This window comes from Halichoerus grypus, chromosome 5 (genome assembly GCF_964656455.1).
Source record: "Halichoerus grypus chromosome 5, mHalGry1.hap1.1, whole genome shotgun sequence".
NCBI lineage: Eukaryota > Metazoa > Chordata > Mammalia > Carnivora > Phocidae > Halichoerus > Halichoerus grypus.
In genome coordinates this window covers 168,116,924-168,253,954 of record NC_135716.1, presented here as the reverse complement: position 1 = coordinate 168,253,954, position 137,031 = coordinate 168,116,924, and the positions used below count along the sequence as shown (strand labels likewise).

The 137,031-nt window shown below is 49.0% G+C and overlaps 10 protein-coding genes and 2 pseudogenes across 22 annotated transcripts in view; 8 read left to right on the top strand and 4 right to left on the bottom strand.

Moving 5' to 3' along the window:
• The first annotated feature begins 4,935 nt into the window (after positions 1-4,935).
• On the top strand, positions 4,936-16,093 carry PDIK1L (PDLIM1 interacting kinase 1 like). Of its 2 annotated transcripts, none has more exons than XM_036114623.2 (3): positions 4,936-5,191; positions 7,621-7,922; positions 13,160-16,093. In XM_036114623.2, exons 2-3 carry the CDS (start codon positions 7,638-7,640, stop codon positions 13,898-13,900), a joined length of 1,026 nt encoding a protein of 341 aa, XP_035970516.1. In that variant the 5' UTR covers positions 4,936-5,191; positions 7,621-7,637; the 3' UTR covers positions 13,901-16,093. The 2 variants fall into 2 exon arrangements, with proteins under 2 accessions (XP_035970516.1, XP_035970506.1); XM_036114613.2 differs by lacking the exon at positions 4,936-5,191 and adding an exon at positions 5,564-5,690.
• Positions 16,094-32,567: 16,474 nt separating this feature from the next.
• FAM110D (family with sequence similarity 110 member D) lies at positions 32,568-35,703 on the top strand. 3 transcript variants are annotated; one of them, XM_036114537.2, is made up of 2 exons: positions 32,568-32,680; positions 34,462-35,703. In XM_036114537.2, exon 2 carries the CDS (start codon positions 34,557-34,559, stop codon positions 35,376-35,378), a length of 822 nt encoding a protein of 273 aa, XP_035970430.1. In that variant the 5' UTR covers positions 32,568-32,680; positions 34,462-34,556; the 3' UTR covers positions 35,379-35,703. The 3 variants fall into 3 exon arrangements, with proteins under 3 accessions (XP_035970430.1, XP_035970436.1, XP_035970438.1); XM_036114543.2 differs by having other exon boundaries at positions 32,581-32,666; XM_036114545.2 differs by lacking the exon at positions 32,568-32,680 and adding an exon at positions 32,726-34,347.
• A 1,117-nt stretch (positions 35,704-36,820) lies between these two features.
• On the bottom strand, positions 36,821-39,355 carry C5H1orf232 (chromosome 5 C1orf232 homolog). Its single transcript, XM_036114525.2, has 4 exons — positions 39,272-39,355; positions 37,883-37,966; positions 37,698-37,795; positions 36,821-37,186 (listed from the first exon to the last, which is right to left on the bottom strand). The coding sequence occupies exons 1-4, from the start codon at positions 39,353-39,355 to the stop codon at positions 36,886-36,888; spliced, it is 567 nt and encodes a 188-aa protein (XP_035970418.2). The 3' UTR covers positions 36,821-36,885.
• A 1,384-nt stretch (positions 39,356-40,739) lies between these two features.
• Positions 40,740-41,769, top strand: ZNF593 (zinc finger protein 593). Its single transcript, XM_036114516.2, has 3 exons — positions 40,740-41,025; positions 41,315-41,377; positions 41,472-41,769. The coding sequence occupies exons 1-3, from the start codon at positions 40,826-40,828 to the stop codon at positions 41,611-41,613; spliced, it is 405 nt and encodes a 134-aa protein (XP_035970409.1). The 5' UTR covers positions 40,740-40,825; the 3' UTR covers positions 41,614-41,769.
• A 338-nt stretch (positions 41,770-42,107) lies between these two features.
• Positions 42,108-42,567, bottom strand: ZNF593OS (ZNF593 opposite strand). The gene has a single exon (XM_078073614.1). The coding sequence runs from the start codon at positions 42,249-42,251 to the stop codon at positions 42,108-42,110; it is 144 nt and encodes a 47-aa protein (XP_077929740.1). The 5' UTR covers positions 42,252-42,567.
• A 5,597-nt stretch (positions 42,568-48,164) lies between these two features.
• Positions 48,165-57,779, top strand: CNKSR1 (connector enhancer of kinase suppressor of Ras 1). Of its 4 annotated transcripts, none has more exons than XM_036114508.2 (21): positions 48,165-48,276; positions 50,159-50,316; positions 50,420-50,601; positions 51,209-51,293; positions 51,613-51,654; positions 51,732-51,836; positions 52,383-52,442; positions 52,556-52,624; positions 52,964-53,065; positions 53,147-53,217; positions 53,297-53,370; positions 53,519-53,625; positions 53,703-53,733; positions 54,281-54,453; positions 55,537-55,610; positions 55,769-55,840; positions 56,105-56,178; positions 56,335-56,396; positions 56,479-56,578; positions 56,662-56,843; positions 57,101-57,779. In XM_036114508.2, the coding sequence occupies exons 1-21, from the start codon at positions 48,225-48,227 to the stop codon at positions 57,368-57,370; spliced, it is 2,145 nt and encodes a 714-aa protein (XP_035970401.1). In that variant the 5' UTR covers positions 48,165-48,224; the 3' UTR covers positions 57,371-57,779. The 4 variants fall into 4 exon arrangements, with proteins under 4 accessions (XP_035970401.1, XP_077929737.1, XP_077929739.1 ...); XM_078073611.1 differs by having other exon boundaries at positions 54,281-54,732; XM_078073612.1 differs by lacking the exon at positions 48,165-48,276 and adding an exon at positions 49,303-49,339 and having other exon boundaries at positions 54,281-54,732.
• An 801-nt stretch (positions 57,780-58,580) lies between these two features.
• On the top strand, positions 58,581-70,432 carry CATSPER4 (cation channel sperm associated 4). Its single transcript, XM_078071746.1, has 11 exons — positions 58,581-58,649; positions 58,753-58,827; positions 59,307-59,450; positions 63,023-63,124; positions 65,991-66,088; positions 66,243-66,363; positions 66,578-66,711; positions 68,032-68,206; positions 68,994-69,205; positions 69,555-69,720; positions 70,382-70,432. The coding sequence occupies exons 1-11, from the start codon at positions 58,581-58,583 to the stop codon at positions 70,430-70,432; spliced, it is 1,347 nt and encodes a 448-aa protein (XP_077927872.1).
• A 10,018-nt stretch (positions 70,433-80,450) lies between these two features.
• On the bottom strand, positions 80,451-80,573 carry LOC118552138 (U4 spliceosomal RNA; annotated as a pseudogene).
• Positions 80,574-91,137: 10,564 nt separating this feature from the next.
• LOC118552132 (large ribosomal subunit protein eL21 pseudogene) lies at positions 91,138-91,668 on the top strand (annotated as a pseudogene).
• A 1,249-nt stretch (positions 91,669-92,917) lies between these two features.
• CEP85 (centrosomal protein 85) lies at positions 92,918-125,489 on the top strand. Of its 4 annotated transcripts, XM_078073608.1 has the most exons (15): positions 92,918-93,048; positions 99,259-99,334; positions 102,700-102,852; positions 109,109-109,425; positions 109,696-109,803; positions 110,620-110,753; positions 111,160-111,277; positions 112,460-112,645; positions 116,692-116,844; positions 117,071-117,222; positions 118,344-118,458; positions 119,365-119,415; positions 121,887-121,994; positions 123,135-123,360; positions 123,809-125,489. In XM_078073608.1, the coding sequence occupies exons 2-15, from the start codon at positions 99,280-99,282 to the stop codon at positions 123,967-123,969; spliced, it is 2,037 nt and encodes a 678-aa protein (XP_077929734.1). In that variant the 5' UTR covers positions 92,918-93,048; positions 99,259-99,279; the 3' UTR covers positions 123,970-125,489. The 4 variants fall into 4 exon arrangements, with proteins under 4 accessions (XP_077929734.1, XP_035974282.1, XP_035974283.1 ...); XM_036118389.2 differs by having other exon boundaries at positions 109,109-109,803; XM_036118390.2 differs by lacking the exon at positions 102,700-102,852 and having other exon boundaries at positions 109,109-109,803.
• A 1,181-nt stretch (positions 125,490-126,670) lies between these two features.
• On the top strand, positions 126,671-128,204 carry SH3BGRL3 (SH3 domain binding glutamate rich protein like 3). Its single transcript, XM_036118399.2, has 3 exons — positions 126,671-126,843; positions 127,494-127,661; positions 127,786-128,204. The coding sequence occupies exons 1-3, from the start codon at positions 126,796-126,798 to the stop codon at positions 127,849-127,851; spliced, it is 282 nt and encodes a 93-aa protein (XP_035974292.1). The 5' UTR covers positions 126,671-126,795; the 3' UTR covers positions 127,852-128,204.
• Positions 128,205-128,914: 710 nt separating this feature from the next.
• Positions 128,915-137,031, bottom strand: part of UBXN11 (UBX domain protein 11) — a 21,901-nt gene continuing 13,784 nt past the window's right edge. For all 4 annotated transcript variants that reach the window (XM_036118394.2, XM_036118395.2, XM_078073609.1 and 1 more), the window contains exons 9-15: positions 132,292-132,506; positions 131,923-132,000; positions 130,890-131,007; positions 130,654-130,757; positions 129,394-129,467; positions 129,179-129,319; positions 128,915-129,099 (exon numbers count right to left, since the gene is read on the bottom strand). In XM_036118394.2, the coding sequence (XP_035974287.1) occupies positions 128,931-129,099; positions 129,179-129,319; positions 129,394-129,467; positions 130,654-130,757; positions 130,890-131,007; positions 131,923-132,000; positions 132,292-132,506 (899 nt within the window). In that variant the 3' untranslated portion in view covers positions 128,915-128,930. The remainder of the gene's footprint in view (positions 129,100-129,178; positions 129,320-129,393; positions 129,468-130,653; positions 130,758-130,889; positions 131,008-131,922; positions 132,001-132,291; positions 132,507-137,031) is intronic.

Below are 137,031 nucleotides of genomic sequence, written 5' to 3'. Positions count from 1 at the left end.
TGGTCCTAATTACCAGTGCTTCAACTGTTCTCAGTCCTCACCGAGGAGACAACTAGGACCCATCCAAAGACCCAACAGCTAAAGTTGTGGCTGGCACATGACTTTCTTGGGCCTCTAAATCACCAGTTTGGGGGCTGGATCAGAAATAAGCATTTCGATCTTCTTGGTACAAGCACAGTGGAGCTTAGGACTGAAGACTCAGAGTGGCAGAGCTGGCAGGATCTGTAGAGATGAGCTGGTCAGACCCCTTATGCATATGGAGAAACTGAGGCACGGAACAAGGAGACTTATTCAAGGTCACAGAGCATGTCAGTGCCGAGCTGGCATTCTCCTTAAAGGAGTTTCTCCATCAGCCTCCCCCTGCAGAGTTGGGGCTGGAAGGAGATGGGAGAGAGCATGGATGGGGATTCTCTCTGCTATGGCAAGATAGGAACTGCTCTCCCAAACAGTCACTGGTACACCTGGTTACTCGTCCTTAATAATTTGGCAGCATGTTGATAACACCTTGTGGCTGGCCCAGGGTACGATGACTTCAGAGGGTAGTAGGTCTCTGATCAAACATCAGTGATGCCTCCAGGATTTCTGCAGAGGAGGAATTTAGGGCCAGAGATCTGGGGGGAAAGGAGACTAAGAGACTTGCCCTGAAGCTGCGTTTGCATAGCGAGTCTACTGCTGTCACTTAGATCACCGTTTCTCAGTTCCCACACTATTGACATTTTAAGCAGGATAATTCTTTGAGGTGGGGGACTATCCTGTGCCTTGTAGCAGCTCTCAGTCTCTACCTACTGGATGCAAGCAGCACCTACCCTCCCAGTGTGATAACCAAAAATGTCTCCAGACATTGCCAAATGCACCCTGAAAGACAAACTGCCCCATTTGAGATCCACTGACTTAATTATATGTTTAACTAGCTGAGAGGGCATGATGGAGAGTCTTCTAAAAGAAGAGAGGAGATAAAAATAGGAGCCACCCTTTCCTACAAGGAAAAAAAAATCATCAGCGGGATGGTCTGTTCTAGGCAGAACTGTTAACTTTGACCTTACCCATGCACCCTTCCTTTCGTGACCATTTTCTTCTCTTCCATAGCTCCCATTCCTACGTAGAAAAGAATTTAAAAACTATCCACAAAAAAATTAATATTTGTCTTCACGCTAGAAGTGAGACAAGCAGGATACAGTAGTTACTGGGGGTTAAAAACACAAGCATTATATTCTTAAGATGTGAGCATTTCACTGTATGTAAACCATATCTCAAAAAAAAATTCAGAGGCGCCTGGGTGGCTCAGTTGGTTAAGCAGCTGCCTTCAGCTCAGGTCATGATCCCAGGGTCCTGGGATCGAGCCCCACGTCGGACTCCCCGCTCAGCAGGAAGTCTGCTTCTCTCTCCCTCTGACTGCCACTCTGCCTACTTGTGCTATCTCTCTGTCAAATAAATAAAAACCTTAAAAAAAAAAAATTTTTCAGTAAAAAATACATGAGTATTATAGTCAGACCTGGGTTCAAGTCCCAGTTCAGATGTTTCCTAGCTATGTGACTTTGTCCTCTTAGAAACTCCGTTTCCTCGGTTGTAAAAGGGAAGTAATAATAGTACATGCCTCACAGGATAACTATGCAGACAGAGTGAGATCATGTATAAATGGCACTTTGCATAGTGCTGGCACAGAGGGTTATATGAATATTACCTATTTTTATTTACATTTATAGTACCTATTTATATTTATCTGTAGTTTATAGGGGAAATTGCTGCCTGATGATCTGCTTCCTGGGGACCTATTTTAAATAGGGGCATCTCCACTTGCCTCTTCTCATGGGACCCCTTTGTTCAGATAGGAAAAGGAAAGTCTGGGGACACAGCAATTTATGGGGTTTGGAACCTGGAGTTTTGGCTCTACCAGTGACTTACTAGAAACTGAACTTACTGAGTCCCTCTGAATCTCCCTTTCTCCAGCTTTAAAATGGTATACTAATACTACCCATTTCCTAGGGTTCTTGGGAGATTTATCACCCTACTCCTGACAGCTCTGAGAATTCAGACCTGCCTTTACGGCTGGGGCAGTAGCTGTACCAATGGAACCGACCACAAGGGGGCAGGATCGCTACATCCAAGTTCCCACCTCTCCCTGACATTTCATTTTTTGAGCATACTGTCTACTTGTTATAATCAACTTGTATATATAACTTGTATATTCAGACATATACACAAGTAGAATAGTATAATGAACCCCAATGTACCCAGCACCAGGTTTCAACAACTGTCAACATTTTGCCAACTTCCTCCCTCTTTTTGTTTGCTATACTGCTTGTGGAATAGTAAAGCACAGCCCAGACCTCATTACATTTTATCTATAACTCATCAATGTTTCATTCAAATTGAACAAGGCTTTTATTTCCACAGGCACTATGTCATTATCACATCTAACAAAAAAGAATAATAATTCCTTAATCTATCAGTCCATATTCAAATTTCCCTGCTGGTACCACACATGTCTTTTGACAGTTGGCACACTTGAATCAGGATCCAAATAAGGTTATCGCATTTGGCACGTGTCTTGAGTTTTATACTTTAACATTCTATCTTCCTTTTGTAATTTCATGCCATGAATTTGTTGCAAAAACCAGGTCACTTGTCCTGTATGATGTCCCACATTTTGAATTGGGCTGATTATGGTATTTCTCTATCCCCCTGATTTCTGGTAAACTGGTAATTAGATCTTGGCTTGATTAGGCTTAGACTCTTTTTTTGCTTTTTAAGGCAACAATATTTCATGGAGAGCGCTGAATCCCCCTCTTAGTAATGTTAAGTTTGGTCACTGGGTTCCAGCAGTGGCAGCCTAAGCTCTCCATTACAAAGTTCCCCAACACCTTTCATCCGATTGTTTTAGCATCATTTCATGATTGTCGCCTAGACTCATTATTTTATTAAGGTTTGCAAAATCGTACTTTTCTAATCCTACCATTTCTTTTGCATTTATTAGTTAGAATTCTTCTACAAAAAATAACTTTTTCTTAGCTATCGTTTGGTTACATGCACTATAACTGATCAAGCAATGACCAGAAAAATGTTTATTTCTCTTTATCAATGTTCAGAGTAATTGTTGATTCACTATAAAACTCCATTGATAACAATGTGTTGTTTTCCTTAAGTATCATTATTAATTAATAGGTTCTTATATATTTTATGTGTTACGATCAACAGATGTCATTATTTTTCTTTTCATCCTCAAGTTGTTCCATCTTAGGCCAGTAGGGCCCTTCATATTGGTTCCTCAGTCATTTTTACATGACCCCAATAGTCTTTGATAGCTTCCTGGCTTCCAGACACAAGATGACCCAACCTCATCTTTCCTGCTCCAGATCTGGATCCAGCCATTTATCAAAGGAGCCTTGGTTTTCTTTGCTAAATTTTTAATTTTTTTAAAACTGGAAAATGGTGTTTAGAGACCAAATCTGTGCATTAGGGGTGTTCATTACTACTGGACTGGTGATTGTTTCTAGGCCTTTTCAGCAGAAAGTAGAAAACACACTTTTTAAGAGGAAAATACATACTTCATTCATTCTGCTAACTCAGATATAACATCATCCTAGGCTTGTTTAAAATTTTTTAAAGATGTATTTTATTTATTTGAGAGAGAGAGCATGCGGGGTGGGGGTAGAGGGAGAGGGAGAGTCTTAAGCAGACTCCCTTACAAAGATACTTTCCAAGGCCCCAGCAACGTGCTCAAGGGGCCATTTTGTAATCTTTTTCCTAAAGAAAACACCCCCAATTTTTTAAGCTTAAGACTCTATAGGAACTGAACCCACATCACAATCTTTAGTCAGCCTATTTTCGGGGGTTACGGAGCTGGATTTCAAGTCTCAGTTCTGCAGTCAGCTTGAGAGGAGGGACTCCTATATTTAATGACTGAGACAAACAAAAGGAAAAGGCTCTTCTGACCAAAAGAGATAACCCCTCTCCTGATTCTGATCAATTACCCACACAGGTATTAAGGCCTTCTATAGTTTCCCTCTAATTTCAAGGGCAGAAACTAACCTTGGCTGGCATCAGTATCCCCAGCAGAGGGCTGAAGACTGGTAGATGGCACTCAGAACAAAAGTCTGAACAGATTATAGAGCAGGGTGTTGTTGGGTTTTTGGCGGGGGAGTTATACCAGGACAGTGGGTATTCAAGGCAGGTGTACACACACACACACACACACACACACACACACCCCAAACTACACAACTTTTGGTCAAATAAGGCAGAGGTCTGTTTCCTCACCTGTAAAAACAGGGTTAGCAATAAAGCCTACCCTGTGGGATTTGGTCAGGATTAGAAAAGCTAATTTAAAGACCTAACCCAGTCCCAGACTCTCAGAAGGTCCATAAATAGAGGACAGCAAATAAAATGGGTAAGTGGTTGATCCTTGAGGGCACTGACAGGGATTCTTTGCACATCGTGCCTACTGCAGCACTGGGAGGAGGAACAACCACTTTATTGACAAATAGTAGGTGCAGAATAAATTGGTGAAGAAGGGCCGGACGCTTCTGGCGGATGCTTACTGATCTGTGTAACTAACTGAATAATGTGTTGGTCCGAGGCTCTGAGTCACTGACAGTCCCGAGCTGGCTGTCAGGCGACTGCGTGCCGGGATCTGAAAGACCGCTGTCCGTCGGGCCGCGAGAGAACGGCGGTCTTCGCGGTGCGTCCCGGCCCCGGCCGCCTCGGACCGCCGCCCGTCGCCGCGCGCTGGCTGGATCCCGACTTCCTGCGGGGGACGCCGCCAGGCAGGGCCTGCGCGGGCGGGCAGCGGCCAGGTGCCGGTGCGGGCGCCGCCGCCCCTTCCTCCCCGCGCGGGGCAGGGCGCCCCCGACTCCCGGCCTCCGCGGCCCGGGAACAATGAGGTGCCGGCTTCTTTAAGGGAGATACCACCGCGCCGGCGGGGCAGGGGACGGCGTCCTCCCAGATGATCGCACCCAGTCCCGCGCCGCCGCCGCCTGGGCAACTGCACCGTCCGCAAACATGGCTCAGTGACTCTGACAAAAGGTGCAGCCTCCCTCCCGGCGGGGCAGACGCCAGGCCTCCCAGCTCGCGCCGCGCCTCCCCGCGGGCCAGCCCGAAGAGCTCCGCGTCCCGCCGGCACCCCAGGCCCGAGCCGAAGAAGATGCACCAGGCGTTCCGCCCCAGCGACCCCCGCACACCTGCCCGCAGCTCGGTAGGTGGGAAGGGGGGCGGGGAGGGAGCGGGGAGGCCGCGTCGGGCGCGCGCACCCCCAGGCCCGGACCTGCTGCCGCAGACCATCCCCGGGGCCCGCGGGCCGTGCGCGCCCGCTGCGGCTGGACGGTGACCGAGCCCCGGCGGGCAGCGGCCTCCCCGTTCCCGGGCCCGGCCACCCCTGCGGGGAGGGGCACTAGTGGTGCGTTCCGGAGCGCGCACACCTTCGGCGACTCCTGGCTCCTGCGAGCCGCGGGAGAGGGAGGAGGCTGGCGGAGCGCGGGGTGCGCGCCCAATAGGGATGGCGCTCGGCGTCCCGGCTCGCGCTACGGAAAGCCGGAGGGGGGCGGGGCCGCGCGGCGTAAGGGGGTGTGTCCGCGCGCACCACGGGGGCGCGCGCCGGTCTCTGACTGGAGGCCGCGGAGGCTGAGGCGCGAGCTGCCCGATAATGGCGGCCTGCAGAGCCCGTGAGAGGGAGAAGCGGCGGCGGCTATCCTGAGGTAAATTTGGCCCTTAGGCCCTGGCACGGAGGCCCTGCTGCAGAGCCGAGGGCCTTGCATGCGCCTCCCTCCCCGGGAGGCCTGTCACAGACCTGTCAGCGGAGTCATGCTAGGGAAGGCCCCGCGCTCCTCAGGCCTCCGGCCCGCACCCCTCAGGCCACCGGCCCTAGCTGCGGCCTCCTCTTCTAGCCCCTGGCCTCCTCCCCAGGCCCCGGGCCTCAGCCGCCAGCCACGAGGAGTTGAGGCAGCCGCAGGACTGGCTCCTCGGAGTGAAGGGCCTCGGGACGATCCCCTCCGGGCTTAGTCTGGCCGCCGCCGGGGAGGGGGAGGGCCCGATACTCGGCCAATGAGCGGGGCGCTGAGCCGCCGCGTCGGCCAACACCTCTGCCCAGGACTGGCCCTTCCCCGGCCCGGCAGGTGTGTGGCCTGGCCCGCCGGCCGCCGAGCGCTGGCTTAGCGGGGCGGGCGTGGGGGCCCGGGAAGTGCCGGCCGGTCGCTTGGGTTCGCATGCAGGGATTTCATAAACGCCCTCCCTGCCCCTTACTCGGGTGCTTTCGTGTGTGGGTATGGGACCGCTTGCAAGACAGGAGCCACTTTGAAATAGATAGTAATTGGTGATCCACGGAGAGCAGGAAAGAGTGTCTACTGTGGACCTGGGGCAAGGATTCCGTGGCAGGATATCAGACACTAGGAAATGCAGTAGGAATTTGAAGGGGGGTTCCAGTTAGGGGAAGTGGGACTAAGAAGTGATCTCGGAAGCTTTCATTTTCTTTATTAAATCTGTCCTATGGACTTAAAGTAGCTGTACCCATTTTTGCAGGCTCAAGAGTCAGTAGCTTCTTGTTCCCCCGAGCTATACACTATGAAGATTGGATAATCTCTTGCCCATCGTGGCAATCTACAAATAAGAATTTGTTCCTGAAGCTCATTAGAATCCTAACATTCTTTGGAGAATGATGTGGCACACTTTATAGACTTTCTTGATTCGACTCATGAGCATTTCTGTGTGGGGCCTTTGCTGCTGCCTTTAAATGATTTATCAAGTTGAATTTGAAAGAACTGTCAGAGGACAATTTTTGGTGGCAAAAATGGCCTATATCTAAATAGCTGTTGTTTAAATTTAACAACAGAAAGGTAACAATATTCTACGTAGCTTGCTTTATTTTTAGAGGACCATTTTTCTCCACAGACTTTATTTTCATTTATTTTGCAAGAAATGAGGAAATAACATAAACAAAGTTAAAATAGGGACATACACAGTTTACTTTTTTTAAAAAACCCATTTTCAATTCTATATGTAATCTGGTTCACTTTCAGTCCCTAAGCACAAGCCAGGTGTTTGTATTTCTAACTTGTGAGGTTTTTTTTGTTTTTGTTTTGACAATTTTATGAACTTTTGTGTGTGTCAGCTTTAAGGAGAAGCTGGAGGTTCTTTTTTGATGATCAGTAAATAAGAATGATGAATTTTTTGGTTTATTTTTAACAGTAATATTTTGAAGCAGTTTGTATGAGAGGCAGTATAGCGTAATGGTTATGGTTATGAATGTCAGAGCCAGATGGCCTGGTTTCAAAACCCAGGTCCACCAGTTAATAGCTGTTTTACCTTAGGCATGTTGCTTAAACTCTCTGTGCTTTAGTTTTCTCATCTATAAAATGACCATAATAGTATCTATTTCATAATATTGTTGTGAGGATCATATGAATTTAATATTATGAAGTGCTTAGAACAGTTCCTGATACATGGTAAGTACTACCAAAGTGTTAGCTGCTTTATTATTATTATTATTCAAATATTTAGATTTGCCCAAGTTGTATCAAATATCTTTCAAGCACTGCAAACAGTGAGGCAGATAATTAAATCATACATAAGAAGGTATACAAGCCAGTAAGTATACTTAATTTCAACAGAGCACTTTGTTGATTTTTCCAGAAACTTTGACCTTGAAGATGGTGAGTAGCCAGCCAAAGTACGATCTAATACGGGAGGTAGGCCGAGGCAGTTACGGTGTTGTATATGAAGCAGTCATCAGAAAGACCTCTGCACGGGTGGCAGTGAAGAAAATTCGATGCCATGCACCTGAAAATGTTGAACTAGCCCTGCGTGAGTTCTGGGCACTAAGCAGTATCAAGAGCCAACATCCAAATGTGATTCACTTGGAGGAATGCATCCTACAGAAAGATGGGATGGTGCAAAAAATGTCCCACGGCTCTAATTCTTCCCTTTATTTACAGGTATGTGTGGTTGAATGGGAAATAGAAATAACTTAGTATTGGTCAGCAAGAAGAGGAATAAAAGTCAGATGAGCTTCTACTTTTAAATGCAGGTGTTTGTATAGTTAGGAGTAGATAAGGTCTGCCAAGAACTAAGTAGATGTTTGCTTTAAAACAAGGTTTTATTTAAACCTGTGATGCAAATACCTAAAAATAACATAAGCCACCTGTTATGCCATGGTACTTGCCAATCTGCATGGGAATGGGGCAACACAGAAGCTAGAGAAGTGATCGAGATTAGAGTCTAATAAGTTCACTTATTTGAAATCAAGTTTTTTGGAACTGAAGCCAGAAGAAAAGGAAAAACTCCACAATCAATAGCATTACCCATATAGGTAATTTGGGCATTTCTTTATAAATTACTGATTTGAATATAAGCCTTTGCTGTTTTAGAGGGTTGTGTGGTTTCTTAACCATGCAACTCTAGTTAATTTTCATGAAGTATGTGGCATAGCACTTGAATGTTATTAATAGTGCTAATAGCTAACATTTGGGTTCCTACTCAGTTCCACACTCTGTGCTAAGTGTTTTAAAGGCAGTTGCTCAGAACAATCCTGTGAGGGTAGTACTATTATTATCATCATTACAAATGAAGAAACTGAGGCTTAGAATAGATAATGAATTTATCCAAGTCACATATCCAGCAAGTGGCAGAATTGGGAACTGAATGTAGGAGACTATCTGACTGCTAAAACTTGTGTTCCTTTAACTTCCAAATTACTCTTGCCTTCAAATTATGTTTTTTGTAGACCTGGGGAGAGCACTAACATAGGAAAAAGGTTTGTTTGTTTATTTATTTACTTGGTTGGTTGGTTGGCTGGCTTCTGGCATAGATCAAAATCTCTAGTAGGCCTATATTTGCTAAAGAGAAAAGATACTTAAGACATAGCTAGTTAAAGACCAGAGAAAAATTTCTTAAGTCCAGTCATTCTTGGAAAAGGAAACAACTTTCCATGAGTATGTCTAAATTCAGAATTTTACCATCAGGGTACAGAAGTATGATTTTAAAACAACAGAAGCTTTTGGACCAGGACCAACAAAGAAACAAACACATTAATCTGTGTCATTAGAAACTTGCAGCTTTCATTATATGGTGAACAAATAATCAATCTTGAGAACCTAATTTATATTGCAGTTTAGCATGCTATATCCTGAAGTTTTACCTCTTAAGACAGTGACTATAGGGCGCCTGGGTTGCTCAGTTGGTTAAGCGGCTGCCTTCGGCTCAGGTCACGATCCTGGAGTCCCTGGATTGAGTCCTGCGTGGGGCTCCCTGCTCAGTGGGGAGTCTACTTCTCCCTCTGACCCTCCCGCTTCATGTGCTCTCTCTCTCTCAAATAAATCTTAAAAAAAAAAAAAAAAAAAAAGACAGTGACTATAAAGCACAACTACTTAGCCTCTATTCCATTTATTGTTTACTTTTTTACTCAGTATGGGGCGCCTGGGTGGCTCAGTTGTTAAGCGTCTGCCTTCGGCTCAGGTCATGATGGGATCGAGTCCCACATCGGGCTCCTTGCTCAGTGGGGAGTCCGGTTCTCCCTCTCCCTCTGCCCCTGCTTATGTCCCCTCTCTCGCTGTGTCTCTCTTTGTCGAATAAATAAATAAAATCTTAAAAAGAAAAAAAGTGCTTAGTATGTAAGTTGCACTGTTAGAAAATATTAGAAACATTCTTTTTTTCTTTTTGTAAAGATTTTTATTTATTTGACAGAGACACAGCGAGAGGGGGAGTACAAGCAGGGGGAGTGGGAGAGGGAGAAGCAGGCTTCCCAGTGAGCAGGGAGCCCGATCCGATGCGGGGCTTGATCCCAGGAACCTGGGATCATGACCTGAGCCGAAGACAGACGCTTAATGACTGAGCCACCCAGGCGCCCCTATTAGAAACATTCTTACCACACTCCCTCTTAAAAGTGGATAGAACCTTGATGAACTTTGCCATTGAATTGGTCTACAAATACAAAGACATTTAAATATATGAATTAGTGCTAATGGTATCCTTGAGTCCAGATCAAGCAACCTTTATAGTAACTAGGTATTAGGTGGTCTTTGAAGGCTTTAAGATGTAAAGTATTGGGGTGCCTGACTGGCTCAGTCAGTAGAGCATGCGACTCTTGATCTTGGGGTTGTAAGTTTGAGCCCCATGTTGGGTGTAGAGATTACTTAAAAAAATAAGAAGAAGAAGAATAAGATGTAAAGTACTTCCAGACTTGACCCAATGATTTTTTTTAATCTAAAGCACCTTTTTATTTAGTACTCTCTTTTATCTTTTAAAGGCTGATAGGCCTGTGTTTGACTTGTATCACTTTTGCTAGCTGTATGATCTTGGCTAAATAACTCATCTCTTCTAGCATCTGTATCTTCAGATGTAAAATAATAATAATTTTTACCTTCCATGGAAGTTGTCAAAATCAGAGATGATACAGTTATAATACTTGGCACATAGGAAGTACTCAGTAATAAGTAGCTCTATTAAAATTGTCTTTTCTATGAATTTATTTAGTTAAGACATTGATCAACACCTTGGCAAGTGCCTTCTCTAAATTTACATCTGGTAAAAACAATTTAATCTATAGTGTGACCACAGAGTCCCTATGCATGGCTTTCTCCATTCTCTACACAAATTTGTGTTTTTTCCATGTTTTTCTAGATGGTTTCCTTGTTCTGAATGATTAAGTAAGTTCTTAATAGCTAAAAAACTTACCTAGAAGAAAATGGAAAACAAATAACAGAGAATACAGTCTCAACATAGGAACTTAGTGGCCAGTCTGTATAACTTGTATAAGTGTCATGAATGAAAGGTACAGAATGATATAGGAGCATATGATAGAGAACCTGACGTAACCTGGGGTTCAAGAATTACGAACCGTTTCAACTGAAACTTGAAGGATAAAGAGGAATTAGCCAGGTGAGTGAGAAAACTTTCCAGCCAGAAAGATCTGTACATACAAATGTCTTGAAGCAAAAAGTACAAAGCATTCTAAAATTGAAAGAAGATAGTAAGACTGTACTATGCCAGGAGAGTTGTTTTAGATGAGACTAGAATGATCAGCAGGGTCAGAGGATCCCATAGCCCATGTTAAAGACCTTAGACTGTATCCTGAGAGAACAGGGAAGCTGTTGAAGGACTTCAGGCAAGAGAACCAATGGCTGATGACATCCTCTACACGTGGAAATAAGCGGATTGGGCTCTCTCAACCAGCAGCCCTCAAACTGTAGCCTTCAGGCAGTATTTATGTGGCCCAGATGCTAAAAAGTTTTTACATTTTTAAAGAGTTGTTTAAGAAAAAGAAATAAAGAAAAGAAAGAAAAATATGGAACAGAGACCTTATGTGGCTTGTCAAGCCTAAAATACTTACTATCTGGCCTTACTCTAAACCATTCTTTGAATGCTGGGACTTTGCGTTGCTCAAAGCTATTTAGGAAGTTTGCTTTTGAGAGTAAAGAGAAGAAGAGAGGAAATGAAGAGTGATGGCACTGGTCTTTAATCTCAGCATATTTAGTAACAGTGCACCTGGTAAATAATTGTGTGATCTGTACCTTTCTAGTCTTTCATTTTCTGGCTCACTGGCAAACACATGGAACAAAGAAAATGCATGCAAAAAAGACATCTGCAGACTGTTGCAATTACAGCTGTTTGCCATTGGGGGAGATGGTGTGAAAAGGTGTTCTTTGCTTCTGCCCTCCAAAATGACAAGAGGAAGTACTAGTAGATTTAAATGTAAAATTAGCAGTTCATTCATTCTTCAACAACTCTTCAGCTTCCCTACTGAGTTTCTATTCAGGGGGTCTGAAAAGGCACCATGGGACAAATGCTTTCAAAGCACTGTATGCTGTATTTTAGAATGGTGTTCATATTCAGTAAAGTAATCAATAGTCTTGAATTTCAGGTAATAGAGTTATAATTTGATAATGATAACAAATAAAATAGCGACTTATTCTAGGTTTTCAGCTTGTAGCAAAGAAATATACAAACTCTGGGGCGCCTGGGTGGCTCAGTTGGTTAAGCATCTGCCTTCGGCTCAGATCACGATCCCGGAGTCCTGGGATGAGCCCCACATCGTGTTCCCTGCTTAGCGGTGAGTCTGCTTCTCCCTCTCCCTCTGCCATTCCCCTGCTCGTTCTTTCTCTCATTCTGTCTCTCAAATGAATAAATAAAATCTTTAAAAAAAAAAGAAATATACAAACTCAGATTTGAATTTTTGTATCAAAATGTAAAAATGTTTTTTTATAAATTGGTTTTTAGAAGCCATACAGTGATAGAGATAGCCAGTATATTTGCATTCTTTTTTTTTTTTTTTTTTAAGATTTTATTTATTTATTTGACAGAGAGAGACACAGCGAGAGAGGGAGCACAAGCAGGGGGAGTGGGAGAGGAGAAGCAGGCCTCCTGCAGAGCAGGGAGCCCAATGCGGGGCTCGATCCCAGGTCCCTGGGATCATGACGTTAGCCGAAGGCAGACGCTTAACGACTGAGGCACCCAGGTGCCCCCAGTATATTTGCATTCTGCCTGTAGAAGTTTATCAAGTAATAATGGCAGTCTTTATCAGTGACTACAGGAAGGCTTTATTTCCTTAACAACTAGTGTTCCTGATCATTTTTCTCTTAGTTTTACAGATTGTATAATGTTGATAGTATATGTCCAGTGAACAAGAAACATATTTCAGGCAGTTTAATTGAATAGAACTTCCTAATTGGTGTTTATACCCCAGCTGGCAATCTCCCAGGTCTGCTAGCTGCTGAAATGTCAATTTTTTCATGAAGCTATTGGCTAGGTAGGTAGAGTTCAGCTCCATTAACACATGCAGAAAGTGTGTAGCCAGTTGGACATTTTTCAAAATAAAGCATTTATTTGTTTGTTTATGATTTAGTAAGCTCTATGCCCAATGTGGGACTTAAACTCATGACCCTGAGATCAGGAGTCCCATGCTCTACCAACTGAGCCAGCTAGGTGCCCCTAAAGGTATTTTTAAATAAGTTTTTACCACTTGACTTTGAGATTTGGTGTGTATTCATTAGGGGCAAAGTGACAGTTTAAAGTACTGAAATTTAAAATGCACATATGAAAGCACCGACCAAATAAAACATTCACGGGATTTCCACTTTAATTGGGAGTCCAACTTATTAACCAGTTATTGTTTTCCCATAGCTGAATTGTATAAACTGTGCAGATGGTTGTAATCTGTTTTTTCCCCCTTTTATAGCTTGTAGAGACTTCATTAAAAGGAGAAATTGCCTTTGATCCCAGAAGCGCCTATTACTTGTGGTTTGTGATGGATTTTTGTGACGGCGGCGATATGAATGAGTATCTATTGTCCAGGAAACCCAATCGTAAAACTAACACCAGCTTTATGCTTCAGCTGAGCAGTGCTCTGGCTTTCTTGCATAAAAACCAGATAATCCACCGAGATCTTAAGCCTGATAACATCCTGATTTCGCAAAGCAGGTTGGATACCAGTGACTTGGAGCCCACACTGAAAGTGGCCGATTTTGGTCTCAGTAAAGTTTGTTCAGCCTCTGGGCAGAATCCAGAAGAACCTGTCAGTGTAAACAAGTGTTTCCTTTCCACAGCCTGTGGAACAGATTTCTACATGGCTCCTGAAGTGTGGGAGGGACATTACACAGCAAAAGCTGACATCTTTGCTCTGGGGATTATCATCTGGGCAATGCTGGAAAGGATCACATTCATAGACACAGAGACAAAGAAGGAACTCTTGGGGAGTTATGTAAAACAAGGAACTGAGATTGTGCCTGTTGGAGAGGCGCTTCTGGAAAATCCCAAAATGGAACTTCTCATTCCTGTGAAGAAAAAGTCTATGAATGGGCGAATGAAACAACTGATTAAGGAAATGCTCGCTGCAAACCCTCAGGATCGTCCAGATGCTTTTGAACTAGAACTCAGATTAGTACAAATTGCATTTAAAGATAGCAGCTGGGAAACGTGACATATATATTGTTTGCAAATATCTTGGATGATATGCTGCTTATGTTTTAACAGTGATGCAACAACATAATGTGGCTGAAAAAGAATATAAAAAGCTAAACTCCACCTTCTAAGGGTTTAGATTTTATTGTGGGGTGTTTTTTTTCCTCGTTTTTCTTGAGTCCAAGCTGGCCATTTTGTTAGTATGTTTTAAATGTGTATTACCAATGTGGGTGTACATTTTTTAAAATGATCATTGGTAGAAGTTTGGCAGGAAAATTCTCTAAGAGCCAAGAAGAGAAGAAAGTCCAGTTTCCTGGAAATAAGTCTCTTAAGTATTTTAGACATTCCTTGTCAGTATTAGGAATTTCCATGGAAGAAGAGGTTTGCATGCTGGCAATGCAACCTTTGAAGCTTTGTAAAGGAAACATATATGTATATATTTATGTATATGTAAGTATGTGAATGTGTGCATTTTGCATTCCATATGAAGAAAATGCCACTTCTGTTTAAATTATTTGATGTAGGTTTGGGTTTTTGAGATTTGCTGGTGAAATCAGTGATGAAAAATAAAAGAACCTTCCCTCATCTTCCTACCCTGTCCCTCCCTCTAATGAAATCATACTACACTTTTTATTTTTGTAATATTATACAGCTTTTTTTAAGGCATCATTTTGGAGGGTCTACAATTATCCGATTAAACATAAACAAAATTAAGTGATCCAAAGCTGCTGAAGTATGTTTGAGCTCTCCAGTGCCCTATAGCTGCAGGAGTTGAATTAGCCATGCAATCATGTGGTAGCAGGTTGGCAAGGACCTTGATGATTCAGTCATACCTTCTTTAGGTAACCAAGCATTCAATTAACCAATTAAACCATTGCACTGGAACATGTCTGCACTTGAGCATCTGCAATCTGATAGAAATCTGAACACAGGATTCCTCTGTTTCTGAAAACTTTGCAATATATGAACTATCCTACTTGATATATTCAGTTTTGATTTCAAGACTGTCTAAGCCTCAGCATAAAGTTGAAGAAATCGAATGAGCTCTACCCTCACATTGCCTGCCCTGATACGGTCTCTTGTTCAATCACTGGAATTCCTTTCATTTTGGCACTAATGCTGTTTTCTCTTGCCTAATTTAACACAGTAATGATAGTGATATGGTTGTGTTAAATGTTGATTACCTTTTTCTGAAGTGGGAGATGATACCTATACAGCGTGGCAAATGGATGAAATATTGTGGCATCAACTATATCTTTCAAGTAGAAACTTCAAAGTTATTGATTGTATACAATCACTTGGTATGGTCTATGTCAAAAACCAATAGACTGTTACTCTAATTGAAGTTAGTTTGATTTTTGACCCTATGTGGTTGTCTCCAATTTGTTTTCCTATAAATGCAGATAATTAAAATCTAAGGAAAGTTTTGCTAAAAACAGAGTATTAGCCTTTAAGGTTAGATAGACTTTAAGACCATTGTATCTAGGTTAGTCTTTATAAAGCACTAGAATCTTTGGTCAAAGTAAAAAAAAAAAAAAGTATTAGAATACTGAAATTGTTAATAGTTTGCAGTCTCCTCAGCTTTTTTTTCCTGAGGTTTTTTTTTTTTTTTAATTCAAGCGTAGTTGACACCCAGTGTGTCTCCTCAGCTTTTTTGAACTTCCATAACCTTTGGAATTTTGCTATCATAATTTTTTCCTTACTTAAAATATGTTTGGGAACTTGAGAAGGTGAAAAAGCACAAAAAATTAAGAGTATGTAAAATTCTGAATTATGCGTTACTTGGTCTGGAAGTTTAAAATTTGGACTGATATAAAACCTTTAAAAAAATTTTTTTTAAATAAAACCTTTTAAAATAAAAAAATCATATACTTTGAACATCACTTTCAAGCTAATAAATACAAGACATTTTTTGGAAATGAGAGGTGGAAATACACTGGAACCTCATGATAATTGACCCTCTGGATCACCAAATTACTGTAACACAGATCTGGCCAAGGGGATTGAGTTACTGGAAGTCAAAAGTATTATAATGTTGCATCAGTAACATTGCACTTCAGTAGAGATTCATGATGATTCGGGTGATAGTATGCCAGTGCGTTTGCTCTTCAAATATCTGTGTGCTTGGAGCCATGGTTTCCTAAGTACATAGTTTTTTGGTCTTGCCTCATTTAAAATAGTTAACAATTATCATTTATTTTGAAAGATTTCACCTGTGAAGTGAATTCTTTCTTTCATTGGCAGCAAAGGTATGAGGTGATCGGGAAGTTTCTCCTGGAATTTTCTCAAGTCCTTGTATTCTAAAATAGTCTATGATACCAAGCAAAATGATAGTAAATTCTTTGTCTTTGTTTTTTCAGTCAGGAGGTATTTATTCAGTACCTACTGTGAGCTCAGCACTAAAGGTCAGTTGGTAAAAGGACAGTTTAAAAATGGCATATAGCCACAGGCCTTTTCCAGCCAGGAGTAAGAAATAAAAGAAGGTTGATGATACTTGGAAATTCCTGGATATTTGCTAGAGGAAAAATGAAAGCAAAAATTTGTGCACAGTGCCTTGCCCATAATAGGTACTCAATAAACAATTATTCCTCAGAGTCTCTTGCCATGGTTTATAGTGTTTTATGAAATTTGTCTTAATTGAAAAAAAGACCAAATATTTCAAATAAGCTTATAGGCAGCTGTGGCCAGTTAAAATATGGGGTTGTACAGTTAGTTCCTAGAATGTTATTTTGCACTAGTTGTCACTTAGAAAGACGGAGTTCCTGTAGATTTTTGGTGCTAAGGGATACTTTGTCATTATGATGAAGTAAGTGTTAAGTGTCAGATAAATAGCACACTGAATAGTTCTTTCTGCTGGTCTGTTTTTTCCTCTTTGTTGTTGTTGTTGTTGTTTTTAATTGTAAAATGTTTATCAATCAAACTATTGTAGCAGCTACAAAATAATTCACCAGCATGACAAAATGGTCAAAAAATAAGTCATCAGCACTTCAAAAATGAAAGCAACTTTTGAGATTTTCTTTTAAAGTTGTCAAATATATTTTATGAAGAATTTATAAAAGGGGAAATGATTGTAATTTATTGTTCATGACTGTTTTTTTTTTAAATAAAGTGAGTTTCAACAAAAAAAAAACCCAACACCCTGAAAATTTTATATTGTTGATTTGCTGGCTCTGTCTAGTTCTGTAGTGTTTTACTTCATGAACATAAAATAGAGGGTATAAAATTTGAAACAATGTCATTTTCAGCCTTATCTATTAAGTGAAACTTTCTGTAATAGAAGCTATTGCTGAGGAAAGGATCATTGAATTATAGGAATTTCTTTCAGCATTTCAAGTTCTCAAAGTTTAATGCTTACTATCTTGCTTTATTTGTCAGAAGAACTTGTATTGCCTGAAATAAATGATTTTTTTATTAATCCTTCTATCTCATTAAGATGAGGATGCATCCCAGACTCAATGAAATACAGTAAATATACCAGGAGGAAGTAATTTTTCAACCTATAACTTGAAAGCATGGTTTCCTTTCTATAAAGTCATCTGGTCCGCCTTTTTTCTTTTATAGGTTTTATATGGTTGCCTTCTCCAGAATGAAGTACTGAAGATACAGTGCACTTAGTGGTCCCAAGGACCAGCAGAGGGAAAAATGGGAAACAGAAAACATTAATGCTACATGTGATCTAGCAACAAATAGGAAAGTAGGCATCAGGAATTGTGGCTGCTTCTGACTCTGCCACCTTGTCCTGGCATAGCCTTTGTAGACAGGCAAATTTTGCATTCTATTTAGAGATTAGGGTTTTTTTAAATTGCATCTTAAACTATAAATATTTGCATTTACTAGCTTCTTTGTAATCCTTTGCAGTTTACAAAGAGCCTTCACATGGTTTTTAAGAATCTTTTCGGTGGGTTTTACTTAAAATAGGGACTGGTTTCTTGATGAGGAAATGAAGAGTAGTAACACCAGTTAGTGAGGTAATGGTGTAAGGGTTTTAGTACCTAATCTCAGACTTCAGTTGGAGTTTTTTCTAACAACAAAGCTTTATCTTTCTTACTGAAGGAATGACCCCTGGTTGTTTTGGCCTTTTCTTTAAATTCAAATGTTGCTCTCTTAGTCAACCAATCGTAAGTAACCTCTAAAATGCAGTGTAATGATAGACAGTTGGTTTGTGGTTAGATAAATACTCCCACTTGAGAAAACCTCCCTGCCACACCTCTTGAGGGCACGGAGCTGTCTTGCGTCTTTTAAAGGCAGTACTTTATCTTTTGCAATTACTTCTCATTGGTTAGAAGGGAATTATTTTGTTTTGTTTTTAAGATTTTATTTATTTGACAGAGAGAGACACAGCGAGAGAGGGAACACAAGCAGAGGGGAGTGGGAGAGGGAGAAGCAAGCTTCCTGCCGAGCAGGGAGCCCAATGTGGGGCTCGATCCCGGGATCCTGGGATCATACCTGAGCTGAAGACAAATGACTGACCCACCGAGGCACCCCTAGAAGGGAATTGTTTTAAAAAAAAAAAAAAAAGATGTCTTTGACTTCACTCTTTCACTTCCTGCTCAGCCCTGGTATTTGGTATTTCAAGCTTAGCTTGTTCTGAGCAGAAGTTAGGCAACTTGGTATTACCGAATGCATCATGGCCTAGTGGCTAAAGGATAGGTTTGCTGTAGCAGATCTCCTATTAAACACTAGCTTTTGCAAATACCTACATAATTAATACGTGGCATTGGGCAAGTCACTTCATTCTGAGCCTTTGTTTCCTTATCTGTAAAATGGAGATGGTACACTGGATGGTGATACGTGCATTTCAGAATTTTTGTTAGGGTCAGAGATAATACACGTAAAGTGCCTGGCATAATACCTGGCATATTAAGTTCTCAAATGGTAGCCATTGTGGTTGTGTTCTGATTTTGACAATATGTTGAATGAATGAATGAATGGATTCTCAATGAGCCAGGCTTCAGCTATAGCTTTCATTCTTCTCCCCTTTGGGAGAATCTGATGAAAGCATTACATCCTCTCCTCAGGAAAATGTTTGCCTGTGATTTCAGGGGAAACTTTGGGGATGATGGGATGGGTATGTTCATGGGTTTCATACATGTATCAGAATTCACCAAACTGTACTTAAATTTATGCACTTTACATCAATTATACTTCAATAAAGTCATTTAAATTTTTAAAAACTGATCCCTAGGATTCATCTCATATTAATAAAGTGAGAATTTCAGTAGGTAGTGCACTCACATTAATATTTTTTAAGTATAGTGATTCTAATGTGAAAATGGTAAAATATTACAATTGAAACAGTATTGGTCAGATTGTGGGATAGGCAGAAAATGTCATAGTATAGTGATATTTTTTAGATTCACTTACCTCCTAGCAACCAACAGCACAGACCCGTTTCAGCACCCCACCCCAAACTCAAGTACCTATCTTCACTTTCAGACTCTGTCTGCCTCATAGGAGAACGCAGCTGTGTTTCTGAGAAACAGAAGACGTCATGCATTAAATCACTATCAGGTACGTTATTCTAGGGCGGGCCTTCTTAAGCAGGAATCCAACAAAGGAATACAGCCTCGTCAGTGGACCCACTAGAATTATAAGCAAAATTTTATGTGAATATCCATTTTCCATGGGGAAAGTTCATAATTTTTAGCAAATTCTTAAAGAAGTCCAAAAGACTAAGAACCACTATGCTAGTCACATAAGGAACCATTGCATGAGAACTCTGGATGCAGGGTACATGGAGTGGATGGACATTGAAAAGAAAAGAATGGACACAAAAGAGATTGGAAAGCTAAGTCAGATCCGCCGACTGGAGTTGACTGACTGACAACGACAACCATTCTTTTGTAGGTCTGCTTGTCAGAACACTACTGTGTCTGCAGGGGCTCTGGTCCTTCTCCAGCTGGCTCACAAACTAATGGGACTGCTCCACAGGCTTGTCTTGGGACCTGCCTTTTCCGATTTAGCAGGCAGGACTTCCTGAGGCTGATGAGATCTGGTGGGCCCTCAACCCCTCTGCTCTAATCATATCAATACGAGTGGTTCTTCTAGTCTTTCCCAAAGGAATGTCAGTGCCTATGGGCTACAATGGGCTGTAGAGAAGAAAATGTTCTTTAAGGATAAATTACATGCTTATCTGGGCTCACTTTCAGCCTAGGCCCCGTCCTTAGAGAAGAAACTTCCTGACTTCAGGATTTCTTTTAGGGACATAGGACCAAAAGAGTCTAATAGGGTGGTGTCTCCTGCCTTCATAATAATTAATTACTGTCAGCACTAACTAGGAATAATTTCTAAGAGCCCTTCCAGTTCTAAGATTCAATGAGTCAATTCAACATGGAAAATTACTAATGAAAGGATTATGAGATTTACAAAGGAAGGTCACACATGCCTGCCCTCAGTTGAGAAAACAAAACACACAATGTATCACTATAAGTTTCCTCAAAGACACCAAGAGATAAGAAGCATCACATTCCTTCATCCTTCTAGAACAGCCAAGATTAGATGGAACTTCTCCAGAATCATCCACCAGACTTGGAGAAAGTCCTCTGGTCCTCACTCTGTCCACTCTCTGAGATGCTTACTGACCAAATCCCTAGGCCAACCCTACTCAAACACCAGGGCCTTAGTCCCCGTTCCATCCTGTCAGGAATCTTGCTGCCATGGTCACTATTGGAGCTCAATTCTCACAGAAATCAGCCATACGTCCATCCCTTCAGTCTCAGGAGATCCCACCTTTGCCGAGGTGGGTAGGGTTGCTTGTTCCCCTGTCTTTCAACACTTTGAGCCATTTCATTGCCCTTGAGACTTGAAAAGCAAAGCATTTGTCTCTCCACTGGGACAAGTGAAGCCCTAGGCCTCCAGTACAGAAAGCGCTATTGCCCTCTTAAAATGACAATAGGAAAATTGCCTTTCAAGAAATTAGCACCACTGTGTGCCCTGGACTTTTTTAGATACTTTTTAAACTATTTAATTTATGTATGTTAACTAGCTGGAGTTTAAATAAAAACTTGAGACTACAAAAAAAGATAAAGTGACAATGTTTGGTTTCAAAAAAATAATAACAAAACTATTTTATTTACAAGAATCCTCTCCTACTTTACCAATGAGCTGTAGGAAACTAATAATGACCCACTCCGTAGGGGAGAATAATAGTACCGCCTCAAATATATCTGCAGACACACACTACTTTAAGTGCTTTACAAGCATTGACTCATAGAATCCCCACAGCCCTACAAAGTACCTACGGTTCTTCACCATTTTGCAGGTAAAGAAACAGGCGCAGAGAGGGTAGATAATCCACCCTTGGTCTACAGTTTGCTCAGGATCTGAACCCAGGCTGTGAGAGCCCGTGATCTTAGTCAGTGCTTCTCACTGCACAGAGCCAAGCCACCAACTGAAGAGAGATCATGCAGATGCCCAAAAGGACTATTTCAGGGAATGCATGTCAGGAAAAAGAGAGTGGATGAAGACAGTGGGATCAGAAAGTGAAGGGTCTTTGAAGACAGGCAGAGGAATATGAACTTGTGATCAAAGCTAAAAAACGAATGTGTCTTTTTGTTCCTGCATCTGCTCTCAGCATTATAACACACACAGGTTCTTCATGTAGCATCCATGGATGGATTTTGTAGGATCTCGGCCCCCCTGCAATTTTAGTGTATTTGTATCAGTGTGCTTGTTTTTGGGAAGAGGATCTAGAGCTTTCATCAGATTCTTAAGGGGGTCTAAAAACCTTTGGAGGGTGAATACCAATGGCTAAGTGTCTGTTCAGCCATATAGTTAGTGTAACCTTGGGCAAAACTCAGAGCCTATGTTTCCTCACCTGTAAAATAGAGATAATAATGTCTCCCTCTCCATAGTAAATATGGGACTGTTGAATCACTATATTGTACAACTGAAACTAATATAGCACCGTATGTTAACTACACTGGAATTAAAATAAAGTAAGATAAAATAATGATATCTACCTCTCTGGGTTAGTTGTGAGTTAAATTATATCATTATAAATAATAATATACACAGTCATACCATATAAAACTCATTACATTAAAATGTATAAAAAGACTATAAAAATTAAATAATAAAAATAAAAATAAAATAAAAATAATAAAAAATAAAAAAGACAAAAATGTCATAAAACAAATAGGACTTGTGATCATGAAATCCATGTTTTAAACTTTTTTCCAACAATATGGTGAATTAGAGACCTAAGTGACCTTCCTGATGAAAAAAATTAAAATGTTGTATGAGGGGCGCCTGGGTGGCTCAGTCGTTAAGCGTCTGCCTTCGGCTCAGGTCGTGATCCCAGGGTCCTGGGATCGAGCCCCGCATCGGGCTCCCTGCTCGCCAGGAAGCGTGCCTCTCTCTCTCCCTCTCCCACTCCCCCTGCTTGTGTTCCTGCCCTCCCCAAAGGGTTATAACCACAGCACAAGGACCGATATGAAGCAAACACTGGCACCCAGAGGAAGGACAGTTAAAACCTCCTTATATCACCTTTGGCCCTAGGAAAAGGGGAAAATAAATTTTCCTTTAAGAATTCATAATTTGCGGGGCGCCTGGGTGGCTCAGTCAGTTAAGCGTCTGCCTTGGGCTCAGGTCATGATCCCAGGGTCCTGGGATTGAGCCCTGCATTGGGCTCCCTGCTCAGTGGGGAGCCTGCTTCTCCCTCTGCTGCTCCCCCTGCTTGTGCTCCCTCTCTGTCAAATAAATGAATAAAATCTTAAAAAAAAAAAAAAAAGATTTCATAATTTGCAAGCCAGCTCCCTCATGAAATCTGAAGTCAAGTCACATTACTTATGTAATCCTAAAATCCTTAAGCAAAGAATTTAATTTAAAGTGGTGTGGGTTGGTAGTACCAGCATAGACTGAAAGAAATGCAAATTGTCTTTGGAGGTACTTGATGTCAACACAGGCCTCAAATAATTCCTATAAATTTCTAGGCAATATGAGCAGCTCACGGTAAAAAAGAACCAAACACACAAGGTAACAAGGCACCATGAGGGAGAACACGTAGAATTGAGAGACAGTGGAAACAGACCTTCAGAGATACTGCAATCACCAGACACACAATATAAAATAACCTTAATATGTTCAAAAAATAAAAGAGAAGCTTGATACTATGTGGGAACCAGTAAACTTGAAAAAGAACCAAATACAATTTCTGAAAATGAAAAAATATGCTAATTGAAATTGAAAACTCAGCAGACTAGTCATTAGGTTAGAATGGCCAACGTAATAGTTGAAAGACATAGAGCCTAGAACTTCTAAAAGAACAGAGGCAAGGGTTGGGGATTGATCCCAAAAATGTCTTTAAAAAAATAGAGAGGGGGTAGCGCCTGGGTGGCTCAGTCGGTTGAGGGCCCAACTCTTGGTTTCGGGTCAGGTCATGATCTTGGGGGTCGTGGGATCGAGCCCTGTCAGGCTTGGCCGGGGGGGGGGGGGGAATCTGCTTGAGGTTCTCTCCCTCTCTCTCTCCCTCTGCTCCTCCCCCTGCTCACCCGAGCGCTCTCTCTATCAAATAAACAAACAAATCCTTAAAAAAAATTTTTAGGGAAAAAGTATAAAACTACAATGTACATTACAAGATGAGAAAAGTAAATAAAAATAAATTAATCTCAATTAATGAGTTCAGAGATAAAGGATGTCAGACCAAATAAAAGAACAAAATCCAATGATGTTCTCTTTACAAAAGGCAGATCTAAACAACAGAACACAGACTGACAAAGTTGGGGGAGAGAAATACTAGGCTAAATAAATAAATAAAAGCGATATTAAGGCAAAAAGCATCAGTAGCGATAAGGAGGGTCATTATATAATGATAAAGTTCATTTCACCGGGGGCGGGGAAGAGAACATTTCTAAACTGGTATGCACCTAATAACATAGCCTCAAAATGCTACAGAGAGAACTGGAGAAAGCCACCATCCCATCATGGGCTATATTAACACACCAATCTTAGTTAATTGATAGATCAAGTAAACAAACAAAAATTCAGTAAGAACATGGGAGATTTGAACCGTATAATTAATAAGCTCTATATGTTCCAGTCATCTGCTTGTCCACCCCTACTGTCAGTACTTCATGGACACAATTACTGCAGAATTAAACTACAAGCCAGCTTGGACATCATCCACCGCATATAGCAAGGACCTCATAGATGTCAATGATAACCACACCAGAAACTCACTATGTGACTTTACTAAGTGTAGCCACTTCACCTCTGGGAGCTTCAGTTACCTCTTCTAAAAAGTGGCTATATAATAAATTATTTTTCCAAGTTGCTTTGTAAACCAAATGAGAATAATGTATGTGACGATATTTCATAAACTGCAGGAAAAAAATATAAATGAAGGAATGACTGCTCTTACCGGTTAACTGGTATCACAGGGCACCAAGCAGCAAGGTAAATAACTATTGGAGTGGGCAGCAGGGAGAATAGCAGTGCTGAGGATGTCCAGGGAGTGCAGAGTAATGCCAGGCCCCGGCGTGGACCCTGGGGCTATCGGAGCTTGGGAAAGAGAGTCCGTAGGTGAAGGCGGATCAGGAAGGCTCCTTGAAGGGTGAAGCCTGCCCTCTGGTGGATGCGCCTGGGATACTTTGCTCAAACGCTAGGTACTCTGTGCGTGTCCCTGAGAAACCTCACCCCAGTCTGAGTCTCTACATCCCCTCAACTCAACCGTGCTTCCTTGCTTCCTGTAGACATTGGAGGGTAGAGTGGGATAATTTGGAAACAAAACTCTCACTAGTGGCCTGTGTCTCACAATGCCAAGCTTGCCTAATCTCTGAGGCTTGTTGGGTCAGTCTCTAAGAAGTGACGGAGGAGGCTTGGCCTAGGCTCCTGACCACCAATCTCTTTCAGATCACTAGGGCTGGCAGGGACGGCCCCCTTACTTGTAGCTGGAACCTCAGGAGAGAGCTATAGGAAGGCATTCCAGGAAGAGGGTCAAAGCCCTAAGGTAGACATGGTCATGTGTTCAAGGAACAGGCCAGGAGGCCAAAGTATCTGGGGCCGGGTGGGTGAGAGGGAGGAGAGCCAGAGATAAGATCCGGGTCACGAAAAGCCTTGCTAGCCTTTGAGCACTTCGGCTTAGAGGAGGAGCCTTTTTCAGGAATTTGAGCAGAGAAGTGACAACGTGATTAACTTCCACTTTGAAAGGATTGATCTAGCTGCTGGGTGGGCTGAGCTTAGGAGGGAGCCCTGGAGGCTCTTACAGCAATCCAGGCAAAAGAGGAGGCATTTGGCCCAAGGTGGTAGGAGTGGGGTGGGACAGAGGTGACCTAAATCAGGATGTGTTCTGAAGATAGGACAATGGATGTGGCTGATGAATTAGATGTGGAATGTGAAGGAAAGACATGTGTCCCAGATGACTCCGAGGTTTTGGCCTGAGCGATTGGAAGGATGCTGAGATGGATCTGGGGGGATAAGAGATCAGTAGTTTCGTTTCAGACATGTTGAATCGTCAGTTCCCGGATATCAGCATCAATTCAAAGTCAATGTCTAGTCGCGCCTAACAGGTCTGAATTTGCCCATCCCCCTTCCTTGGAGGAAGACATACACTGATACACTACCCACTGCGGCGGTGCCGCAGGGTCCTGCCTTAAGGATCTGGCCTCTTATTCAGTGGGGACATCAGCTCTGTGAATTGGCTTGGATGTGGAAATTAGATGCAAGGCCAAGAGGTTCCATTGGGACAACAATCCACTTTAGGCTTCCGGCCACAAGACATGGAGGTTTTTCTGTTACATAACTCAAGGATATCTAATAAGCTGCTTACCTATTTCATTCCTAGGACACTCCGATCAAAGATCCCTGCAAGTGAAAACATGCCATTGAGCACCTCATCCTGCAGGGAAAGTGTCCGCCTTGACTCTGGCAGTTCAGCCAAGTTCAGCTTGGCCTCTACTCTTTCAGGACCCCATCACCCCTAATGAAATCAGGGAGCCCATCTCAGTGGTGCCTCTCCCAATATACCCAAACCGCAGAGGACAGCCACCATAAAATTTTTCAAGGATACTGGTGTTATTCTCACTTAACACTTATCTCAACACCTAGGTGAAGAACTACCCTCTGAGCCCTCTTGGGGGATGTACTCGGTGGGATTAGGAAATATATGCAACCTCGTGTGATATATCTCCAACATTCCTATCTTCTTAGATGGGAGACATATTAACCAGAGAAATGCTGACATCTCAACCTCAGTGAATACAGAGCCATGTTGAAACCAGTTTTGGGCAACTAAACAAGCATATTAGAGCTACTTTCAGCTGCAAGAGATAACACATTAAATCTAGAATCTCTAATAAGGGCATTTATATCAATAAAATCAGTCTGATCCACTGTTATGTTCTTTCTTTCTTGACTCCCCACCAGACCTACTAAAGTAGGTTCTCCGAGGGCAGAGGTCTGGCTTCTATCTTGTTAGCAAGCTCCGCAGGTAAATTTTATGTAGCCAGTCGGAATCCACCAAGGAGTAGCATTGGGGAACCACGGGTCGAATCCACTTTTTTCCTTTAAACGGATCAGAATCTGAGGTGCAAGAGAGAGCGACTTGCTCCAGACCAAGAGTGAGTTTGTTGTCAAAGTCAGGACCAGAACTTTGGTGTCCTGACTCCTTATGAGAACAGCGACTGCTCTTTTAAGTCAGCTTTGCAACAAACCTGGAGGCCTCTGTTCAGCATTCCTGAGAAATTAGTGCGGAGATGGGCTGCGATGGTAAGCAAAGGCAGGCTGCTCCTGGCCAATGCTACAGGCACTGTGATAAAGGTGACCCTAGTTTTGGAGAGAATGATGTGTTTCCTTCCGGTTTATTTTGATTATACGTGACTGAAAAACCAACCCGGCAGGGTTAAGCCAACGGGAAAGGTATTGGTTTCCCCACTACAGGTTTGCTCCAGATATGACCAGACACAGAAGCCCCACTCCTCAAGGTCAGGTTTTCACTGGCTCTGACTCAGTACTGCTCCCCCTCTGCTGACTCGGTCTTCGGGCAGGCTGGACCCTCTGAGCTCGCCCTGCCCAGGGGCTTGGCATGGCAGGGAAGAGAGAGATTTGCCGCCGCCATCTCAGCAGAAGTCCCCTTGGCTGTAATTGAGTTACATGTCCATCTTTAAATGAAGTAGTGGGGCCAGAGAAACGCGATAGGCTTTTTGACCCAAGCCTAGGTCAAGCACCCCACTCCGAGTCAAGTTACGCCACTCTGAGAGCACAGGTGGCCAAGGTCAGGGTAGGATGAGAGCAATTGCTGAATGGCAAAAACCACAGATGTTCACAGTGCTAGGAACCATAGAGAAGCTGACAATGACTGTGAAGGGGGGGACGATTATAATCCAGGGGTAACACTAAGGTGTTAGTTACAATGCTATGGTGGTATTAGGGGTGATGGTTATAATACTCACCTTTTTGGGTGTCGGCCCAGCTCTCAGCCTCCACCTTCTCTGGGAATTATCCTCCTCCCATACAGAAGGGTAGGTCCCCACCATCGGGTATGTTCAATGTGACACAGCTTCCTGGCCATAGCTCAGTGCCACCCTTAGAACTAGCTAGAGGGATCCATTCCTTTCAAAGGGGCCCCAATATCAAAATCACCCCAAAAGTCATTTATTAAAGACCACACAAGGATCTTGGTGCTACACAGCATAAGCTGTAATCCTCAATATCTGCTCTCATACCTAACACCATTCAGCCCTGGGGACACAAACGCTTCTCCACACTTCTTGCTTTATGTCCTTAAAACAAAAGACCACCGCATCCAAATACCATGAAGCTTTGCACTGCTGCTGACATCACAGACAGCCACGGTTCGGGGTGTGGAGAAGACTGAGTGGTGAGGGACCCTAGGTGAGACAAATGAATTCTCTTGTCAAATCCTTCCTCTCAGAGAGCAGGAACGATGTGGCGAGAAGGTCCTATTTCCAGCAACTGCTGAGCATCCATTTTCTTGCTCTGCTTCAAGCGTTCCAGTGTGTAGATGGTTTTTGCAATAGTAACATATGATGGCTGAGGAACATCTTGCAATATAGAACAATGTATTTTGCTCTTAAATTTGTTTTTTGTCCTTTTAAGTAAGCTCTACACTTGGGGCTTGAACTCACAACCCCAAGATCAAGAGTCACACGCTCTAATGACGGAGCCAGTCAGCACCCCTGAAACTTCATTATAGCAACATACTTAGTAATTTTGTTCAAATCAAGGCAAGAAAAATAGATTTTATGGAATAAAGATGGAACAATTTGTGAATTATCCACATCTTTATTTTCTTACTTATCCAATATTGCTGGCCTTTGGCCAAAATACCCGTATATGTTCAATAATAATTAAGTTCAGTCATGTTTGATATTTTCATGACTTTCTCTGTGTAAAAAAAAAAAAAAATCAAAACATATTTTTCAACATGTCATTATGAACGTGTAGTTGTCAGTATTTGCCGCAGGATAGATTTCTTGCCGCTGCATTCCACGAGAATCCCCGTTTCTTGCCCACGTTTTCCTTACTGCACTAGGTCGAGACCGGATGGGTTTTGTTCCTGGCACTGGATGTGGAGGCACCTTGCTGAGGACAGCAGTGGGAGGTGGGGATGAAGGAGGTGGTGATGAAGATGCGGGCACGGAGGTGGAGGTGGTGAGCACAGCAGCTGGGGCTGCCCTCCTTACCACCTCGCTTGCTTGCGTGCAGAAGACTCTAGGCTCCACCTCAAGGGGGCAGGCAGTGGGTAGGGGGAGCAGTGGAGTGCAGGACCCGAAGTCGCAGGCACTGCTGGGGGCGGGGGGGGGGGGGGGGGGGGCGGGGAGCTGGGAGCTCTTCTGCAGGCCCCACTCTCCGGCTGCCAGCTGTGTGACCCCGGCTGAGTTACTTCTCCCGCCTGGGCCGCTCCCTCACCCCGTTCATTGTGGGGGCTGCATGAGAAGAAGGTGGCTACTGAGCAGAGTGCCTAGCACATGGCGCACATTACATGGACTTGTCTTCCTCATTCTACCAGGCTGTAGGCGCTGCGAGAGCAGAAATCTGATCTCTTATTCATTTCGTTCGCTGGCAACACGGAGGTGCTCCACAAACAAGTTTAATGACACCTTCCTCTCCACGCCCCCATGGTCTCCCCCCCTTCCTGCCTGGGTGCGGGGCGCTGGCTCTGCCCAGAGGCCGCACCCCTCACCGGGAGAGCGAGAGCCAGGCTATTGTTGTGGCTGAGATTCTTTCCTAAACGGAAGGCCCCGAATTACAGAATAGCTGCCCTAATCTCTGTGGGGGCGCACATGGCCAGCGGAGGGGGCCCTCCCGTGATGCCGGGGCCCCACCGACACCAGCCTGAGACCCCCCTGCTCACTGAAGCAGACCCCACCCGGAGCCCCATCTCTCCTCTGAGCTGCCTTTTCTCAGGACCCCCACCACCTCACGCATCTCCTCACAGAAACCGTCCCTTCTCTGCACCCCATCTTCCCTCTCAGCCCCCCTGAGCCTCTCCCTCCCTCTTCCTCTCCTTCTCTCTCCCTCTGTCTCACTCTTTTCCCCCCTTCCCCACAGCCCCCCAACCTCTTGCCCTCACTGACACCCTGACACTCCTGCTGTCTTTAGGCCTGTAGCTCTCACCATCCCTCTCCCAATACCCCACCCCCCACCTCCCATCCCACCCAAGCCAGAAAGCCCTACCCCCTACCCACCCCCCACCCCCCTTCTCTGGCAGAACAAACGTCCTCCCCAGTCCCCTGCTTCGTTGGCCTCCGTGACAGAAGCACTGCCCTGGCTGGAGTTGTGATCAGTCTGTCATGCCTCTGCCCACCGCCGCTGCCCCCCCCCAACCCCTAAGCAGGCTGAGCTCCCTGAGAGCAGAAACCATGTCTGACCCAGCTGCTGACCTCACAGCACAGCGCAGGGTTCAGAATGATTTGTTGACAGCAGCTGAGACTATGGGGTTAGAGAAAAGATTGAGGCCGAGGTGTCAGGAAGGTGTCAGTGCTGGGGGAGAGCTAAAGGCACATTCATCTCACATGTACGAGCACCTGCAGGCACCAGAGGCTTTCTCAGTCACGCCGCTCATTCCCATTTTACACGGCAGCAAACTCAGAGAGGTCGAGCTCACGCTCCAGGCCACACCGCCAGTGAGTGGTTACCCCAGGGTTGGTTAGCATCAAAGGCAGGGCCGAGGTGCGGGGGGCTGCGGTCAGGGGGCTGTAGCGGGCTGCTACGGGAGCTAACATTGTGGATCTGGGGTGTGAGGCTGGATCTGAAGGCCTCCCGGAGCCATCTCATTATTCCCGACACTGACCAGAGCTGCTCCCCCAGCCTCCCCCCGACACACCTTCTTCCCACTCTCTCCTCCGGAAGGAGCCAGTTCTGACTCAGACCCATTCCAATCGATCATCAAGGTGATCCGGGAATGAGCCTGGAAATAGGAAGGAAACCTCTCGCAGACCTGGCCTCCCACTGGCCCAAGGTCCTGGCTCTAGCACCGGAAGGAGCCACTTTAAGGATCTCCTTAGGGATCCGTGACCAGAAAGGCAGATGATCCGGTTCTTGGCAAGTGTATCCGGGAGACCGGCAGGGCCCGCTGCTGTAGCTCCGCCTCATGATCTCCCCCCTCCCAAGGATTCTTTCACACACACACACACACACACACACACACCCCGGAAGCCAGCCGGAAGCTGATCCAGTTTGACCTCTCCAGCATGAGCCTCGCTGCCAGTAAGGTAGAGGGTCTGTGTCCATTGGCATCCTGGGACAGGGAACTGTCACCCCTTAGACGGGGAGCTCCTGAGAGCAAGGCTCCTTGACCACCCCCCACCTTGGACTCCTGAGGGCAGAGCTGCGCCTCCCCTCTCTGACTGGGCGCTCCGAGGTCTGGAGCTGTCTCCCCCCTCTGACTCTGAGGGAGTGCTCCTGCAAGGAGGCGGGGTCATTTCTAGTCACCCTCCTCGGACCCGGGGCTGCCCCAGGGCGGCACCTGCAGTCCACTCTGAATCCCCTCTTTCTGTAGCCCAGCATCTGTCTTGGTCCCTAGAAAAGAGCTGAGAAGCCCACCCCCCCATGTCCCGCCCCCACTCTGCCTGCCCTTCCACCCAACCCGGATGCTCCTTTAAGACCAAAGGGATGGGGGTTGCATCCAGGCAGACACAACAGCCCCATCCTCCCCCTCCTTCACAGGCCAGGTTTCCTGCCATTGACAGCATCCCAGCTGGGCCCTGCCCAGCCTCCACACTTAACCCCTTCATGACTAGATCTCAGTGCTCGGGGCCTGCACCCCAACCTGCATCTGTAAAATTAGGAGAATAAAAGTACCCCTTTCACTGGGTTGTTTTGAGGATTAAATGTGTTAATCACAGAACAGTGCCTAGCATATATTAATCCCCCAATATAAGTTAGGTGTTAGTCTCATTGTGTGAGCTTGGATGGATCATTTCACATCTCTAAGCCTCAGTATTCTCAGCTGTTAAATGGGAAGTAAAACCCACTACTCCCAAAGATTGTCCCAGGGATGAATTGTGATCATGTAGATGAAAGTATTTTGCAAAGATACATAACATAACAATACAATATGGAACTATAACAATACAATATGGAACTATCATGGACCAATGAACAAAAAAAAACAAAAAAACCTTCCCTTAACTAGGTGATAAAAATCTCTTACCAGCAAATGGGCCTCCCCGTTTTTCAGACTCATTATCTTACTTGACAGGCAGAGGGTGCAGCGGAAAGAGTGGTTTTGGAGTTGGGTTTTGGCAAGATCCCATTTCCTCATCCATTAAGTGGGGTGGTCACCCCTACTGGGCCCCCCTCTAGAGCTCTTAAGAGAGACAAAGGAGATCCAAGAGCACAGGTGTGAATGTGCTTTGCAAACATTAACAGTTCTACAAGGGAAGGAAAGGGGTTTGTGGAGAGTGGCCCAGCTAGGAGGGGGGCAGGGGCCCCTTGGCAAGGGTGTTGATTTTTGAGCTCTGGGTGCTGCAGTTTATTGGGGAGAGGGGAGGAGATCACCAGACACCAGCACTGTGGGGACAGGGCTCCCCCTTGAGACATGAGATGTCAGCTCGAGAAGTCCCCAGTGGGGCAAAGCAGAAAGGAGGCCAAAGACACTGGCTTGGCCCCAGAACCATCCCTTCATCACCCTCTTCCCAGCCAATCCCATTGGCCATCAGAGGACCTTGGGCAGAGGCACCTCCAAAGGGCTCAGAAGTGACTGTCATGCCAAGACTTGCTGGGGCAGGCTCACCCCGCACATCCGCAGCACCAATGCCCCCCCCCCCTTAGGCTGCAGATCCCGGGCCTCACCCCTAGGCCTGCCACCCTCCACACACCCCAGCCAGACAGGCCTAAACCTGCTACAGAGGAAAACAAGCACAGTCAGCTAGAACCCTGCTCTGCCTTCGTCTTTTAACCAAGAGGTTCTGCCAGGCCTAGAAGAGGGGGCTGACCCCACGTGAATAGCCTATCCCTACCCCAGGCCTCTGGAGGAAGCTAGGGAATCAGGAGACCTTGTTTGGGTCTTGGCTGTACCCCAAGCTCACTGTGCGTCCGTGCAAATCACTTAACCTGTCAGGGCCTGTGTGACCATCTGTAAAATAAAGGATGTGGACCTGGCCCAAAAGTCTTCTCCAGTCCTGCGACTGTGACCAGGAAGGAGTTAACTGGAGACCAGGCTCCGGGTCAGGAAGGCGAGGGTTAATGGGGGGGTGGGGTGGAGGCTCTCTCTCCTTTTCCTGTGGAGAGTGAGGTTTGGCTGCCACCAAAGTTACTTCCAGTCCTTGCTGTCCCTCCTGTCCTTGTCTGGTCCTGCCCAGGGACCCCTGCCTCCAGCCTCGGTGAGTGCACAGAGGTGAGTGCATCCCCAGCCCAGGGCCCGGGTGGGAAGGCCCTCAGGGACCCAAGGGCAGGGAGGCTGGCACCAAGCCAGTGAACAAGTCCCCCCCCTCCCCCCGAGCCCATGTCCAGAGCTGAAGCCCCAGGCAAAGCTCAGACCACTAACCACAGGACTGGGAGAAGGTGGGCAAAGGGACGGAGGGCACAGGGATGTCTGCCAGGCTTCTAGGGTGGAACATCTGTGGTCGAGCATCAGAGCCAACCCAGGAGGCAGGGAAGAGACAGTGGATGGCAGACTATTTTGGTCCCTGTGTTTAAGGACTTTTTATAGCCTTGCTGCTCAGGGCTGGGAAGAGGAGAAAGGGATGGGAGGATACTCATAAGGTCAGACAAGCACAGTGCCCTCCTGGGACCTTGGAATCTGACCCATCGCCTGGGAGAGTTCTTGAGAGCCAGGAGTGAGGGCACTGCCAGGCTCTCCTTGCTGCCTGGGCTCGCAGTCACCGCAGTCACCAACTCCCTATGGACCGGCTTACTAGACACCGGATAAGGGTGTGTGTGTGCGTGTGTGTGCTGGGGTGGGGGGTTTGGCAGGGTCTCTGTTCCAAGGCCTCTTGGGGGGGCCTCCCCCCATCCCTGGCAAGTTCTGCTATTTTGTTGCCTCCTGACTGGAGGTCCTGTCAGGCCCCAGAACTTATGTGTCCCTTTCAGCTGAATGGAGGATTCAGGGAGGAGGGAGCAGGGGTGCTATGGGGTGTGCTGAGCCGTGTGGGTGGCCCATTCTGTTACAGCCAACAGCACTGTCAGCTCTTGATATACAACCCCTCCTGGTCCCCTTCCCCAGTGGCAGAGGGGAGGTGGCGGACCAGGGTCACAGGGTCTCAGGATGAGAAGAGGGCAGGGACCCTGAGGGCAGATTTCTAGGAGGGCCGGTTATTGGGAAGAATTTGTGGAAGGAACTTTTTAGTGAGGCAAAAGGCCCATGTCTAATGGAAATTGCTTAGTATTACAGCAGCAAGAAGAGAAGCAAAACATGAGAGGGAAGTTCTGCTTGGCCCTGAGACAGGCCATCTGAACTAGTTCCGCACTGCAAGGCTAGAGACCGGGGTTTCAATCCCAGCCCCTAACTCTCAGTAAGACCCGAGCAAGCCCCTTCCTCTCTACCAGTTTCCTTTTCTGTAAATGGAAATGCAGAGGTGGGCGAGGTGGTGTGGAATTCCCTCGGCAGCAGGACAGAGGTGGTAGGTCGCTGGCTGACATGACCTGGTCACCACCTCTCTCTTTCCCCATGGCCCTGCTGGGACTGGGCAGGGCAGTTGGCTGCAATTACTGGAGGCTCCTACCCTGTGGTTATATCCCTGACCTCGGGTGCTTGGGGGCGGGAAGGGTGGGCCCTGCTGGAGCCAGCCTGTGGCTGGGGAGCCTTCTTGTCTTGGACTCAGAGTTGCTGGGTTGGGAAGAGGTATTTTTTCCGGTTGAGGCACTTTCGGGAACTGAGCCGGGACCAGCCCCATTTCCTTTTCCAAGTGTCCCACTTGCTGATGCTTGCTTGGCATGGCTCTGTGGCCAGATTGGGGCACCCTCCAAGGGGCATGTTTCTGGGTGATCAGGGCGCCCCTGCTCAATGTCTTTGAGGGATGGGGGGGGAAGAGGTAGTCTGAGCCTCTCTGCCCCTTAGGCATGGTAAGGCTGATTTGGATGGGGGAGGGGTGGCTGGCTGATCCTATTCTCGGGAACGCCTGAAGGAGAGGTGCAGGGACATCTCCTCTCTCCTTGACCATTCCTCTTTCCCTGTAGGCACCAGGGAGCCCCGGCCAATTACTCTTGGCTCCTCAACTAGCTGCCTTACTTCCAGTGGCTTATGGGGTACAATCCTACCGAGCTCCGCTGAGATGATCCTGGCCTCTCCCTCCACCCAGTCCAGGGGACGGACCCCCAGCGCAGCGGAGAGGCTGGAGGCCGACAAAGCCAAGTATGTCAAGACACACCAAGTGATAGCACGACGCCAGGAGCCAGCTCTGCGTGGGGGTCCCGGACCGCTCACCCCGCACCCCTGCAATGAGCTGGGGCCCCCTGCATCGCCCAGGACGCCCAGGCCTGCCCGCCGGAGCAGCGGCCGGCGGCTGCCAAGGCCTGACTCCCTCATCTTCTACCGCCAGAAGCGGGACTGCAAGGCTTCGGTGAACAAAGAGAACGCCAAGGGCCAGGGGTTGGTGCGGCGCCTCTTCCTGGGCGCCCCCCGAGACGCCACCTCGAGCAGTCCGGGCCCAACCGAGCGACCAGCGGCTCCTGGGGTTTGGGCCGCGCCCCCAGATGCCCCGGAAGCGGCAGGAAAGCGGGCGCTGTGTCCCACCTGCTCACTACCCCTGTCGGAGAAGGAGCGCTTCTTCAACTACTGCGGCCTGGAGCGCGCGCTGGTGGAGGTGCTGGGCGCTGAGCGCTTCTCTCCGCAGAGCTGGGGCGCCGACGCCAGCCCCCAGCCCGGAACGTCGCCGCCGCTCGGCTCTGGGGACACCAGCGACTGGACGTCCAGCGACGGCGACACGGATCGCCCGGACGGTGCTGGCGGCGGCGGCGGCGGCGGCTCAGAGGCGGCGGGCTCGGCGCGGGACGGGCGCCCCCCGGTGTCGGTGGTGGAGCGCAACGCGCGCGTCATCCAGTGGCTGTACGGCTGCCAGCGCGCCCGCGGCCCGCCGCGCGAGTCCGAGGTGTGACTGCGGCCGCTCGGGAGCGGGCTCCGGGGAGTCCCGGCTCCGGGGCCCGGGAGCGCTGAGGGGTGGGCGCAGGGCTGGGCCCGGGCACGGGCAGGGACGCCCTGCCTCTGACGCGCCGGGTGCCTTCAGGCGAGCCCTTCCCTCTGGATTCTTGGTTTCCCCCCTGTGAACCTTGGGAGGACGGGACAAAAGGATTCCGAAGGCCCTTCCGAGAGCCGACGACGGAGGGGAGGGGGCAGCTACGTGGCCCCTGTGGAGGCCGGGTCTGGGGAGAGAAGCCTGGGGTGGGAGGTTAGAGAACCTGCTGAATAAAACCAAAACGTTATTTAAAGGAGTCGTGATGTTGGATTAGGGAGCAGATATTAAGGGAGGGGGCGGGGCGGGCTTGCGGGGTTACGCGCGTGGGCTTTGGAATGCGGGCTCCAGGCTCACTGTGTGACCCTGGGCAAGCACCTAACCTCCCCGAACCACAGCTGCAGCCCTCGGTGATCAAAGTATTTTTGAAATGGGTCATAAAACGCATGGCAAAGTGCCCGGCATATAGAAAGTGTTCAATAGACGACAGCCACTAAGACCACTACGGAATTAGTACTGACTCAATTATGACCATCTCCTCCACCGACCCCGAGGTCGGTCCAAACTAGATCTGGGAGTCAGGAATAGGGTGTTTGGGGAGTTCTGGGGAGAAACCCCAGAAATCTGGGGTTCCCCGGCGGAAAAGGCCCCCATCCCTGGAGATTTGCTGCCCCCTTTTGGTTACTAGCTATGAATGGGCTGAGATAGGAAGAATCCAGAATTGAAGACAGTAAAGGAAGGGACCCTTCAAACCAGTATTTTGTTAACCCGCAGCCTCACATCGGGCCACTGTCTTCCTTTCCCTCAAAGACACACAAGGTCACTTGTTTGCCTCACACATCCACACCTCCCAAGTCTTTGCTTACGGTCCTCTTCCCTTTGCCTGGGCTACCTTCCCCTTTCTTTCCACTCATCCTTCTAAGATTACATGTATTCATTCCCCCTCAGAAATTCCTGAATTCCCCAGTCGGCATCATCTCCGAGCTCCCAAGTACAGCCTTATTTTTGTGCCTCAACTTGTCACCTTCTGTGGGACCCGCTGGTCGTCTGAGTTCTCTCTCCAGGTCTCTGGCCTCCTGACCTTCCCCTAGTACAGGGACGGGGCATATAGCAGAGTCACAGGCAACGTTTGTCGAATTAAAAGAGGCTGAACGGGGCGATGGGGCCTGTCCTCTGGGGTTTCTCAGGTTCCTGTAAAGCTGTACCCTAAATCGGACACACTCTATCCTGACACCAGGGCTGTCTGGTCATTTTCTCCCTGTACGTTTGCGGGGGGGAGGACGCTTTGAGCTGGACCCTGCCTTGAGGTTGCCCACCCAAAAGCAGTCATCCGTGCCGTCCGGACAAAGGCACGCGGTCACACGGGGTGTCGGGTCAGGGTCTTTATGGGGTTGGGGGAAGGAAGGAGCAGGTGCCCGGCTGGGCCGCCCTGCTAGTCGCCCTTGGGCGCAGCCTTCACCCTCATCTCGGCCAGTTTGTGGGTGAGGAAGCCCCACTTGAAGCCGGCCACGGCGTCGGCCTCCCCCGGCTCGGGGCGCTCGGCAGCCTCCTCCGCGGCCTCATCCCCGGCTTCGAGGTCTGGCTCCGGGTTGGGTTCGGCGCCGCGCAGTATGGACGCCGCTGTCGCCTGCTGCTGCTGCCACCTGCTAGCGAACGCGTCCCAGAATCCCGGCCCGCGCGGCTCTGCCTCCGTCGCCGTCACCGCCTGCGAGGGGGACCGCGCCGCCAGCGGGCTGCGGGAGAAGGACGGGTGTCACTGGCCGAGGTCGGAGGAGAGGACGAAGAGGGGAGACGGGGGTGCAGGCGCTAGTGGGGGGGGAGGAGCCAGAGGGAGGTCAGGTGACTGGGGGAGGCGGGAGACTGGAGGCCAGGGGAGGGCTCAGAGGCACAGGGAAAGGGGGCTGGGGTGGGACAGGGTCAGGGGATTAGGTGAGGGGTCTGGGAAGAAGGGGCCGAGACCAGGACTCCTGGGGAGAGAGTCGGGGTCAGGGGTTTAGGAAAGACTCGGGGAGAGGAGTACCGCCAGAGGAGGGAAGCCTGACAGGAGGAGTCCCGAAAGCTGTGGGAGAAGCCCGGAAAGCTGTGGGAGGAGCCCGGAAAGCTGTGGGAGGAGCCTGGACGGGGGCGGGGCCCAGCGACGCTTGGGGCGGGGTCAGACTCTGGGAGAAGGGGTCCGGGAAGCCAGGATGGCAGCCCCAGGGAGAGGCAGGGCTGCCATCCCAGCCCCCACCAACACACACGTACTGGTCAGCACAGGGCTCCGGTGGCAGGAGCTTGTCCTCATCTTCTTTGTTAAACAGAGACGACATTGTCAGCCAACCTTTCACCCCGACCCCCTGAACCTGGGAGGAAGGGGCTGGGAGTCAGCGAGGGGTCACAGCAGCCTCTGCCAGGCTCCCCCAGGCTGGGGTGAAGAAGGGAGAACTCACCCGGCGGGCCAACTGTGACATGGGATGGAAAGCCTCTTCTGCAGGTTCTGCCGGCTCAGATTCCGCTAACGCTGGGTTCCCTCTCTGGGACACAAGACCCCCTCCCAGCATGAGAGAGGCCCCAGAGGAATGGGACCTCCCTTGCCCACTGCTAGCCTGGTATGCACACCCCGGCACCCCAAACCCTCACACCTAAGCACCCATCTCGTCCGCTCACACCCTCCATAAATACAGACAGGTAGACCTCTACACAAAGCCGCCAGCCCCATACCTTACCTGTGTAGTAGACCCCTGCAGAACCCTTGAGCACACACCTGCTCACCCATAGACATAACCACACGCACCCACAAACGTGCGGACAAGGGCATGCGTGCCGACATAGACACACGCCTGTACATGAGCATGCCTCCACAGACTATACCTCTTCACCTGTGCACGGATGTCCATGCTGGGAGGCACCTCTACAAGGCCACGTCCAGTTTTACCATTCACACCTGTGAACTTACACCAGTGCAGACAGAGGCCCACCTGCAGCGCACACTACACCTCCCCACCCACCCACAGACACGAAGGCAGAGATGTACACACACACGTACAAACATAACACCTGCCGATGCCTTCACAGAGGCCCTCAGGAAGAGACTTATGCCCCAAATACTCACACCTGCCCCGTCTATCTCCAGTTCACACCCACCCATACAACTTCATGGGGCATTCTACCTGGACGCCAGTCCTAATCCTGACCCATAGATACTTCTACACAAGCCCATCCTGGGACACCAGGATGTCTAGACAGATACTTATTCACACACATACACACACGCCCTACAGAAATAGTTCCGGCCCCTGCGACATCTGTTTGCACAACTGCCACTTATCACAGCCTCTGGATGTAAGACTGTTCCCAGTTTCAGAGCATTTTTGATCTTTCATGTCAGGACAAACATGGTCCAAGTCTGGCTCTGACCTGAGGCTGTGACAGTGACCCTCTACGTCAAGCACCACTGCCCCTACTTTCAGTCCCGTAGGGCTCGCTTCCTCTCAAGGCGAGCCATCCGTATTCTGCTGAGCCCTGCCCACTAGAAAGTTGTCAAGCCCCATGTACCCCGGGTGGCTACTGCCCACTGGTCCTGGAAGGATCTCTTCCGTGTGGTAACCCTTGAGATCTTTGGAGACAATGACCATTCTTCTGGTGGCCCCCAAATCTTCTTCTTCAGTTTTCTTAAATACCCTGGCTTTCTGCACCATGCCATTTGTCATCCCTGAGTGTGCCAATGGCTTCTGCACAAATATGCCCTCCCCCCAGAGCTGTCCCTTGCTCTTCCTTGTACCTTTCACTCCTGCTGCCCCTCTGCCACGACCCACCCAGCAAGCATGGATGGTACCCACCTCCTCTGCCAGGTCCTCCTCAGATTCCCCACTTAGGGTCTGTAACACTTTGGACTTGTAGGTTTTCCAGAAGGCCTGGTTCATGGCTGCAGGGGAAACAGACCCGGCATCCAAGCTCAGGAAGGCAGTGACTCAGTGGGCACCCAGTGGGTCTGGCTCCAGGAACTTGGTGAGGCTGAGAGCCTGTCCCAGGGATCAGGTGACTTCATTAAAGATGCACCAGCCTTCCCAGATGGCACAGTGCCCAGCAGGTGAACCTGATCTAGAGTCTGGGGTGGGGACAGGACAGAGCTGGCTTCTGTGGCCTCAGCCCCTTGTCTTGACCCATATTGGCCAAGAATAATGAAGACATCTCTATGGAGGCCTCCTTCCTGGCCCTACGGGTACTTGAATTGGATCTCTTGGAATGGCTCCAGAAAAATCTGTCTTTATTCACAAAAGTCCATTCATAAAGTCCTTGGGCCCAAGACCCACACTGGTGCTCCTGTGGCTGTAGCCACACCTGTTGTGCCCTCAGCAGGGCCCACCCTATATCCCCACTCAGCTGTGAACTGGATTGAGGAGGTCCCAAGGCCCCCAGCTGGCACCCTGGGCTTACATTTCACTACTTTGTCTGGGCTGGAAATTGATTCCTTTCCCCAGGGATGCACGTGCACGTCTCCCTGTTTCCTGGCAACAGGTTCCAAAGAGCTGGAGTCCCTGAATTATTGCTGAGCTCCTCTGGTCAGCCAGGAAGGCACCCAGACCTGATGAATGGGGAAAAGCTGCCTGGCCCTCTCCCCACTCTGCGCACACAAACCCTAGGCTGTATCTCTGCCTTTGCTGCCAGCCCATGCCTGGGAGTCCAGGGCTCAGAGAAAGGGGGCAAAGATGAGAGGTCCTTCTATGAGCACTTTCTCTTCTTGTGAGAGGAGCTGATCCCCCGTTCAGTCTGAGGGGACGCCTGAGTACTGTGCTCCCTGAGGAGGAACACTCCTTGCTCACGGATTTGACTGGGGGTGGATGAAGCCTGGAGATCCAAGGGAATTAAGTGGGAAACGGTGAGAAGTGGTGAGGGCTTTGTCAGGAACTGGAGGTATCTCACGAATCCTTGTGGGGGCCGGGATCGCAAACTTACTCTTACTCATTAATCCATTTATTCACATGACAGACATTTTTCAGTGACTCCCAGAGATGCTCAAAGCATTTTCCCTCTCCCCACTAACAGCGGAGTCTAAGATCAGGGAACAAGCAAGGGGTGCTGGTGCCCGGGGATGGCGCAGAGACAGGCTGGGCCAGGCAGGACGGGAGGGCAGTGGCCGGAATCCCCCGGGGGCACGCACCACCCAGCGCTCTGCAGCAATAGCCTCGCCCCCGGCCGATAACGCCCCTCGGGGCCCCGCCCGGCGCTCCGTCACTGACGTTAACGGCCGCCTGGGGGCGCTCAAGACTGAGGCGGTCTGGAGGAGCCGGCTCGGCCCCCGGGCGTCACGTGACGTCAGCCAACAATCCGGAAGCTCCCACACGTGTGCGTCCGACCCGCCTCTGGGCCTCCTGGCCCCGCTGTCACCGGCCATGGGTCGCTCCCGCCGGACGGGTGCGCACCGAGCCCGCTCCCTGGCCCGCCAGATGAAGGCGAAGCGGCGGCGGCCGGACCTGGATGAGATTCACCGCGAGCTGCGGCCCCAGGTTCCCGCACGGTCTCGGCCAGACCCGGCCTCTGCGCCCGACCCCGACCTGCCCGGGGGCGGCCTGCATCGCTGTCTGGCCTGCACGTGAGTCCCAGCCGGGCCTGGCCTGGGGAGGAGAAGGGTAGGCGCCTACTCTTCTCCTCCCCAGGAGCGGGATACCCAGGGGCGGGAATCAGGGCACTGAGGTTTCTGATCTGGGGCGTGAGGTCCGGGGACCGGGATGCGCGGGGTCTCTTCTCGTGGGACCCGTGGGTCGGCTGGCCGCCCATCCCTTCAGTCCCGCTGCCGGGCGTCAGGAAGAGCTAGGTTCAGGGAGATAGGCGTACCTGAGAGGCATCACCTCACTCTTATTACCCACCTCCCATCCCTACAGGAGATACTTCATCGATTCCGCCACCCTGAAGACCCACTTCCGATCCAAAGACCACAAGAAAAGGTATGAAGGAGTAAGGAGAAGATTGATGGACGAGTGCTGGGCAGACAGGGCTTGCATCTGGTCGGCTCCCAACTCTCACTCTTCTTTCTCCCAGGCTAAAGCAGCTGAGCGTGGAGCCCTACAGTCAGGAAGAGGCCGAAAGGGCAGCGGGAATGGGCTCTTATGTGACCCCCCAGCGACTGGCAGTGCCCACAGAAGTATCCACTGAGGTCCCTGAGATGGACACAACTCCCTGACATGACCTGAGGATGCAAGGCAGGGGAGCTGCCCATGGACAGTGAGGCAAGGGCTAGGCTGGGAGAGACTGTGCCAACCTCTTTTGGCCCTGGGTGTGGGGAGTGGATGGCCTCTTCTGGGTGCCCTCACCCCCAATAAAGGAACTGGATAGAGAAGACTTGCCTCTGACTCTCTAACCTCCAGGCCACTCCCCCCAGCTCCTGCCTTGTGGGGTTTTTCTGCTACTTTTGTTTACAGGGCCTAGGGTGTCTATTCCCCACTTGGTCTAGCTTTGGAACCTAGAGCCTTGCCTTCCCTCGGGGGTCCTGGCATCTGAGCTGGAGCCCCCAGATGGAGCCCCCTCAGTGAAGGGGAGAGGGAGGATCAGATTTATACTCTCCTGCTCCCCAGTGAGAGCAGGGACTGGCCCTCAGAAAAGAAATGGCCTCCCGAGATTGCAGCCCCCGCTGAGTCACCTCCCCAGGACCCAGGTGAGAGGCCGCCTACTTTATCCTCAGGCCTGTGGCGGCCGCCGCTGCCCCACCATCTTCCAGACAGCATAGCAGGAGCCTCCCAATCCAAGGACGGCCAGCAGTGTAGCCACAACCCCAGCCAGTGGGCTCCGGGGCTCTGCTTTCAGCTCCCCAGCTATCTGCATCTGGAGGTACACAGAGGGTCCATCTGAGGGGTCAGTTGAGACTTCCAGGAAGGTAGAGGGTGGGAAGGAGCTGAGAAGATACAGCTGGGTGAAGGAGATATGGATGCTGTTGCCGCCTCAGGGAGATTCCACCCCGATCCCTCTCGCTTCACTGCCCATCTGGGCCCTGGCGGCTCAGGCGGCAGGAAACGTGACAGCCTGGCTGCTGGGGGGTCAGCCCAGCAATGCTGCGGAAAAGTAGGGGGCCGGTGGCAGAAGCCGTCGGTGAGAGGTACTTACCTGTAGTACCCGGAAGTAGCCAGGGGTCAGGCGTCGGAATCTCATGGTGGGGCAGTCTCCCTGGCGGCCTGTGGGGTGGGAAGCAGGAATGAGGGCTAGTGGTGTTCATGATACCCAGGAGCGGGAATCAGGGCGCAGAGGTTTCTGATCTCTCATATACATGAGAGCCATGCCTCAGAGGATGCTCACCAGCGTCTGCCCTCCCAGGTCTGGCAGGGGGCGGGGCAGCTGGACCTTTAAATCTGGTCCCTTCCCCCGCCGGCCCGTCCTGCCAGCCTTAGGAGCAGCTGTCAAGAGAGATCAGCATCAGGCCTGAGCAGCACCTCCCCCACTCACCAGGGAGGCCAGGCTGGGTAGGCAGGAGAGGCCCTGCCTGGTAGCGCTCGGGAGTCTTAGACCTGGACCAGGTACTAGGAGGGTCTCCCCAGCCCTGGTCCTGGCTCTGTCCCTACCCCTCAGATGGTTGGATATCACCAGTGAGTCCTCAGCAAGGGAGGGGCAGGGTGCCTTGTTAAACCCCCCCCCCCCAAACATTGGTAAGCCTTTTCACTTGGTTTCTGTTGGATCAACGGCCCCTACCTTGGGGAAAAGCACATACCACTTCTTTCCCCAAGATGAAGTTCCTGCAGGGACTTTCCTATTCTTGGTTTGGGGACAATAGTAAAAGGAGATTAGTATATACTGATTAAGAAAGCTGTCCATGGCATGCTAAGAAACAGTCACCAACTGTGTCAGGCAGCGTTCTAAGTAGTGACTGTATATTATTTCATTTGGCATTGACTGTCTCATAAAATGAAAAATAAAAAAAAAAGCACATTTTCAGAATAGCATGTGGAGTATCTGCCTACGTAGAGAATGGAAATTTTACAGTGGTTCCCACTTGGGAATGGAATAGAGATATAATGACCTACTGTTAACCTTTGAATGTTTTACAACAAATGTGCAGAAATAACTTTTATTATAAACTCATAAAACTACCTTTAAAATAGAAGCTACCATTTACTCTACCCTTACTTGCCTAGCCCTGCCAGGTGCTGGGGGCACAAAATAAAGGCAAGGTTGTGGATGTGAGGCCCCCAGTCCTTTAGGGGAGCACATGAGTACAAGTGGTGAGTTCCTGTCTGTTTCTCCCCTACAGGATTGCGTGTTCAGGGAGGGCAGGGGCTGACTGGCTCAGGGTAGGTGTTTGATGAAATCAGGATGGTGGAGACGGGTCTGTGTTTATTGGGCTTCCCCAGAGTGCCACAGGGAGGCTGTTGAAGGAAGAGGCAAAAATGTGAAAGGGGGACGCAGCACGGAGGAGTGATGAAGGGACACGTGCCGCGCAGGGTGTGAGGAAGCATGAGGCAAAGGAGGAGACCAGAGAGGTGAGGGCCGTGTTGCATATTTGGAGCCTACTGGGTCACCACTGAGGGAGCAAGGCCTGCAGGGACCTGCGGGGACCTTGAAAGAAGCAGCCAACAATCTGCATTCATGTTTGATGCCACATGTGAAGGTGGGGAGGGGTCAGTAGAGCTGGCCAAGTTCCAGAGAACTGGATTTGTATGTGAAATGATTAAATGATGACAACTGAAACACACACGCTATATTGAGCCATCCATAGGCCAAGTGCGGAATTTGGATTTGAGGGCAAGATCATGACAGGCTTGGAAGGCTGGGTATTGGGGCACTGGTAGGAATCCCAAAGTGACACAGTCAGAGGGCCAGGCCCCTTTCCACAAAATTAAAGCAATAATAACTCAGATCTATCCCATGGGACAGATTTCAAAGTACTTCAAGGAAATCTTCACAGCGCTAAGGTCTAGGTGTCCCTGTTTAGACAGGAAGAAACAGGTTCAGAGAGGTATTGAGGTTAGGCTCAGTCACACAGCAAGTGGAACTGATTCTGTCTGATTCTGAAGTCCTGGGAGTCCCCTGGCCTGGGATGATGATGGTGACGATGCTGACAGCTACAAACAATATGTTTCAGACTTGTTCTAAGAGAAAGGCTCTTAACTGGGATTCAGAATTTAGGGGCCCCGTAAACTTGGATGGGAACAAATTGACCATTTCCTTCTATATGGATCGACATATCAGGAGCATCTGTGGCTTTGCCACGTATTGAAATCACAGATATTTTTATATCAAGGTAGAGTTATTCAACTATCTCAATATTATATATGCTCATGACTATTTCAAAATCATCATAGTTATTAATCCACTATTAAATCACACTCTTTCAGACACTGCTGCTACGTAGCTGCCATTAATTGGGCACCTCTAGGCCTAGTAGAGGATCAGTGACCAAATGGTGTATCTACCTGTTCTCACGCTGGTGACCCAGGCTTCTCCATTACGCTCCTGCATTCCCTATGTTTAGTTGTTAACTGATAAATATGTGCAAAGAGGTGAGTCAAAGACCACCCCACAGTTTAGCGTTCTTCTAGTTGAACAACAACACGTGATATCGTTAGAAAAGGAAAATTTAACCTGACAGTCTTATTTAATGCTAATAAACACATTACTATATCATAAATTTGTGGGGTTTTTTATTATTAACATATAATGTATTCTTTGTTTCAGGGGTACAGGTTTGTGATTCATCAGTCTTCCACAATACACTGCTCCCCGCAAAACATACCCTCCCCAATGTCCATCACCCAGTCACCCCATTCCTCCCACCCCCCCTCCACTCCAGCAACCCTCAGTTTGTTTCCTGCGATTAAGAGTCTGTTATGGTTTATCTCCCTCTCTGTTTTCGTCTTGTTTCATTTTTTCCTCTTCCCTATGATCTTCTGCCTTGTTTCTCAAATTCCACATTATCAGTGAGATCATATGATAATTGTCTTTCTCTGATTGACTCATTTCACTTAGCATAATACACTTTAGTTCCATCTACCTGGTTGCAAATGGCAAGATTTCATTTTTTCATGGCTGCATAATATTCCTGTGTGTGTCTTCTTTATCATCTTCTTTACCCATTTATCTGTCGGACATCTGGGCTCTTCCCATAGTTTGGCTATTGTGGACATTGTTGCTATAAACATTGGGGGTGCAGGTGCCCCTTCAGATTACTACATTTGTATCTTTGGGGTAAATACCTAGCAGTGCAATTGCTGGGTCATAGGGTAGCTCTATTTCAAACTTTTTGAGGAACCTCCATACTGTTTTCCAGAGTGGCTGCTCCAGCTTGCATTCCCACCAACAGTGTAGAAGGGTTCCCCTTTCTCCGCATCCTCGCCAACATCTGTCGTTTCCTGACTTGTTACTTTGAGCCATTCTGACTGGTGTGAGGTGGTATCTCATTGAAGTTTTGATTTGTATTTCCCTAATGCCGAGTGATGTGGAGCACTTCTTCATGTGTCTGTTGGCCATTTGGATGTCTTCTTTACAGAAATGCCTGTTCATGTCTTCTGCCCATTTCTTGATTGACTTATTTGTTTGTTGGGTGTTGAGTTTGATAAGTTCTTTATAGATTTTGGATGCTAGCCCTTTATCTGATATGTCATTTGCAAATATCTTCTCCCATTCTGTCAGTTGTCTTTTGGTTTTGTTGACTGTTTCCTTTCCTGTGCAAAAGCTTTTTATCTTAATGAAGTCCCAGTAGTTCATTTTTGCCCTTGCTTCCCTTGCCTCTGGTGATGTGTCTAGCAAGAAGTTGCTGCGGCCGAGGTCACAGAGGTTGCTGCTTGTGTTCTCATCTAGGATTTTGATGGATTCCTGTCTCACATTTAGGTCTTTCATCCATTTTGAGTCTATTTTTGTGTATGGTGTAAGGAAATGGTCCAGTTTCATTCTTCTGCATGTAGCTGTCTAATTTTCCCAACACCATTTGTTGAAGAGACTGTCTTTTTTCCATTGGATATTCTTTCCTGCTTTGTCAAAGATTAGTTGACCATAGAGGTGAGAGCCCATTTCTGGGCTCTCTATTCTGTTCCATTGATCTATGTGTCTGTTTTTGTGCCAGTACCAAACTGTCTTGATGATTACAGCTTTGTAATAGAGCTTGAAGTCTGGAATTGTGATGCCACCAGCTTTGGTTTTCTTTTTCAACATTCCTCTGGCTATTCAGGGTCTTTTCTGGTTCCATACAAATTTTAGAATTATTTGTTCCATTTCTGTGAAAAAGTTGATGATATTTTGATAGGGATTGCATTGAATGTGTAGATTGCTCTAGGTAGCATAGACATTTTCACAATATTTGTTCTTCTAATCCATGAGCATGGAACATATTTTCCATTTCTTTGTGTTTTCCTCAATTTCTTTCATGAGTATTCTATAGTTTTCTGAGAACAGATCCTTTGCCTCTTTGGTTAGATTTATTGCTAGGTATCTTACAGTTTTTTGGTGTAATTGTAAATGGGATCGACTCCTTAATTTCTCTTTCTTCTGTCTTGTTGTTGGTGTATAGAAATGCAACTGATTTCTGTGCATTGATTTTATATCCTTCCACTTTAGTGAATTCCTGTATGAGTTCTAGCAGTTTTGGGGTGGAGTCTTTTGGGTTTTCCACATAAAGTATCATATCATCTGCAAAGAGTGAGAGTTTGACTTCTTTGCCGATTTGTATGCCTTTTATTTCTTTTGCTGTCTGATTGCTGAGGCTTGTGGTGTTTTGGGGTTTTTTTTTAAGATTTTTTTTTTTTAAGTAATCTCTACACCCAGCAAACGTGGGGCTCCAACTCACAACCCCAAGATCAAGAGTTGCACACTATACTGTGCCAGCCAGGCACCCCAATCATAAATTTGTATGTTGTTATTGTTTTTTTTAAAGATTTTATTTATTTGCCAGAGAGAGAGAGGGAGAGCACAAGCAGGGGGAGTAGCAGAGGGAGAAGCAGGCTCCCCACTGAGCAAGGAGCCTGATGTGGGACTGGATTCTAGGACCCTGGGATCATGACCCGAGCTGAAGGCAGACACTTAACCAACTGAGCCACCCAGGCAGCCCGTAAATTTGTGTTTTAAATATATTTTAGTTATAATTCTCTTCCTTGTAACCTTCAGCATTTTTTTTTTTAATGCTTCCAAAAGCACTATTCTGAGCAAGGGTCCATAGCTTTCACCAGACTGCCAGAAGGGTCTGTGTGCCAAAAAAGGGGGGAACTAAAAACCCCTATTCCGAAAAGTTTTAGAGCTATTAACACAGGTACTATGCACAGCAGCCCATTTTGCAGACAAACTGACGTTGGGTGGGTTGGGTGGGTAGGGTCAGGGAGCCAACAAACTGCAGAACGGACATTTGCAGCCAGGGCTGACTCCCTCACCTCTGTGCTTTGCTGCTGCGCTTCTTGCTCACCTTTCTGACCCTTCCTTCCTTCCTTCCCTTCCTTCCTTCCTTCCCTTCCTTTCCTTCCTTTCCTTCCTCCCTTCCTTTCTTTCCTTCCTTCCTTTTCTTTCTTGGAGCCTAAAGGTCAGAGTGCACTTCGGGGCGGGATCCCGGCCCGCTCCCAAGCCGCCTGGGTCGCACACCAGGGGCACGGCCTCGGGTCGGGCCGCCCAGGAGCCCAAGGACGCCTGAAGGGCGGGGCGGGAGGCGGACAGGCGGCGGGCCAATGGCGGGGCAGCGCCTCACCTGGCCGTCCAAGCTGGGCCCAGGTATGCCGGTGGCTCCGCCCAGCGCCCAGCCCCGGTCCCTCCCCAGGCGGGACTCCGGGAGCGGAAATTCCTGCGCGGGCGGGACCCGGCGGGAGCGGCTCCCGGCGGGCGGTCTCGGCCATGGAGCCGGTAGCGAGCTGGACCCCCGGGAAGGTGGCAGCTTGGCTGAGAGGTGGGCCTGGGCAGAGTCGGGCTTGAGGGGCGCTGCGACCGGGAGAGGGAAAGGAAGAAGGACGAGCCAGTCTGTCAGTTGGTGGGTCAAGTAATTTACAGAGCTTCTGCCGGGTACCTGGTACTGTGCTAGGCAGAAGGATCGGCGGGATGACCCCGGGGGGCCCGAGAACTTGAGGGGGTCTCCCATCGCCCCAGCATCGCCAGGGGCTGCCAGGGTGGCGGCGGGGAGGCGGTGGTTGGGTCAGGAACACAGCGGGGCGGCCCCCGCGCGCCCTCGCCCACTGTCTTTAGCTTCCCTCCGCCCCAGGGCTCGGTGGGCTGTTATTAAACCCATTTTTCAGAAGCGGAAACTGAGGGACTGAGCCGGGAAGTGATTTGCTTGGGCTTTGGAATAGGGCCGGTCCTCCTGTCTTTTCCCTTCTCCCCACCTTGAGGTTCCCAGAGAGAGAAAAGGAAGGCCCGGTCAGACCGGAGGGGTTGGCCCAGCCCCACGGGGCCTCGGGGGAGGACGTGCTGGCCCGTCAGTGAGCCCCGATGGGTGGGAAACGGCCCAGACTGCAGCTGGGAGAGGGGAGGGGAGTCCCGACAGCCTTCCGGGTGGGGGAAGCTCCCAAGGGAGTGAAGGGGAACGGAGGACGCTGCTGGCAGGCCCAGGGCTCAGGGCCACCAGCCCTTGAAAAGCAGAGATTCAGGGCTGGAGTCAGACTCCCAGGCTGAGTTCCAGGCCCTGCCCCTCCACTCACCAGCTCTGCGACCAGAGGTCTCAGTTTCTCTATCCATAAGATGAGAAAGTCAGCAATGACCTCATGAGGTAGACAAAATGAAACAATCCTGGCAGGTGCCTGGCCTGTGTGGCCCAGTGTAGGAGACTGGGGAGGAAGGCAGCGCAGCAGGGTCACTGTCCATGGCAAAGGAGCTGCTCGGAGGCTGTAGCCATGGAGTCCAGGGACTCCCAGCCCAGTGTTCTTAATGTCACACGGGGAATGAAGGGGAGCTATTAATGACACTCACATTCCTCAGTGACGGAGCCTGACTTGGAATGGAAGGAATTCCTTCAAAGAGTGAGCAAGCTTCTTAATTTCTGTATCAATTTTCCCACCTATAAAATGGAGATAACAATAGTCATTATCTTCTACATTCAGTGAGCACCAAATGTGTTAATATGTAGAAAGCCCTTAAAATTTTGCCTAGCACACAATAAGCTTTCGATAGATATTATTCCTATTTTTAGTCTGCCTTATCTATCCTGTGCCAGGTATGGGCTAGAGTTCGAGACGAACAGTTATTTATGGCCCAGAGCTTGAGGGGCAGTGGGAGCAAGACAGCCCCCGACCTACCCTGGGGAGTTATGGAAGGCTTCCTGAGGGGAGTTAGATTAAAAGCGGGGGCAGTGAAGGAGCTAGAACAATCCAGGCAGAAGAAATAGCACATACGAAGACGCTGAGACAAAAGAGCATTCCAGGAGCTACAGGGAGTTAGTGCTCTGGATCTAAAGTATTGAGTTTGAGGGGCTGTGCCAGGGGATGAGACTGGAGAGGCAGGTGGCGGCCTGATCTTACAGGGCCTTGTAGATCAGGGTAAAGAGTCTGGCGGCTGTTACTGTCTACCATGAACCAGGGAATGGGTCAAGCGCTTGACATGCATCCTGTCATTTAATACCCACATGAGCAGAAAGTAGGTGCTTTTATTATTGCCATTTCACAGGTGAGGAAACTGAGGCACAGAGCAATTAAGTTACTTGCTCAGTAGTCTCATCTGTGAAATGGGCAGAACACAGCCTGGGTCCCAGGATTGTGGTTAGGAACAGGTGGGAGGGAAAAGGGCTTTGTGGGCGTGAAGAAGTGGCCTGAAAGGCCACGCCACCCCTGTTCTCCCTCCAGGCCTCGATGACTCCCTGCAGGACTATTGCTTTGAGGACTGGGAGCTGTCTGGCAAGTACCTGCTCCAGCTCTGTCCCCGAAGCCTTGAGGCTCTGACCGTGTGGCCTCTGGGCCACCAGGAGCTCATCCTGGAAGGGGTAGAACAGCTCCGGGCCCTGGTGAGAGAATGGTGGCCACACCGGCTGCAGCTGCCACCCCCTGGGGGTTGCGGGTGGGGGGCTGGCCACTGCCAGGGAATAACCTGCCTTTTTTCTGGCACAGAGCTCTGGGCTACAGACAGAGAACCTTCAGAGCCTGACCGAGGGGTTGCTCGAGGGGACCTATGCTTTCCAGAACTTAGTCCAAGGCCACCTGGAAGGCTGTGCCGAGCCCCCTGCTGATGTCCTCAGTGCAGCTGTGGAGCTGGCCCATGAGGCCCGGACCCTCCTCTTCTGGCTCAATAGGTACCTTGGGCTCCTCCTAAGACCCCAACTGGTGAGGGGACCCTTCTCATCCTTGGCCTCCTTCGGGGCCTGGGAGAGAAGAACAGAGCTCGGCTGTCGTTCAGATGTTGTGGAGCCGGGCAAAGAGGTTATTTGGTCTGTGCGGGGTACCGGGGCGCCTGGGTCCCCACCCACCCCCAGCTTGTAATCATAACCGTCCTAACACTGCACAGAGGGCTTCTCCACTCCCTTCAACCGCTGCTGCTTGTCCCCCAGGTCCCAGCTCAAATGCCACCTCCTCTGGGAAGCCTTCCCTGTTGCAGGTTCTCAGAGCTCCCTACGTTTCACAGCAGCTGAGTTATCTCATTACTGACGTAATCGTGTGTGTAAGGTCTGTCTCCCCCAGTGCCTAGAGCGGGGCCTGGCACGTCTTAGGCGCTTGACAGATAAGTCCTGTGCTAAGCTCTGTCGATGTATCAGTCATCTCCTCTACCCCAAGTGAAACCCGTCAGAGCAGATATTCTCTCCCCCCATGTGGCAGATGAGTAGTTGGCTCTGAGTGGTTCCGTGACCTGACTGGTCATCACAGCCCCCTAACCACTTCCCCTACCATCCTTCCCCCTGCCAGGTATCTCTTCTCCCACTTAAATGACTTCTCAGCCTGCCAGAAGATTGGAGAGTTGTGCGGGGAGCTGGGCCAGGCCTTGCAGGAGGTAGGAGAACCAAGGGCCAGGCTTGGCCCAGGCCGTAGAGAACAAGTCAGGCTAGAGCTTTTTATAACCTGTGAATCAGCACAGGATCGGTGTGGGGATTGGGAAGAGGCAGGGGCAGGAAGAAAGGAGGCCTGGCCACGGGGTAGGGGCGATGGGGGTGTCGGGTCTTCTAGCTGGCAGGGGCGTCTCAGGAAGTTGGACTCTGGGGGAAGGGCAGAGCGGGGGAGGGCATGTATGGTGATTTCTGGGGCTTGGCATCAGGAGGACAAGACCTTGGAGCCAAAGCTCTGAGGCCCTGTTGTTGGCCCTCTACTTCTAGGACAGTCCGGCGGCTGAGAAGGAGAGCAGAGTGCTGGGGATTGTGAGTGTGGGTTTGGTTGAGTGGGGAGTTGGGGTGGTGTTGGGGCTCAGGCTCAGCTTCCTGCGCCCCTCCCGCAGTGCAGCCACGTGGCCGGGATCTGCCACCACATCCTGAGCTGCAGCCCCCAGGAGCTGCTGGAGCAGAGGGCTGTGCTGGAACGCGTGCAGCTGGACCATCCTTTGGTGAGCTCTGACCTCTTGGCAGCCTTGTCTGGGCCCTGAAGTGTGGTTCTAGGACCACACAGAATCCTGTGCTCTTATGGCTGGGGGCCTCCTCTGTGCAGCTGTTAAAGGCCCAGAGGACTTTCCTGGGGTCTTACGTCCTTAAGCACCTTCTCCAGTCCTGAGGGGCTTGGTGTGGTCTCAGGTGACACATTCCAGCCCTGGGACACAGACGCGGCAGGTTAGGGGACTGGGGAAAGGACGCAGACTTTCTTGCTTTAATCTTTGACTAGTTGAGAGCACCAGAGCCCCCAGCCCTGCCCCTGGCCTGCCCCTGTCCTGCCCCAGCCCCGCTGATCCCTTTAGGAGGGCTGCTGAGAATCTCCGACCTCATTAGTCAGCAAGCCCAGCCTCCCTCCGGCCCTTACTGGAGGAGGAGGCAGGGACCCTGAGAGGAGTGGCAGGCCCGAAGTCACACAGCAAGTCGGCCAGTGCCTACCTGGGCCAGCTCTCCCCCCAGTTCCGCCCGCCGAGGACTCTCAGTGACCGCAGCCTCTCCTTCGGCAGGGCCTGGAAGTCCACACCACCAGTAACTGCCTGCACTTCGTGTCCCGTGTGGGCACCCAGGTGGGAATCCCACGCCCTTCTCAGCTGCCCGCCCCGAGGCCCTACCCTCCAGCTGAGCCCGCTTCAGGCCCCTGGAGAGCGAACCCTATGAGCAGCCCCCCCCCCCATACCAGGTCCCTGCCGACTCCTGGCTGCAGATCCTTCCTGGAGACGAGATTGTCCAGGTCAATGAGCAGGTGGTGGTGAGTGGGGAGGAGAGGGACATGGGGTCGGGGGGAGGGGAGGTGAAGGGGCTACTGAGTAAAACCCAGGGCTGGTGGGTGGGGAGGGGCCCTTGGGGAGAGCCTTGTGGAGACCAGGCTTGTGGGAGCTGCTGTCCGTGAGATGAGCCAGCTCTCACAGGTCACAGTGGCCTTGGCAGAGCCAAGGTGAAGGGGCTGGTGGAGGCCTCCTGGAGGAGGAGTGGCAGGAGGCTGAGGGCGAGGGTGAGGGCTGTTGGCTTACCCCGGAGCCCCCTGGGCAGCTGCATCAGCCCAGGGTCCCTGCCCTGCCCCCTGCCCCCTGCCCCCTGCCCCGTCCAGGTGGGCTGGCCCCATAAGAATGTGGTGAGGGAGCTGCTGCGGGAGCCAGCTGGCGTCAGCTTAGTGCTGAAGAAGGTCCCCGTGCCAAAGACCCCTCCACAGGTACCTGCCCCCCAGCCCTGCCCCCGTCCCGCTTTCAGACCCCTGTCATCAGCTCCATCACCATTTCTGGTTGTTCCCCAGACCCCTCCTCCAGTCCCGGGCTCCCCACAGCTGACGAGCCCCTCGCTGGCTTTCACCGCACTGTCTCCCAGGTAACAGGCTCTGCCGCAGGTGGGTCTGGGCAGGGGTGCCACGGGCTCACTCATCTCCATCTCCTCTTGCTCTCCCCAGGGCCTCACCCGAAGACGTCTTTGCCTTTGACCTGACTTCAAACCCAAGTCCTGCACCCAGCCCTACCTGGACAGGTAGTTTCAAAGTCTCACCAGGTGGCAGATGCCCCGGGCAAGGCATGTGGGATGCCTGGCTCTGACCCCCCGACTCTGACATCCTCACCTTACTGCCCAGCCTGGGGCTGGGCTCATGGGCCCTCCTCTCTGTCCTCCCTCCTGACAGACTCCACCTCGCTTGACCTTGAGTCCCGGCCCATTCTCCCTGCGCCCCCAGCCACACTGCCCGCAGGGGTAGCGGAGGCTCAGGAAGGCCCAGAACAGCCTGACAAGGTAAGGTGAGGACTCAGCAAGGAGGGCTGTGTGGCTCTGGACCCAGACCCTTCTCTAACCGCTTATGGCCTTTTCAGAGTCCTGTTTCTGGTCGGAATAAATCAAAAGGTAAGAGATGCACTTGACTGGCTGGGGGGTCCCTGATACGAGCTCTTCGAAGTCTTTTTTTTTTTTTTAAGATTTTATTTATCTATTTGAGAGAGAGAGTGAGAGAGAGCATGAGAGGGGAGAGGGTCAGAGGGAGAAGCAGACTCCCCACCCAGCGGGGAGCCCGATGCGGGACTCGATCCCAGGACTCCAGGATCACGACCTGAGCCGAAGGCATCGCCCAACCAACTGAGCCACCCAGGCGCCCTTTTCGAAGTCTTTACAGTGTTTGGCAAGACCACCGCTCCCATCTCACACACAGCCTGTGCTTCCAGCCTGGGCCTCTCACCAGCTCTGTGACTTTGGGCTCCTCTGATCTTCCATTTCCTCGTCTCGAAAGCGGAAGAGCAGCGCTGCCTCAGGGAGGCACCTGTAACATTTCAAGCACAGAGAACGGGTTCAGAAAGATCAGCTGGGAATGCTGGCGGGGGGGGGCCGGGAGCAGGTTTGGGGGTCCAGGACGCCTCGCCAGCCCCTAACCCCCCCGGGCCGTGCTGTGCTCCCGCAGGCGTGGCGACACGGCTGAGTCGCCGGCGGGTGTCGTGCCGGGAGCTGGGCCAGCCGGACTGCGACGGCTGGCTCCTGCTGCGCAAGGCGCCCGGTGGCTTCATGGGCCCGCGCTGGCGCCGCTGCTGGTTTGTGCTCAAGAGACACACGCTCTACTGGTACCGCCAGCCCCGGGTGAGCCCCCCGCCACACGCACGGGGCCGCAGGGGGTTCAGAGCCCCGGTTCTTGTCCTTATTCTGCCAGCACCCCCATCTGTGGTCACAGCCCCACCACCACCCCAGCCCTATCTGGAAAACGAGATCACTCTTTGGAGAGAAACGAACGGAGATGTGCGTGAAAGCAGGCTGAGAAAGGCGTCCCGGGCAGCGTGGAGAGTCACGTTTGCTCTGCCCACCTCCCCTTCCTCTTCTGTGACTCCGTCTATCCTGCCTATTGGTTCAGTGAGCATTCAGGTGCCTGCTGTCCCCCCAGCTCTGGGCTGCGTACTAGGGACATAGGGCAGACTGGGACAGTCCTGCTACTCCGGGCTGGTAGCGGGGAGGATGCATGCGCACTCAAGGACAGCTTGGGGAACGCACGCTAGGATGAAGGAAAAGCCCAGGGATGGGTAGGAGCCCGGCGGACGTGGACAGTCCAGCCTGAAGAGTCGAGAAGGCCCCCTGAGAAATCAGTGCCTGGGGGCTAGTCAGATGGAAAGGAGAAAAAAACCAGGAAGGGAGAAGAGCCTTTGCAAAGCTCAGGGGTTTGGAGCAGCTTCCTGTGTCTCTAAAACAGAACAAATGCATAAGCAGTCTTCTCTTTTGTGGCTGTTTTCCTGGATAGCTTTGGCTCCCCTTTCCTGGCTCAGAGGCTCCCCTTGGTCACACCCCCTGCCCCCACCCCAGATTCCTGCCCTGAGCTCTAGGCACTGAGAGATTTGGGGGGGGGGGTTGTTTTTGTTTTTTAAGATTTTGTTTATTTATTTGAGAGAGAATGAGAGAGAGAGAGAGAGAGCATGAGAGGGGGGAGGGTCAGAGGGAGACTCAGACTCCCCGCTGAGCAGGGGGCCCTATGCGGGACTCGATCCTGGGACTCCAGGATCATGACCTGAGCCGAAGGCAGTCGCTTCACCTACTGAGCCCCCCAGGTGCCTGGCACTGGGAGATTTGTGGTTGGAGAGCCCAGGAGCCACTCTCTCCCCTCTGCCCCCAGGGGCCTGACTGGGCCTCCAGGGTAGTGGGGCTGCAAGCTGACCCTCACACTGTGTTTCTCCCCAGGATGAGAAGGCTGAGGGCCTCATCAATGTTTCCAACTACAGTCTGGAAAGTGGACAGGATCAGAAGAAAAAATAGTTAAGTCCTGGAGTGTGACACACCGGGGAGTGGGGCGAGAAAGGGAGAGAGAAGAAGTGGGGGGTGGGGGGCAGCAGGTAGCTGGATTCCCAGGGCAGCCTCACGGGCTCTGGATGGGCACAGCCAGGCTGAGTGAGGCGCCCCTGCTCCCTGGCAGTGTGTTCCAGCTCACCCATGACATGTACAAACCCTTCATTTTCGCTGCTGATACCCTGGAGGATCTGAGCATGTGAGTGCCACCCCCTCTGACCGCCCAGCTCCCACGTGAGTGCTTGCAAGCCTGGCTCAGGAACCTGGATTCTGATCTCAGCTCTCTGATAGTGGCTGGTCAAGGCATTCACTTCTCCAAGCCTGTTTCATCATCTATAAAATGGGTTAATAAGAGTTCCTACCTCTCAGAGGTGCTCTGAGGATTAAGTTAGAAGATGATACAGGTGAAAATCCCCTGGCATACAGTAGGTGAAAACTGCAAGACCCATTTGCCCCTCCACAGGTGGGTGCGCCATCTCATTACCTGCATTTCCAAGTACCAGTCTCCAGGGCGGGCCTCCCTGCCCCGAGAGGAAGGTGGGTGTCTCACAGGGGTGTTCCCACCAGGTCTCAGCTGAGCCTCTGTCTTTCCGGGAATGGGGGCTGGGAGCTCCAATGCCCTATCCTGCTCCCGGGCCTCCCAAAACCCTGTGAGGCTTAGTGGGCTCCCCATCTGCTCCTTCCCCCCCGCAGACTGCTACAGTGAGACAGAAGCAGAAGACCCTGACGATGAGGCTGGGTCCCGCTCAGCCTCGGTGAGTAGGAGACTGGTGGGGAGCGGATAACAGGCTACAGGGCTCAGAATGATACCCACCTCTCCTTCCACCCTGCCCACAGCCCAGCCCAGCCCAAGTTTGGAGTCCACTCCATGGAGACACGTCACCCGCAGACACCCCCACGCAGGGCAGCCCACGGACTTCCTTTGGCCCACCAGCAGGTGTTCTGCTGGGGTTCAGAGCTGAGATGGAGGGTGGGGGGACCTGGGATGGGCACATCCTCATCTGCTTCCCCCTCCCACAGACAACAGTGAAGGGGCGCTGGAAGGAATGGTGCAGGGGCTGAGGCAGGGTGGCGTGTCCCTCCTGGGCCAGCCGCAGCCCCTCACTCATGAACAGTGGCGGAGCTCTTTCATGCGGCGCAACCGAGACCCCCAGCTCAACGAGCGAGCGCACCGCGTGCGTGCGTTACAGAGCACACTCAAGGTCAGCGGGAGGGCACCGGGCGCGGTGAAGGACGGGGCTCTGGGCTTTCGCTTCTGGTTCCTGGCCCTGAGCTCTGGGCTTAGCTGTGGACTGGGCCAAGTTCTAGGTTCTCAGAGCCAGCCTCCCAATGTGAGGATCAGGGCTAGACCCGGCCAGGTGCTGGGTTCTAAGCCCTGGACTCCAGAGTGAGCTCTGCACTTGGGCTCTGCCCCTCTCCCTGGGTGATCGTGGTGCCTTGGCCACCACTCTCTTCACAGGCAAAGCTGCAGGAGCTGCAGGCCTTGGAGGAAGTGCTAGGTGACCCCGAGCTGACAGGAGAGAAGTTCCGACAGTGGAAGGAACGGAACCAAGAGCTCTACTCAGAAGGCCTGGGAGGCTGGGGAGTGGTGCAGGCTGAGGGCCACTCCCAAGTCCTGAGCTCTGACTCCAGAGAACAATCTTCCCACCCCCTGCCCTCTGACCCTGAGGAGCAGTCCTGTCTCTGCCCCCTGACCCCAGAGAGCAACCTCCGACCTCCTGACCTCTGACCCTGGTCAGTACCCTGGCTCCTGACCTCTGGCCTTGAGGACCACCTCAGCCCCCAAGCCTCTGACATGTCTAGGACAGAGCATCCCCGGGTTCTCTTCAAGGCTGGAAGTAGTGCTAGTCCATGTGTCACCCCAGATGCCCCCCTTTGCCTACGCGTCCACCATTTCTGCTCCTCCCTCCCCGAGTGGGGTAAAGTGAAGTGAGCTCTGTGCCATCCTCTCTCGCCAATGACGGAATGGCAAGCTGGGCTGAAAGAAATTCCCTTCCACCTCATCTTCCCACCTGTGGGGGCACAAACCTGTCCCCCCTCCATCTCTGGCCCTTCTCCCTTCCCCAAACCAGTCTTGTATAGGTGTTCATTTTACACAGACACTTTCAACAAAATAAAATCAGTTTATCTAAAATGAATCTACATGTGCCTCTGACTTCTGTATTAGAACCAGAAATCTGCTCCTGGAGGGGACAAGGATGGAAAGTATAAGACGGACATGAATGTAACTAGTCTTGGTAACTAGTTAGTCTTGGTAACTAGTGGTTGGCAACTAACTTGGTAACTAGATAGTCTTGGTAACTTGTCCACCAAGTGTGCAGACCAGTGGCCCGGGCCCTATAGCTGAAGTCTATGCCTGTCGGGATGCTGGGTTGCTGATCCATGGCTAGTGAGCGCTTCCAAGTATGCCCATCTCTTCCCAGCCCTTCGGAGACCAGGGGGTGCTCTCCTGCCCCATCCCCAGGGGGGCACAAAGAGAAACAGAGACCAGCCTTTCACTCCAGATGGAGAAGCACACCTTGCATGGAAGGACAGGCTGGGCAGCCCTGGGGGCTGGGGTCGTGGACGGTGTAGCCGGTGGGGTGGGGTACAGGCTGAGCTTGGCTGGGAGGAGGGCCTCCGGGCCAAGCACCTCTCTTCTCTCCTCCCAGTCTCACCTCCAGCTCCGGGACCCAGAGTAGGGACATGTCCCTGTGTCTCCATCCAGGCTGCACAAGAGACCTGACCTGCTCCCATCGGCCTCTGACCTCTAACCCCAGCCCAGCCCCTGAGCGTCCCTGGCTTCCTCCGTGGGGTACCGAGGGGAGACAGTGGTAGCAGAATTCCCTGGTGGAATGCAGACAGCTGGTGGTCACAGAGTCCTCTATGATATCACCACGAGGGGGAGCAAGACCACTCGGAATGAAGTTTCTTTGACGGGTGGGAGGAGACTGAGAGCTATGCCAGGTAATCAAAACAGCTGGTGGCAGCAGTGGACCAACACCAGTATTAAACCTTTGAATGTCATGGTAGGTGGCCCCTGCCTCGGTGCACCCAAGCTGGGCATGCCAGGGAGGGGCGGGGCGCGGGGGCCCGTGGCTGCACTGACGGGACCCCTGCTCACCCTCGCAGAGGGCTGTTCACGAGCCCTACTCCTGGTCGGAGGAGCAAGTGCTCATCAACCGCCGAGACATCATGAGCACCAAGGTAAGGAGGGGGCTGGGGCGGCAGCCTGCAGTGACCCCCCACCCCACAGTCACCCTTCTGCAGCTGCTCCCGTGGGCCAGAGGCCACCATAATAACTCTGCCCCTTCTAGTTCCCGAACGTCCCCTCTGAGGACCCTCCCCAGCAGTGACCCCTGCGGTGACCTCTCATGGCATGTTAGTACCCGCCTGGCGGTGCTCCCCACGGGAACCCCTATATAATGACAGTCGCTCGCCAGCAGAGCCCCTAAGGGTCTCCCTTGCAATGACTCTCGCAAAGATTCCCCAGCAGTCACCCCCTTTCAGTGGCCATTTAGGTAGTGACCCCTACATGGATGCCCCCATTTCAAGACCCCTCTCAGGCAACTTCTCCCCCTAGAGTGGTCCTCCCCTAGGGGCCCCCATTCACTGAGGACCGACGTCCAGGCAGAGGCCTCCCACGGTGACACCTGCCTGAAGGAAGGTCCCCCGCCCTCTCCCAGGATGCCTGGGACATCCAGGAGTTCATCACTCGCATGTATGTCAAGCAGCTGCTTCGACACCCGGCCTTCCGGCTGCTTCTGGCCTTGCTGCTGGTGGTCAATGCCATCACCATTGCTCTGCGCACCAACTCCTTCCTTGGCCAGGTGGGACTCCAGCCCAACCTCTGCCCCCGCTGATCTAACGGGTGCCTGGACAAGGCACTTTTCTCTCTGGGCCTCAGGCTCCTCATTTGCTCATGACGATTGCATTGAATGTTCTTCAGGTGCCTGTCAGCTCTCACCTTCAAGGAAACTAGACATCAAGGAAGACTTCATGGTGGAGGGGGCCCAGATTTGGGGAAGGCATTGGATTTGTAGAGAGAGAGGGCAGGAGAAAAATGATGTGAGCGGAGGCAGACAAATGGGTGCCTGGTGGGGGAGGGTATCCCATTTTAATCAATAGTCACTATGAGAAGATCGCTCAGTGCCAGGGTCCTAGGTATGATCACAGCAGACACAAGCATGTCCTTACGGATGCCTGAGTGTCACGGAGTGCATGGTAGCTCAAAGTGGGCATCAAACCTACCTAATCTGTATGGTCAGGGAAAGCTTCCTGGGGAAAAGAATGCTTCAGGTGGGAATAAAGAGTAAGTGGGAGTCAGCCAGGCAGAGAGAGGTGGGAAAGAGTGTTTGGGGGTAGAAGAAACAGCTTGTGAGCAAGTTCTGTATGTCCATCCTGAAGTCCAGTATGATTTTGTTCTTATTCCTGATGTTTTAATTTCCTACAAGGAGTATACTTCATACATGAACTGTGCTATTTGAAATTGGTATTTTAAAAATGTCCAGTGCAGTGGCTGATGATTTCAGAGAGGTGGTCAGCAGCTAGCTGGTGGAGGGTCTTTAAGTTATCTTAAGGAGGATGGCCTCTGTCCTATGTCATTGGAAAGCCAGGGAATGGTTTAAAGCATGGAAGTAACATGACAAGATACGTGTTTTAGAAAACTTACACTCGCTCCCACAAGGTGGACCACAGAAGGGAGGGTGTTGGGAATGGGAAAAGATGGACCAGGCAGACTGTGTTGTGATGTTCAGTGAAAGATGATGGGGCTTGGACCTGGGCAAGGGCCATGGGTAAAAGAGGTCCCAAGCATCTAAAGCTCTCTAGGAGTCAAATTCATGGGCCTTCCTGACTGCTTTCCTTTTTCTTTTCTTTCTTTCTTTCTTTCTTTCTTTCTTTCTTTCTTTCTTTCTTTCTTTCTTTCTTTCTTTCTTTCTTTTCTTTCTTCTTTCTTCTTTCTTTCTTTCTTCTTTGTTTCTTTCTTTTCTTTCTTTCTTTCTCTCTTTCTTTCTTTTCCTTTCTTTCTTCTTTCTTTCTTTCTTTCTTTCTCTCTTTCTTTCTTTTTCTTTCTTTCATCTTTCTTTCTTTCTTTCTTTTTTAAGATTTATTTATTTGAGAGAGAGACAGAGCGAGCAGGGGGAGGGGGCAGAAGGAGAGAGACTCTCCACTGAGCAGGAAGCCTGATGTGGGGCTTGATCCCAGGACCCAGAGATCATGACCTGAGCCGAAATAAGAGTCAGATGCTTAACCAACTGAGCCACCCAGGCGCCCCCTGATTGTTTTTCTTTACAACAAATAATGAACACTTAATATGTGCTACCCTGTTTAACATACCTCACCCTCTCACACATGTAGCGAAAGGGAGAGCAAGGAGTTACATTTCTGGCTTGAGCAACTGTGTGGGGACAGTGCTGTTTGTTGGGATGTGGGGGACACAGGACAGTGAGCAGGTTTGGGGAGGATGCTGAGGTCGGTTTGGGTTGAGTAGTGTAGTAGTTGGAGGTGCCGGGGCAATATCCACACAGAAATGTCTAGGGAGAGGTTAGAGGTCAACTCTGAAACCCTGCCGGGAGGTCGGGGGCAGAGATGGCAACATGAGGGTTGACAGCATCTGGGTGGATGGTTGCCAGAAGCTAAAGGAGGAGATGAGGCCACCTGGGGAGAGAGTGTCCAGTGAGAAGGGAAGAACACCAGGACAGAGCTCTGAGGAGAGCCTCCCAGTGAAGGACAGAGAATGGGGTGGTGGCAAGAAAGGAGACTGAGGAGGGGTGGCCAGAGGAGTGGGAGGGTGCGGGAGAATGTGCTGGGGTGCTGTCAGGGAGGAGGTGTAGGGCCAGAAGAGGCAAGAGAGGAGGCCAGAGAAGGATCGCAGAGCATCCCTTGGGTTTAATTCCTGTGGCCTTGACAAGAGTGGCCTCCGGTGTGGTGGAGGCAGAAACCCAATAGCCAAGATGGCAGAATGAGTGGACTGCAGGGCAGCTGCCACCCCTTACAGATCGTGAGATCGGTTCAGACTGCAGATATCAGCACTCTGAGATAGGATGAAGTAGAATGAAAAAGAATGAAATAGAAGTTGTATGTGTGCATGTGAGAGAGAGAGAGGGAGGGCGGGGGCAGGAGGGAGACAGAGTACTCTGCTGTGAAATGTAAAATACAACAATCTTACTGTGGGTCCCAGTCAAAAATGCTAAAAGCCCTGGTAGAGGATATGTGGCCATGAAGGTCAAATCCTAGAGGCCTGGGAATGCCAGACAGGTTTTGACCTGATTCAGACCCTGCAGGCCATTGGGAGCCATGGCAGGCTTGAGGGTAGAGGAAGCAACTCTGATTTAGCTATAGATGCTCATGACTTGGAGAAGGCAGGAGGACTACTTAGGAAGCTCTCGCAGTAAATAGCGAGGAAAGCTGTTGCCTCCCAGGGCCAGTGGGATGAAGCTGAGGAGACAGACGATGGGAAAGAAAGTCCTTCCTTGCTGTAGACAGACATCCCTGGCCTGTGATGCCCTTTGGGAATTTGGAACAAGTAGGGAGCCCATAACCTTAACCTCCCATAGGGGTTTAAGAAGCTCTGCTCAGCCTCTCATTGGCCAGTGGATACGGGTGATGGCAAGGTGTGGGGCCCAGGAGGACTCTGTGTGTGGCAATGAGCCTTGAGGCACTGAGTCTGTTGGCCATGGAAGTGAAGGAAGGGAGGAGTCCTTACAAGACTTTGGTAACTGTCAGGGTGGAATAGGGGGCTCTAGGAGCTGTAAATGGGGTCACAAACTATAGTAGGGTCACAGCTTCATGAGCGATTAGGGGAAAGTGAGTTGGATTTTGAAAAGAATTCAAGGTCATCAAGTCATCCATCCATCCATCCATCCATCAGCCTACCCAGGGAGCTGGATCCATGATTGTGGGGGATACGCAGGAGTTTGGCCAGGCCTTACCTGGGGGATTTGGGAGCTGGAGCAGCAGGAGTGGTTGGGACAACCAGAGAAGGAAGGATGGGGCTTGGCGTCCACCAATTAAGGGGCCAGGCCCTTTCTTCCCAATCCTGGAGCCTGTTCTGCCGCTCCCCAAGCCCTCTCTCTCACATATCCCTGCTCTAGAGGTTAGGAGCAAAGGTTTATAGCCAGACAACAGTTTTTATTGCTAACTGTCTGACCTTGGGCACCTCTCTGATCCCTCCTCTGTGAGATGGGAATAAAATCTACTTTGTAGAACGATGGTGATGTTAACATGAATGGCAGGTGTACATGGAAAATGTGCTCTAAATGGAGCTTCAAAGATGCTGAGGATGAAGAGCAGCAGGAATATGAGCCTTCCTTCCCCTACAGACACCCCCTGTCCCTGGCCCCACCCGGGCTCTGCTCCACTGACCCCTCGGCCCCTCTCTTTTTCTCTGTCTTCCATGTAGAAACACTATGAGTTGTTCTCTACCATAGATGACATTGTGCTGACCATCCTTATCTGTGAGGTTCTCCTCGGCTGGTTAAATGGCTTCTGGATTTTCTGGAAGGTGAGATCCTGGGCCCTGCCTGCTATTGCCCCAACTCCTCCTTAGGGACTGCACCCCACCCCTGTGCTTCTGGCCCAACAAGCTGAGAATGTGTGTGTGTGTGTGTGTGTATGTGGTGTGGAGAGACTACTTCTGAGATGTCTGTGATGCAGCAGAAAATAATTTGTCCTGGAAGTGCAGCCTCCCTGGGTTCCAGTCCCTGGGTTAGCCTTCCCCAGTTCTGTGATCTTGGGAAAACCTTAATTTCCTTACCTGAGAAATGGGTTTGAGAGTCTCCACCTTAATTTACAGGGTTCAAGAGCAGAGGTCAGCAAACTTTCTGTAAAGGCCCGTGGGCCATACAGTGTCTGTTACAAACGCTCACCTCTGCCGTGGAGCACAGAGCACTGTAGACAGTCCAGACAAACAGCACGGCTGTGCTCCCAGGAAGCTTTATTCACAGACACTGAAATTTGAACGTCATATAATTGTCACATGTCACAAAATGTTGTTCTTTTGATTTTGCCCCCTAACCATTTAAAAATATAAAAACCATTCTTAGCTTGAGGGTCTTACAAAAAAAGGGGCTGCTGGCCAGATTTGACCCACAGCCTATAGCTTGCTGACCCCTGTTCAGGAAAGTGTCAGAGAGGCTATCTGGGTGGGAACAGGTCTTTATTTCTTTTTTTATAAGATTTTGTTTATTTATTTGACAGAGACAGCGAGAGAGGGAACACAAGCAGGGGGAGTGGGAGAGGGAGAAGCAGGCTTCCCGCTAAGCAGGGAGCCTGATGTGGGGCTCGATCCCAGGACCCTGGGACCATGACCTGAGCCGAAGGCAGATGCTCAATGACTGAGCCACCCACGCGCCCCGGGAACAGGTCTTAATGCTACATTAAATGAGGCGAAGACTCAAGCTTTGTTTCCATAAGACTGCTACAGCCAAATGATTTCTAAAGTCAAGGGATTTATTTTGCCTTTGGGCAAGTTTGAGAAGAGGCTTTAAAAAACCTATCAGGGGCCTCAATCATAGAGCATGCAACTCGATCTCAGGGTTGTGAGTTCTAAGCCCTATATTGGATATAGAGATTACTTAAAAATAAAATCTTTAGGGGCACCTGGGTGGCTCAGTCGATTGAGTGTCTTGATTTGATTGAGCCAAAATCCTCTTGGTTTCGGCTCAGGTCATGATCTCAGGGTCCTGAGATCGAGCCCCACGTCAGCTCCGTGCTCAGCAGGGAGTTTGCTTGGCGATTCTCTCCCTCTGCTCCTTCCCCCATGCACTCTCTCTCTCAATTAAATAAATAAATCTTTTTAAAAAATTAAAAATAATAAAAATAAAATATTTTTAAAAACTATCAAGTATTTATACTTTCATAAAAATGAAGTATCATTTATTTATTTTTTAAAAGATTTTTATTTATTTATTTATTTGAGAGAGACACCAGAGCAAGAGAGAGCACGAGTTGGGGGGGGAGGGGAAAGGGAGAAGGAGAAGCAGGCTCCCTGCTGAGCAGGGAGCCCAATGTGGGGCTCTATCCCAGGACCCTGGGATCATGACCTGAGTGGAAGGCAGACACTTAACCAACTGAGCCAACAAGGTGCCCCGGAAGTATCATTTAAATACCATTACCAGGGGGTGCCTGGGTGGCTTAATCAGTTAAGAAAGTGACTTTGGCTCAGGTCATAGTCTCAGGGTCCTGGGATCAGCCCCACATCGGGCTCCCCACTCAGTAGGGAGTCTGCTTGTCCCTCTGTCCCTCCCCCCACTCCTGCTCTCTCTCTTTCAAGTAAACAAATAAAATCTTAAAAATAAATAAATAAATAGGGGCGCCTGGGTGGCTCAGTCGTTAAGCATCTGCCTTCGGCTCAGGTCATGATCCCGGGGTCCTGGGATCGAGCCCCGCATCAGGCTGCCTGCTCTGCGGGAAGCCTGCTTCTCCCTCTTGCACTCCTCCTGCTTGTGTTCCCCCTCTCGCTGTCTCTCTCTATCAAATAAATAAATAAATAAAATCTTTTAAATAAATAAATAAATACCATTACCAGGACAACCAATTAGAATTATAAGCTTTCCAGGGGTCAGAGGTTTCACTCCACAGAACACAGAGTGTAGAACCCAGAACATTTCTGAAGTCTGGATGTCTTAAAGACTGCTTTGTGCAAACAACATTTGCAAGGATGTTTATTAAGAGAAAATAGAATGGGCTGGTACATATTTACATGTTTCCACACTCAAGAGGAGAGTAGGTACCATGCTTTTCATGAACGTTTCAATGCACCACTTTATCAGAACTAGCCCTAGGAAGCAGGCAGAAATCTGTTCCATAAGAGAAAACATTTCCTCCTTCATACCTTCTTGCAATTTCTTTTGAACAGCAGTTAGCATTTTCTTAACAATGATTTTTTATTTTTTTATTCTTATTTTTTTAAGTAAGCTCTACACCCAGTGTGGGGCTTGAATTCGACCCTGAGATCAAGAGTCCCATGCTCTACTGAGCCAGCCAGGTGCCCCAGGGGGCCTGCCCCAGGGTTTCATTAGCACAAGAGAATTGAAGCAAGCCTGAGAATCTTATGCACTAGCCAAGGTGGGTGCTCAGCTTAGGAATCAGCTGTGTGTATGGGAGAGTCTCCACTGTGTGTCTCAGACTGCACTTGGCTGTTGACACGCATATGAGACAGCGAGTAAGCCTGGGTGTTTTGTGGCATATTTGAGGGGCAGCAGAAGAAGTAACAGCAGTGGATGGCAGATGACTGGCACTGCCCTGAGAGGAACATTGAGCCCCCCATCCTTGGGCTGGTGAGAGGGCAGACCCAGGATGTCCCCACGGGCTGGGCCTGATACACCCCATTGGGGCTGGCCCACCCCTCCATCCCCCACCACCCCCAGGACGGCTGGAACATCCTCAACTTCCTTATCATCTTTATCTTGCTCCTGGGGTTCTTCATTAATGAACTCAATGTCAACGCTCTCACCTATACCCTCAGGTGAGCTGGGAACTCTGGCGAAAAGAAGGGAACATGTCCGGACCGGGGAAAGACAGGGGGTGGGGATCATCTCTTACCCTCTGGGCAGGTCAGGGGGCAGGGGAGGAGGGGTCTGGGAGGGGCTGAGGGGCGCCCCTGAGAGGCTGTGCCGCAGGGCGCTTCGGCTGGTGCATGTCTGCATGGCGGTGGAGCCTCTGGCCCGGATCATCCGTGTCATCCTGCAGTCGGTGCCCGACATGGCCAATATCATGACCCTCATCCTTTTCTTCATGCTGGTCAGTGCCCTCCCCTAGTCCCAGCTGCTCCCTTTCCCTGACCACGGCCCCCGGGTCATTGGGGATGGGGGGGGGCGGTGTCTGGAGAGGAGGAGAGGCCCCTGGGCCTGAGTCCCTGGGATTCCCTTGGCAGCGTTCATTTGCATGGCATCTGCATGTCCTGTCTCCAGGTCCTTGGGTAAAGTTCGGGCATCTTCTTTGGTCTCTCTGGCAGGTGTTTTCCGTGTTTGGGGTCACTCTCTTTGGTGCATTTGTGCCCATGCATTTCCAGAACATGCAGGTTGCCCTGTACACTCTCTTCATCTGCATCACCCAGGATGGCTGGGTGGACATCTATAATGACTTTCAGTGAGTGCCTGAGGGGTTCTGTCCCCACCCCACCCCCCAGCGGGGCAAGGCAGTGGGAGTGGAGCTCCAGGGCTTGGGAGGAGGATGGCCCACCAGGAGGAGGCTGCCTGGGGCTTCAAATCAGGGAAAAGGAGACCCCTAGGACTGGTCTTGGTCTGCTTGAAGCCTTGTCCCCCTTGAAATTCCACCCATTCAAAGTCCTACCGCAGACCTGTTCATGAAGATGTCCCCTGTCACGCTAAACAGCTGGGTAGCAAGGAGGCCTCGAGCAAGAGAGCAGATCCGTGGTTTCGGGACAGCCTCCCAGCCCACATCTGAGCCCACCAAGCTGCCTGGACTCCTGGGAACTTAGAGTCTCATTTCATTCATTCATAGACCCGCTGCCCAAGGTCATTTTTGGCCACAGATGGCCAGCAGGTTCTGTTCTTTACTTCTTTTCCATTACATCTAAACCCTATTTGTTTCCAGTCCACTCCAGGGAGTGGGTCCCCCTGACTGATTTCTTTTTATCTCTTGTGAGTGCAGAAGCACTGTTGGCAAAGGGCTTCTGCGGGCATTTCCCAGTATGATGTAGGTGGTGGAAAAATCACAGGGTGTGCAATAAAGATAGACTGGACGCTGGGCTTTTGAGTATTTGCTCCACCACACTAGCTGTGCAACCTTGGACAAGTTACTTCATCTCTCTTCCGAGCCTCAGCTTCTTCACCTGCCAATTGGGAATTATAATAATTAACTATGTCTGAATTGCTGTGAGGATCAATAGAGAAAAGCTGTATAAATCTCTTAGCATAGAGCCTGGCCCAGAGCATGTATATATATATATATATACATACATACATATATGTGTGTGTGTGGGTGTTTGTGTGTGTGTGTATGGAAGGAGAGAGAAAGGGAGAAAGACCTTATTACTTAGGAAAATATTTTATGGGAGATTCATAATAAGGTATTAAGAATGGCTGGGCTTTTTTCCTGTATGTCTTCCTTCTTCCTTCTGATCCTTCTATAATGAGCTTGAATTACTTTTGATAATAAGAAAAACATGAATCAAGAGTATAGCCAATCGATTAAACTTGATAATGCCAATGTACAAATCCCCACCGTAGGGGGTGGCTTGAGGCCCACGCTCTGTCTCTGACCGGAGAGCAGGTGCTCAGCCAAGAGCAGCTACTTTGATAGTCAGAGCAGGCATTAGATCCGCTCACCAGCAGTGAGGTAGCAGAAGTCCTAGTAGGTCTTGAGATAATGTCCCCATTTCACAGATGGGGAAATTGAGACTCAAAGGGCCAGGGAGGTGATGGGGCTCCTGCCTGCCATCTCCAGGATGGAGACAAGAGAGTACGCAATGGAGATCGGGGGCGCCATCTACTTTGCCATCTTCATCACCATTGGTGCCTTCATTGGCATCAACCTGTTGGTCGTCGTGGTGACCACCAATCTGGAGCAGATGATGAAGGCAGGAGAGCAGGGGCCACTGCATCAGATAAACTTCAGTGAGGTGAGTGGGCTGGGGAGGGCAGAAGGGAGGAGAGGGTGAGCGCATGAGTGCTGACTTGAGCACATGCGTGTGTGTGTATGCGCGTGCGTGCGTACACGCTTGCACGCTCAAGGGCCTGAAGAAAGTCAAGCCTGAGACCTGGGGGCAGAATCCCCCACCTTGAGTGCCATCTGAGGGGTGTGGATTTCCTAGATGTCTGGTTTCTATGGCAACTCAAAACTGAGTGGCTGGGTGACCTTAGGGCAGGTGACCAATCTAAGCCTCGATGTCTTCTTCTGTAAAATGGGAATAATAATAGTACTTCCTTCATAGGACTATTATGAGAATTATATGGATAAATGAACAGTAGTTGGCACACACGTAGAATTCATTAAATGTTAGCTACAGTGCTATTCATTCAAGGGTAGGACTTCCAAAAAGCTGGTGGGGGTGGAGGGGGGAGTACTTCCCAAAATGTTGAGGGTTGTGGGCTATGACTTGAGAGTAGGTAGGGCTTTAGAAGTTTGCTAGGTAGGAAAAAAAAAAAAAGTTTGCTAGGTAGGATTTATCGGGAGTGAAATTGGGTGCTAAGTTTTGAAAAGGGGTGAGAATTTTCCAAGAGGTAGAGGAGGGGCTTATGCATTTGAAGTTGAGCTCCCACAGCAGGGTAGCGGGGCTAAGATTGGTTAGAGCTGGAATGGGTGGCATTAGAACCCTGGTGTCCTAAGAGACTCATCCTCCCCCAAGCCAAGCAGGAAGGGGCTGGGGGAGGGGTGCCGGCTGAGCTGTCTGTCTCCTCTCTTCACAGGGAGGCAAGCAGGACCTGGATGGAGGTAACGAGCTGCCCCTGGTGCACTGTGTGGTCGCCCGTTTGGAGATGTCCGGCGCCCCGCAGGAGCCACTGTCGGGAGGCCACCTGTCTAACCTCTCAGAAAACACCTGTGACAACTTTTGTTTGGTGCTGGAGGCAATACAGGAGAACCTGATGCAGTACAAGGAGATCCGAGATGAGCTCAACACGTAGGGCGGGTACTGGGGGTACCCCGAGTCCCGTGAGTCCGGGCTGAGCGGAACCTCAGATTCTTTTGGCTTCACGCCCTCACCATTTTAAAATGCGGACCCTGGGGCCCAGAGTGGTTTAAATGACTTGCCAGGGAGGGGGGTCTGTGGGTAGAGGAGCTAGAATCCAGACCTGGTTCCTTCCATCTCACACGAGCGCGCAGCTTGGCCTGGATCTCCATAGGAGTGAAGGGGGAGGGCGAAGCGGGGTGGATGCCCGGGAAGAGATGGGAGGGCAGCCCCCCGTCTTCCGCCTCCCCGCCCCCAAGCTCCCTCAGCCCTCGGAAAGTACTCACCCCTCCGCCCCCAGGATAGTGGAGGAGGTCCGCTCCATCCGCTTCAACCAGGAGCAGGAGGAGGAGCTGATGCACAAGCACTTGTCACTGAGCCTGTCGGTGGTGAGCGGGTCCTCCCTGGACATCCGCGACATGACTTGCCAGCAAGACTTGATCACAGCGCTCATCAACAGGGAAAAGGTGCAGGCAGCTTCCCTCTCCTACCCAATAAGTGCTCGCCCGCCCCGCCCCCTAGCCCCCCCCCCCCGCCCCGCCCAGCCCAGCCCAGCCCAGCCTCTGCCCCATTAGTCAAACTTTCTGTCTATTCCAAGATCTGATCCCCTTCCTGGACTCTCAGGCACCGCTCAGCCAGCAGCCACCTCTGATCCGTTACGTTCCACCCTTTCCTCCCCGGAGAGGCTCTGCCCCCCACCCCCACCAGGCTCCTCCCACTGAGTCACTTAAGTCTCTGACACCCTCAAACCCACCCCTTCTTAGGGTGGCTTGAGCCAGCTCAGTTTCTGCCTGGTGGCGGATACCTAGGCGCACTGTGGGCAGAGGATCCCTGGGTTCCTGCTAGAGTGCATCAGAACAGCCTCCTCCCCAGGGAGGAAGCTTCTAGGGAGAAACAGGCACACACCCTCATTACTTAGTTTCTTTCTCTGCTTCCCACACCACCTGACTGGGTTAGAATGACCTGGAGCCTCGTGAATGTCCACAGCCTGGGCTTCCAAGCTTGGAGAGGACACTAGGCAGCTAGAGTCAGACAAGCCTGGTGGTTTCGCTGCTGAAGGTGGCGGAGGGGAGTGAGGGGGCGTTTGCCATGTGAAGGTGGGGGACTGACAAACCCCTTGGTTTGCAGGTTCAGGAATCCAACACAAACATACTCCTTAAACACAAGACCAGCCGCTGAGAGGCAGGATGGGAGCCAAGGGGCCTGAGCACACACGCCCACCTGCATCTTCCTACATCTCTACGTGACTTGGCATAGTCTGGCCTGAGCCCATCTTCTCCCTTACACCTAGGCAGATGCCTGGGGCTGTGAAGGGGGTGGCATCTCCAGGGCTTGTGTCTGTGAGCCTCAGGTCCAGAGGAATTCAGATGGACAAGGATGCTGGATGAGAGAGGGAGCCCCACAGCAAAGAATGAGCACAGAAGCGGGGTGCTGGCCAAGGCAGCCAGGATTTGTCCTAAGGATGGACTTTCCTGGCCCCCTGCTTTAGGCCAGAGCTAGCTGGGGCCCAAGTGCACCAGGAGGAGAAAGGTGAGGCCAGTGGGGCCAGACATCTATGTATTGACAATAAAGTTTTGTGTTGGGATCAATATGTCTGACTGGTGGATCTCCAAACTTGGGGCAATCTTGCCCCAGGTCTGATGGGCAAGACAGATCTTGCCCCTCAAAAGCCTCTTTGTCTGATGGGAGAGTTACTGACTGCCCTCTAGAGCTTTCCAGTCTAATGGGAGAGAGAATGTACCCTGAAAATTTCTGACTTAATGGTAGGGATGTAATCTCCCCTTAGTGTTCTAAATTTTTTTTGGTGGGGGAGGGGGTGGGAATCTGGTTCTCATGGTTGGGAGCCCCAGTCTGATGAAGGAGACAGCCTGAAGATAGAGAAGACTGGTCCTCATTCTGGGGGGCCCTAGTCTGATGAGGTCACCACTGACCAGTCATGCAGGTACAGGCAGTTCTATCCTGGGGCAATGGAGAATGACTGCCAAAGCGTGGCTCCTGGCAGGCTTTCCAGAGGAGAGGAACACTGGAGCTTGCTGGAAGGTCGCAGGAGGAGTTTGTGGGTCAGGTGAATGAGATCTGGTGGGGTACTTGGGACCTGTTGAGGTCTCCTTGGGACCTTCACACTAAAAACTATTGAGAGCCACAGCAAGTTCCTGAGCTAGGAATGCAAGAGTCTGAGAAAGCTGCGGCAGTCATAGGCATTAGGAAGAGCTGCCTTGGAGGACTGGCTTCTCATCCTTGGGTAAGTCATTGGGCCTCATTTTCCCCATCTGTGCAGTGGGGAGAGGATGAGATTGATCTGCAGCTCTAAAATCAAGTGGCCAGCTCTTAGCCCAAGCATTGGGAGACCAGTAAGATCATCCATGTCATTGAGACTCAGATTCCCTGATGTTGGGTTGCGGGGAAGGCTGGAAGGCCCAGAGTTCTGCCCAGCTGGTCAGCAAAGGCTGACAGGGGCCTTGGGGATATTCACCAGTTGGAATGGGAGTCCCTAGAGGCCCCCTCATTGCAGCTGATGGGAAACTTCACCCTCCATTCCCCTCTTGTCTGCATGGGTTCCAGCCCAGTAAAGCCCGGGGCCAGCCGGGAAGGAGTCTGGACAACTGGGGACGGGGGTGATAGTGTACTCAGCAGGCACATGAGAGGTGGCACCAGTGCTAGAAGTGCCTCACTGTCTTGGAGCTGCTGTCTGTCCCCCTGTTTGAGCTCAGTGCTCTCCAAGCCCATCAACCGCAGGGCCATGGGCATCTGGTCACTTTTGCTGCTACTGCTATTTCTTACGGATGGAGCCCTCAGTCTTCCTGGTGAGCACCCACCTTATACTCTTCTCATCTATCCTTCTTCGGGGGCTCTCACAGACCAGAAGAGAGGGGAAGAAGGTGACAAAAGAAGAGACAGAAGGTAGTGTCCCCAAGAAGATCTTATAATGTGAGTACAGCCATCACACACCCCAGCCCTAAATTATCTGAATGGGTTGGGACACCAATGAATTTGGAGGCAGGAGCATGACAGGATAAACTCCAAGGGACTTCTGGCTTTGCTCGTCCATCCTCTTCCAGGATGCTATCTTTGTTTACTCTCGCCATCTTGTCTGTCAGCCCAGCTGTCTCTCCCTTGCTGTCTATCCTTCCCATCTGTGCCAGGCCAATAGCTTGGGTAGTTCCCTCTCAAGATGGCCCAGAACTGGGGGTCCAGGGCGTTGGACCCCTGCTGCCCTCCCCTGCCCTACTCCAACGAAGAACAGCTACCACCTCCAATGCCTCACTGAGCCTGAGGTAGGAGCGCAGCCCTGGATCCTGAGCTCCTAGGACAGTATGGGGGAAGATATTGGGAGGTGGCAAGAAATTGTAGGTCTCATGACTCCCATGAATCCATAATTTTGCCAGAGAGAAGTAACCTTGGCAAAGCACCCAGGAAGCAGATACCAATCTTGGTGAGAGGAGCAGAGGGGATAATCATTACCAGTAACAGGTTCTACTTACTGAGCACCTACTATATGCTAAGCACCATGCTAAGTGCTTTACAGGTGTTATCTCATTTAACCCTCATGACCATCAGTGAAGTGAGTACTATTATTATTCCTGTTATATAGCTGAGGAAACTGAGGCTCATGAACTTGAAGTGATTTGTCCCTTATCACAGCTGGGATTCTATCCCAGGTCTGACTTCAGAGGCTAGTCTACACACTACTGCTTCTCAAAAAAACTGCTGTGGACGGGAAACCTCATTATCATAAAGTTGTCCATTCTTACCAAATCTATAATTGTAACACACTTCCACCCAAAATCCCAACAGGGATTTTGTAGAAGTTGATAAGCAGATTCTAAAATATATGGAGGAACCAAAAGTCAACAATAGCTGAGATAAATTTGAAGAGCAAGATGGGAGACTCACTCTACCAGATACTGAGATTTACATTAAAGTAAGATAATATGATGTTGGTGCAGTGATAGACAAGCGAACCAAAGAAATGAAAAAGCATGGAAATTGGTCTGGATACATAATGACAAATAGCATGACAAATCAGTGAGGAAAGGATAGACTTTACCATAAGGCGGCAGGGACAACTGGTTAACCACATGGGGGAAAAAAACAACAATCATAAAATCAGATCCAATGGAAACATCTCTCCCTGCAAATAAAAACTTGAGACCACTGTGGCATGACATCTGTTCATTACAGCCAGGATTTTTGTTGCAAATAGAACCACAGTTCACTAGAGCTTAGAGGACTTCTACAATATTGGAGCTCAAGCCCCCCACTGTTTTGAGGGGGACATGGAAGAACTAAGAGGGTTGGGTCTTCCTCAAGATTACACAGCAAGTCAGTAAGAGAGTCAGGTCAAGAAGCTAGGTCCTCCTACTCTTTCCATGTATTCTGGCCAGCTCTCCTGCCCTGTCATGACCCCTTAGCTCTGCACAGGGCTAGAATAAAGTGGGGTGTGGAAGGGGCAGGTGCTGGATGGGGGCAGAATTGAAGACAAAGGTCAGTGCCTCTTCAGAGCTAGGTTGTGGGAAGGATGAGCCTGCCACTTGGGTTGGGTCACCTCCAGTTTTCGGAATTAGTCCTTCGACGATTGTGCCAAGGATACAATGACAAGAGCATCGGGTAAAGGACCTATTTCTGCCCACTGCCCAGGGGAAAGAGGAAGGTTTCCAAGAGACCCAGCTCAGCATAGCTGATTTGGGCCTTTCTCTCTAGAGAGAGTGGTTTGGCTCAACAATGAAAATGAAGCTGTATTTTTGCAAGGCGGTGCAATGCAACAGGGAAGATATTGGGCTCTTGGGTCTAATGCACCTCATTTCAAATGCAGTACCACCACTTCCTGGCTGTGTGACCTTGCACAAATCTCTTCGCCTGTCTGAACCTCAGTTTCTTCATCTGACATAGAAATAATAATCATTACCTCAGGTTGGTTGTGAGGATTCAATGCAGCAATGCTTATGCTTTGGAGCAGCACCTTACTTGGACAAGGTGAAGTTTGAATGATGTCAAAAGTATCCTGGACAGCTATTGCATTAAATGAAGCACTTGGATTGCAATTAGGGGTCACATTATACCAAAAAAATTGTGTATCTTTAAATATTAGAACTCAGGGCGCCTGGGTGGCTCAGTCGTTAAATGTCTGCCTTCGGCTCAGGTCATGATCCCAGGGTCCTGGGATCGAGCCCCACATCGGGCTCCCTGCTCGGCAGGAAGCCTGCTTCTCCCTCTCCCACTGCCCCTGCTTGTGTTCCCTCTCTCGCTGTGTCTCTCTCTGTCAAATAAATTAATAAAATCTTTTTAAGAAATATTAGAACCATATTCAGTGTAGTAGGAAACTCACATCAAAAAAGGCATCCCGATACCAAAGACCAAATGCAATTGAAGATTTCCATCTTTTGCTCTGTCTCTAGAGGAGTCATTGAGCAGAAGGAGACACAGTTGCCAGCACTAGTGAAATTCATCAGTTAAGATGAATGAAGATCATGCATCAGTTAAGATCTGTTAGCACAGAGCTGGCACATAAATGAATGTGAGCCAGCAATAATGTAGTTGATGTTGATATGATTTTTATCGACTCTTCCAAACTTGGTCAACTGAGAACATTTGAAAAGACCTCTGGATTGGTGGAGGGAACAGGTGTATTGGTTTCTTTTTGTTTGTTTGTTTGTTTGTTTACAGGCACTATTACAACCCAAGGGGTTGAGTCAAATACAGCAGACTCCACAAAAGTCTCTGTGCCTAAGGGGCCTACAGCGTGCTCATTGACAACCTTGGCTCTAACCAACAATGGGAGAGACAACGTCTCTGTGGTTCCACTTAACCCCTCAGCAACAATCAGGAGGTCAGCAATGTCAGCGTCCCAGAAGAGTACAACACCAGCTACTCCTCTCACTTCACCACAAACCAACAGCTCTGCTGCCCCACTTAGCAGAAAACCCCAATACTTGAGACTCAGGAGGAGAGATCCAAAAACACAGCCTTGTCTAGCATGGCTACTTCAGCTAAGCCCTGAAATAGAATCAGAGAGCTCCAACCACAGCCCCATTAGCATCAAGCTCCATAATCAATGGATTGGAATCATCAGTGTCCACTGACTCTCAGGTATCAGCCACGATCACAGTTCTAACAGCATTAAACATACCGGGTGATCATATCAGTGAGGTCCATGACAGCCACTGTGTCTGAGAAGTCAGCCACAATGATTTCCCCGATGACACTGAACAGGATCACTGATGTGAAAGAATCCCTACCCACGACAACCGGTGCAGTCATCCACGCCACTTCACTAACCCTGACCATCCTCGGGATGACTGTTCTGGAACGACCGCGTCTGGGACTCAGCAAGGAGACTACAGCTACACCCCCAGCCCCAACAATAGCCCTCATGAGGAGCATCACAGCCCTGCCGCACAGACACCTTCCTGGCCAGTGGGATCAGCCCCGTCACCTGAGACAGAAGCTGCTCATTTGACAGCCCTCATCCCCAGCTCCTTGGGGACAGCAATGTCCTCTGACATGACTGGCTCCAGTCAGCCTTCCCCTAAACGCACCCAGAGTAGTAGTCCCAGAGCCGGAGCCTGTGCTTTGGACAAGTACCCAGCTGACGGGGGAGTCTGTATGTGAAATGACAGCTACTACACCCACTCGGGTGAGTCTGAGCAGCTCATGTCTGTACAGCGAAGAAGAGGCGGGGGCCAGAGTGGACATCGTAACCCTAGGAAGGCCCAGACAAATGTGTGTCCAATGGCTATGGGAGGGCCAGTGAGGTTTGCCCAGACATTGGCATCTGGAGAGTCCATTGGGGTAGAGGTGGTTTTTCTAGTAAGAGGACAGGTAGCTGAGCACATGAGGTTGTGGCAGTAAGTTCAGGATGCTGGAACAAAATACCACAGACTGGGTGGCTTATAAACAAGAGAATTTTATTTCTCACAGTTCTGGACGCTGGAAGTCCAAGGTCAAGGCACCAGCAGATTAGGTATCTGGTGAAGCCCACTTCCTGGTTCATAGACAACTGTCTTCTCTCTGTGTCCTCACATAGTACAAGGGGCAAGGGAGCTCTCTGGGGTCTCCTTTATAAGGGCACTAATCTCATCCATGTGGGCTCCATCTTCATGACCTGATCACCTCCAAAGGCCTTACCACCTAATACATCGTTATCTGGTGTTAGGATTTAACATATGGATGAGGGGGGCATAAAAATTCACTCTGTAGCAGAGATAGAATGGACAATTCATCAGCCCCCAGCCCCTGGGACCCCAACTGACCAGAGAATGAGTCTTCCCAAAGGAAGGAACTGTAGCCCCAGCTGAGGCCAGGAGGAGCCAGATCGTTGTTGGGACAAGACCAGTGTGGCAGATATTACAGAGAGGCTGAATTCACAGGGCCTCCCTCAAGTGGTGCAGCTAACTCCCAGGCTCACCCTCTGGCAGGGCAGAAGCTGGGTCCTGGAACCAAAAAGATGATGGTGTCCTCCAAACATATGTCTGCCATTGTCAAAGTAATTCTAACTCCCAAACCTTTAAATTTTATCAAATTCTGATTTTCCTAAAATGACTACTCTGCTTTTTAAAATACCAAAGTCCTTCAAAAAATACTTCTTTTCATCACTGGATAATCCAGCCTTGGAATGAAGCTTCCATTACATTCAAAACTAGGCAGTGCTTAATTTAGGGGCCAGTATTTTCCAAAATGTGTTTTGTGGGACACCAGTGCTTTGGGATTTCAACAGATGTTACACACACAAAAAAGGGTGGGGTTCTATTGTTAAATATATTGGGAAACTACTGGATTAAACAAAATGGTTTCTTGACTGCAGGACTTTTCAGAGCTTTTACTATTCCACTATCCACTGTGACTCCTTTAAAAATCATATTTTTTTAAAGAGTTTATTTTTTGACAGAGAGAGAGACAGAGAGAGAGGGAACACAAGCAGGGGGAGTGGGAGAGGGAGAAGCAGCTTCCCATGGAGCCGGAAGCCCGATGCAGGGCTCGATCCCAGGACCCTGGGATCATGCCCTGAGGTGAAGGCAGACGCTTAATGACTGAGCCACCCAGGTGCCTGTAAAAATCATATTTTTAAAGCAGATTATAGCATGCATTTCCCAAGTGTATCTGTCCCTAGACTCCTCATTCTGAGGAACATTTATGCAGCGCCTTGGAATATACCCAGCTGCAGAGGAGAGGAATTCAGATGAGAGCAGAGCAGAGCTGGGCAGGCAGAAGTGACTGGGGTGACAAGGCCAACCCAGGGGGTTTTAGTAAAGCCCTGAGTAGGTGCTGGCTCATTAGAAGATTATCCCCGTGTCAACAAACTGTATTGGTGAGACTGGGGTAGTGTGTTCACTTGTAAAATACTGTATGTATCCCCCCACAGATATTATGAAGTATATCCTGTGTTTTCATGCACTGAGAATGAAACAGCTTTTCTTTTCTTTTCTTTTTTAAGATTTTGTTTATTTATTTGACAGAGAGAGAAACAGAGACAGCTTTTCTTTTTGTGTTAATGTTTTTCCAGGTTAGTAGGAACATGGACTCTGCAAGATAGACTGTCTGGGTTTGAACTACGCCTCATTTTCTTCTGCTGGGGATAATAAGAGCACATTTACTGCATAGCATTCGTGTTTGAGGGTTAGCTTTGTTGATATTATTATTTGGTACTCTGTATCACAACATACTATTGATTGCAATAGCAGAAAGTTATGTGACTGACTTAACCCCCACCCTGCCCCACCGAACACACACTGGTACAAAGCACCTTAAATTGTAACCTGTCCCTCTGACCAAACATGCTTGCCCAAACAGAAACAGTGAGCTTTTTTTAAAAAGGAAAGGGAGGAAAGTCTTAAAATTCAAAATAATAAAACAAGTACAGAAATGCTTAACACTAATATCTCCATTACATTTTGCTTTTTAATGACTTTTAAACATCTCATTCCAAATTTGATAGAAAGTGTGGAAAGAGGGGGCACCTGGGTGGCTCAGCCGGTTAAACGTCTGCCTTTGGCTCAGGTCATGATCCTGGGGTCCTGGGATCGAGCCCTGCGTCGGGCTCCCTGCTCAGGGGGAAGCCTGCTTCTCTCTCTCCCTCTGCCTGCTGCTTCCCCTGCTTGTGCTTTCTCTCTCTAAAATAAATAAATAAAATCTTTTTTTAAAAAAAGCGTGGAAAGAGCAGGCACAGAAAGAAGGGAAGGGTTAGGCATTAACTTCTCTTTCATCACCCCAAAAGCATCACTGTTGGACATGTATCAGGAAAACGTGTGTTGCAAGTGGCAGAAAACCCAACTCCAATTGGCTTGAGCAAAATAAATAAATAAACAAACAAATAAATAAATAAAATTGAAACCATGAAACAAAATAAAACAGAATTTGTTGGCTCATGAGACTAAAAAGTCTTAAAGAGGACTTGAAGATGCTGACGCCCCTGCCTCCTGGCTCACAAAGGAGCTCTCTCTTTCCCTCCTCCCTCCTTCCCCTCACTCCCCTCCCTTCCCTCCCTCAGGATTGTCTCTTCATTTTTTTTTTTAAGATTTTATTTATTTATTTGACAGAGAGACACAGCGAGAGAGGGAACACAAGCAGGGGGAGTGGGAGAGGGAGAAGCAGGCTTCCCGCTGAGCAGGGAGCCCGATGCGGGGCTTCATCCCAGGACCCTGGGATCATGACCTGAGCCGAAGTCAGACGCTTAACGACTGAGCCACCCAGGTACCCCTCTTCATTTTTTTTTTTTAAGATTTTATTTTTAAGTAATCTCTACAACCAACATGGGGTTTGAACTCACAACCCTGAGATCAAGAGCCACACACTCCATTGACTACAATAGCCTAGCACCCCAACATTGTCTCTTCAGATTCAACCTTTAGGAGACAGAAAGAGCCCTTGACTTCAAACAGTTTAGGCCCTTCAAAAACTCCAAGGCCCAGGCTACCTGTTGGAATGAGAGGGAAATCAAAGAAGAAAACAAATTAGTATCTCTAAAAATAACCTTGCCAGACAAGTAACAGAAACCCAACTGGGCTGCCCAGGGAAGACAGGAGGATTTATTATAAGGTGTCTCCCGGGGGTGCCTGGGTGGCTCAGTCAGTTAAGTCAGGGTCATTGGATCAAGCCCCATGTCAGAGCCCCACATCGAGCCCCATATTGAGCCCCACCCACATGGAGCCCCACATAGAGCCCCATGTCAGGCTCCCTGCTCAGCGGGGAGTCTGCTTGTCCGTTTCCGCTCCCCCTTGTGCTCTCTCTCTCAAATAAATAAATAAAATCTTAAAAAAAAAAAAAAAAGGTGTCTCCTAGAGGCCAAGGATAGGCTCCAACCAGGTTCTCCAGGGACTAGGACTTGGACTGTGAAAGTGGCAGGAACCAGGGAGTTGCGTCTCTCTCTCCGATTCCGTACCTGCACCTGCTTGGTTCCTCTCTCCACACACTGGCTCCCCCACCTCTCAGCACGTGTGACAGAGAATGGCTGTCTCAGAATCTCAAGCTTTATACCACCTTCTTAATTTAGGTTCAGTTCCTGGGAGAGATTGTGAGTGGGTCAGCCGAAGCCAGGGATTGGGGCCCCCCAGGGCCCTCATGGTGTAAGGGTCTCACATCCTATGAGGGGAGTCTTTGTTTAAGGGAGTCATGGTCGGTTGGGCTAATATCCCCACAACGTCTCCTCTACCCAGATTAGAACAAGTACCCTTTTCTATATTATCATCCCAGGAGCCCTTGCACTGGCTCTGGTCCTCCTGCAGATCTGTCCCTGGTATAGGTGGCCCTGTGCAGACAACTGAGGTGGTCCTGAGCAGCCGCTTCCTGAAGACTCACCACTGGATCCTGAGGGAAGGTACCTTCTTAGGATGTCCCAGTGTCAACAAGATAGAGGGCGCCATGTGCAGGTGTTCATGATGGAGAAGACGGAGGGTACTTGTGGACTGTGCCTCTCTGTAAGCAAGCTGGGAGGGGCTGCCTGATAAGAATGGGGGAGTCTGTGGGGGAGGGGTGGGGTGTGGAGAGGACTGAGAAATGGGTGATTGGGCACCAGTCATAATTTTACATCTATTTGACTGAGGAATAATTCTTTGGAATGGAGTCAAGTCTTTTTTGGGGAAAAGACCACATTGTCCTCCATCAGACTAGGAACACCCTTATAAATGATACCATGTTTGATGGACTGGGATATTGGTTTCCAAACTTGACAGCCACACAACCCTTTAAAATAATAACAACTGCAATCACAACCAATATTTATTAATTTCTTGCCAGGGGAAGTGGGTCAAAGTCTTTTTTTTTCAATTAACAATAATCACACCTCGGATAAACCTCATTGGCTACGATACTGCCACTGCGCAAAGCTAAAGTCTTTTTTTTTTTTTTTAAGATTTTATTTATTTATTTGAGAGAGAGAGCGAGATAGGGCAAGCACCAGTCAGGGGGCGGGGCAAAGGGAGAGGGAGAAGCAGGCTTCTTCCCACTAAGCAGGGAGCCTGATGTGGGGCTGGATCCCAGGACCCCAAAAGCCAAAGGCAGACGCTTAACCGATCAAGCCACCCAGGTGCCCCATCGAAGTCTTTTTTATGCACTATCATTAAATCTTCACAAAAATCCTGTGACATTCCCATTTTACAGATGAATAATCTAAGTCTCAGAGAAGTGGACAGATTTTTCCCAAGTTACACAGTTATTAACAGAGCTGGTTTGTGCTCCTAACTGCTCACTGATGCTGCCACCTCCCTTCTTTGGAAGAGATCTTACATAAAACCTAAATATAAAAACAAATATATAAAAACAGGGCAGCTCTGATTGAATGGAGGAGGAGGAAGGATTCCCTGCTGAATCAGCTTCTCTCCAACATGTAGGTGGGCTTCATGCCCCTTCAAGGGAGGCTCTAGGGCTCTTGAGATCACTTTGAAAACCAGACTTTGTCCTAAAGGGGTGATTTAGTTCTTCCTAGTGTCTACCATTATCTCTAGCTCTGCCACCCAGGGAATCATGGGGTGTCTTGCTTAGGTCATGGGACAGAATTGGCAGTTTCAGTGTACAATAACTAAGTCCCCAGAACTATGCCCCCAGAACTCTCCATCAGTGTTCTTTTTAATAAACTGCAGTATTTATATCAATAAAACACCTCATTGTGATTCTCTAAAAAAAAAAAATCCTCTGGAAACAATAAAATACCAAAAAGATATCTAAATCTTGGGGTAGGGGTCAGGACTTGGCAATTTTAACAAGCACTCCGGTGATTATTTTCCATGGGATTCTAAAATGCGCACTGAAATTTGAGAACCACTGGCACACAGGTGAAGAACATGGGCTCTGGAATCAGAGAAATGTTGAACTCTGGCTCTGTTACTTGCTTTGGGCAAGTCTTTTAACTTTCTAAGCCTCGGTTTACTCTTCTGTAAAATGGGAACTAATAAACAGAACTCTCCTCAGAGAGCTGTGATCAGGCCCCAGTACCTGACACACAGCTCATGCTCAGTAAACTTCAGCCATTACGTTTTTTTTAAAAAGATGTATTTATTTATTTATTTATTTATTTTCTTTACAGAGAGGGGGAGAAAGAGAGAGCCTGCGAGTGCAGGGAGGGGCAGAGGGAGAGGGAGAGAGAGAATCTCAAGTAGGCTCCCCGCCGAGCTGGACACAGGGCTCCATCCCATGATCCTGAGATCATGACCTGAGCTGAAACCAAGAGTTGGACGCTTACCCGACTGAGCCACCCAGGCACCTCGCTTCAGCCATTGCTTTTATTTAAATAAACAACTTGCAGCCAATGAGGACAGGAGAAGGTGTTTCTCCTGGAGATGTGAGGGTAATGGCTGCCTCCCTGTTTTTTTCTAGACCAACAACAGCTACACCCTTCATTCTCCGGAGATGCCCCTCCTGCAGATTCACCCCGGCTTCATCAGTACTGACTGTACAAGGCTCAGCTTCAGCTGCGCATACCCTCTGGTGGTGAATGTCAGCCAGATCCAGTCTAACCCAGCGGTCTTCCCATGAGTTCTTTTCTATCAGCTGCCTCTCAGGCTGGGCCCTGTGAAGCTTCCAGAGTTCTCATTGCTACATCTAATCCAGGCAAAAGGAGTCGTCACTCTCAGGATGTTGGCCCCCCCATGCCCAACCACCAATCATAGGTACCTCTTAGGTTGAAACTCAAAGCATTAGTGGAAGAAAAAAGATGCTTCCATGAAGTAATGCATTATGGGTTGTTTATGTAAATTGCCATGGGGTAGGTTGGCTTGGATGGCTTCAAGGGTCCTAGGTGGCCCCTCATTTTTCAGGAAGTCCAGGACGAAGGTTAGCTACCAGTGCTCAGTGACCTTGGGTGCAAGGCAGAAGGTGAGTGAGTATCCCTCCCTCTGTGGTTTCATGGTGAAAGTCTCACTCTCGTCTCTCTCTAGATATGGAACCATCCATGTTCTGGGCACTGGGGATGTTGTTGTTGTCCTGGGCATCTTCACGGACCCTCAGCTCTCAACTGTACTTGAGAACAGACCGACTCCTCTTGGCAAGCCATTCTATGTGGTCCTCAGAGCCACAGGCATTGATCCAGACAGATTTGCCTCGGTGGCCAGTGAGGTCCTTGCTAGCAGCAACATCTCCAGGACTGGTGCTGTAAAGTCCACCTACCACTTTGTGAAGGAGAGGTAAGTGTCTGTCAGGCCACAGTAACCTCCTAGCAGGCTGCTTTCGTACCCATGAGCACAGATCCTGTGAGTTTCCTCTCTATCCCTGGTACATAAGCACTGGGAGAACGTAAGTGCTGGGTGAACGTTTGTTGAATGAATGCAAGTAGTATTCTCATTCCCATTTTGCAGATGAGTAAATTAGGGCATAAGGAAGTTAGGGCTGGTTTCTCTCCCAAGATTACAGCCAGTAAATGACATTCATTCCTTTTATTTTTTCCTCAAACAGTTATTGAGGGCCTACAATGATAAATGTAAAAAACAAAAACAAAACTAACATTTCAAAGTGCTCTACAGTATGTAATACACTTGACATGCATGACATTTTTTTTTTTAAGATTTTATTTATTTATTTGAGAGAGAGAATGAGACAGAGAGAGAGCATGAGATGGGGGAGGATCAGAGGGAGAAGCAGACTCCCCGCTGAGCAGGGAGCCCGATGCGGGACTCGATCCCGGGACTCCAGGATCATGACCTGAGCCGAAGGCAGTCGCTTAACCAACTGAGCCACCCAGGCGCCCGACATGCATGACATTTAATCGCTAATACTGACAGAGCATTTACTCCATGCCAGGCATGTTCAAATTACTTCATATATATATATATATATATATATATATATATATATATATATATATATATTTAAGATTTTATTTATTTATTAGAGAGAGAGAGAGGAGAGGGGCAGAGGGAGAGGGAAAGAGAGAATCTGAAGCAGACTCCGCACTGAGCATAGAGCCCAGTGCGAGGCTCAATCTCACAACCGTGAGATCATGACCTGAACAGAAACCAAGAGTCGGAGGCTTAGCTGACCGAGTCACCCAGGCGCCCCACTTCACATATATTAACTTATTTAAGCCTCACAACCCACTGTATGAGATAATTTTTTAGAAATATTTTATTTATTTATTTGACAGAGAGATAGAGTACAGGTAGGCAGAGAGGCAGGCAGAGGGAGAGGGAGAAGCAGGCTCTCCGCCGAGCAGGAAGCCCGATGTGGGGCTTGATCCCAGGACCCTGGGATCATGACCTGAGCCGAAGGCAGACGCTTAACCGACTAAGCCACCCAGGGGCCCCTGTATGAGATAATTTTTATTCCCATTTTATAGATGGAGAAACTGAGGCTCGGTTCACACAACTGGTAAGTGTCAGACCTTGCTAAATACTGGGGACACAGAGTTAAGTAAGGCCAAGTCCTTACCTTCAACAGCTTGTGGTCTAGGTTAGGAGCTGGTTGTATTTCATTAATATTAACAAATCTTCACAGAGCACAGTGAATCATTCATTACCTCACCAATTCCTGAAAACAGCCCTAGGAAGTATTATTTCCTCCACTTTACAGATGAGGGGATTAGAGAGGGTTCAGAGAATTTAAATAACATGACCAAGGACACAGCCGTTGGTCTATTCATGCTCCAGAGTCTGGGTCCTGAAACACCACAATCTATCCTAGCATGTAATTCTTCCATTGTCAGAAGGAAAGAGAACCTAGTGATTAAAGGTGTGGGTGGACACAGCAGCCAGGCTGCTGAAGAGACTTCAGCAACCCACTTAACTTCTGTGAGCCTCAGTGTCCTCATTTCCTTTAAAAAAAAGGGGGGGGGGGGAGTCAATCAAGGTGGAACCTGGAATGGATTTACTGATGGTGAGCTTGAGCCCCGGAAATAAAGACCATGGGGGTAAAAAGACTAAATGGGCCTCGGGGAGTACAAGAGACAGAGATTAGACAGGTGATTCCCTAATGCTCACAAGGAGGTAGCGTCTATGCAGACAGGTAACTCAGTGGGTAAGTAATTTGCTGTCCTTTAGACTTTTGCATTGGCTGGTTTCTCATTCTGGAAACCCTCAACTCCCCCATAGGGAAAACTCTCATCTCCTTCAAGTCTTTGCTAAAATGTCACCATTTCAATGAAGCCTAGCCTGCCCATGCTATTTAAAATTGCAACTACCCTCCACTCATCCATTCTAGATCAATTTCTTTCTTCTATGTATCACCTCCTAACTATATGCCATATTATACGAGATCATTTGCTTTTTTAAAAATTAAGTTATTCATCTGAAACTAATGATGTACTATATGTTGGCTAATTGAATTTAAAAAAATTAAAAAAATTAAAATTAAGTTATTTACTGTCTCCCCTTACCCACAAGAGAATAGGAGGTTTTGGTCTGGTTTGTTCACTCATGTTCCCTAATTCTCCCAAGGACTATAGTAAGAATTTCTTTCTGCCATGGACTCTATAGCACAGGCCTATCCAAATATTACTGGTTATAGTGAAGGGGTTACATTTAAGTTATTGTCACCTCAAGAAAAAGTCACCATGACAATAGTGTGGACAGTTCAGACCACTATCTCCTAATCCCTTAGCTCAGAATTTTCTATGTCTGTCAGAGTTTGCACACCAGTCCCTACATTGCCACCAATAACTGAGATTTCTTTTTTTCAGTTTGGAGCAATTATTGTTATAAGTGATGACTGATAAACTATGCCCAGTCAAGCAAACTTTAAGAAAGAAAGAAAAAGGAAGGAAGGGAGAGAGAGAGGAAGGAAGGAAGGAAGGAAGGAAGGAAGGAAGGAAGGAAGGAAGGAAGGAAGGGGAGGAAAGAAAGGAGTCAGGGGAGAGAGAAAGGGAGAGAGAGAAAGAAAGGGGAAGGGGACAAAAGTATAGTCTTCCTCCTAGGATTGATGTGAGGATGAAATGAAATAATGCATGTAAAGTTCTCAGTACAAGACGCAGCATCTGCACTCAAACAGCACCAGCGAAAAGGGGGGAAATCAATGTTTCTGCGTCCACATAGCCGGCCCAAGCCAGGACTCCAAACAGTGAGTGACGCTGCCTCTCCCCCCGCCGCTGCCCAGCCAGCAACCGGCTGCTCAGGGCCTGCGAGCCAACGGGGCCTCTCTGCCAGTGACGCTGGCCTTCATTCAACCCGTTCCATTTCGTGACCAACGACACGTTCTACCTGCACAGCCGAGTGACCTTGTGTGACGAGCGGGAGGGATACCCGTGCCAGCCAGTAAGCAGGCAGCCCTGGGGTCTCCAGGCAGTCGCGGCAGCCTCCGCCTGGCGCCGCTGGGGGCGGCCACTGGGGACCGCCACTGGGTAGCCAGACGCCTAGCACTGTACCAATGCCACCACCCTGGGGGCGGGACTAAGGAGGGGCCTGGAGGACGGAGGAGTTGGGGATTGGCCTATCTTGTCAGGGGCGGAACCGAGGTTGGGGCTTGTAGAGAAGGGGCCGGTGGATTGACCTAAGGGGCGGGATTTTGGGGAACACACCTAGCTCCCTGGTGTCTCCGGCAAAGGCCTTCCCTGGCTGGAGCTGGGACGGACCTCGCTACCCTTATGCTGTGTCCCCCGCAGACCTGTAGGCAGAAGACGTCCCCTGGGAGATCCCGGCGCAAGAGCTCCTGGAGAGCGGCCTGGGCTGGATGGTGTTTGGGCCCAACCGGATAAGCGGTAACTGGGTCATTTAGGGGCCTCCTTGACTCCTCTTTTTTTTTTTTTTTAAAGATTTTATTTATTTATTTAATAGAGAGACACAGCGGGAGAGGGAACACAAGCAGGGCGAGTGGGAGAGGGAGAAGCAGGCTCCCCACGGAGCAGGGAGCCCAATGCGGGGCTCGATCCCAGGACCCCAGGATCATGACCGGAACGGAAGGCAGCCGCTTAACGACTGAGCCACCCAGGCGCCCTCCTTGACTCCTCTCGCAGAGCCTCCCACTGACCTGCTCTGAGATCCCTCCTACCTTCTTGTCCTACACTCTTCCCTCAATCCAGGTCCATATCCTCCCCAAATCTATATCCTCAGCTTCTCCTCTGCTCTGGAGGGGTCCCCTCCCCTCACTAATCCTGTTCTCATTCAACTTCTACTCCTCTCCTCCCATTCCCACCTTTCCTGCCACACCAGTTCACTCTTCTCCTAGTCCCTTTGTCCCTTGTGCCACCCTGCTTTTGTATATTCTCCTTGCCGATCTGGAAGAGTCTCTTCTTTCTCTTCCCTAAGAGTCTTCCAAAGAGCTGACCCCCCGGGGAAAGCCTATCTTAGTAAATCCATTCCAATTAGAGGTAAAAGGGTCATCATCACACCCTTCTGAGGCCCTGCTTCAACAAAGGGTCAGCCCTTTCTCTCAATCTTGATGAAACAATGGGAATCCTGTCAAGCTCAATCTTTCTTTCTATGTGGTTTCTGAGTCCAATGCCTCCAGCAGCCGGTGTTTGGCAGGTTGGTGCACAGGGACTGATTGGTGTGAAATTCTGGTAGGTGTCCCAGGGTCTGGGGGTGCACACTGGGTTCTGGCTGGCGCTGGTCTTGGATCCTGTCTCTGCTCAACTCTGTGTGACTTGGGAGAAGTCAGTTACCCTCTCCAAGTCTCAAGCTTACTTAGCAGTACATGGCAGAGTTGTCATTGTGGGGTTGTTGGTAGTCACAGTTAGAGTTTTACACCTCATCGGAACCTGAGACTATCCAGAAATGACTTAGAGTAGGGGTTAGGGCCAGGCAGGTAATAAGCGAGGGGGGCTGAGTGGGGTCCCCATTGAACTAGAGAGTGCATTTCATCCCTGTACTCCATCTGCCTTCCCCCCAATTTAAGGGAGGGACTGTCAGACCCCAGTTGGGACAGTGGGTCCCAGGAAAGCTTTGTTGAAAGAATGCATGAATGGATTACTAAATAATCCCACAAAGTGGAATATCTAAGCCTAAAAAGTTTCCCAGGCTCCCAAAGCCACTGAATCCTATTTGTAATCATTTCTTTCTTTCCTGCAGGAGCCTGGATGACTATCTTTCTTCTGATAGGCTTGATGCTGGGATAAAATCCTGCCCAGATATTTCTCCCAACTCTAGCCCTTGGCTTCTAGTTTCATTGAGGTAAGGGTGGGGTGGAAGAAGATTTAGGGAGAGAAGTAGTCTGTCCTTTTGTTAGGGAGTGAAGATGGAACCCCTGCGTGTCCCAACTACTATCTGGTAAGAAATGTGGCTGCTGAGCCTCAAACTGTGCTTCCTCATCCCACCATCCCTTCCCATCTCTGGAACTCGTCCAAGGGCAGGATTGGGTTGCTCAATGTGGTAGGGGGCTGGGCAAAAAGAATGGCCAATAAACAGCAAGGAATTCTACTTTGACTCTCCTTTTCTGTGTATTCTGACTACAAAGCTTCAGCGGTTTATGAGGAACGGGATATGTATATATGTGAGAAGTCACTTTATTCTCTATAGGTTCTGGTTCCCCTATATGTGAAAGACTTTGACCAGATGATCTCTGCTTCAACACAGGGACTGTATGACTGGTTCTAGGGAAGGTTCCTGGGCATTGGCCAACTGGCCAACTGTCTCCTTTCTTCTGCAGAATGGGCAAGAGCTATTCAATTTCAGAATTAGGATTAAATGATTCCATATGTTATTATCCTGCCTATTAATTATTTCTGACCTCATAAGCACTCCCCCCACCTTCCTAGTAGAGGTGGATATAGGGAGCAGTGTTTGTGCTACTATCATTTATCCATTCAAAAATGGGTTGGAATCTACTATGTACCAGTTCCTGTGTTAAGCCCTGGGGATTCAACAGTACATAAGACACAGTCTTTGGACCTTACAGAAAGGACAGTTGAGTGCAAGAAGTAGGTGTATGGACCAGGAAACAGGACAGGCTTTGTAAGCTGGCAGAGGTGGAACTTTCACAAAATCACAAGAAGGCCTCTTTTTGTTAGTTGTTTTGTTTTTGAAGTACTACTTTTGATCGATATCTATGATCATTTTGGAAATTAATTTCTTGGGAAAATATTTTGGTACAAAAAACAATAAAAGCTAAATCTAACAGTCCTAACATTTCATTTGCAAGAACTTTTCTTGTCATTTAATGTTTTCACAGCTCCTGAAAAAAATTAAGTCTGATGATCAATACATATTTTTTTATGTACACCAAAGTCATACATTTATTAAATCAGCATGCAAGTATTTACATTTCATTGGGAATTCATATTCACTTTATAGGTCTGGACTAGTTTGTTTATTTATTTATTTATGAGTAGACTATTTAAATAGACCTGTTGGTGAAGGCATTAACCCATGCCCTTATTTAAAATATATCCTGGGGGCACCTGGGTGGCTCAGCCGGTTAAACATCTGCCTTGGTTAAGCATCTGCCTTCGGCTCAGGTCATGATCTCAGGGTCCTGGGATCGGAGCCCTGTGTCAGGCTCCCTGCTCAGTGGGGAGTCTGCTTCTCCCTCTGCCCCTCCCCCACCCCTCGTGCACTCTCCCTCTCTCTCAAATAAATAAAATCTTTAAAAATAAAAAAATTAAATAAAATATACCCTGAAGGATAAAGGCAAAATATTACTGACTACACTATACTAAATATCTCCAAAAGAAAATAGAATGAAACAAAATTAAGTAAACAAGGAAGCTATTGAACTTAAACTATACTTGACCACATGAAAGAAGCCTCTGTGCTGTGTAACAATAGATGCTTATAAAATAAGCCACTAGACAACATGAATGCAGGCAAAAGTGGTAGCTCTAATGATATGATTATAACTAAGATGCAGGGACGCCTGGGTGGCTCAGTCGGTAAAGCGTCTGCCTTCAGCTCAGGTCATGATCCCGGGGTCCTGGGATCGAGTCCCGCATCGGGCTCCCTGCTCAGTGGGAAGCCTGCTTCTCCCTCTGCCTCTGCGTGCTGCTCCCTCTGCTTGTGCTCTTTCTGTCAAATAAATAAAATCTTTTAAAAAAAAAAGAACTTATGATGCAGTTAGTTTTCTCATGTTCTTTGATTAAGCTGAGGTGGCACATATCTGGCTTTTTTCAGTCATGTCAGCTGATAGTGTCACTGGCAATTTTTTTTATTTTTTCCATTGACATTAAATTTTCATTAAGTCTTTCTTTTTTTTAAGATTTATTTATTTATTTTGGAGAGACAGCATGCGTGCGCAAGCATGGAATGGGGAAAGGGGGAGGGAGAGAGAATCTCAAGCACACTCCCTGCTGAGCTGGGGAGCTCAATTCGGGCCTTGAGCCCACAACCCTGAGATCATGACCTGAGCTGAAATAAGAGCCAGACACTTAAACCACTGAGCCATGCAGGCACCCCTTGCAGCACATCTTTTTTTTTTTTTTTAAAGATTTTATTTATTTGACAGAGAGAGACACAGCAAGAGAGGGAACACAAGCAGGGGGAGTGGGAGAGGGAGAGCAGGCTTCCCGCGGAGCAGAGAGCCTGATGCAGGGCTCGATCCCAGGACCCTGGGACCATGACCTGAGCCTAAGGCGGACGCTTAACGATTAAGCCACTCAGGCGCCCCAGGTCTTTTTTTTTTTTTTTTAGATTTTTATTTATTTGAGAGAGAGGATGAGATATAGAGAGAGAGCATGAGAGGGCAGAGGGTCAGAGGGAGAAGCAGACTCCCCGCTGAGCAGGGAGCCCCATTCAGGACTCGATCCTGGGACTCCAGGATCATGACCTGAGCCGAAGGCAGTCGCTTAACCAACTGAGCCACCCAGGCGCCACCCCCCCCAGGTCTTTTTAAAATAAGAGAGTAACTGAAGATTTAAGACTATCTCTTACTAAAAATTGATTGTGAATATTCTCTGAAATTAACACCAAATCTTGGTTGAAATATTAAGACTCATTCACATTTGGGAAAATTAGTAATATGATAATGGAGTTACTTTTATTTATTTATTTATTTTTTTTAAGATTTTTTGTTTATTTTTTAACAGAGAGAGAGACAGCAAGAGAGGGAACACAAGCAGGGAGAATGGGAGAGGGAGAAGCAGGCTTCCCGCCAAGCAGGGAGCCCGATGTGGGACTCGATCCCAGGACCCTGGGATCATGACCTGAGCCGAAGGCAGATGCTTAACGACTGAGCCACCCAGGCGCCCTGGAGTTACTTTTAAAATACAGATATCTGGGGACGCCTAGGTGGTTCAGTCAGTTGGGCGTCTGCCTTCAGCTCAGGTCATGATCCCAGGATCCTGGGATCTAGTCCTGCCTTGCGCCTGCTCAGCAGGGAGCCTGCTTCTCCCTCTGCCTGCTGCTCCCCCTGCTTGTGCGCGCTCACGCACTCTCTCTTTGACAATAAATAAAATAAAATATTAAAAAAAATTTTTTAATTAAAAAAATAAAATACAGATATTTGGGGCACCTGGCTGGCTCAGTGGGACCATGCGGCTCTTAATCAGGTTGTGAGTTCTTGGGTGTAGAGATTACTTAAAAATAAAATCTTAAGGAACCGCCATCTTCCAGTAATTCGCCAAAATGACCAACACAAAAGGAAAGAGGAGAGGTACCCGCTATATGTTCTCTAGACCTTTTAGAAAACATGGAGTTGTTCCTTTGGCCACATACATGCGAATCTATAAGAAAGGTGATATTGTGAACATCAAGGGAATGGGCACTGTTCAAAAAGAAATGCCCCACAAATGTTACCATGGCAAAACTGGAAGAGTCTACAATGTTACTCAGCATGCTGTTGGCATTGTTGTAAACAAACAAGTTAAGGGCAAGATTCTTGCCAAGAGAATTAATGTACGCATTGAGCATATTAAACACTCAAAGAGCCGAGATAGCTTCCTGAAGGGTGTGAAGGAAAAGGATCAGAAAAAGAAGGAAGCCAAAGAGAAAGGTACTTGGGTTCAACTGAAGCGCCAGCCTGCCCCACCCAGAGAAGCACACTTTGTGAGAACTAATGGAAAGGAGCCCGAACTTCTGGAACCCATTCCCTATGAATTCATGGCATGATAAATGTAAAGAAAATAAAAGACCTCAAAACTGTAAAAATAATAATAATAATAAAATCTTTAAAAAAATCCATTGGAGAAAACTGTACAAATGCACTATTTGTCATTTGTAAATTTAAATCTTAGCACTACCACTATGTTTCCAGTCAGGTTTGTCTTCCATTCTTTGCATCAGCTCTTCAAATCCTCCCAGTTCGTCTCAGTCCTCTACGTGCCCCTGTTCCCTCCCTCTCCACAGATGTTTTTCACAAAAGAAATAAAAGCAATCAAGTAGATGTTTCCACCACCCATCAGTCTACTTCCTACCCACTAGTCCACAAATCTATTCATTTAGATGCCTATCCTTACCATTTATGTCTTAACAAAAGCATTTGGTCCTAATTTCAGAAGATACCCCCTAAATGCATCTATCACATCATACCCAGATTCATTATCCATTAAACCTATTTTATGCCTCTATATGCTTACCTTAAAATGTTATATGAAGCTGGGGGCGGGGGCGTGGGGCGGAATAGAACTTTGGAGCACATCCCCAGAGTCCTAACGCCAGAGTGAATTTCATCCAGTAATTAAGTCTGGTTCTTCAAAGTTAAGAAATCACACAACTTTTTATGCCTCTCCCTCCCAAGTCAGGTTTCCAGAAGCCTGGAATTTTTCACTATCCTTTGGCTGATGACTTTGTTCCTCCTTTTAACAATTCCCCAGTCTGATTCTTAAGTATATATTAATGCAAATGAACTTAGTTCTTTTCCTGGGGACCGAGGTTCGGTAGGGAGGCAAGATCGATCTGTTACCCTTCAACCTGAGTCCTGGTCACAGTCTGACCACTGACCCTAACCCAGCCCAAGCCCTGACCCCAGTCACAGACAGTCCTAACCCTGACAGGGCAGTGACCCAGGCCACACCCTAACTCGGGACCACAACGTGACCCCCTGCTTCATTTCAGGTGAAAGTACTAATAGGCCGTGGGGAATGGGAGAAGGGTGGGGCAGGTGTGTATGTGGGAGCTCCCGAATGATTTTCCCTGGCCTCCAGCTCCTCGAACCGCCCAAGCCCAGCAAGCCACCCCAGACCCTGGGGATGAGGGCTCCGCCCACAGGCAAGACCTGACTAGGGGCTCAAGAGAAGGCTCTGAGGAGCGGCGGGGTCATGCGCAGAGGGATCCGTCCTCTCCCGGCGCCGAGCGCAGCGTGCGGGGGCGGGACACGGGCACGGCCCGACTCCTGATTGGCCGCAGGCGGGCAGAAAGGGGCGGGGTCGGGGCGGCGCGCGCTCTGAGGCGCGCGGCCTGGCGGGCGTGTAACGGCCGTTAGGCGAGCTGAGGGAGTGAACCGCCGCCCGCGGCTGACGTGGTGGCCGCAGTCGGCGTCCCTGTGTGAGGGATTTCGCTGCCCGCTTTCGGCCCTATGTAAGTCCTCCTCCCCTCGGGAGCCCTTGTCGGGCTAGGAGACTCCGCTTCACCTCGGGGAGCCCCGGAAGAGCCCTAGAGGAGTCCCAGACACTCCTGACCTATCTTCTTCGGGGGCCGCGGGAAGATGAAGCGCATGCGCGGGGCTGTTAAGCCATCCCCTCTGGGTTTCTCACCCGCTGGGCTTCCTAAAATAATGCCCCGCACACGCCCCCCTCGCGACTCGCTCGCCTTCCCGCCCTCTTCGCGTGGCTTTCTCCATCGTTCACTCCACAGCAGTTGCGTTACCTTTGTAAAGGGTAGGCCCTCTGCCAGTCGCCGGGGGAGGGGACGGCGGGAAGCACGTTGCTCGCCTTAGCGGAGCAGACGGTCCCGGGAGAAGAGTAGACGTGAAGCGGGTGACGACTCGGTTAGCACTCCGTGGTGTGGGCTGGAGAAGTACACAGCACTAGGCAGAAGGAGCCGGTGTAGTCCGAGAGGGCAGGGAGCCCTCCCTGAGGAAGGGAAGGTGGGGCTGAGGGTTACGGGATGAATAGAGACTTAGGGTTGGGGGGACAGGCAGCTCTTGTGAAGGCGCTAGGCTGGAGTTTCCCAGCCCGCACGGGATATAGGACAGTGTCAGGAGACATTTTCGGTTGCCACAACTCGGGGATTGCTCCTGGTATCTAGTGGGTAGAAGTCAGGGCTGCTGTGAAACATCCAACTATGTGCAGGACAGCGCCCCCCCCGGCCCCCCCAGCAAAGACTTATCTGACCTAAAACGTCAGGGGCATCCAGATTGTCTAGAGCACCCAGCGAATTTGTTCAATAGAGGGTATTCAGCACTTCATCACGCTAAAACAGGAGGATCAGAATATTTCCACCACATGGCACAGAGCCAGGCGAATAGTAGGCCCTCAGTAAATTTTGGTTGATGAATCGAATACTGTGTGCTAGGTAGGGAGGGGTGATGATACCAGGATGATTAAGATAACCATGCCTCATTACCTGCCCTTGGGCCTTGTAGGTTTTATAGTAGTCTGGTGGTGTTGAATGTCTCAGAACTTTGTAAAGGCAACTTCTTGGCAAGGATTTGGCTTCTCTTTCTTTAGGTCCGGTGTAATGAATGATCAAGGTCATGAAAATAGTGCCGTGGTGTGAGATTCTTAATGTGCTTTTGTCAGCTATGTATCCCTTCAAATCCTCTCGTCTTGATTGGTTCTCAACAGCTGCCAAGTGTGACGTTCCACACTAACATAATTCTTCAAGGGGAGAAGTACTTAAAACAGTCAAAACCTAATTCTTGGGTGGCACCTCGGGAAATAGAGCCTGGGTGGTGACCAAGGGCAACGGGAAGAAATTGTATGAGCTGTCCCTGCTCCTAACTACTTTGGGGCTTGCACCTCTGGCTGTATCTGAAGCAGAAACTCCAACTTATGGTGCCTTCTTAACTTTATTTCTTTTTGTCACACACAGAAAGAATGCTGACTAGACTCTCTATAGCATTAGAGCACAGTCCTGGCTTTTTTTTTTTTTTTAAAGATTTTTTATTTATTTGAGAGAGAGAATGAGAGACAGAGAGCACGAGAGGGAAGAGGGTCAGAGGGAGAAGCAGACCCCCTGCTGAGCAGGGAGCCCGATGTGGGACTCGATCCCGGGACTCCAGGATCACGACCTGAGCTGAAGGCAGTCGCTTAACCAACTGAGCCACCCAGGCGCCCACAGTCCTGGCTTTGAAGCCTCTTCCTAACTATATGACCTTCACTTCTCTCAACCTTCATCTTTTTTATCCATAAAGTAAGGGTAATAATAGTTACTGCCTCATAGGTTTGATGTGAGCATTAAACATAAGACATTATACCTATAATAGAGTGTTTAGCACAGTGCTTTGTGGGTAGCAAGTACTCAATACATGTTAAATTTGTTGAATGAATACTTAGGTAGCTTAAAGGGCTTTGAAGATAGAAACCATCAATGTTAAGGGACGCCTAGGTGGCTCAGTCGTTAAATGTCTGCCTTCGGCTCAGATCATGATCCCAGAGTCCTGGGATCGAGCCCCGCATTGGGCTTCCTGCTCTGCGGGAAGCCTGCTTCTCCCTCTCCCTCTGCCTGCTTGTGTTCCCTCTCTCGCTGTGTCTCTCTCTGTCAAATAAATAAATAAAATCTTAAAAAAAAAAAAAGAAACCATCAATGTTGGGTATTTCTTCTGTCTGCTTCCATTCACTCTTACCTTTCTTGGCTGTATAATTGGTTATTTTTGGTACTTCTTTTATCTCTCACTTTTTTTTTTTTTTAAGATTTTATTTATTTGTCAGAGAGAGAGAGAGCACAAGCAGGGGGAGCGGCAGGCAGAGGGAGAAGCAGGCTCCCCACCGAGCAGGGAGCCGGACACAGGACTCGATCCCAAGACCCTGGGATCATGACCTGAGCCGAAGGCAGACGCCCAACTGACTGAGCCACCCAGGCGTCCCTTATCTCTCACTTTTATCTCAGGAAATCTTTATGTCCTTCAAATGGTCCTAAAAACTTCCATCAGTAGCTCATCTACTTCTGAACTTAGTAGGAAAAAGTCAAGAATTATCTCTTCCAGGGGCAGGTGGGTGGCTCAGTTGGTTAAATGTCCAACTCTTGGTCTTGGCTCAGGTCTTGATCTCGGGGTTGTGGGTTTGAGCCCTGCGTTGGGCCCCATGCTGGGCTTGGAGCCTACTTAAGAAAAAAAAAAAAAGAACTGTCTCTTCCATACTGTTTTACTCCTTGTGGGAGTTGTTTTTTTTTTTTATTGAGGTAAAATTCATGTACAATAAAATTCAGTTTTATGTGTGTACAATTCAGTGGTTTTAGTACATTCACAAGGTTGTGCAGCCACCACCACTATATAATCTCAGGAGATTTTAATCACCCTGGAAAGAAACACCATATCCATTAGCAGTCACTCCCCATTCCCCTACCTCCCTCCTCTTAGTCCTTGGCAACTACTAATCTACTGTTTATATGGATTTGCCAATTCTGGACATTTCATATAAATGGAATTTATCGGTTGATGAACATTTGAGTTTTTTCTACTTTTTGGCTGTTATAAATAATGCTGCTATGAACATTCATGTACAAAATTTTGTGTGAACATGTTTTTATTTCTCTTGAACATATACTTAGGAATGGAATTGCCGAGTTATAGAGTAGTTCTGTTTAACTGGGAGTTCTTTTGTCATCCTATTTTTAACTCCTCTGAATTTGGAAAGGTCTCAGAGTCCAGTGGACCTTTACTACCATTTTGTTATACCTTAAAGAAATGAGTGAAGAAAAGGATTTTGATATTGACCATTTGATATCACTGCTAGGTAGATACTCTAATCCTTCTGTGTCACCATTAACACACTAAATGATAACAGCCATAAATTGAAGCTTTTACTGAACAATCATCTCTTACCCACTATGTGAAGACCTGGGATTTCAGTGGGTGTTACCATTTCTGTTGTAGATGCAGTGAATCAGCAAGGGTTTGGGTTGTTGTTACTAAGAGAAAACTATAGAGGTCAGTAAAGCACATTAGAGAAATAGTACCCATATAGCCTTTGTTTTCTCACCAAAGTTGAATTTCACGTCTAAGAATTGTGATCTATCGACTGAGTTTGTCCCAAACTCTTTGGAGACTCTTACAAATTCAGTTTCTAAATTCATACTTTATCTTCCAAGGACAACCATATGCCACTTTTTATTGATGTAAACTGCCAAGTAATAATAATAACATAATTAAGCACTTAATATGTGTCAGGCACTGTTATGAGTTAATTCTAAATGAATTAGCATGAATTAGGTCCTGTCTTTATCCTCATTTTTTTAAGATTTTATTTATTCATTTGAGACACAGAGATAGAAAGCATGAGCAGGGAGAGAGGCAGAGGGAGAGGGAGAAGCAGGCTCCTCGCTGAGCCAGGAGCCCGATATGGGGCTCGATCCCAGGACCCTGGGATCATGACCTGAGCTGAAGGCAGATGCTTAACCACCTGAGCCACCCAGGCGCCCCATCCTCATTTTTATTTATTTTTATTTTTACTGTTTTAAGTAGGCGCCACACCCAGCATGGAGCCCAACACAGGACTTGAACTCACAGCCCTGAGATCGAGACCTGAGCTGAGATCAAGAGTTGGACATTTAGGGTGGCTCAGTCGTTAAGCTAAGCATATGCCTTCGGCTCAGGTCATGATCCCAGGGTCCTGGGATTGAGCCCCGTGTCGGGCTCCCTGCTCATTGGGAAGCCGCCTGCTCCCTCTCCCACTCTCCCTGCTTGTGTTCCCTCTCTCGCTGTCTCTCTCTCTCTCTCTCTGTCAAATAAGTAAATAAAAATCAGGCACTCCTATCCTCATTTTCACTTATTTATTTTTTTTAACATTTATTTATTTGAGAGTGGGTGCATGCCCACAAGCAGGGGGAGGGGCATAGGGAAAGAGAGAATCTCAAGCAGACTCCCTGCTGAATGCACAGCCCGACACGGAGCTCCATCCACAACCCTGAGACCGTGTGACCTGAGCCGAAACCAAGAGTTGGATGCCCAACTGACTGAACCACCCAAGCGCCCCTGTCCTCATTTTTATTTTTATTTATTTATTTATTTTTAAAGATTTTATTATTTATTTGAGAGAAAGAGAGAGACAAAGATAGCCTGAGCGGGGAGGAGAGGGAGAAGTAGACTCCCCACTGAGCAGGGAGCTGGATGCGGGACTCGATCCCAGGACTCCAGGATCATGACCTGAGCCGAAGCAGACACTTAACCAAATGAGCAACCCAGGCGCCCCCCATCCTCATTTTTATATGAAGGAACTGAGGTACAGAGATATTATGAAATTTGCCCAAGGTTACACAGCTAATTAAGTCAGACTTCAAACCCAAGCTGTCTGATCACAAGCGCATGCTCTGAACCACTTCCCTGTACTGACTGCCATGCCTCTCAGGTGCTATGCAAATATAAGATATTATTATTTGCTACTGTTAGTTACAGTTAATTAAGGCTTTTGTTTACACAGATAGTCATCAGACTTTTGCTGACTTCTCACAGCCTACCATTAGAATAAATATAAATGTTCTAAGAAGTAGGGAAACGGGAAGAAAATCTTATGTTCCCAGCTGAGAATTGGGGTTCTGCTTATGACCAAGAATTCTATTTGTGCATCATATAATTAACTTTCATTACTGGAGGAATTGGAGAATTTATGTTAATCATAATTGAAGTTATAATACCTCACTGTTGGTTTGGTTATTTAGTTCTTTCTCTACCCCACTCTCCAATCCTGTTTCCATGGCTAAGAAAATCTATGGTAAAGTTTGTTAATTCAAAGTAATGTTCTCGGACCCCTGGGTGGCTCAGTTGACTATGCGTCTTCCTTCAGCTCAAATCATGATTCCAGGGTCCTGGGATCGAGCCTGGGGTTGTTGGGCTCCCTGCTCGCTGGGAAGCCTGCTTCTGCCTCTCCCTCTGCCCCTCCTCCCTACTCTTTTTTTTTTTTTTTAAGATTTTATTTATTTATTTGACACAGAGAGAGAGATAGCGAGAGCAGGAACACAAGCAGGGGGAGTGGGAGAGGGAGAAGCAGGCTTCCAGCGGAGCAGGGAGCCCGATGCGGGACTCGATCCCAGGACCCTGGGATCATGACCTGAGCCGAAGGCAGCCTCTTAACGACTAAGCCACCCAGGCGCCCCCCGCCTCCCTACTCTTGCACGCCCATGCTCTCTCCCTCTCACGATCAAATAAATAAATAAAATCTTTAAAAAAATAATAATAATAATATTTTTAATTTTTGCAACAATTGAGGGGTTCTAGGACATATAGGATCAGTATTGAGTCTCCATTTGGTTCTAGATTTTCTCCCTTACTTTAGGAAGAGAAGTAGGATAGAGTATTGGGTGTTGCTTTGCCTTAAAAAATATCTTTGGGAGGGGCGCCTGGGTGGCTCAGTCAGTTAAGCGTCTGCCTTTGGCTCAGGTCATGATCCCAGGGTCCTGGAATTGAGCCCCACATCAGGCTCCCTGCTTCTCCCTCTTCCTCCACCCCTCCCCCTGCTCATGCTCTCACTCTCTTCTCTCAAATAAATAAATAAAATCTTTTAAAAAATATCTTGAGCAAAACATGTGGAAGATGAATCCTATGTGGTTTTGACAGTTCAGTTGAATCGGATCAAGTTACAAGGAATAAAAAGATAGTGGAGAGATCTGACTGGTTATTCCTTCATTCTACAGTTGGCTCAAATAACAGTGTTGATGGCCATGCAGGAGAAATTCCCAAGTGAGAGGATCTCTCATGCCACTTCACCAGGTGAGTAGTCAAAGTTTTCTGACCTTTGCTCTGTTTTTTCATAACAGAAATTTCCTTTAAAGGAAATACTTAGCAAACAAACATTCACTGAAATGCTGGTACTTAAAGAACAAAAATAACATGAGGCTATATTGAATAGAAAAACAGGCCTCTCCAAAAGAACAACTATTTATCTCTGGTCCTCCATGGCTTCCAAGAAGACCACATGATTGATTGGGAGGGGAGGACACATGAAGGAACAGAATGACTTTGGAACATAGTTTCATTTGAAATCAGAAAAACACAGCATAAATTACTGTGTTCTGTGTTGTCTTTGTAGTCCTGTGGGTGGGTCAGTCATCTGCTAGCCCACAAAGATTGGAATTCTTCTTCGATGCCAAGTCTCAGTTATGTTGTCACTGGAGACTCGGGAATTTATCTTTAGAATGGATTGACAAGATTTTGAAAGCTCAGTAGATATACTAAGTGGATATATTAAGTATATATGTTAAACATATATAAATATATATATAAATACATATATTCAATAGATAATTAAGTAGATATGGTATATTTAAATAGAAAGTAGGATAGAAAAATAGCTTTTTGAATCCTGGGGTACTTATGAAGAGAGGGTTACATTTTTTCAACTAAGGATATACTTTATTTAACTTTAAAATACTACAGTGCCTTACAGCAGACATTTATTAGATATTTGTTATATTCTCCTAGGAATGCTGCCTTGCATAGATTAAGCATTTTGAAAAACGTTTGTTGAATCAATTCAAGATTCCTTTAGCAAATATTTATTGAACATCTGCTATATGCCATACACTGTTTTAGGGCTGGATTGTATAATTTCTTATGACAATTATGTTGTAACACACAAATTTGGGGGATGTAGCAATTTCTAACAAAACTCACTGCTTTTCTGGGGCGCCTGGGTGGCTCCGTCAGTTAAGCATCTGTCTTCAGCTCAGGTCATGATCCCAGGGTCCTGGGATCAAGTCCTACATCGGGCTCCCTGCTCAGCGGGAGACCTGCTTCTCCCTCTCCCTCTTCCTGCTGCTCCCCCTGCTTGTGGTCTCTCTCCCTCTGTCAAGTAAATAAATAAAATCTTAAAACAACAAAACAAAAACCTCACTGCTTTTCTGATGGCTTTGTCTTCAGTAGTCTCTCATTCGATTAATAATGGTCTTAATATTTTGGTAAAGATACTGGTGATAGGACTTGTAACACAACACAAAAAAATTTCAGCTTTCAAACTTGAATTTTGAAATAAGCATAAGCCTCTATACCTATACCAAAATACATTTTTTAAATGATCTCTAGGGCGCCTGGGTGGCTCAGTCAGTTAAGGGTCTGCCTTTGGCTCAGGTCGTGATCCTGGAGTCCTGGGATCAAGTACCTCATTGGGCTTCTTGCTCAGCAGGGAGTTTACTTCTCCCTCTACCCCTCCTCTCTGCTTGTGATGTCTCTCTCTCTCTCTCAAATAAATAAATAAAATTTTTTTAAAAAGTGATCTCTACACCCAGTGTGGGACTTGAACTCATGACCCCAAGATCAAGAGTTGGATGCTCTACCAGACACCCAGACACCCCCCAAAATGCATTTTTATTTTAGCAAATATCTCTTCAGAATTGATGTATGGAGTGAGCAGATAGAAAAGTGGTACTGGTAAAGAATGGAAGATTAGTAGTAGTAACAAGAAGAGGCCAGGAAGATGGTAGTAGAGGCCCTCAATTGATTTTCATTATTTCAAAAGGCCTGGAAATTCGTCTACTGACTAGAGAGATAACACCGTATAGACTTACCAAGAAGTCACATTTCTTTCTTTCTAGCTAGAATTATATTTAGTACAGATAGTAACACCAGCTAATCTTATGCTAATCAGAAGCTCTGATTCTTGGGTATGTCTTCTGTGAAAGATTATTATAGATTACTGCATGTATATAGATTCTTTCACATCAGGCAGTCCACTGTGACCCCAAGAATAAGTCCTTGGGGAAAGTTAGAGTGCCTTCAGTAGAAAGCAGAGGGTAGCAAAATTAGAAGAAAGTGAGTTAAAAAGATGGGAGAAGCACTAAAATTGGAAGAAGAGAATAAGGTGATTTGTGTTCAAATATCATTTGCTTCCCACTAAATCAAAGAGTCTGTAGAACCTTGTTTTCTGATTTCAACTAAAACTCTGACATTTTAAATGGATAAGTAGCTATCATAACGTTTTTGTCTATTTGTTTACATGGATCATCAGATTCAGTTTAGAAAAATTGTAGTGTTTTTTTTAACAGTAAATACTAGTAAATCAAGTATTTATTAAACACTTGCTACCTACTGGCCCTCAAGTAGCAAGCTAATAACGTTAAATAAATCTCCTCAGTTTTGTTTTGTCTTACCTACTCAGAAATTTTAGTGGTTTCTGTGCATTGCACTCAAAATAGTCTTAAACTCTTCAGATTGACTTTTAAGACTTACCTTGTTCTGGATTCACCCTGTCCACAGGGTACCCCAGTTCAGTCAAGCAGTGGTTTTCTTTCCGTTTCTTTTCTTTTCTTTTCTTTCTTTCTTTCTTTCTTTTTTCTTTCTTTCTTTCTTTTATTTGAGAGAGAGCCTGCATGCACATGAGTGGGGGGAAGGGCAGAGGGAGAGAAGCACACTCCTCGCTGAGCACAGAGTCCAATGCAGGGCTCGATCCCAGGACCCCTAGATCATGACTTGACTTGAAGTCAGACGCTTAACTGACTGAGCCGCCTAGGCGCCCCCATGCAGTGGTTTTCAACAAGAGACTGGACTGCCTGTTACCCTAGGGAGCATTTGGAAACATATGGGGTATTTTCATGTTTCACAGGGATGGTGGGATAGGGTTAGGGCTGCTACTGGCATTTAATAGGGACCAGGGATGCTAAACCATCCTGACATGTGTAGACTACACATTGAAGAATTGTCATGCCTTGTATGCCAAAAGCACCTATTGAGAAATCCTGTAAGAGGAAAGAATGTGGATATTATAATCAGAACAACCTGGGTTCAAATCTCAGCTCTATCCTCTGTAAAATAGGGGTGATGATACTATTCAGTAAGTAAGTAGATGAGATCATGTTGGTAAAGTGTTATGGCTTCTAGGTTTCAAAAAATGGTAGCTACTATTGAGTGGTATTGTTTTCTCTCCTAGTATTCCTGCGTTCTTGGTAAGTCTTATTTCTGTCTGTGAACATTCTCACCTCTCAAGCTATTTCCATTTAAAATTAACTAACTCAGAGAAGCTGAAATAGGCATAGGAGAGAGAGTGATTCTATTTTTTATAGGTTTAAGTGCTTTATTTAAACAGTCTTATGGGGTTACATCAACTGGTTCACACTAAAGATGGGAAATGCCACTTGTTTCAGGTTCCAGTGGAATTCAAAAGGGTAGTTCCCTGGGGACTGAATGGCAGACCCCAGTTATATCAGAGGCTTTTCGGAGTCGATTCAGCCGCTGCTCAAGTGTAGCTGACAGTGGGGACACAGCCCTTGGCACATCATGCTCAGACATTGCAGAGGGTAAGTTTGGATTAATGTTTTGATTACTAATATGTGTTGTCATTTTCAGATTGTGTTCCAGGTGTATTGTCATTTCCAGAATATTCATAACTCAGTCCTTTCAGCCAAGGAGTTTGCTTGATTTTTTTTACTCTGTGTTTCTTACATCTGGCCCTTTCCTTTCAGTTTTTACTGTTTGTCCTGTCTTAAATAACTTTTTAATAGGTTTCTTGTCCTCAAATCTTTCCCTCTACTGCCAGGTTAATCTTTCTAAAAGCCTGGTTTCATAGTTTCCCTTTCCTATAAATCCTTGACTGCTTCTGATACTTGGAGGATAAAGTTCAGAGGCCTTAGTTCTGTGATCTGGCTCTATCCCACCCATTCAGACCACCCATTCAGACATTTCTTACTGTTACAAAGTGTGGTGTTTCGCTGGTGCAATGAAAAAGCACAGAACTTTTGTTGTTGTTGTTGTTGTTGTTGTTTTGGATATCTGAGCTCTTCTTTAATCTAGGCCCGTTTGTGCTGTTTCCACCTCTCTTGCCCTTCCCAGCTATGCTGATCTTATTTTTCAAAATCTAGTGAAGTGTCTGACAAGACTTTTCCCATCCCTTCTACCCATTACTGATCTCCCTCTCTGCAATCTTTTTTTTTTTTAATTTTTAAAAAATTTTTATTTGTTTATTTGAGAGAGAGAGAGCACGAGAAGGGGTAAGGTCAGTGGGAGCAGACTCCCTGCTGAACAGGGAGCCCAATGTGGGATTCGATCCTGGGACTCCGGGATCGTGACCTGAGCTGAAGACAGTTGCTTAACCGACTGAGCCACCCAGGTGCTCTGCAATCTTTTTTTTAAAATAAGATTTCATTTATTAATTTGAGAGGGAGAAGGGGAGAGAGAGAGAGAACAAGAGCAGGGGGAGGGAGAAGCAGACTCCCTTCTGAGCAGGGAGCCTGATGCAGGGCTAGATCCCGGGACCCTGGGATCATGACCTGAGCTGAAGGCAGACGCTCAACCCACTGAGCCACCCAGGCACCCCTCCCTCTCTGCAATCTTGTATCTTTATTGTGTCTGCCATATTGGGGGCACTTAAATTAAGTAATAACTGCTAGACAGTGCTTTACAAGAGTATTTTCTTTTTTTTTAGATTTTATTTATTTAAGTAATCTCTACACCCAGTGTGGGGTTTGAACTCATGAGCCTGAGATCAAGAGTCCCATGCTCTACTGACTGAGCCAGCCAAGCACCACAAGAGTATTTTAGTTTTTCATTTAGATAGTGATTTCCTAGAGAGCAGAGGACCTGATGATAATAATTAATAACTATTTATTAAATACTTTGTGATGGATACTATGCTAAATTTTTTCTACATTTTTTCATTAACATCTTTAGGAACTCTATGAAATATTATTTCCATTTTACAGCTGAGAAAGCTGAATTTTTTTCTTTTTTTTTTAAGATTTATTTATTTGAGAGAGAGAAAGAGCATGAGTGGGAAGAGGGGCAGAGGGAGAGAATCTTCAAGCAGACTCCCTGCTGAGTGCAGAGCCCTGCAGAGGGCTCGATCCCACAACCCATGAGATCATGACCTGAGCCAAAACCAAGCGTTGGACACTCAACTAACTGAGCCACCCAGGCACCCTGAGAAAGCTGAGTTTCAGAGGGTTAGATGACTTGATTAAAGTCACAAAACTAGTCACTTTAGTACTTTATCAGATGTCACACCCACTAGGATGGCTATAATCAAAAAGATATTAACAAGTGTTGGTGAGAATGTAAAGAAATTGGAGCCTCTATACATTACTGGTGGGAGTGTAAAATGTTGCAGCTGCTTTGGAAAGCAGTTTGGCAGATCTTCAAAACGGTAAACATGGAGTTACCCTATGACTCAACAGTTCTACTCCTACCTATATACTCAAGAGAAATGAAAGCATATGTCCACATGTAAACTTGTTATTCATAGCAGCATTATTCATAGTAGCCAAAAAATGGAAACAACCCAGATGTTTATCAGCTGATGAATGGATGAGTCAAATGTAGTATATCCATATAATAGAATATTGTTCCACAATAAGAAGAAATGAAGTACTAATACATGTTACAAAAATGGTTGAACTTTTAAAACGTTTATGCTAAGTAAAGCCAGACGCAAAAGGCCACATACTGTATGATTCCATTTATATGAAATGTCCAAAATAGGCAAATCTAGAGAAACAGAAAATAAGTAGTTGTCCAAGGCTAGGGAAGTTAGGGTAAATGGAATGTGACTGCTAAAGGGTAAGAGGTTTCTTTTTGGGCTGATAAAATATTCTATAATTGATTGTAGTGATGGTTACACAATAGTGAATATACTAAAAACCATTGAATTGTACACTTCAAGTGGGTGAATTGAATATTATGTGAATTATATTTCAGTAAAGCTGTTTTTTTAAGAAAAGGATAGAAATCTTTGAAAGCAGAAATGAAAAAAAAAAAAAAAAACCCCAAGCAGATATCTACTAGTACTGACTCGTAGACACCTGACATTTAATTTTAATAGTTTGATAGCTGTGTGTATGTGGGCATGGTGCTCATAAATGTTGAGTAGAACTGAATCATAGATTTTGTTGTAGACAGGACTTTGAAAATCATTTAATCCAGTTCCTTTTTGCTGGTGAGTAACAAAAATTCCCTGAGGGGTTAAGTAACTTGCCTAATGTCACATAACTAGTCAGGTTCAGGTCTCCCAGCTGTAGTATTTTTTCTATTACTTGTGTAATCAAGTGTTACTGTCAGTTTAGTTACTTGTTAAGGTTTTGTCTACATGTGCAGTCATGGGACCTTTTTCATTTTGACTAAATAATAGATCTTTTAAAAATCAAACAATGGTCTAGATTTTCCCCCTGTTGAATTGAGTGGCTCTATTTAATTCAGTCACATTGTTACACAGATTGTGTGCTTTTTATTTCTTTGGGGGGGGATATATTTCCTGTGTAGTGCATTCTTTTTAAATTGTAGTAGCCTTGATGTGTAGTGCTTGTTGTTTTGGGTTTGTTTTTTTTTTTAAAGGATCCAAGGTGGGGTGCCTGGGTAGCTCAGTCAGTTAAGAGTCCAACTCTTGATTTCAGCCCAGGTCATGATCTCAGGGTGAGATCATGTGAGATTGTGAGATTGAGCCCTTCACCGGACTCCGCACTCAGCGCACTCTGCTTGAGATTCTCTCCTCCTCTACCCCTCCCCCTGCTTGCACACGTACACACTCTAAATAAATAAGTAAATAAATCTTTTTAAAAATTAAATAAAGGATCCAAGCTGGCTTCTCTGCCATGTTTGTTATGTACAATGGTCTTTAATCCTTGCTCATTTTGTTCATCTAGCTTGGTTTTATTTGGAGCCCAGTTGACAAGAACCCTTACGCCTGGTATAAAATATAGTTCATTTTTGCATCTTTTTTTTCATTGTTGCATCTTTAAAGTGAACAGGCTTGCTTTTGATTCCACCCTTCATTAAAATGTTTTACCTTGACGACTCTCAAGGGATGGGATAGAGGTGGATACTGGAGAGCTCAGGAGGTTTTCAGCTTTTTGCTTAAGACTGCAATAGTTACTGGCTTAGTTCAGACTACCTTACTTTTATAAACCAGTAAGAGATATAGACAGAAATGATCAAGATTTAGCAATAGCTAAATCTACCCCTCACCAAGAAAGTAGAGTTGTTAGAAAGAATTAGGGAGCGGGGCAGAGGGTATGGTTGAGGAGGAGAGATTTAGAAATATGAATATCCTTAAAGTGCCAAAACCCCAATGATTTTGAGAACTGTAGACTTCTCTAAAAATCACATATCCCATACACTAAATTTTGAAAGTCTTTGAAAATTGTAGAAGGTTAGTGGCCCTTTTGAAAATGAGTATTGCTATTTTGCTTCAAAATGTTTCAAAATACAAATCAGACTTAAGGTGTAACTTGACATTTTATAGCAGTTTGTCAGAATTGCCAGTTTCCTTACTATAAATAGATAAACCTAATAGGTAAGTGACATGCTGACAAAGATTTTACTTTATTCTTTTATCGGTGGATGGACCACACTCCTAGAAAATTAGGAAAACCAAATTCTCCTGGGTTATTTGGTACCTTTCCAGGCTTTGGTTTTGGCATTACTACTTTGGTTATGGGCTCAAAACTCAGAATTTGGTGAGTCTTGAGAGTGGGTGGTGCTGTAGGTGGAGAATGGAAGGAGGCGTTACAAAGTTCAGCGTAATAGCAGCCCCTCATATGCCATAACCTCACTGTCTTCTGTGCCATAATTATACTTTGAGAGCAGAGACCCTTGGTAAGAGTGGATATTATGGTGCCATTACAGAGGATTTCAAGTAGGGAGCTTACTATTCTTGGAAGTTTTCATCACCACAGTCTACCTTAGCCTGTTGACTATTCCTATGTATAAGTTATGGGACATCAAAAACTTGTGTCCTTCGCCTCTGAAATGTTCTTTCTTGGTCCTTAGAGGCAGACACATTTATCAGAAATTACTGTTGTTTTGTTTTGGTATGGCCTTTTATATATATATCCCCAAGATCATCTAAGTATAGGCAATTAGATACTTTGTCTTATCCTATACATTATAAGGGATAATTTGACGTGTCCATGGTTTTCGTTTTTTTTGGGGGGGGGGCTGTTTCTGGGTTTGTTTTTTGTTGTTGTTTTTAAGATTTTTTTTACTTATTAGAGCGTGCATGTGGGCGGGAAAGGGAGAGAGAATCTGAGGTAGACTCTGTGCTGAGCGCAGAGCCTGATGCGGGGCTTGATCCCGTAGCCATGAGATCATGACCTGAGCCGAAACCAAGAGTCAGACACTTAACCGACTATGCCACCCAGGCGCCTCCCTTTTTATTTTGTTTTTAAGATTTTATTTATTCATTTATTTTAGAGACGGTGGGGGGAGAGAGGGACAGAAGGAGAAGGAGAGACTCTCAAGCTGACTCTGCTCTGAGCATGGAGTCCGATGTGGGGCTCAGTCTCACAACCCTGAGATCATGACCTGAGCCAAAATCAAGAGTTGACACTCAACCGACTGAGCCACCCAGGTGCCCTGTGTCCATGTTTTTAAAGAGCTGCTTACAAACCCATATGAGAAGATGGTAGCTGATCTGTGGTAATTCTGGGAAAGGTTATAGTATCTGTCCTCATTAGCTGAGTGTTCTGTGTTGGTTGATGGAAAGAAAAAAGAAATGAATTGAATTGGTAGTCCATTCTTCTCCATGGTAGATGTGCTTAGTTTGGAAGGAGTACTGGACATAGTTGAAAAGGGAAGATATGTATATTCCTTGTCCCGTTACTCAGTTTTCTCTCTGCTGAAGGTAACAGGTATGTTTCCTCACATTCCTGTCTTGTGGTTTGCTTGCAGCCCACTGCCTTGGCACATTAATTCTGTGACCCTATAGTCTTTTTCAGGGCAGCGCTTGAAAGTTGGAAATAATATAGAAATGTGTACCTTCTGTAGCAGGTCTAATCAGAGAGTTGTCTCCCAAAACCAGGCGAGAGCTAAAGGAAGCATAAATCCAGTGTGAACGAAAAGTGAAAAGTCACAGTTGGATATAAACAAGGGGGAAGTGAAAGGCAAAATATAAAATAGAGGATTTCAGTGTGTACCCACTTGAGAGTGCTCACTGTGCTGGAGTGAAACCTGAGAGTTACTAAGAATAACTTCACATATCCAGGCAGTCAGGTCTGGTGTGTGGGAGAGAGAATAGAATCCTGATTCAGATGCTGTACTCCCTGTCCTGGATACAGAACAGCACTATCCACTTTGCCTATTCTTCGTATAGTTTAGATTCACTGCTTACCTCCACTGGGAAGCTTTTGGAGGTCACAGAGGATTCTGGCAGCCCTTGGAAAGGATATTTTTACTGGATTGGATTATAGCTTGAGAGTTGCCCAGCTCCCAGAAGAGTAGGACCTAATCCATTTCCCTTAAGTAAGTGGGTTTTTTTGTTTTGTTTTTTTAAGTTTGTTTTTTCAGCTTTGTTTGTTGACTGGCAAGATTTTTTTCAAATAAAAAGGACAGGGTGTAAGTTAAAAGTAAAGCTAAATGTTGCCTTTTGCTGGTTTACCTTGCAGATGGCATTTGAGATCCTAGAATACATGTAACTTCTCAGTTAGGTTGCCTTTCTGCCTGATACTTGTGATGATAGTGTCTATTCTGCCTGGTCTCAGGACAGGCAGAGAAGATCTGGCATAGCAGCCAAACTCAAGAAAGCCTGCTGCTTCAGTTTTGACTTACGGAAGACTATTCTCTTTACAGATTTTTGTAGCTCAAGTAGCAGCCCTTCTTTCCAGCCCATCAAAAGCCACATAACCATTCCAACAGCCCATGTGATACCTTCTACTTTGGGGACCTCTCCTGCCAAGCCAAATTCTATACCTGCTGGACTCTCTTCCTCCAAACTCCCTTTGTCAGGGCTGGCTGAAGGTGTGGGGATGACAAGAAATGGAGACCTAGGTGCAATGAAACGTTCTACAGGCCTGTCTAGAGATTTCATGTATCTTTGTGGTGCTACTGGAGAAAATGGAATTGAGCAGTCCTGGTTTCCAGCAGTGGGCCATGAAAGAGAAGAAGAGGTGAGGAAGTTTGATATTCCCAGTATGGAGTCTACCCTTAATCAGTCGGCAATGATGGAGACACTTTATTCAGATCCTCACTACCAAGTCCACTTTCACAACCCAAGAGCTGACACAAACAAGGAGTTATACAAAGTGTTGCCTGAGACCAAGAAGGCACCGGGCAGTGGGGTGGTATGTGAGCGGAATGGACCTCACCCTAATAGCAGTGGAGTGCTCCCTTTGGGACTCCAGCCTGCTCCTGGCTTCTCCAAGCCTCTACCCTCTCAGGTATGGCAGCCGAACCCTGACCCTTGGCACCCCCGTGAGCGATCTTGCGAGCTCAGCACTTGTCGTCAGCATCTGGAGTTGATCCGTTTACAGATGGAACAAATGCAGGTAGGGGCCCTTCTTTCCTTGGATTTGGTGGGTTCTTTGCAGATCTTAGAACTATATAGGTTTTGTCCTATAAGTTTTGGCTCTAAAGAAAACATTTGTAAGAAGGATGTAAGATGTTTATAGATGGGAAATGAAGGCTTGTGAATACCATTGAATGTGGTGGTCGTCTAATTAAACACCAAAATAGGTCCTCCAGAGTAGAGGGTTACAACAGAAGACCCCAAAAGGTGTGACACTAACACTAATTGTGTACTTATGTACCAGTCACTAGGCTAGGTACTTTCACATACAGAATCTTAATTTAATTCTTGTAGCACTTTGATGAGGTAAATGTAGAAATTTACCAGGTTCTTAGAATAAGTAATCTGTCCAGGGTCACAAAGCTGGTAAGTAGCAGAGCTAGGGTTTAAAAACTATCTCTAAACCCCTGTGTTTCTTCCATTATACCAATTTTTGTGTTTAAAAAAAAAAATGCCTTGTGCTGCTTAAGGAAGGAAAAAAGCAAGACATATTCTCCTTTCCTGGTTGGTGAGGACATCTTAGCTCCTGGTTTGCCTCTCTTGCCAGATAATGAAAGATAAGTGACCTTTTCTTAGAAACTAGAGCCTTTATGAGCAGGGAGTGTCCAGTTGGCAGAAATCTCCCTGGCAGGTTCTTTCCAGTCATGCATCAGAGCTAAAATTATTTCATAAACACTGGGCCTCCTCAGGCTGAGCCAAAGTGAGCCTTGACTAGAGACCCAGCTGGGTACTGCTCAGGTGTTTTCAGGTGCCTGTGGGTCAAGATGAAGCCTCTCTGGGCCTCCTTGTCTTCCAGCTTCAGAATGGAGCCATCTGCCACCATCCCGCTGCATTTGCTCCATCACTGCCCCCATTAGAACCAGCACAGTGGATCAGCATCTTAAACAGTAATGAACACCTTCTGAAGGAAAAGGAGCTCCTCATTGACAAGTAAGAGGTCAAGGGGTGCCCTAGGACCAGTATCTGCTCTCCCAGCCCCCACTGAGGGCACCTAATGAGGTCTCTCCAAGGGTAGCACATCCCTCTCTGTTTGAATCCATGCCTTGCCTCATGGTAGAGCTAGGTTGATAAGCAACCTAGTCCTATATCTGACTAATGGGATGGGCCAATTGTGTATCCTCTGCAGGGACTCTGGGAGTGCCTAAAGTAGGCATCCAGTTCTTTGTAGCTGATCTTTCCTCATTTCCCCCAAGTCAGCTTTCTTATTTGCTCTTCCTCCTTCAGCAAAACAGTATTATCCAGATGCAAGGCCTTTGCTTTACATAGTATGAATTGTACTCATGTTGCAAGTGGGTTAGTGTCAGGACCCTGGACCTCATTCTACTGGCTTTTGCAGGCAGAGGAAACACATCTCTCAGCTGGAGCAGAAAGTACGGGAAAGTGAACTGCAAGTCCACAGTGCCCTTTTGGGCCGCCCTGCCCCCTTTGGGGATGTCTGCTTGCTGAGGCTGCAGGTAAGCATTGGCAGCCAGAATGACATTCTGGTTGTCATAACTCAGTGTCTTCCCTTTGCTTGGTACTGCTAGGTATCCAGGAGATAGAAAAAGGATCAAGTGATATAAGGTGTTCTTGCCCTTAATGGGTAGGCATCCTAATTATAATGCATCCCTTGTTCTGCCTTTGTGGGGGCAGAGAAGGCTCGGGGGTAGAATTAGGTATGCCTTGGTGTCAGGACATACTTGGGAGAAAATGAAGGCAGATCAAGGTACATAGTAAGGTTCTAGAGCTGGGTGATGTTCTGAGAAGTCTTTTTTTTTTTTTTTAAGATTTTATTTATTTGAGAGAGAGAATGAGAGAGAGAGAGCACATGAGAGGGGGGAGGGTCAGAGGGAGAAGCAGACTCCCTGCTGAGCAGGGAGCCCGATGCAGGACTCAATCCTGGGACTCCAGGATCATGACCGGAGCCGAAGGCAGTCGCTTAACCAACTGAGCCACCCAGGCTCCCCTGAGAAGTCTTAATCTACCAGCCTTAGCCCAATGGAGGGAGAGGCAGAGGTAATGGGATTTAGAGCCATGCTCATTTTTTTATTTTTCCGTGTCTAGGAGCAACTAAAGGAAGCCATGTTTTCACTGAGGGCAGTGGCTCCTAAAAAAGCCTGCTCTGTTCACTTCTTCTGCAATATGGGCTTTTGAGTGATGGGTATTAGACAGATTATAGTACTGGCTTTGCCACCTAGTGGGCCTGTTAAGACAGTGTTCTATCTTATAGAATCAGAATGTTAGAGTGAGAAAGGCCCTTACGTAAAATCTAGTTCAGTCCTCTAATTTACTGGTGAAAAAATTGAGGCCCAAGAAGGAGGAAGAACTTTTGCCCAAGATCATAGAGAGAATGAGTAGAGGAGAAAATCTGAGTGTGCTTCAGAATCACCTGAAGGGCTTGTTAAAACACAGATTATTGAGCCCCATCCTCAGAGTTTCTGATTTAGTGTGCTGGGAGTTGAGCTCAAGAATTTTTATTTCTGACAAATCCCCAGGTGATGCTGAAGATGTTAGTCCTAGGACCACACTGTGAGAAGCACTGCTTGAAGAAATTCTTAGAGAAGGATGATATTTGACCACAAAGTAGACCGAGGATAAGTAAAGTACATGGGGCCATAAGGGTGAGGAACGGTTATGTATTGAGAATCTTTATGCAGGAATTGCAGCGAGAGAACACTTTCTTACGTGCGCAGTTTGCACAGAAGACAGAAGCCCTGAGCAAAGAAAAGATTGAGCTTGAAAAGAAACTCTCTGCTTCAGAAGTTGAAATCCAGCTCATCAGAGAATCACTCAAAGTGGCGTTGCAGAAGCACTCAGAGGAGGGGAAGAAACAGGAAGAAAGGGTGAGCTAAGGAGTTGGTAGCTTTCTAATTCACAAAGGAGTTGGCAGTCAGCCTTCTCCTGCCGAACCCTAAGCTGTTTCTGGCCCCCGTTCTTGGAACTAGGCGGAACCAATTGGGTGAGATCCTACATTGACTTCTCGTGCAGGACTGGTCTGCTAGAAATGGCACCCCTCCTTTTGCTTCATCTCCACAAAACTGCCACAGACAGAACGTCCCTCACTGCCCCAGGTTGTGATGGGCTTCCAACTGACCTGGGTAGAAAACCAGCCTGGGCAGTCATACCGGATGGTACTGTTGCAAGATGTTTAAACATCTATGGTAAATTTACATCATTCAGCCTGGTTTTTCCTTATTCTACCTAAAAATTAGAAAAGAATTCTGTGTGTGCAGCCAGTTTGGGAATTTTTACATTTTTACCTTAGAATTGCCTTAGGGTAAGATTGGTCATCATAGAAGGAGCTGATTTAAAATCTTTTGCTTCTGTTTCACAGCTTGCTCTAATGCAGATGTTCTTGGGGGACCAGTTAGTAATGTTTAGTTCTGGACCACTTGCATCAAAATCAACCAGAGCAGTGCTTCTTAAACTTTAATGTGCTTAAGAATCACTGGGTCATCTTGTTTAAAATTCAGATCCAGGGGCACCTGGCTGGCTCAGTCTCGGTGGAGCGTGTGACTCTTGATCTCGGGGTTGTGAGTTTGAGCCCCACGTTTGGTGTAGAGATTACTTAACATCTTTTCTTTTTTTCTTAAGTAAAATAAAACACAGATCCAGATTTAATACTTCTGGGGTGGGATGTGCCTGAAATCCTGCATTTTTAACAATCTCCCAGGTGACATTGGCGGCACTAGTATAGCAAGGATTTAGAGGCTTGTTTAAAAAGAAACTTTCAGTCAAAATACATGTATCTCAGTTAAATAATCAAATACCAATATGTTTATAATAAAACTTAGTAGCTCTGTACCCAGCCCCACTCCACAGAGATTTCCATCTTTAACTCTTTTTCTCCTGACATATACCTTTATATTTCTGAGTAGTATTCTTGAGGTTTTTGCTGTTTTTGTTTCATGGGTGCAGTATCTTCTCTCTCTGATGATACTGATTTTATCTTTTGGGATGTCTACATCTACTTACAGTGTTGTTTCTTTCTTTTTTTTTTTTTTCCAGAATGTTTTGTTTTGTTTCGGTGTCTTTCACGTCAGAGGCTTGGTGATCCTTGAATGAATGGGCACTCATGTTTAAGAATGAAGTATTTAAAAGCTGGATAGAAGCTCTGGGTTCATGGTAATTTCCTGGTGGACTGCATTATAGGATAGTCAGATTTAGACTGTCTTCTCACTTGGGAGCCCTCAAATATTAGTATCTGAATGTCTTATCTCACTCTCCAGAAAAAGAATCAGTCTTCAGCCTGCTGCTTAGTTGGGAGGCTGAGGACAAGAATGCTTTTGGCCTTTAGGACCTCAATATTGAGAAAGAGATTAGGCTTAGAGTCCCACAGTTCTGTAAATAGATTTTTACTTATACTTACTTTCAACCCAGTGCTGCACTCTCTCTGCTGTGACTGATATCCCTGAGTTTGGAATCTCCCTCATCTGATTTCTCCAGAGAATAAATTTCCTCCAGTCTCCTGTTGGGGAAATCTAGGGTAAAAATGGTATCCAGCTAACCTGTATATAGACTTCCAGTGAGTGCCCTATTTTCAGATCTGTGGCTGATACCTGCCTCACACGTACCTGGTACTTCGAGTACAGAGGTACTTGTGCGGTGTGAAGGGCACATTGTTTTCCAAGTTGTCTGTAACTCCCACTGCAGGTTATAACTCTTCTCTAAGTAATTTATCTCCCGTCTACTTTCATCTTCTGTAAATACATTGAAATCTCTCATACGCTTTTGTCTCTTCCTCTATTAACTTTTTAAAATTAGTACTTTATTTCCTTTCTGTCATTTTAGAAATGCTTTGGAAGGGAGAAGAGATAAACGTCTGTGGGTAATCCACCATTTTTTTAATTCAAAGATTTCCCCAATAAGAGACTGGAGATTTATTCTCTGGAGAAATCAGATGAGGGAGATTCCAGACTCAGAGATATCAGCATTTTCAGTAAGCTTCCCAGCTGAGTCTGAGGCACATTAAAATGTGAGAATCACTGGTTTATTTATTTTTTTTTTTTTAAAGATTTTATTTATTTATTTGAGAGAGAGAGAATGAGAGAGAGAGAGCATGAGAAGGAGGAGGGTCAGAGGGAGAAGCAGACTCCCCGCCGAGCAGGGAGCCCGATGTGGGACTCGATCCCGGGACTCCAGGATCATGACCTGAGCCGAAGGCAGTCGCTTAACCAACTGAGCCACCCAGGCGTCCCAGAATCACTGGTTTAGAGCTTGAAAGGGTACAGGTTATACCAGGAGTAAAGCCTTTGGCTGATTTTCAGGTATCCACCCTAAGTACTTTCTTATCTTTGGATTAAATTAGGTCTGTGTTTCCTTTTGACATCAGTAGATCTGCCTTTGTCTCTGCTTTCTCTTGCTTCCTTCAGCATCCTTTTTTCATAAGCCAAAGAAAAAACCATAATAGTGAAGAAAAAGTCTCCATTCAGCAAATCTTGGTTGGTGCCCACTCTGTGCCAAGCATCGTGCTTGGCACATCATACTGGGGCTATGATAATGAGTAAAATGGACACAGCTCCTTCTCTCAAGAAGTTTAGAGTCTCATTAACCCTTCCAGGTGATTGCTTAACTTTAAATCATGTGTGGTGTTTAGGGAAGAATGCATTACTTATCTCACCGGGACAGACCAGACCACTATGAATAACAAAGACACTATCATTATTTGGGAAATTCTAAGAGTTTAGAAGTTTTCTCCCAGACCAGGAACCCAGGACAAAAACCAGACAAATTCTTTTTAACAGGCATACCTTGTCTTATTGTGCTTCACTTTATTGTGTTTCTCAGATACTGCATTTTTTACAGATTGAAGGTTTTTGGCAACCCTGCCTCAAACAAGTCTGTTGGTGGCATTTTTCCAACAGCATTTCCTCACTTCATATCTCTGTCATATTTTGGTGATTTTTGCAATATTTCAAACTTTTTGATTATTATTATTATGTCTGTTATAGTGATCTGTGATCAGTGATTAAGACTTATTGAAAGCTCAGATGATGATTAGTATGTTTTAGCTAAAGTTTTTTTTTTTTTTCAGATTTATTTATTTTTTAGAGGGAGTCGGGGGAGGGGGAGGGGAGAAGGAGAGAGTCTTAAGCAGACTCCATGTTGAGTGTGGAGCCCAATTCGGGGCTCAATCTCATGGCCCTGAGATCATAACCTGAGCCTAAGAGTTGGATGCTTAGCCAACTGTGCCACCCAGGCACCCCAGCAATAAAATACTGTTTTAATTAAGACATGTACATTGTTGGGACTGCCTGGGTGGCTCAGTCAGTTAAGTGCCTGCCTTCAGCTCGGGTCATGATCCCAGGGTCCTGGGATTGAGTCCCGCATTGGGCTCCTTGCTCTGTAGGGAGCCTACTTCTCCCTCTGCCTGCTCTGCCTGCTGCTCCCCCTGCTTGTGCTCTCTCTCTCTCTCTGACAAATAAATAAAATCTTTAAAAAAAAAAAAAGACATGTACATTGTTTTTAAATATAATGCTATCACACACTTAATAGACTACAGTATAGTGTAAACATAACTTTTACATGCACTGGGACACCAGAAAATTCATTTGACCTGCTTTATTGTGATAACTCGCTTTATTGCAGTGGTCTGGAACCAAACCTGCAGTGTCGCCCAGGTATGCCTGTATATAGAAGTGCTACCAGTTTTTAAAAACTGCCCAAGGAGCCCTTCTTCCCTACCCTTGATTGGAAAATTCAGGTGTGTTAACTCTGCAGTTTATGCCCTAATCTTAAATGGCAAAATTTGATCACCTCCCTACCTTCATTGCAGTAGAACAACATTTACAGCCCTAAGGGCAGAGACAATGGTCACTTCGGAAAAAATGTGATGTTCAACGTCCTAGAGGAGTCAGTGGAGACAGATTTTTGACACTTCTTTCCCTAGGTAAAGGGTCGTGATAAGCATATCAATAATTTGAAAAAGAAATGTCAGAAGGAATCAGAACAGAACCGGGAGAAGCAGCAGCGTATTGAGACCTTGGAGCGCTACTTGGCTGACCTGCCCACCCTGGAAGACCATCAGAAGCAGAGCCAGCAGGTAGCAGCAATGTCTGGGCGTACCTGGGGCAAGCAAGAGAGTAGCCAAGCAGGGGCACTTTCTCGGTCTCTGCTATAAGCAGTTACACTGTGGTTTCCCGAAAGGAAAAACCCAAAGGAGTCATGTCCAGACTCACATCTGTCAACTTTGCAACTGGACTGCAAAGTTTTTGAGATACTCAGTCTTCCTTGGCTTGTTGACCTAAGCATGGGATCCTGTCTCTCAGCTTAAGGATTCTGAGTTGAAGAGTACAGAGCTGCAGGAGAGAGTGACTGAGCTGGAGAGTTTGCTGGAGGAGACCCAGGCAGCCTGCAGAGAGAAGGAAGTTCAACTGGAAAGCCTGAGACAGAAAGGAGCAGAATTCTCCACTAGACATAGGTAAATACCCCAGTGTTATTGAGGAAAGGAGTAGAGAGCTAAGTGTGCCCCACTCACTACCTGTGTGACTTTGGGCAAATCACTTTACTTTTCTGAGCTTCGTTTCTTTGGGATGTGAGTAATAGGAAAGCTGCTTATGGGTAAGGAATAGGTCTTTGAGATGGGGAGTGGAGGGTGTAGTGTTGCAGTGGGGGCTTGTTATTGTATCCTTTGGAAGGTCCAACTCAGTGCCTGGCATGATAATACTGGATAATAATCCCTGAGTATGTATGTGTTGAATGAAGGGAGCCACTTTATAAACTGGGAAATTAGTTATCTGTATATTTGCAAAAGCATATCCTGGTGTTAGGGACTGGGGAGGAAGGGGGTTATCTACATTTTGAACCTTGTAAGCTGAAGGCTACCAGGAACATCTATTTCTCTTCAGCCCTAGGAATTGTTCTGTCGATGGTCACAACAGGTTCTAAGAACAAAGCAGGATGCCATAATGTGCTCTCAGAGTGTCTTGAGAACCTCTTCCATATTAATTGCAGTTTCTGAAAATGTGGTGGCTGTGTTTCAACAGCCTCTTGAACCAAATCCAGTTTCTAATGGGATGGATTGGATTTCTCATCCCATATTCAACCACAGTGACCCTGTTGTTTATCTCAGCAGATGAACCATGATGAAAGTGATTGTGGGGATCCATTGGAGGAGACCAGTGGTTGGAGTCAGAAGAGAGGTTGGAGTCAAAGTTGACTCTGCCCCAGACTTTGTGTGCCAAGAAAAAAGTTTTTTTTTTGTATTTTCCAATATTTCTGCAGTATACATGTATGACTTTTCTAATCTGAATACCTGTGATGAATGTTTATTTTTAAATATCAAAACAAATATAAAAGAGCTTTGGGCAGGTAGAAAATTGGTGGCACATTAGATAGATGCTGGCCTCTAGGGAAGGGAACTAACACTAGGCAGCCTGTGTGTGGCACACCCTATGTTACAAAAGACCTAACATTATCCCCAGCTACGGCGTGGAAGCGCCTGAAGTGTCTTACCCCCAAATATACAGTAAATACTAGAATCAGGAGTCAAAGCCACATCTGTCTGACTTCAAAATTCTTGAAGAGGCCGCTGTTTTTCAGCCTGCAAGATAAGCAGTGTGTGGAGGAGGCCAGTGGAGAAGATCCAGCCCAACAGGGAGAAGGTCCAAAAGTGGAAATGGAGTCCTGGCAGAAAGAATGTGATTCCCTCCGAAAGGTGACTGAGAGTGTCCAGGCTGTAATAGAGGGCAGGCTGAGAGGAAAGAAAAGATTGTGTACTGAGAAGGAACCATGAATTTCTGGCCCTAGGCCACCTCAGATCTGTTACCCAGAGCTTTCCTCCCTTTTCTGAGAAGTCACCCCTGCATAATGTTTGCATTTTAGATATTTATCCTTATGACAGGCAAGCAGAGTTAGGGGAGGATATGCTTCTGAACATCCAAACTAGATGCTCCAAAATGGTGCACTGAAGCTTGGTGCACTTCATTCATGGCTTAGGCCCCATACAGACCTCTTATGTTGGGCAGAGTTCTAACCAGTGGGGTGGCCCTAATTCAGTAGAGAAGAAAGTCTCCAAACCTGTTGGTGAGACTGAGGGCAAGTCAGCAAAACAGAAGACCCAGAAGTGGTTCAGAGAATACCTGAGGTCTCAAAGGACAGGAAACTGGGCCTGTTCAGGTTCTCTCCTTAGACAGTCAGTGTGACCAAACTATAAATCATAGCATCCACCACAGCCCTGGGTAGGATAGACTTCATTAAATTGAATTTTTAGTCATGTCCTTTACTAAAGAACCAAAATGTGAACTGGTTATGTATAAAGTTTATTCCACTGGCCCACAGTCATCAGGGTGGGTTCCCCCAGTAGTGGTCATAGGTCCACACTACATTCCTGTTTAAACCTCTTTGTGAGTAGAATACAGAAGTGTGAAGCTAGTTAGGTAGGATAGGGAGTCTGGATTTTATTTCTGTAAGTAGAGCCAATTGTTTTCACCCTGGTTTCACTGTTGATTGGCTATAGCCAGTGGGTCTAATAGCCAGACCACAGATCCTTGTGTAGCTTCTTGCCCTCTGACCTCACTGTCAGCCTGTGCTTATAGCCTTCCTTGATAACTTTGCCTTTCAGATTGTGGAGAAGCAACAGCAGAAGATGGATCAGCTGCGTTTACAAGTACAGGTGAGCTGGTGTCCTTGTGATATGGTAGGCAGGACTTGATGGAATCTCTAGAATTCAGCCAACTCTATTCTGTGTCATACAGTTTGCTCAGTTGTTGGGAGTATAGCAAGAATGAGACCCAATCAATGCTTTTAGCCTACAATCTTATTGGCAAGGGGTTTCAGCACAGTATTGTGAGAGCAATGTCCATGTTACTTTGGGGGAGCATAGAAGAGTCAGTGAGAGCAGGGGAGGTTAAGGAAGGGTTTCTGGAGATCATGAGCCTGGAAGGAGGAGGAAGAGTTAGCCAGGCAAAGAGCTGGATAGGTTGCTTTTGAATTCCAGATAGAAGGAATAGCACTGGTAGGAACATGGAGGCATGAAACAGCAGAGTTTGCACACACAGCTGCAAGCAGTCTGATATTGTCGAAGTAAGGTGGTGTGTAGAAACTGGGCTAACTCCAACTAAGTTTGCTTTTATTCTTTTGATAGGTGATGGGAATCTACTATAAAGATTTATTTTGGAGAGAGAGCACTCGCAAGCAGGGGGAGGGGCAGAGGGAGAGGGGAGAGAGAATCTCAAGCGGACTTCCCGCTGAGTGTGGAGCCTGATGTGGGGCTCAATCCCAGGACCCTGAGATCAATGCCCTGAGCTGAAATCAAGAGCCAGATGCTTAACTGACTGAGCTACCCAGGCGCCCCATGGGAATCTACTATAGAATTTAATTTGGGAGTGATGTGGTTAGATTTGCAACTCAGGCTTGAGTGTGGAAAGAAGAGTGGCATTTGGAGAGAGGCAAGGCTGGAGGCTGGTGGACTACTGCAGAAATCCTGTGAGAGATGATGAAGGAGCCTGGCATAAGGCAGCATAGCAAGGAGGAGATGTGAGGGCACAGATTTAAGTGAATTTTAGGAGGTAAAATTGAGAGGAATCAGTGACTGACAAGATGTAGGGAGTTAAAGAATAAGGAAAAATTAAAGACTCCTGGTTTCTATTTTGGGCCAGAGTGTGTGTGTGGGGGGGGGGGTGGGTTTCCTTAATTGGGTTCTCCAAGAAATCCTAAGCAAAACAGGTTCACTCAGGTTCTCTTTGGACTCCAAAAGAGTTTTCACACCAAAACAAGTGAAATGCACTCACTCTGAGAACAGCTCAAAGCTGCAATTCTGCCTTTGCCATATCATGTGGGTCAGGCTGTGTCTGTCTAGTTCCCCTATTTTAAGTCCTGTAAGGATAGTCAAGCCTAGTGAGTGTTTATACCCATTTAAAATCCCAGATTCTTGAGAGTTTTTAATGGATCTCAGATACATTTCCTGGAACCCACATGTTCCACAAAGGTTGAAAAAGCCCAACATTTAAGTGGTACATTTACCCATGATGAAACTCCTCAGGCAAATTAAAGTATCAGGTGAATTTGCTGGAATCGGGTAGATTCACAGTGGTCGCCTAGGGTATTTCATGGTGATGAGATGTTCTCTTTTGGAAGTTACATTTTTTTATTAATACAAAATGGAAAATTCAGAAAATTTTTAAATACTTGATTCAAATAAGTTTCAAATTTGGGGGAAGGGATTGGAATGAATAGGATGAGAGGCAAAAAATAGCAAACATAAATACCTCCCTCTCCCTGACCGTCCCTACACACACACACACACACACACATACTTTTTTCCCCTCCCTCCCTACACACACACACACACACACACACACACACATATATATATACACACACACACAGACGCTTTTTTTCCTTCCCTCCCTCCTAACTAGATTAGGTGCCTGTGGGAGCGCTGTCCTACCTTTTATCTCTGTCAGAAGCATTTAATATACAGTGTTCTCAAGGGCTTTGGCTGTGAGCTCCTCAAAGACAGGTATTGTTCGGTATTGTCAGTATCCTCAGTGCGTGTCACAGTAAGTGCTCAATAAATACTGAACTCAACTGATTGGACATTCCCTGCCCTCAAGAAAGTTAATGGAGGGGGGAGTCATATGCACAGCCAACAAATGTATTCATGAACCGTGACGGAAGTGTGAGTAGCAGGGCGAGAGTACGATTAATAGGATCTGATTTGCGGATTGAGGAAGGCTCAGGTGGGCCTTGAAGGATTCCCAGGGGACAGGCAGAGCCGAAGAGTAGCCTGAGCACAGGCGAAGGGGGGTACGCAACAGCACTGGAGTTGGGGCCTTTGGGAATGAGGACTGTTCAGTCATTTGGTGAGACTGGAGTGGAGACTGTGTGGAAGATAAGAAGAGATACGGCTAGAAAAGTAGGTAAGGGCCAAACTGGCCTGAAATGCCCTGCCGAGAAGCTGGCCTCTAGTGGGTACATGGTCAGTGACTTATAGGAGCGTTTCAAAGGGAAGTAGCAGATCATGGCTGTCCTAAGGTAATCTCTTAGCAGTGTGTGGTGGGGTGGGGCTTTACTATGTAGTCCAGGCCAGAGGTGATGCGGTCTGAACCAGATTTGTTACTCATGCGTAACCATACCCTTCAGAGCCTAGAGCAAGAAGTGGCTCAGGAAGAAGGAACAAGCCAGGCCCTGAAAGAGGAGGCCCAGCGGAGGGAGACAGCTCTGCAGCAGCTGCGTACAGCCGTGAAGGAGGTGAGCGGCATTAGCTGGGCTTCTCGGTACTGCCTCCACAAACCTGATTGTTCTGTGAACCCTCCCCATCCCTACTGCCACAAGAGCCCTCATGTTTGAGAGATCCCTGCTGAGCTTTTTTGGCAGAAGAATGGGAAGGGACATTGCACCATCCTTTTTATTAAAGGTCCTAAGCCCATCTTAGAGTGGCCATAATTACCCAGGAATGCTTTTTGGATGTGAGAAGTCAGTCTCTCCCTTTGTCTTCCTGTAGCCACAGGTTTGTGGGGCTGGGGAAGGGTTCAAGAAGACTGAGAGCTTGGTGGTCCTCATGTAATAAACAGAGCTGTCAGCAAGGGGTGACCAAGTTCACTGACCTAGGAAGGAGTCTCTCAGAGCTGGGATTGTCACATGGCCCAGTGTGGGTGAAGGGCAGGGACTGGAGAAGCAACTGTATTCAGTGTCTTTAAATCGGAATTGAGGTAGGAAGGGGAGAATGGGTTGAGCTGTTCAGGGAGAGGGAAGGGAGGGAAGGAGACACAGACATACCTGAGTAGCCGGTCTTTGTAGGAGAAGCCTGACACCACTGAGGTGAAGGTGTGAAGAGACAGGCAGGACACATTCTAGCACTGTGTTCTCCAGGTTCCTAGTTCTCCAGCCCCCGACTCAGTGGCCGGCCGCTAGCTGTATTGTGCACTGTCTTTCTTGCCCCCTTTATTCCTCTGACACACACTGATCAGGCTGGCTCGTGGCCACTTTTGTCAGGGTGGCAGGGAGAGATTGAAACCAGTATCTCCTCAGATTTCACAGTTCACGTTAAGCCTTCTCTAATAGCCTGGTTAACAGAGTTGGCCGAGGGACTGGCTTCAGATAGAGTTCCGAGGGGCGGGAGTATTATCTCTGGTTCCTGAACAGAAACCTGCAGGCTGATGACTCAGAGTCTACTGGGGAGTGGCTTCCTCTCCAGTGCTGGAACCCTACGAGCCCCATCTACCTGCAGGAGAATTTAGGCCCAATATTGAGAGTGGGGGGAGTACTAAGCCTGGTGGTAGGGGTTGTGGGGGGGTGGTCACCTGTGACTCATATATAACCACACACAGGTACAGACATTCTGCCCTTCCCTGGGCCTGGGTTAATGTGTTTGCCCATCTGTCTGCTCAGCTTTCAGTGCAGAACCAGGACCTGATTGAGAAGAATCTGACACTCCAGGAACACCTGCGCCAGGCCCAACCAGGGTCCCCATCTTCACCAGACACAGCCCAGCTGGCATTTGAGCTGCACCAGGAGTTGGCCAGTTGCCTTCAAGATCTGCAGGCTGTCTGTAGCATCGTGACCCAGAGGGCCCAGGGCCATGACCCCAATCTCTCCCTGCTCCTGGGCATTCACTGTGAGTTCTCAGGCCAGTCTGGGACCCAGGAGAGAGTGGTTCTCATTCTCTTGTCACCCCACCCAGCTTTCCCATCCTTACGGTAGTGTGTGAACAAGGCTTTGTAGGCCTGGTCACTGCCCCCTGGGAGTTTATGTGTTTAGCAAAGTAGACAGTAAATCTGCTTTGGAAACAGGCATCCTTATGGGTACCTGAATGCAGGACGAACAGAAAATGGTCCTGAGGCAGCAAGTTTTCAGCTCAGGTCTTGATCTCAGTCAGGGTCGTGCATTCAAGCTCTGCATTGGGCTCCGTGCTGGGCATGTAGCCTACTTAAAACAAACAAAGCAACGTGCTATGTCCCCAGATCATGGGCCTTAAAGAGCTTACTTATCCATCCTGCCCCCTCCACATGAAAGCATCTCCTAACTGACTCACTAACATTTTCTCAAAATGCTCTCCTACTCAGCTGCACAGCACCCGGGGACTCAGCTGGATTTGCAGAAGCCGGATGTAATCAAGAGGAAACTAGAAGAGGTTCAACAGCTGCGCCGTGACATCGAGGACTTAAGGACCACCATGTCAGACAGATATGCCCAGGATATGGGAGAAAACTGTGTCACACAGTGAGGAATGCTTCCCTGTTCCCCCAGGGAAGATCTGCTCTGCTGAGCGCCCAGTCTGGCAGGTCCTGCCCTGACAATCTCTTGCCTCCTGTCTGCTGCTATTCCCAGAGAGAAGGGGTGGAAGGGGTTAAGAACCTGCATCTGGGGCCAAGGGCTGATTAAGGAACTGTGCCTGCCCTGTCCCACACTGGCTTTGCCTTGTTGGATTGCATTTGTCCTGTCATCCTGATTTACCCTTTGAGGGTGAGTTACTAATTAACTTCTGCAGGTTGACTGATAAGTCCTCACAGACCTTTCCAGCCCCAGGCTGATGTCAGAGGTAAACAGGCTGCTCAATTCCCTTTTCCATCCTCTTGGTTGGATCCACATTCATTCCCACTCCATACCTTGGTCCTGCTGATGCCCAGAGTTCAGTAGAAGGCCTGGAAAGGCTGAGTACCAGACACGATAGCCATGTGAGAATTCTCAGGCCAAGAGGCCAGCCTGCCTGGGATCTGAGCTTTCTTGGGTATTCTTAGGCCTGGTCCCACTGCTGCTTCCTCAGGGCTCTTGTTCTCACAGACGCCTCAGGGTGATCTGTTTATTAGCCAAGTACCCACTAGAATTGGCCTAAGGATTGTATCCAAGCCTGCCCCATCTGTGCTGTCATGCCATTTTACAGGATGGCCCACTCTCCAGCTGCCCTGTCTCTCGGGGCCCTGGCCACATGATTAGCACAGCTCCGTTCTCATTTCTTCTCAGGCCAGTCAGGTAGCCCCCTTGTAAACTTTTCTTTATGGTTCTGGATTTGGGCAGGATTTTCCCCGAGAATACCACAGGGCAACTGCCAGGCTGCTCACCACCTCCTCCTGGGGCTAAGGGATGGCATCCAGCCCTGACTTGTGCCTCTCTTTTGTTTGGGGGCAGGTCCTTTCCCTTTCTTGCTCTGGGGCTTCTTGAGAGTTCAGAGTACCCAGTATAGTTTGGCTCTAAGGTATAGCTTTCCTTATTTGCTCGGTTTTGTTTGGGGCCTTTGGACCCTATGCTTTCTGGTTTCTCTTGCCTCCTCATTTAGGGAGCATCTCAAACACAATTGTTTGGTTGTTGGGCTGGCCCCAGGCCTCCGCTAGATCTGGAGCGAGGCCAAGCCAGGGCCTTGTAAGGGTATGCAGGAGCACTGAGCAGTTCAGGAGCCGGCCACTATGAGTTTGTTGGTAAGTTTTGAGCCGTCAGAGAAGTATCCTGAACCTCTCTTGGGTCTGAATGAGACTCCTTAAGTGTTTCTACAATTTTGTGTCTTTTTGAGTTATGTATCCCTTCCATTCAGAACAGCCCCACCCAGCCATCCCCTCAGCCTCTGGGCTCCTTCCTGCCTCCTAAAAGCAGAGCTGCCTGGTTGGTCTCCACCCTGTGTTGGGAGCCCAGCCACCATGCTCATGGGTATTTTTCCTCAAAGTTTATAAGCAGTTATTTATATGAATCCTTGTTATGTCAACTGGTTTGTATTGCCTATTTTGATTACAAAATAAAATATTTAACAAACGCCTCAGTTTTCCATCACCATCATCACCATCCCTTACTCCACCCCTCATTTTGGCTTGTTGGAGCCAAAGCCTGGGTGTTTAGCCAAGTTCCCCAGATGGCAGCAAGGAGGGACCTTTGGCGGGTCCAGCCTCACGTCTGTATTTCTACCACTTCCGCTCCTCTGTTCTCTGTGGGGACAAATACCTCTTCCCACACCGCTTTCTATTGGGTGAAGCGGCCCTGAGTCATTGAGCAAGTCTCACTGGAAAGAGTTTCAGTAATCCTCTGAGAGGAAGTAGCTGCCGCTAGGTTGCTGTGAGGAAGTGGCTTCCCAGGAGCCAAGCAGGGCACTGTTTGCCTTAGGGAGCTGGGGTTCTCTTCCTGGGCTGCTATTGGACCCTGGACCTGGGGAGGACTTGTGAGGGGAGTCATGTCCAACCCCAGACACAGCCACGCCTCCAAATTTGGGCTGGTTTTAAGAGTCCACTCCCTCTGAACCCCCAAAATTTTGGGGGGAGCAGGAGCAGCTTTAGAATGCCATCTGGGATTGAGGTTGAGCTAGGGCCACCCTAAGACCATCTGTGGATCTTTAACAAGGGTGGGCCAGGCTCTGCCTGCACCCTTCTAGAGCTAGCAGCCTCTTACCTTGGTCTCCATCTGGTGCCTTGAGGGTGTGGCCCTGTCTCTGGCCACCACCCTTCCTTGTCTCAACCTGCCTGAGTGGAGAGGAACTTCTGGGGAAATCCAGCAGGGGCTGTCCCTGCTTTGGTGTGCCAAGGGGTTAGCCAGGTGTGAGGGTCACCTGGGGGGCCGTAGGAACGGGTCCCTTGGAGTGAGGTTCCCTAGCCAACGAACTGTAGGTTTCAAACAGCCCAAGCCTTCAAAGCTCTGAGCTGCGCTGCGCTGTCGTGGCAGCAGGGGTGGGTAGCTGGGTGCAGCAAACCCCGGGGGAGGCTGAGGAGGCGGCCTTTCCACACCGTCACCCCTGCTCTCCCTGGCCTTTCCGGCCACCCAGGCCCCTCCCCAGCCTCATACTGAGCCCCAGATCTGGGAAGGGCCGAAGGGGGCGGCCTCGCGCGGCGCTGGGGTCCTCGGCGCGCGCGGCCTCTGCGGGGGGAGGGGCGGGGGCCAGCGGTGCGCAGGGCGGGGTCGCGCAGGCTCCGCCCCGGCCGCACGCCTGCCCGTGCCGCCCATTGGTCCCGAGACTGGTGACTCGCGGGCTGAGCAGGAAGGAAACCGCTCCCGAGCGCGGCGGCGGCGTCTCCAGGCCGTGCAGCTGCCGCTACAGCCGTCCGTCCGCCTGTCGGCTCGCCAGTCCAGCCACAGCATGAGCGGCCTGCGCGTCTACAGCACGTCGGTCACCGGCTCCCGTGAAGTGAGTGCACGCCCGGGCCGCGCTGGGGTCGGGGGAGAGCGCGGGCGGCGGTGTCTGGGCGCTACGGCCCGGCGCCCGAGACCCACCCCCACCACCCCAAGGGCGGGGGCGGGACGGCGGGGGGAAGGGCGACGAGATGCGGGGCTCGGCCTCCCGGGTCGGGTCCCAAGGTGGGCTCTGCGGCTCAAACCCCTCCTTTGGGCATCCTGGATCCTTCGCAGCCCCAGCACAAGCTGCCCACGCCCATCCCGTCGCTCAGACACGCACTCTCTGCAACCCCACTACCACTGCGAGCCGGTCCTGATCGTGCCCTTCCTCCCCTCCACTTTGTGTGTACCTGGGCGGGGGTGGCCCCTTACCAGCCTCCACCCAAGCCTGCCCTGCCTTCCCCTCGCTGAGCTCCTGGTTCTCCCCCCACCCCCAAACTTTATCCCACTTCCCTTCTTCGTTCTGACTCCCCTCCGCATGGTGGTCCCTCTCATCCTGCACCACCGCAAGCCTGACTCATTCTCCTAACTCCCTAGTGGCCAGAACGCTGGCCCAGGGTGTGGAGGGGGACAAAAACCACTGGCCACAGTCCCTTTCTGCCCAGGGTTCCCCCATGAATCCTCCAGCCTGCTCACTAACCCCTGCCCGCCCTCTACCCCCAGATCAAGTCCCAGCAGAGCGAGGTGACCCGCATCCTGGATGGGAAGCGCATCCAGTACCAGCTAGTGGACATCTCCCAGGACAACGCCCTGCGGGATGAGATGCGAACCTTGGCGGGCAACCCCAAGGCCACCCCACCCCAGATTGTCAACGGGGACCAGTACTGTGGGGTATGGGCCCAGGGGGTTGGGAGTGGGGAAGTGTAGGAGGACTTCTCCTGAGTCAGAGGTCAGAGTCAGACCTGAGACAAAACACCAGCACTCAGGTGACCATCTCTCCCCTCCCCTCCCCTAGGACTATGAGCTCTTCGTGGAGGCTGTGGAACAAAACACGCTGCAGGAGTTCCTGAAGCTGGCTTGAGCCCACTGGACTCCGCCACCACGTTCCCCCCCACCACCGCCCGGCCAGGAAGGACCTTAGGACCAACTCCCTGTTATTCCTAACCTGACCTTGGAATCGCTCCCCCTGCAACCCAAGCCCCTTCTCCCCTCTCCTCTGTTCAAAGGCAACATTCCTTACCCACTAGTTTCAGAAATTGTCTTAAGCAACAGCCCAGGTGCGGGCTGTCCTCAGCCAGGCCCTGAGGCTGCCACCCTGCCTGGCACTGGCTGATGGGTGCCTTTGTTGGTTCCATTAGCCAGGGCTCTGCCAAAGGCCCCGCATTCCCCGTCCTGGGAGCACCCTAGAGACAATTAAATGTCCCATTCCATTGATGCCGTGTCTGTTTGATATGACCTGGGCCTGGGCCCTTGCTTGTGCTGAGGCTCTGCTCCTGTGGGCAGGTAGGTTGAGCGCTCTTCGGCGTGGCAACTGTGTGTGTGATTGTGTACGTCTGTGGGTGTATGTCTGGCACGTGCATTACTGTGCGGACCTGCGTTTCTGGAAACAATGTGGGTGGGTCACCTCCTGATGCACACGCATGTGATAGTGTCCTGACACGCCCGGCTTGGTGAGTCTGGCACATCTGTATGCCAGTCGGTAATGTGTCCAGGCCATGTGGCCGCCTGCCCGTGTTTCAGCAGACTGGCTCAAAGTGTGTGTCATGGCAGTGGGTTCACAGCTGCAGTTCTGCCAGTTTGGGGACAGTGGCTTTGTGCAGAAAGTTGAGGAAGTGTCCCCATGTGCTGTGGTTCTGTGCCTATCTGTGCACAGGGATCTGCCGGTGGCACACTTGCACGGGAGGTTCTTGCACACCAGCTGAGGCTGGGCTGGAGCCCGCCTTCCCTCCACTGGATCTGTTTAGCCCTTGTGGGGAGAAAGAGGAACCTAAAGGACAAAGACCCAGCAGCCAGGGCCGCCAGCTGGGGCTCGAGTTACAGAGGGGGCGGGTCGGCACCGCCCCCTCCCTGGCCCAGCTGGGCCCCCAGCCTTCCCTGGCGTCCAGCTGGGCTGCCCCGCCAAGAGAGCCTCGCGGAGCAGCCTGTGTGGGAGCGGGCGCTTTATTTGGAGTAGGGGCCGGGTCCTGGAGCAGGCGGTGGGGCCCGACTCGCCCGAAGCAGCAACGCTGCATTGGGCACCAGGCCCGCGGCCTGCAGTGTGACCGTGTCGTCGTGGTAGACCGTGGGTGGAAATGTACTGATGATCTCGAAGGTGGTGGCGTCCACAGCCCTGAGGACCGGTCAAAATGGATCAGGCCGGGTCCTGGGCCCAGAGACCCCTGTAGCTGCCAGCCCCACCCCGTGCCCACCTGGCCTGTGCGAGCAGGGTGCGAACATCACCAACAGTGTCCTCGGGCCGCATCATCAGCAGGAAAGCCTGCTCACCATTCTCAGACTTGATGCGCAGCATGGAGAGCAGGGGCGCTGTTGACTCGGGTGACTCTTGGCTCCTGTGGGCCTAGAGGCCATCAGTGCCCCCTGGTGGCCCAACCCCAAGGGACTCACCTCTTCACTATGCCCTCACCTCTCCCTCTCAGCAGCCAAGGCTGGTGTCTCCACCACGATCTCCTGGATCCGGGCAGGCAATGGGCAGCAGTTCTGGAAGGCATCGAAAGGAGACAGAGCCCTGGGCCCTGCCAGAGACACCCTGCCCCCAACCCTGAGAGGGGACTTCTCCCTAACCAAGGATGGATGAGACCAGTGAGCCAAAGGGGGAGGAAATGGAAGGGAAGCTTTGGGAGGCAGCCCCATCGTTCCCCTAAGAAGCCTTAAGGTTCCTTAGGGTAGTGGGGGAGAGAGAACCCCACACAATGACTGGGCTGGAGGCCTAACCCAGCATGGGTCAGGGAAGGCTTCCCAGGGGAAATGACACCTGAGCTGTGACTAAGGATGAGGAGTCCCTAGAAATGGAATGGGGGCAAGGGAAAGAACCCCTGGTCAGGGGAACCTTCTCTGGGAGATGATACATTTGAAAAAGTGTTGGCAGTTCATGTGGCTGAAGCTGAGAATCAGGTTGGACTGGAAGAAAGAAAAGGTTAGATATGGGAAGAGGACCAACAAGGGATGGTGGGCCTTGAGCGCCAGGATAAGAGCTTGGCCTTACCCAAGAACCACTGGAGGGTTTCAACAGGGAGGACCCAGATTCAATTTATATTTTACAGAAGCACAGAGACTGCTGGGGGAGGGCAGTTGGCAAGGCAGGAGTGGGGGTGGCAGGCCAGCGAGAAGCTACTGCAGGTGTCTGAGACAGCCATCTGGGGCCAAGTCTAGGATGGTGGGCAGTGGGAACGGAGAGAAGAGACTGATTCGGGAGGAGTGCTAGAGATGGACAGATCAGACAGACTTGGCAATGTGGAGTGAAGGAGGCAGAGTGGTAGGAAACTGAGGTTTGGTACCTTTCACAGGTGGAGATGGGGGAGGAGCAGCAGGATGGGGAGGGAGGAGGATGATGTGTTCTAAGGGCCAGGAAGGGGGATCCAGGACTGAATTGGGTGTTCTGGTCTGGACCTCAAGGAGGTGGCCCAGGCCTTGGGCTCACCCCTGGCCTAGACTCCGACTTTCCCCCTCTTACAGCCACATGGTTGCCAACCCAGCCCCTCTCTGGGTGCCAGCCCAGAGCCCTCCCCAGATTGTTTTCAGGAGATGGCGGAACTCCCGAGAGCCTCATCTATCCATGCAGGCCCTCCTCAGCAGCCCCTTGAGCCTGAGTCTCCAGACAAGCCGCTGCTCTGGCAGGTTGGGCCAGGGAGCCCAAGAAGGCTGGGGGAGCTAGGGCTGGCCTCACCTGCAAGGTGTCCCGGATGGGTCCCCGGATATCAATCACCTCGCCTTTCCGGATCACAAACTTGGGAAGCCTGTTCAGAAACTTCTCAGCAGTCATCCTGGAGCCTGCAGGGAGTGCATTGGGAGCCTTGGCCTGGGGAGGGACTGTGAGTGATGGGTGATGGGTGGAGGAGGCCACCCGGAGCCTGTCCTGCACAGTGCCCCCACCACCTGGCTCAGCCTCAGGGCCAAGCTCACCTGGGCGCTCCATCCTGTCCAGGGGCTTGTGAATCCTCTGTCGGCCCACCACGCGGCCCTCACCTGGGAACGGGTCCAGCCCGTTCTCTGGGTAGACCTGATTGCGCAAATCACTCACCTGGCAAGAAGGAAGGGCGACAGCGGTGGGCCTAGACCTTCAGCCCTGGGCTCCACCCCACACTTGCTGGCCCAAACAGAGGCCTCCTCGTGCCCATCCCCCACCCCCACCAGGAATAGGCTCAAGGGACAGTCTGGTGTAATCCCCATTTTACAGATAAAGAAACTGAGGCCCCCAAGAGGGCCGGAGAGCTGCAGTTCATGCTACTGTCCCCCACCTGGGCCCGGCTCCTGTAACACCCCTCGCCATGCCAGGTGGAGCCGCTGTCCTGACATCCTCCCCAGACAGCCCCCCTCAGGAGCCAGCCAGGGAGCGAGGACCAGGGTGTTAGGTGAGGGCATGGACTGCCTCAGACACCCCCGATCATGACTCACACGGTTTTCCAAGCCCAGGTGGTGGCGGCGCACACTCCCTCGCGTACCCCTGCTGTGGTATGATGCACCACCTCGGGGATGCTGCTCACGAGCTCCCGCCACCGCACCCCTCATCTCACCCCGACCCACCCCTGGCAGCAGGGGGCTGGCTCATGCCCTGTCCTTTAGTCCCAACATCTGCCCCCCAGAGCACTGCCTTCCACACCCATCAGATGGCTTCAGGAGCCTCTGGGGCAAGCCAGGCCACTTCTGCAGAGGACCTCGGTGACCCCAGGCCGGCAAGGTGTCCTGGATGCGGAGGGCAGTGCCTCTAGGGCGCCAGCAGGGGGCGCTGCCGGCCGCGTAGCCTCGGGCCGCCGCCCTGGCTAACGGAGCGGCCTCCCTGCTCCCGTCGCAGCCTGGCTGAGGCTCCCCCTCCTCGCAGACGTCACCAGCCTGGGGCTCCCGCAGGTGGGGTAGTGGCTTCCCACCTCAGACCGGGGATGCCTTCCCACCCCCTCCGAGCTCCTCACACAGGGTGGTTTGAGGAGCAGCCCATCACCTTAAAGGGGACCCCATCGGGGTACAGCCGCTGGAGCTCTGAGGGGAAGAAGCCATCCAGAATGTCTCGGAGGCAGCGCTGTGGCAGGGATTGGACGAGTGAGGCCCGGCTGGACCTGTGCGGTGCCTCCTGCCCCGCTTCCTGCCTGGCCAGCCGGCCCTGAACCCTGGCTTTACCCAGGGGGTCACGCTCTGGGCATTTTCAGGGCCCCAGGACTTGGGCGGGGTTGGGGGTGCGCTCTGCAAGTTGCACGTGGGCTTGGGTACCTGTGGAGGGTGGGTTGAGCTGCCCCCCCATCTCCAGCTAATGGTGAGTGAGGGCGGGCAAGGCCAGCAGAGCGGCCTGTCCCCCGCTCCCCACCACTCCTACCTGTGTGGAGGGGTCACGGAAGGGCCGGAAGGGCCCATCGAACATCATGAGGCCATTCCGATAGAGCTTCAGTGGGATGGGCTCAAGGACGCGGAGCCGCGCTCCACCGGGCATTTGTGTCACCTGGGTGTCACCGTCTACCACCAGCTCACTGAGATCCTTCAGGCCGGCCAGCAGCCTGTCAAAGTCCACCTCGGGGGGCGCCAGTGAGTCCCCTGGCAAAGAGGATGAACACCCATGAGCCTCTCTTCCTGGCAGCTGTGCCCCAGCAGCCCCGACTTCCATGGCCCCCGGCGTCCGCGCTAAGCAGTGGCCTCGGCATCTCCGAAAGCGGCCACCAGGCCGAGGGCGGGGGCAGAAGGACAGCTGCCGCCACCTAACAGCTATCTTGGACTGAACACTCACCTTGTGCTAGGGCCCTAATACCTACTGTGCCACTCTCTTCATACCAACCCCTTTGCCGTCGGGGCTGTCATCACCCCTGTTCTTCGGATGAGGAAACCACGGGTTACAGAAGGCTAATGGCTGCTCCTAGCGGAGCTCGGCCTGTGTCAGCTCTGGATCGTCTGTCTCGGTTCAAACCCCAGCTCCTCAGCTTCCACCTGTGTGACCTTGGTCATGTAATGCTGTGCACCACAGCCCCCCCCCAAGGGCCCGGGACGGTGACCGGGAGAGGGCCAGCTCGGAGCACGCACTCCGTCCAGTGCGTTATCGTCACCAACTCTACCTGGCACAAGCGGCCCTCGGGCCAACCCAGAGGCTATGACGCGGGAGTCACTCATCTCCATTTTACACATGAGGAAACAGGGCCACAGAGATGAAAAATGAGCTGCCCCAGGTCACTTGGCAAATTAGAGGAGGGGCTGACTCTTGAGTCTGCTTCTCCCACCCGCCCGCACCATCAGGAAGGGGAGGTTGAGGCAGGGACACATGGCTGTTGGGCGGGGGGGGGGGGGGGGGGTGTTGGGACAGCTGCTGGACGGAACAGATATGTGGCGGGCCTTGGCCTGTGCAGCTAATTCTGGGTCACACACCCCTCTGAGAAGCTGACAGACACTTTGGCCTCCTCTTCTGAAAAATGTGTTGCACACACAGGTGTGCCTAAGCTTCAGGGGGCGGCGGGGACAGCTACGACAGACGCCGGAACAGAAAGGCAGCAGGGCGGGTGCGATGCTGGAGGGGGACAGGCCGGGGGCCCGTCGTCGGTCCTTGAAGGGACCTGGCTCCCAAGTAGGTCCTGCCTGGGGCGTAACCCTACAAGACCTCCTGTTTGTACCAGGACGGCCAAGCCGTGGCAGGATGTGGGTCAGGACTCTGGGGGCCCAATTCCTCTCCTCGCAGCGGCAGGGGCTCTGGAGGGGTGGTGACTGTGCCAAGGAAGTAGACGCGGGTGGCGTGGTTTCCTGTTGCCTTTGTGGCTGCTCAAGGCCCCAGCTGGACGCCTCCCTCCCCTACATCTGTTAGGTTGTAGGGGCGGCACCTGCCCCCCACCTCCTCCTGGGGTCCCCTGGAGTTCCTGAGATGCCCAGAAAAAACTTAAAGAACATCCTGGGCATCCCTGGTGTGAGTCAGAACAATATCAAGCCACTTTTCTCTTCAACAATGAACTACATTCAGAACACACTGGTAAACCTAAAAATAACAACAGAAAAGCTCGTCTCATTGAACTCCTGCCCCTACCCCTATGTTCTTACAGACAGGAAAAGCGAGGCCTATAAGGGTCAGATGACTGGGCCCCCGGAGACCGCACCACGCTGCCCCGGGACCACTCGGATACACTGACTGCCAAGCCGGCTGCATCCTGCAGCCAAGGCTTTTCCAGGGAGCTGAAGGACATGGGGTGGTGGACAGTGGAAGGGGCAAGTGGAAGCCCAGGGAGGATGCCAAGAAGCAGCTAGAGGGAAAAAGTTTGCTGAGAAAGTCAGCCCTGGAGGATCTCAGCTAGTGGGGCTAAGGCTTCGAGAAGTCACGCGGGGTGGGCCTGGGGCAGTGGCCTGCAGGGAGACCAGGGGCCCAGGAGACAGAAGCGCAGCTCCGGGCAAACCAGGCCTGAGAATAAGGCAGGAAGCCTGGCATCAGCACCACAGAGCGGGGAGTGTGCCACAGAGGCCTGGGCCGTGGCCAGGTCACATGGCATAAGGCAGGTCAGAGGTCTCCTGAGGCATTTCCTCTCTGAGCTGCAGCTCCCCGTCCACGGCATGGGAGAGAGTGTGAACCCTTATCCCATCCAGCAAGATCCAGCGGGGTCTTGAACTGACTGTAAGGAACTGACTGTAAGGACGACTCAGTGAGTGTTTACTGCGTGCTGGGCACCTAGAGGCAGGTATTAGCACTCCCGTTTTAGAGATGAGGAGATGGGGCCTTGGAAGGCGACATGCTCCTGGTCATGCAGCTTTTGGGGCCCAGGTGACCCTACGCCTCTATTCTCGGAGACCACACAGGCTGCCTCTCGGTGTTGGTCCTTCGGACACTGCTCCCTGGGGTCCCTTTCTAAGGAGGGGTGTGGTGCAGGGGAGAGATCATCTCTGAGGTCTCATCCAACTTTGAGCGCCCATGAGTTTATTAAAAAGGAGAGTTGGGGAGGCATGGAGATCAAGACCAAGCTCCATGGCCCAAAGCCTGAGATCCCTGGAACCCAGGTTCCCCATCCTCTCATCAACCTGTTCCTCCATCACTCTCTAGAGCCATCCTCCCAGGGCTACTGCTTCCAAGCTTTGTGATCCTGGCTAAGTGGGCCAACTTCTCTGGGCCTTGACTTCTTCTTCTATAAAATGAGGACAATAAAAGTCCCCACTTCACAGGTGGCTGTGACGCTCCGAGGAAGTGCCTGGCAGACGGTGGCGGTTGTCAATAACACCCCACCCTCTCGCTCACCACCGGCACAGGGTGCTCACCCACCACCTCCTCTGAGAGGCCTTGCCGGGAGCCCCTGTCCCAGAGACTCGGCCTCCTGAGCGAGAGCCCTCGGGCCCACTCCGGAGCGCGGCACTAATCCCAGGCTGTTGTTCTTTCCCGGTTGCCCGTCTTTCCAACCACAGTGCGCACTCCTTGAATGTAGGCTAGAACATCCAGCCCTGGGCCTGGCCCAGAATCCGTGCTCAAGAAGCACATACTGGATCCATTCCTCCCTCCCTCCAGCCCACTAGTATGTCTGGAGCGTCCGAGCTCCGCTGGGCCCTGACAATCATGGCTGTGCCCACACCCAGAGTCCTGCCTTCCTCAAGCTCGTACTCGAGTGAAGGAGACAGGGTGACAGCAGCGACAGTGGCATGGGGTTAGGTACCGTGTGGAGGCCGCGGAGCCCAGACGAGGGCCAGACCCAGCCACTCTCGGCAGCTGGGTGGTAGGCCTGCTCTGGGCTGGCTCCTCACACCCGCAGAAGGGCCACCTGCGGCTGTGAATACCCAGCTGGTGCCCTGGGGCCCCAGCATGCCTGTCCCCACACCTCACACAAAGGCCGGACAGGAAACAGACCGGCTATCTCCACACGTCCGCATGCCTGGCCCTGCTCTGGGGACCCACATTCATCCTGCTCCTCAGCGGAGCTGGTGGAAAGAAATCAGGCCCTGAGAGTCTGGTCACTGCCAGGGTCACGGCCAATTCTCTGGCCCCCGTGGACGAGTATCGTGCCACCCATCCGCACCTCGTCCTGTGCAGAGGGTTGTCCCAGCATGCTGGACTGTCCAGGCCTGGACACCCAGGTACCCCCACCGATCCTGCACACGTGCTAGGCACTCTGCAGCCTGACAGGGGCTAAGCAAGCCCGGCTCAGTCATCGTTCCTCCACCATCAGTGGCCTGCGAGAACCTCCACGTGCACTATGGCATTCGATGCTCTCAGTGGCCTGGGCATCAACACGCCATCTCCTCATTTCACGGATGAGAACACGGAGCTCAGAGGGGACAGGGATGGGGGGAGGAGCTCAGAGGGGACAGGGATGGGGGAGGAGCTCAGAGGGTACAGGGATGAGGGAGAGGAGCTCAGAGGGGACACGGATGAGGAGGAGGAGCTCAGAGGGGACACGGATGAGGAGGAGGAGCTCAGAGGGGACAGGGATGGGGGAGGAACTCAGAGGGGACAGGGATGAGGGGGAGGAGCTCAGGGAACAGGGAAGAGGGAGCAAGGAGTTCAGAGCAGGCAGGGATGAGGGGGAGGAGGAGCTCAGAGGGGATGGGGAGGAGGAGGAAGAGTTCACAGGGGGCAGGGAAGGGGGAGGAGGAGCTCAGAGAGGAAGGAGATGAGTGAGAGTGGGGAGCTCAGAGGGGTTAGTGAAGGGGGAGCAAGGAGCTCTCAGCCTTGAGGCCCAACACCTGGCGATGGGGTGCACCAGAGCAGGACTGTCCTTTTCAAGTCTCCGCATACCCTGAAGCACCTGGCATCCTATTTAATGCTCAGTTAACTGGTGGGGAGGGTGGGGCGGGGTGAATGAACCAGCCTGAGGCCAAGTCCTTACAAGGCTTCCCCTTTGCTGGGTCCCCTCCATGGGCCAGAGAACCCTCCTCCCCAAGGCAAGAGTCCCCATGCAGGTGCCCCGGCCCACCGCCCATGGCCACCTGGGGCCCGCGGGGAGTGGTCTCCGACGCGGGGGCGGGGGGGGGGGGAGCCAGAGAAATGCGCCAGAGTATCAGGGCCAGCAAGAGGCGGGCTGTGTGCACCCGAGGGCCCTTGGGGCAGCAGCAGCCTGGCACCTGGGGACAAAGGCGGGGGGGAGGAGGGAGAAGCCAAGAGAGGGGTGCCAGG

Bases quoted from the DNA above. Each gene is read 5' to 3' on its own strand.
- ZNF593OS (XM_078073614.1), bottom strand. From the start codon at position 42,251: ATGCAGATAGCTGGGGAGCTGAAAGCAGAGCCCCGGAGCCCACTGGCT.
- PDIK1L (XM_036114623.2), top strand. From the start codon at position 7,638: ATGGTGAGTAGCCAGCCAAAGTACGATCTAATACGGGAGGTAGGCCGA. The intron at 7,923-13,159 runs GTATGTGTGGTT...CCCCTTTTATAG, and splicing joins ATTCTTCCCTTTATTTACAG to CTTGTAGAGACTTCATTAAA.
- FAM110D (XM_036114537.2), top strand. From the start codon at position 34,557: ATGATCCTGGCCTCTCCCTCCACCCAGTCCAGGGGACGGACCCCCAGC.
- C5H1orf232 (XM_036114525.2), bottom strand. From the start codon at position 39,355: ATGAACCAGGCCTTCTGGAAAACCTACAAGTCCAAAGTGTTACAGACC. The intron at 37,967-39,271 runs GTGGGTACCATC...CTTGTGTCCCAG, and splicing joins AGGAGGACCTGGCAGAGGAG to AGAGGGAACCCAGCGTTAGC. The intron at 37,796-37,882 runs GTGAGTTCTCCC...CCTTCCTCCCAG, and splicing joins TGTCACAGTTGGCCCGCCGG to GTTCAGGGGGTCGGGGTGAA.
- CNKSR1 (XM_078073611.1), top strand. From the start codon at position 48,225: ATGGAGCCGGTAGCGAGCTGGACCCCCGGGAAGGTGGCAGCTTGGCTG. The intron at 53,066-53,146 runs GTACCTGCCCCC...GTTGTTCCCCAG, and splicing joins TGCCAAAGACCCCTCCACAG to ACCCCTCCTCCAGTCCCGGG. The intron at 55,841-56,104 runs GTGAGTGCCACC...GCCCCTCCACAG, and splicing joins ACCCTGGAGGATCTGAGCAT to GTGGGTGCGCCATCTCATTA.
- SH3BGRL3 (XM_036118399.2), top strand. From the start codon at position 126,796: ATGAGCGGCCTGCGCGTCTACAGCACGTCGGTCACCGGCTCCCGTGAA. The intron at 126,844-127,493 runs GTGAGTGCACGC...CTCTACCCCCAG, and splicing joins CGGTCACCGGCTCCCGTGAA to ATCAAGTCCCAGCAGAGCGA. The intron at 127,662-127,785 runs GTATGGGCCCAG...CCCCTCCCCTAG, and splicing joins ACGGGGACCAGTACTGTGGG to GACTATGAGCTCTTCGTGGA.
- ZNF593 (XM_036114516.2), top strand. From the start codon at position 40,826: ATGGGTCGCTCCCGCCGGACGGGTGCGCACCGAGCCCGCTCCCTGGCC. The intron at 41,026-41,314 runs GTGAGTCCCAGC...CCATCCCTACAG, and splicing joins CATCGCTGTCTGGCCTGCAC to GAGATACTTCATCGATTCCG. The intron at 41,378-41,471 runs GTATGAAGGAGT...TCTTTCTCCCAG, and splicing joins TCCAAAGACCACAAGAAAAG to GCTAAAGCAGCTGAGCGTGG.
- CATSPER4 (XM_078071746.1), top strand. From the start codon at position 58,581: ATGCCAGGTAATCAAAACAGCTGGTGGCAGCAGTGGACCAACACCAGT. The intron at 59,451-63,022 runs GTGGGACTCCAG...TCTTCCATGTAG, and splicing joins CCAACTCCTTCCTTGGCCAG to AAACACTATGAGTTGTTCTC. The intron at 68,207-68,993 runs GTGAGTGGGCTG...CTCTCTTCACAG, and splicing joins ATCAGATAAACTTCAGTGAG to GGAGGCAAGCAGGACCTGGA.
- CEP85 (XM_036118389.2), top strand. From the start codon at position 99,280: ATGGCCATGCAGGAGAAATTCCCAAGTGAGAGGATCTCTCATGCCACT. The intron at 99,335-102,699 runs GTGAGTAGTCAA...CACTTGTTTCAG, and splicing joins CTCTCATGCCACTTCACCAG to GTTCCAGTGGAATTCAAAAG. The intron at 119,416-121,886 runs GTGAGCTGGTGT...CATACCCTTCAG, and splicing joins AGCTGCGTTTACAAGTACAG to AGCCTAGAGCAAGAAGTGGC.